Raw genomic sequence first — 110816 nt, 5'->3', positions numbered from 1 at the left:
ACTCGTCATTTTTTACAGAATTTGATTTCAAACTCCTTACCACACATTTGGGCCCCTAGAATGCCAGGGCAGTATAACTACCCCACAAGTGACCCCATTTTGGAAAGAAGAGACCCCAAGGTATTTCGTGATGGGCATAGTGAGTTCATGGAAGTTTTTATTTTTTGTCACAAGTTAGTGGAATATGAGACTTTGTAAGAAAAAAAAAAAAAAAGAAAAAAATCATCATTTTCCGCTAACTTGTGACAAAAAATAAAAAGTTCTATGAACTCACTATGCCCATCAGCGAATACCTTAGGGTGTGTATTTTCCGAAATGGGGTCATTTGTGGGGTGTTTGTACTGTCTGGGCATTGTAGAACCTCAGGAAACATGACAGGTGCTCAGAAAGTCAGAGCTGCTTCAAAAAGCGGAAATTCACATTTTTGTACCATAGTTTGTAAACGCTATAACTTTTACCCAAACCATTTTTTTTTTACCCAAACATTTTTTTTTAATCAAAGACATGTAGAACAATAAATTTAGAGCAAAATTTATATATGGATGTCGTTTTTTTTGCAAAATTTTACAACTGAAAGTGAAAAATGTCATTTTTTTGCAAAAAAAATCGTTAAATTTCGATTAATAACAAAAAAAGTAAAAATGTCAGCAGCAATGAAATACCACCAAATGAAAGCTCTATTAGTGAGAAGAAAAGGAGGTAAAATTCATTTGGGTGGTAAGTTGCATGACCGAGCAATAAACGGTGAAAGTAGTGTAGGTCAGAAGTGTAAAAAGTGGCCTGGTCTTTCAGGGTGTTTAAGCACTGGGGGCTGAGGTGGTTAAAGGGTTTCTGTCACCCCATTAAACCGTTTTTTTTTTTTTTTTTCTTTACTAATAATCCCTATAGTGCGATCTCATGATACATAAGCAAATTAATCATTTTGGTTCAGTAGAATTTGCTAAAAATCGATTTTTAAAATATGCTAATTACCTTGCTACCAGCAAGTAGGGCGGCTACTTGCTGGTAGCAGCCGCATCCTCCGATGGTAATTAGTGATGTCCGGTTCATGAACGAATCGTTCATTTGAATCGATTCAGTTCAGTGAACCGGAGGAGTCGATTCACTTGAATGATCCGATCCGTTTGAATCGGCTCTTCTCAGTCACAGCACAGACACAGCAGACAGAGACCTCACGCTGGCAGCAGATCAGGAGCCTGAGGGAGGGACTCGGGAGGAGTCAGTAATATGATCTTAGAGTGGAAGAGCTGCTTCTGCCAGCCCCGCCCCTCCCCGCCCACCAACCAATCACCGACCAGAGCTGAGGGGGCGGGGCAAGCACAGCACACTAGCAGCTCTGACGCGAGTCCTCGGAGTAGTGCAGGGTCAGGGAGTCTAAATGAATCGAATGAGTCACAAGAATCTAAAGATCCGACTCAGTCAGTGACTCATTCGATTCATTGAGTTAAAAGAGCCGAGAGTCACTAGAACAGGTTACATTACACTGAGGCTGTCGGCTCTTGTTGCAGCAGTGATAAGGAGCAGAGAGATAAGAGGAGGGACAGATGACACAGAGTTTAGATTACAGGATGAATTAAATTAACCCTTTAGAATCAAATTGGCTTCTCAGGAGATATATATGTTAAAGGCATCTCATGTGAACCCGCCCTTAGTTATATAGCTACTGAATGAGATGCCTTTAACATATATATATCTCCTGAGAAGCCAATTTGATTCTAAAGGGTTAATTTAATTCATCCTGTAATCTAAACTCTGTGTCATCTGTCCCTTCTCTTATCTCTCTGCTCCTTATCACTGCTGCAACAAGAGCCGACAGCCTCAGTGTAATGTAACCTGTTCTAGTGACTCTCGGCTCTTTTAACTCAATGAATCGAATGAGTCACTGACTGAGTCGGATCTTTAGATTCTTGTGACTCATTCGATTCATTTAGACTCCCTGACCCTGCACTACTCCGAGGACTGGAGTCAGAGCTGCTAGTGTGCTGTGCTTGCCTCGCCCCCTCAGCTCTGGTCGGTGATTGGTTGGTGGGCGGGGAGGGGCGGGGCTAGCACTTGCGAGTCAGCTCAGCAGTCTGACTCACCAAGTGAACCGAAGATCCGATTCATGAATCGGTTCATTTGAATGAGCTGATTCAAATGAACCGATTCACCTAAAAGAGCCGAACTACCCATCACTAATGGTAATGACGCCCACTCGGCATGCTGATTGACAGGGCCAGGGAAGGGAATCGTTCTCTGCTGGCGCTGTTAGAATTTGAAATCTCGCGCCTGCGCCGTACCTGTCTTCAATCGGCGCAGGCGCACTGAGAGGCGGCCGCTCTCTCGACCGCTCCATCCTCAATGCGCCTGCGTCGATGACGTCATCAAGTACACCCGGAAGAGATTTATTATTAATAATCGTTGGTGGTATAGTGTTAATAACTGTCATTTTTATAAAATTATTTATTCCCATTTCGTTGGTGGTTTTTGTGGCAGCATGCTTATTATGTACATACTTACCTGATTCGAGCATCCAGCGACGTCACCAGACTCTCCGCCTCCTTCCAGCGATGCCGGCGTCTTCTCTTCCGGGTGTACTTGATGACGTCATCGACGCAGGCGCATTGAGGATGGAGCGGTCGAGCGAGCGGCCGCCTCTCAGTGCGCCTGCGCCGATTGAAGACAGGTACGGCGCAGGCGCGAGATTTCAAATTCTAACAGCGCCAGCAGAGAACGATTCCCTTCCCTGGCCCTGTCAATCAGCATGCCGAGGGGGCGTCATTACCATCGGAGGATGCGGCTGCTACCAGCAAGTAGCCGCCCTACTTGCTGGTAGCAAGGTAATTAGCATATTTTAAAAATCGATTTTTAGCAAATTCTACTGAACCAAAATGATTAATTTGCTTATGTATCATGAGATCGCACTATAGGGATTATTAGTAAAGAAAAAAAAAAAACGGTTTAATGGGGTGACAGAAACCCTTTAAGGTGAAATAAGGCTGTGTCCTTAAGGGGTTAATAGGCCTTATTCATGTCGGTGTTTGGTCAGTGATTTCCATCAGTGATTGTGAGTCAAAACCAGGATTGGAGCCTCCTCAGAGATAAGGTATAATGGAAAGATTTGTCCCTGTTCTGTGTTTAGAGCCACATCTTATTTTGGCTCACAATCACTGATGGAAATCACTGACTGTGTGAAGAAGGCCTTAGGCTGGGTATTCACAGGATGGCCACAATACATCATCCATGGACACCAATCGGTGCACACAAATTTAAAGGTAATACCTCCATTAACCTGCAAATTCATGTGCCCATTGGCTGTACCACATAGCGGCAGCTCTATCTTACAGTTAATATATAATTGACATTCTAACTTTTGTGTCAATATCAAATTCCCCAAGGACAACAAACTCCAAAGGTTGTTCTAACAAATGTGTAAAATAGGTTTCACGTATATAGTTCACACAATCCCAAGGAAATCATGGCACCATCCGTGACATTATATGTGGTCCTCTCACTTTACTTACAGCTGGGCGAGCCCTGTGGTATATCAACACATATAGAGATAGGTAAGTCGGCTTGGTTTATAGACTCACAATTTCTCTGTCGTCCTTTCCAGAATATGTTACGACGAGCTCAATAACTTTCACTTTCACGTTGCATTACAGGGATGTTTTTTTTGCAGGAGTCCATTTGCATGTACTGTGTATCACCCTGATATCTAATTATCTAATATGTTGGGAGTGCTCTTAGCTTATAGTGTATAATAGATGCATTATTATATTGTATACATTATGACTTTGGTACACATGCAGATTTGCTGATTTAAAAATTGTCATGTTTGTAAATCGGAGGTTTGTCCTGTGTGTCCATCACATGATCAGGACAGATGTTTATCCACTGGAAGTAACAATGAAGGTTCCTACAGAATGATTGCAACCAGAGTTGCCAACATAATTTGGGCCACTTTGGGTTAAATTTGCACAAACCTCACCCCTTCCTGCCTCTTTGTGGTCAGCCACATGTCATGACAGTTTTCTGGGACTGTTTGGCTTATCCTAAACTGATGTATGGATACCATCCCCATTCACATGTAGCAGATTTTTCTTCTGTGGCTTTAAAGGGGGTGTCTGGCCTTGGAGCTGGCAACACCTGCGGTCCTATCCTGTGCCTGTAAAAAAAAAAATAAAAAAAATTCACACCCCCACCTGTCCACTGTCCTACTGCTGCTCTGTTGCCGACTGCTTCTGGTCTCAGCAAGGCCAGAAGGTGGCTTGGTCCCGTGACTGCTGCAGCCAATCAAAGGCCTGAGCAGTCACATTGACTTGAATGATATATCACTGCAAGGACTGGAAGTGAGTGGGATTTTTATGAGGGGTTATCCCATGATTTATCTAAAAAATGAAAATCAGACATCATACAGTTCATGACAATCTCTTTGTAACAAAGCTAGAACCTGTACCTGTAGTTCTGTACCTCACATGGATCCGGAGATCTCCTCATTTATTGCTCTGTGTTAAAGGGGATATTAATTATTGCTATTTATGCAAATCTCAATAATTAATATTCATAAATAGGCGTGAGTCGTCTTGTGATAGCTCCGCCTATTTATGCCTTACTTAACAACAACTAGCTACTGATTGCCTTACGCTAATCACTAAATTAGCTGCATGCGCCTTACTAACTACCGCTAGTAACCACACGTTACACAATAGGTATAAATATTACAGTATTTATTAATCCTTACAGAACATAACATACGTAATACACTAATAATACAGTACCAACAATATACTACAACTATTGCTGCGGTGCCTTACTACTACAAAGGAATATTTATGTTTATAACTATATATATCTATATGAAGGGGATAGGTATATATAGTTATGGCAACACACAGCAATGTAAGTACACACACTATAACACACTAATACGGTTCTGTCTACGCTAACACAGTACCAATTCCTCCCCAGTATCTAACTATAATACACATACATACACTTTACCAGAAGCCCACCCAATCCTGTCAATATACTCTCCCTACGGGGAATGACAAGGGGTAAATACAGACACTGCTGCTGCTGGGGTAAGCAGGACAGCCGGGAAGGGGTATCAGGGGTAGCAATATAAGGGTAGTGTTCAGGGGTTATTAGCGGGGATCCTCGGGGAACACAGGGGGATTAGGCTCAGGGCAGGGGAAGGCAAGGGTTTCCAAGGGTTCAGGGGTAAGGGTAAATGAGCTGCCGGGGAAGGTAAGGGTTACCAAGGGTTATAGGGGGAAACCAAGGGAAACAGGGGCTATAGGGGAACACAGAGGTTGGTGGTGTGAGGGTTAATGCAGGGAAGGCAGGGGAATAGCAGGGGATCTTGGTGGTATAAGGGTTAAATGCAGGGGAAGGTAGATATGGCAGGGGATCGTTGGTGGTATAGGGCAGGGGGATAATATATATATATATATATCGTTTGTGGTATATATATATATATATCGTTGGTGGTATAGGGAGGGTAATATACTCAGCGGTATGCTCGTTGTCCAGGGGATGCTCTTCTCGCTGGTGGACTTACCTGACTACTGAGCGGAGCGCAGCCGGTCTATTTAAACTTGGCGGCGCCCGCTCGCAGTCCTACTATTGCCGCCGTGCGCATGCGCACCGCCGGCCTCAACACGTGGGCCGGCGCGGTGATATGACGTCACCGCGCCGGCCCGAGGATCTCGAAGCGCGCTTCCAGGGGGGGGGGATCCTTTGATCCTCCCGCCTGTGAAGCGGACGCCTACCTCCGGCGCTGTAATTACAGCGCCGGAGGTCAGCCACTCACAGGGGCATGGGAACTCTTTGTTCCCATGTCTCTGTTAGGCCCACCATCTCCGGCGCGGCCGGAGATGGTGACAAAGGGCAGAGGATCTTATTGATCCTCTGTCCTTTGTAGAGGCGGACGCTGGACATAATTGTCCAACTGTCGGTCTCCTCCACCCACCCAGCAGGCGTATTTCGGCGGGATTCCGGCCATATATGCCCATAGATGCTTGGGGCACATCTATAAGCATATATGAACGGACATTATATTCACATAGGGGCAGGAATAAGCCCTCCTATATTAGAGGGGCACATATACAGTGGGGGAAATAATTATTTGACCCCTCACTGATTTTGTAAGTTTGTCCAATGACAAAGAAATGAAAAGTCTCAGAACAGTATCATTTCAATGGTAGGTTTATTGTAACAGTGGCAGATAGCACATCAAAAGGAAAATCGAAAAAAAAACTTTAAATAAAAGATAGCAACTGATTTGCATTTCATTGAGTGAAATAAGTATTTGAACCCCTACCAACCATTAAGAGTTCTGGCTCCCACAGAGTGGTTAGACACTTCTACTCAATTAGTCACCCTCATCAAGGACACCTGTCTTAACTAGTCACCTGTATAAAAGACACCTGTCCACAGAATCAATCAATCAAGCAGACTCCAAACTCTCCAACATGGGAAAGACCAAAGAGCTGTCCAAGGATGTCAGAGACAAAATTGTAGACCTGCACAAGGCTGGAATGGGCTACAAAACCATTAGCAAGAAGCTGGGAGAGAAGGTGACAACTGTTGGTGCGATTGTTCGAAAATGGAAGGAGCACAAAATGACCATCAATCGACCTCGCTCTGGGGCTCCACGCAAGATCTCACCTCGTGGGGTGTCAATGGTTCTGAGAAAGGTGAAAAAGCATCCTAGAACTACACGGGAGGAGTTAGTTAATGACCTCAAATTAGCAGGGACCACAGTCACCAAGAAAACCATTGGAAACACATTACACCGCAATGGATTAAAATCCTGCAGGGCTCGCAAGGTCCCCCTGCTCAGGAAGGCACATGTGCAGGCCCGTCTGAAGTTTGCCAATGAACACCTGAATGATTCAGAGAGTGACTGGGAGAAGGTGCTGTGGTCTGATGAGACCAAAATAGAGCTCTTTGGCATTAACTCAACTCGCTGTGTTTGGAGGAAGAAAAATGCTGCCTATGACCCCCAAAACACCGTCCCCACCGTCAAGCATGGGGGTGGAAACATTTTGCTTTGGGGGTGTTTTTCTGCTAAGGGCACAGGACAACTTATTCGCATAAACGGGAAAATGGACGGAGCCATGTATCGTGAAATCCTGAGCGACAACCTCCTTCCCTCTGCCAGGAAACTGAAAATGGGTCGTGGATGGGTGTTCCAGCACGACAATGACCCAAAACATACAGCAAAGGCAACAAAGGAGTGGCTCAAGAAGAAGCACATTAAGGTCATGGAGTGGCCTAGTCAGTCTCCCGACCTTAATCCAATCGAAAACCTATGGAGGGAGCTCAAGCTCAGAGTTGCACAGAGACAGCCTCGAAACCTTAGGGATTTAGAGATGATCTGCAAAGAGGAGTGGACCAACATTCCTCCTAAAATGTGCGCAAACTTGGTCATCAATTACAAGAAACGTTTGACCTCTGTGCTTGCAAACAAGGGTTTTTCCACCAAGTATTAAGTCTTTTTTTGTTAGAGGGTTCAAATACTTATTTCACTCAATGAAATGCAAATCAGTTGCTATCTTTTATTTAAAGTTATTTTTTCGATTTTCCTTTTGATGTGCTATCTGCCACTGTTACAATAAACCTACCATTGAAATGATACTGTTCTGAGACTTTTCATTTCTTTGTCATTGGACAAACTTACAAAATCAGTGAGGGGTCAAATAATTATTTCCCCCACTGTACATCCATAGATGTCTGGGCCACATCTATAGATATATATGTACCCATAACCCTGAAACATGGCTTACCTACATAGAGATGCATGCTGCCCAGGGGGCACACATACATCTCTATATGTGCAGCACATCCCAACTGGACGGGCCCAGGAGAAGGGCCTATATATATATATATATATATATATATATATATATATGCATATATGTCAGGGCATATATCCATATATATACCTGAGTATGCCACTTCCCTCAACACTCTGCTACATTTATATCAAGCTGGCAGCTCAAGGGGGTGTCTTTTCTGCTGCAGCTCAGGGGGCGTGTCTCAGCTCTCCCTATCACAGCTCAGGGGGCGTGTCCATGTTCTCATTATCACAGCTCAGGATGAAACTGAGCATGTGCGGCCATCTCAGTGAGCAGGTCAAAGAAAAAAGAAAAAAAACAAACAGCAGGTGGTGCTTTACAGATACATTTTATTGAATAACTCAGTGGCTATGCTAAATTTTTTATTACATACAATTAAAAAAGTATTCAGATCCAGATACTGGTTTGTAAACTGTAAAATATTTTTCATGGGGTTCAGGATAGAACCCCAGGGGTTGTCTGCTCCAAGGCCAGACAACTTCTTAAGGGCATGCCTATTATTTTGTGCATTTTCCAGCAGATTTACAATATAGATGATAGTGAATAAATTGTGAGAATTCTCCATCAAAATCCATATGTAACACTTTGTGTTGTGTGAACATAGCCGTATAGCTCCTACTCACCTGCCATCCACATGCAGGTGCACCATCATACATGAGCCAGGTGGTAACATTTCTTTCTAAAAGAGATTAGCATTTTGGCAGATCTCTTGACTTTCTCATCCCTAATATGGGAAGAGAGGATTGGGATCTAATGCATTTTTGGCTGCAAAAAGGGTGGAAACACTGCAGCAAGCTGATGAGTACATTACCAATTTAACACAAGTAGGCCATGTGTTTTGTGGTACAGGTATTTGATTTTCAATTTAGCCCTAGGGTTTGTATGGTTTGTAACAGGGTTTCTGTAAATTTACGATGGGGTTGATTATTCTCCTAATCCTTCAGTCGCAGTTTCCGAATTCCTCCATTTTACTGCACAGCGCCGTACCACAGCTCTCTTGCTATCTTGATGTCACTTGGATGTATCTCATGGACTTCTAAAGAGCATGCCATGCTAACTCTCGGCCGGTTTGGATGACTTACATCTAATATTTATGGACACATTTGGACTATTGGTTTAATAAAATGGATTCTTATTTAACAGCTCACAGAGGTCTGGAGTATTTTAATGAAGAAAATGGAAAAGTGAATTACAGAGAGGTAGGGTTACAATCTGTCAATCTGTGGAAATAATAAATATTCATATTGATATCTATTCAATTGGTAAAATATTAATAGTGATTTATCACCCTGTCACGTTGTGGTGTGGGAGGGAAACAGCACACCGAACATAGGAGGGAAAGGGGTGAGGGAATAAGGCCTGGGAACTAGGGAAAGGAGATGGACACCTCCTAGTAAAACCCTAATCAAAGTCCTGATTAACTACCAGTATGAACAGACCCCAGAGGTAGGCAAGTTCATACACCGGATACCTAGTGTCCTAACTCACCCTATAGGACCTTGGTACTAATGTCAGGACTGAGACAACCTGTTCCTTCAAAAGGAAAGACGAACAGGAGACTCCCTGAGGCCTTAATACAAATGACAGGGAAATGCAACACACAAAAACAACCCAAACAAAATACAAAAGGGAAAGAAACCCTTAACTTCAAGTGGCTATAGCAGCACCAGGAACTCAGCCGAGATCCACACACCAGCTATCCACAACTCCAACAGAAGCTATAAACCGCTTAGCATAGTGGGAGAAACAACAATAAATAGAGAAGGTTAAATGACCACAATAGTCACGCCTGGGGAAAGAAGGTGTGGCAAGCACCAGAAACAACACAGACGTCATTTGATCCAAACGGAAAACATGTCAGATCAAACCACGTGTTGCCAGTCTCAACGATCTCCTGTCGTGGGAACGTCCGTGACACAACAAGGGCCAATATCTTAAAGAGAATCTGTCACCACGCAATGTAAGCTACAGGCGACATGTTATAGAACATCTAAATTAATGAAATACAAGTTATACTGAATCCTTTTCCACAAAACTATATATCAGTCTGCTCATCTCCTCCTGCTCTATAACATGCTGCCTGCAGATCAAACACCAGGTTCAGCATGACAGGTTCCCTTGAACTGCGACCTCAGGTTTTGAAATAGCTGTCAACGTCCAAAGCACATACTGATAAACAACCAGGGCAGGAGAAATGAGGTCTTTTTTACCTGTACTTTTGTACATGGAAAAACTTTAGATTTTTTTTTGTCTTTTCAAAAATCTTAAATCCATTAACAGTGATATTTCCCACTGCACCCAATACATTTTGCAAATAATGATTAATTTCAAAAAATGAAAGATTCCTAGTTATTGAGGGCACAGTTTTTTTTTTATCAGCGCTTGTTTTTGTACTTGATTCCTGTAGTTATTCCACTTTTAACCTCCTAGTGGGGTACACATAGGTTAGGTGTCATCTGCAGCCTTCTGTATCTGGTATTCTGCTGGTAACTACACATGACCCTAGAATTTATTCAATTTCTTGTTTAATTTGTACAATGTTTTACCAGTTATTGCAGAAACATCCTGATGCTTTCCAAGCTGGAAGTGTTTATCCGGACACCTTCTATCAGGGTCTGTGCAAGCACGGTGAGTAGGGATAAAGTTCAGGATAAATTCAATTCGCCATGAAGCCAAATTTCCTCGTGCTTCATGGTAGCGAATCAATTTCAACTGAAATAGTGTATAAAAAAAATAAAAAATCATACTTACCTCATCCATCATCCATTTGCTCGCAACTGGCAAGCCGCCGCTCTCGCATGATCACACGCCATCACGGGCCTCATGAGATTTCACACCAGATCTTCAACCAAGATAGCAGCAGTCGACTCGAGGCGAGCAAATGGATGAGCTAAGTATGATTTTTTTATTTTTTTTATTTTACATTCTGTTATTTTTATCAGATGCTGCAATCAGCTTTGAACGCGGCATCTGAGGGGTAAAATGACGGGAAGCAGCGCAATCACCGCTCCCTGTCATTGCACGAACTACTTACAAAGAAATGTGCTTTGTGAATTTTTAAATACTTCGGTCATCTCTAACGGTAAGTATAGGAAATGTGTCTGAATACCGCTGGCCTGTTTTATACCATGATATCATTTTGGTTAGGTTGTTACCGTTGCAGTATAAAACATATAGACAAACTGGTATGTGCCCAAAGAAGCACACAAATAAGGTAACATTCAGAAAAAAACTTTTTTCCCAGTTGCCGTTTTCAGCGATTACTATGGATTTTTTTATCAGATATGCTCATATAGTTGCTTACCTCATAGACATCTTTCCCATGCTTTTTTTGGACTCTCCTGACCCATTTTCACTATGTAAACCAATCTCTCTGGTTTCCATCCTGTATGTAGAACTTCCTGTTGCTGTATCCAACCAAACCCATGATGCACTTCTTCTTTCCCTGCCACACCTCCAGCACGGCCCCTAACGACGCCCAGCTAGTTTATAGCTCCTCCCACTCAGCAGGTTACACAGACACTCCCCTATCACTGCCCCCGTTGCTGCTTTGACACACCCATGGACATGACATCACAGGAAATAATAAAGAGCTGCATGGACATAGTCATGTGACCACAGCCAGAATGGAGGACCGCAGCAATAAAAGCCGGAGAAATTCACTACAAACCTACAACTACCTTCATATTTGATTATTTTAAAGGCTGTTGATGGAAACCAGAAAACTCCTGTAAGGTGTATGGGTATCTAAATCTGTCCAAAGACAATAGATTGGTGATATGGCAATCAGTTATGTATGGCAAATACTCTATTGCAGTGATTCCCATCTTTTTTTTCCAAATCCTACCAACCCCATTCTCCTACCCCAAAAGCTTAATTTGTAGGCCAGCAAAGCACTGTAATTGAACATAAGCCCAGGAACAATATTAGGATGCAGGGAGTCTGAGTGGTCATAGCCCCATAACTGGACATTATAGGATCAGCGACCTTCGCCACTCCAGCTGTTTTGAAACTACAACTCACAGAATCCTCCTTTCACTACTATGGGAGCTACAAGAACAGCCAAGCAAGTGTGCATGCAGGGAGTTGTAGTTCACAGCAGCTGGAGTGCCGAAATTTGCTGATCCCTGCTATAGAATATCAATATATATTAATGGGAAAACCTCTTGAATTATAAACTTATGTCTATATCCAGATAAATAAATGTGATAAATTCCATCCTTGCACCACACAGTTAAAGGGCATCTGTTAGCAAACATCATTTTTCTCACAGATGTCTTCAGCTCCGAAGCGCACATGCAACAGGTCAGCCAGTGTCATAGGTACAAACCTGCTGACACATGCACTTTAAACCTAAAAATGTTCCTACACCATAGTAATTGACAACTACGTAGGTTTAAATGCATGCAAAGATATTAATCCCTGCAATATCTATAGGGCGATATCACCATGTGTCAGAAGACTCTCATTGGACACCATTCTTGGAGACTAGTGTTAAGTATGTAAGGAGAACACATCCACTACCCTGGAATGAGGTACTACTATCCTAATTGTACATTAAATGTGAGATAAATTGCTTGGTCTGACATATCTTGGTCTGACATATCTGCTGTGCGGGACGCTCACAGGCCAGCGGTAGGATAATATATTTCTTCTTCACTGTGATACAGGAAGCTCAGAAACTAGTAGCCTTCCTGTTTGGTATAGCCTCTCACATGGTCGCTGATGTCAGCTGGCACAGCTTGGGGATTGACCAAGGCTTCTTAAGAGCTATGGCAGAAGTAAGTATACAGCAAAGCACTTCTTAGATTGATCATTTTTGTAACTATTTTATACACACTATAAATTATTAGCAGGCACACTTACAATTGGAGTAACGTATTATTTAATATACCAATTAAAATATCTCACACGTAAAAGGAAAATAAATATGATAACATGCACAAAGAATAAAACATTTTTATAAAAAATTAGCAGAGTAGGGATTCAATAAGCAACAAATAGCTCATTAGCAGCATAGGGAATAAAATTAGCAGCATAGAAATTCCAAATAGCAGCATATACCGTATTTTTATATATAAAGACGCACAAAAGTGTGGGGGGAAATAGCAGTATGGGGCAAATGCTGCATTTTTCCGAATTTTCAATGATGCGCCGCGATGCCGCACGGCGGGTGTATCAGCTGAGAGGGAGGAGGGGCTGGGGGCTGGCATCTGCTTTTATAATGAGAGCGGGGCCAGTGCAGTGACTGTATTCTACTACACGGGCCCCGCTCACTGTATATAATCTTATCTATATTTGTAGGCATTGTTAATATAGTTCAGGGTAATCAGCGCCTGTATACTGTACTTACAAGCGCTCGTAGCAGAGAGGAGGGAGGAGGCAGGCCGGGAGGACGGGCGCTGGCAGCATGAGTCACTACGTCATGCGCCTGCGCCGCCCACTTTATGAATGAAGCAGGCGGCGTGGGCGCATGACGTAGTGACTCACGCTGCCTGTGCCCGTCCTCCCGGCCTGCCTCCTCCCTCCTCTCTGCTTTGAGCACTTGTAAGTACGGTATACAGGCGCTGATTACCCTGAACTTTTATATATATACTTTTATAAATATTTTATATATTAACAATGCCTACAATTATAGATAAGATTATATATAGTGAGCGGGGCCCGTGTAGTAGAATACAGTCACTGCACGGGCCCCGCTGTCATTATAAAACCAGATGCGACCCCCACCCCCTGTATTGGGGGTCATTCACACCGCAGGGACACTATTATCGGGGGGATCTGTGGATGACACATAGCATAAGATGCTATATATGTGTCATCCACAGATCCCCCTCATAACAGTGTCATCCACAGATCCCCATAACAGTGCCATCCAGAGACCCCAATAAGAGCCATCCAGAGATCCCCCATAACAGTGTCACCCACAGATCCCCCATAACAGTGTCCTCAACAGATCCCCCATAATAGTGCCATCCACAGACCACCATTAGTTCAAAACCCACCAAAAGCACACCTTTTGGTTCAAAATATTTTTTTTCTTATTTTCCTCCTCAAAAACCTAGGTGCGTCTTATAGGGCGAAAAATACGGGTATATCTCTGTATTCCTCCAGTTCCATACAGTAGAGTATTCAAAATAGCAGCATAAATCACCGAGTAAAAAACTTCCAGATCCAGATGGACCAATGATTCAAATAACAGGGTGTCAGTTCAATCCTTATAGTATAAGACCACTGTAAACCGTGTTGCTGTCTGAATCAGCTATGTTGATAAATGCCCAGATTGTATTTTCTAATGACAATAGTCCAGCTCTTTTTAAGCTCACTTTGTATACTTGCCGCAGATTGAGACAAATAGTATGTAGGACTTACGTACAGGGGGAGAGAGGTTTGCTAGCCGATGTACCTAGACGCGCCGTCCCGTGTGTTCTTTGGTACTTGACGGCTCTTACCTTTAAGTAGGTTTGTTTTCCCCCCTCGCAGTCCTGTGTATGTCGTCTGTATTCGAGTCTCTGACGTCCAATGTGAGGTGTACAGGAGCGCATCGCCTCTGGTTGTCAGTGTCGACGTCAGCTGTTACCTCATCTCACGTGACCCGCACTATAGCGGTTTGGAATAGAGCGATCCGGAGACACTGTGATACATTGGTTCTGTGACTATCTATTGAGCTTTTTTCGGGTTTCTTCGATAATTTTTGAAAAGTACGTTTATAATTATATCCTGCTTGCAAGCCGATACTGTAGTCCCCCAAACTTCTCATACGCGTTTCGGGACCTGTAATCCCTTCATCAGTGAGTGGGGACTATATGTTGCATACTGGTTTATATAGAAAGATTCTTCCGATCCCAACCAATTAAATTCGATTCACTTGGAGTACTGAGCAAACTCTGAGGTGCTGATAAACTGTGGAACTGGATCTTTTCAGTGATTTATCCTAAATAATAGGTCCAGAAGTGTACATATTTTCATTTAAAGAAGATATTACTATTCATAACTATTTGTAAAGAAGAAACTTTTTATAAAATGAACATATTTCTATGTATGCGATTCTTATGCCATTTCTATGCGATTTCCTATATCTGCAATTTTTCATGCGATTTCAATGGGATTTTGTTGCATCCACGATTTTCAGACGGTTTTCTGCAATTCATCATAAATATACATTCTGTTTAATTAAAAAAAAAATATATATATATTTAATAAGGACTAAAAGAAGTATATTTGTGTAAAGATGACACCTAATTTATTATAAAACTCTAAAATTACTAAAAATTGGAATTTTCTATCTGCGTTTCCCCAATGCGATTTTAATGCGATTTTCTTGTATCTGCGATTTTTATGCAATTTGTTTCTTATAATACATCCATAAAGAGATCTTACCTATACACTGCGTGCAGAATTATTAGGCAAATTAGTATTTTGACCACATCATCCTCTTTATGCATGTTGTCTTACTCCAAGCTGTATAGGCTCGAAAGCCTACTACCAATTAAGCATATTAGGTGATGTGCATCTCTGTAATGAGAAGGGGTGTGGTCTAATGACATCAACACCCTATATTAGGTGTGCATAATTATTAGGCAACTTCCTTTCCTTTGGCAAAATGGGTCAAAAGAAGGACTTGACAGGCTCAGAAAAGTCAAAAATAGTGAGATATCTTGCAGAGGGATGCAGCACTCTTAAAATTGCAAAGCTTCTGAAGCGTGATCATCGAACAATCAAGCGTTTCATTCAAAATAGTCAACAGGGTCGCAAGAAGCGTGTGGAAAAACCAAGGCGCAAAATAACTGCCCATGAACTGAGAAAAGTCAAGCGTGCAGCTGCCAAGATGCCACTTGCCACCAGTTTGGCCATATTTCAGAGCTGCAACATCACTGGAGTGCCCAAAAGCACAAGGTGTGCAATACTCAGAGACATGGCCAAGGTAAGAAAGGCTGAAAGACGACCACCACTGAACAAGACACACAAACTGAAACGTCAAGACTGGGCCAAGAAATATCTCAAGACTGATTTTTCTAAGGTTTTATGGACTGATGAAATGAGAGTGAGTCTTGATGGGCCAGATGGATGGGCCCGTGGGTGGATTGGTAAAGGGCAGAGAGTTCCAGTCCGACTCAGACGCCAGCAAGGTGGAGGTGGAGTACTGGTTTGGGCTGGTATCATCAAAGATGAGCTTGTGGGGCCTTTTTGGGTTGAGGATGGAGTCAAGCTCAACTCCCAGTCCTACTGCCAGTTTCTGGAAGACACCTTCTTCAAGCAGTGGTACAGGAAGAAGTCTGCATCCTTCAAGAAAAACATGATTTTCATGCAGGACAATGCTCCATCACACGCGTCCAAGTACTCCACAGCGTGGCTGGCAAGAAAGGGTATAAAAGAAGAAAATCTAATGACATGGCCTCCTTGTTCACCTGATCTGAACCCCATTGAGAACCTGTGGTCCATCATCAAATGTGAGATTTACAAGGAGGGAAAACAGTACACCTCTCTGAACAGTGTCTGGGAGGCTGTGGTTGCTGCTGCACGCAATGTTGATGGTGAACAGATCAAAACACTGACAGAATCCATGGATGGCAGGCTTTTGAGTGTCCTTGCAAAGAAAGGTGGCTATATTGGTCACTGATTTGCTTTTGTTTTGTTTTTGAATGTCAGAAATGTATATTTGTGAATGTTGAGATGTTATATTGGTTTCACTGGTAAAAATAAATAATTGAAATAGGTATATATTTGTTTTTTGTTAAGTTGCCTAATAATTATGCACAGTAATAGTCACCTGCACACACAGATATCCCCCTAAAATAGCTAAAACTAAAAACAAACTAAAAACTACTTCCAAAAATATTCAGCTTTGATATTAATGAGTTTTTTGGGTTCATTGAGAACATGGTTGTTGTTCAATAATAAAATTAATCCTCAAAAATACAACTTGCCTAATAATTCTGCACTCCCTGTATCTATAATTTTCATACAATTTTTCTATATATCTGCGATTTTAATTTTCATACCATTTTTCTATGATCCATTATAGAAGGATATGTGATTAATTAAATATGTTAGGAAGTATGTTAAAAAGTTGTTGTTTTTTAAGTTTTTGGGAAGAATTTTATACACTGTACTCTTCTTTCATGTGGAATATATTGACTACAGTTACAAATTTCATGTGTTTCCCCTAGATTGATTTTCATGGTTCATACTCTGAAGCACATCAGGCTGGTGATTTTGGTAATTCTGAGTTTAACACATATAAAAATGTAATCACTGACAATTAGCTCTTTCCAATATGTCTTGTCTATTAGTATTATATACTGTTATAGTCTATACTTCACTATAAACTGGGGGCACATGAGCAGGATAAAGCTTGGATCAACTCTGAACTACCTGTAAGTACTGTTTTATCTGGCTTTTACTTATAACACGATTAGGATAAAAACTTTATTTCATAGGCATTTCAGTCCCAGATCGTGGGACATTTTAAAGAACATCTGTCATCACTTATCAGTAGCTCAAATGGATGGACGCTGTAGATTGGTGCTTATCTGCAGAGTCTGATGATATCGCTGGTATCTCCATGTATGCCAGTAATCTGTAGGAAAAAAAGGCTTTTTTTTACCCTCTAGGTGCAATGAGGTGCAACAGTACCACCCTCTTTGCACCTAGAGGGTAATTTGCATTATATAAAAAGCCTTTTTTTTTTTACAGAGACATTTTATAACATGCAACATATTATAACCCCTAGGTGCAAGTAAGGAGGTGTTGTCGCACCCAGAGGCTGCGCCCCCCCCACTGTGACAGACAGGCAAGGCAGTGAAAACATATTCACGTCTGGCCCTGAAGTCTCGCGGGTGTGTGTTCGGCACCTGCTTAGTAAAGGGATGGAGACTGCGGAAAGATAGGTATTCTCTATGCCTTTACTGCGCATGTGCTGAACGCTCTCCTGCAAGACTTCAGGGCCAGGCGTGAATATGTTTTCACTGCCTTGCCTGTCTGTCACAGCTGTGGGGTTGCAGCATATCAGACAGGGAGCACAGCCTCTGGGTGCAACGGCACCGCCTTCCTTGCACCTAGAGGGTAAGTTGTATATTATAAAATTTCTTTTTTCTACAGGTTGCCAGCACATATGGAGATACCAGATATAATCAGACTCTGCAGACAAGCACCGATCTACAGCAGCTGACCATTTTACCTATTGGTAAAGTGATGACAGATGCCCCTTAAGCTCCACTATCACTTTGCAGAGAAGTTTTCTTTTAAACTAATATTTGCAAAAACTATATTGATCTGATTGTTCTTAATTTTACTTCCAGACAAAAAGTTGCTGCTTTATGGTTTTATTATATTTTACCTTCTAGGTGGTGATGTGCTCAGTCAATATGAAGTTAATTTTGATTATTTACAGAAAAAATGGTGAGAAAATCAATAGTTTATCATATGCAGCAGGAATTAACTTTTGGCTTCTATTGGGCTAGTATATGTCAGGATTGCGTCTTTTTCTGGATGCAATAGCGCACAAACTAAACTATTCCATCTAGAAGTATCCTGAAAACAAAAAAACTATCTGTTAAAGGGAATCTGTCACCATGATTTTGGACTATTATCTACAGTAATATGTGAGTACTACTGCAGATATGGAGTCCAGATCACTATTTTTTATTTTCCTACTGCCCCCCATTACCCCGCTTTCAACACTCAAAGCTGCGCTACAATACACAGTCCGGACTAAAATAATTGAGAGGACTCCTATGCATTTCAGTGCAGCCCTCTCCACTTTGACAGGCCAAACTGTGAAAACATCATAATGCCTGGCCCTGTCAATCAAAATGGAGAGGTCACAGCAGTGGCAGAGGGAGCAAAGCCTCTAGGAGTAACGACAACGCCCCCGTTGCTCCTAGAGGCTTTTCCACATATATTAAAACTTAGTTTTTCTTAGCAATTCGGACACATATGAACATGGAACACAGATTCCGTCAGCTGCCAAGCACACATGTAACAGGTCAGCCATGTTTCATAGTAACAAATCTGCTGACAGATGCCCTTCAACATTGGAATAAAGTTATCATGTTATTTATCCCACATGGTGAACCCCATAAAAATAAAAATGAGAAAAAGGGATAAAAAAAAGCTACATGTACCCCAAAATGGTACCCATAAAATCTACAGCTCATCACCCAAAAAACAAGCCCTCACACAGCTCCACTGCCTAAATAGAATACATAGAAGAAATACACTGAACAAAAATATAAGCGCAACACTTTCGGTTTTGCTCCCATTATGTATGAGCTTTACTCAAAGATCTGAAACATTTTCTAAATACACAAAAGACCCATTAGGGTCCATTCACACGTCCGTAATGTATTGCGGATCAGCAATACACCCGGCCGACACCCCCACAGAACTGCCTATTCTTGTCCGCAATTACGGACAAGAATAGGACATGTTCAATTTTGTTTCCGGAGCTGCGGACCGGAAGATCGGGGGCGCGCTCCGGAAATGCGGATGGTGACAGCACATTGTGTGCTGTTTGCATCCATTCCTGCCCCATAGAGAATGAATGGGTCCGGCCCCGTTCCGCAATTTGCGGAACAGATGCGGGCCTATTCTACGGACGTGTGAATGGACCCTTACTCTCAAATATTGTTCACAAATCGGTCTAAATCTGTGTTAGTCAGCACTTCTCCTTTGCCCAGATAATCCGTCCCACCTCACAGGTGTGGCATATCAAGGTGCTGATTAGACGGCATGAACATTGCACAGGTGTGCCTTAGACTGCCCACAATAAAAGGCCACTCTGAAATGTGCAGTTTGATCACACAGCACAATGCCACAGATGTCGCAACGTTTGAGGGAGCGTGCAATTGGCATGCTGACTGCAGGAATGTCTACCAGAGCTGTTGCTCGTGCAATGAATGTTCATTTCTCTACCATAAGCCGTCTCCAAAGGCGTTTCAGAGAGTTTGGCAGTACATCCAACCAGCCTCACAACCGCATACCATGTGTAACCACACCAGCCCAGGACCTCCACATCCAGCATGTTTACCTCCATGATCGTCTGAGACCAGCCACCTGGACAGCTGCAACAACAAGCGGTTTGCATAACCAAAGAATTTCTGCACAAACTGTCAGAAACCATCTCAGGGAAGCTCATCTGCTCGTCGTCCTCATCGGGGTCTGGACCTGATTGCAGTTCATCGTCGTAACCAACTTGAGTGGGCAAATGCTCACATTCGATGGCGTCTGTTACGTTGGAGAGGCGTTCTGTTCACAGATGAGTCCTGGTTTTCACTATTCAGGGCAGATGGCAGACAGCGTGTGAGGCGTCGTGTGGATGAGCGGTTTGCTGACTTCAACGTAGTGGATCGAGTGGCCCATGGAGACGCTTAGTTTCTTTTTGTTTGTTTCCTTACTAGTCAAGCTTATAACCTATATAAATTAAAGTGACGTTTTAGCAATTTATAGTATGTAGTTGGAAAAAGGTGTTTGTTGCAGTCTTATGACAATACTTTACTGAATATAAACTCGATTGCAAACTCTTTTTGCAATAATTAGCCCTTTTTCAGTCATCCTCTGGGGTACTGGGCTGTCACAATGTTTCAGGCATTTAAAAACGTATCCATATTTTTTCTGCTTTGTATTAATGGAGACCATGGCTTACCGTGTTTCTTCCACTTTTCATTCTTCTCCAGGTATATACCGGTGAAGGACCTTGTAAATATATATCAGGAGCTTTATAACAAAACAGTCATCACAGAGAGTGTAATCATTGAGTGCACATACATACTTTTTCTTGAACTGTGAGTATATAAAAGTCATGCTCACAGAGACATCCATGTAAAACAATTATCATTTTTAATTAGTGTTTTTATTTTTTATTTTTTTAGATATGGTGAATATATGGCTGTTTCCAAGGTACACCCATTTCTATAAGCTTTTGATAAGCAGATTATATATATGAAAAATCAAGAGGAGTTGTCTAGTTATTGTATTGTTTTATTGGTTCATCAGCTTTACTCAACATATGGTAGAAAATCGCCCTTCCTTGTGGAGAGATTCCATGAATATTTTCTTGGTGGAGTGGATGATATGGCTGCTTGGTCGACAAACATATTTCATGTAATGAGCTTCCTGCTAGACAATGGTACCAGGTATGTTATAGATTTTATATTGGGTTATTTTATGGTTAATTCAGGTTAAATATTATAAGGCTATTCCAGGTGCGAACATTTATTACCTATTGATGGGATGGCTGATAAATGTTAGATTGGTGGTGGTCTCTCCATACTGCTGCTCCATGCAAAATGGCAGTTTTCTTAACTTCTGTGAAGTCGTATTGAGCATGCTCAGCCACCATTCTATACAGCTTCTTCCAACTGTATGTACTAGTGTGGAGGTGATGGGTGACTGGGGTACACCATTGTAGGGATTATGTCCTAGCATTCAGACATCCATTGAGCTAATATTTAAAGACGTTACCCACCATAATAATTTATTACCTCTCACAGGTTAGGTCTTTCATGTATGATCAGTTGAGGTCCAACCACTGTGACCCCATAAATCACTACAAAGGGGATTGTGGGCTCCTGTTCTGGATGCTATTGAATGGATCAGTGGTCACACATGTGCCTTATCTCTCCATTCAACATCAGAAGGAGATAGCTGAGTACAGTGCTCCCATAGACGTGCAGATGTGCGACCACTGCTCCACTGAAGTGCATCCAGAATGGTGGCTCATGTCCCCTATATTTTAGCGATTAAATTGAGTAGCTGATAAATGGGAGAAGGTGACTGGGAGTAGGTGATAAATGTAGTGGGATGACCATTTTAACACCTATCCCATGGCTAATGTTAAAAACCAAAATCGAACAAAACTAGAACCAGCCCTGTACCTCACATGGATCCAGAGATCTCCTCATTCATTGTTCTGTAAGCCGTGTACCGGGGTGGCCTTCCCAGGATACAACAAAGTCACGAACGAGGAAAGCAACCCCAACACCAGCTTTTGCCAAAACAGAATTTTAGTTAAATGCGGCAATAAACACAACCACAAATGCTGGGAACATACAATAAATTTACATACACCCAGCCCGAAGGCTGAGACCTTTGTGCTGCACAGAACAGTGCCCTCCAATGGATGAAGGAGAAAAGGGCAGTAATTTACCTACTGGCGGGCACAACTAAACTGCCACACATTACCCGTTGTTACGCTAAAAGAACAAGAATCACTGTATGGGTGTGTGGTACGGGCTAGCCTGCGGTGCAGCACAACAGCTTACAATCTTACACAGATCTACAGTATTCCCCCTCCCATAACTAGTCCTGTAGCATGTGCCTGAGTATTCCTTCTGAGCAAAACGCCAGCCTGGCTTGAGTTTGTGGGGATTTTATCATCTCTCCAATGTGAAATGTGCCTTTAAATTATGGACTCCTTGCAATGAACAGTATTAACACTTGTGTCCATTGTGCTGCAGCCCTTCCCTATTACAACTCAGGAAGGAGACAGTCTAAGGATGAAACTGAGCATGTGCGGCCATCTCAGTGAGCTGGACAAGGAAATAATAATAAATAAATAAAAAACAGCAGGTACATGCAACTACAAAAGTATTCAGATCCAGGTGCTGGTTTGAAAACTGTAGAATATTTTCATGGGACAACCCCTTTAACACCTATCTCATGGAAAGGTGATAAATGTTCATGGCTGAAATACTCTTTTAGTTATATGTATTTTTATTAGATATTTGATTATACTTAGTTAATTTATTTTCATTACTGGACTATAGTTACTAATATAGATATTCCAAGCATAAAGCATACAAACTGAACTAACATAGTCACTGTTTTCTACAATTCATTTAGCGACTGCTACTTGCCTGAAAATCCTGTCTTCATACAGTGCAATGTACAGAAGAGAAACTTCAATCTGTAAGTGGAGGGCAAGATATCAATGCATTCAAACACCGAATTCACATAAAACACATAAAAACAAACATTCATAAATAATGTGAAATTTCTTCTTTGCTGCTCTGGTGTCTACACCGGTAATGGAGAAAAGTGAGGACAACAGCAATACCAAGAGCTAAAAATGAACTTTTTACTTGACATCTTTGTTGTGCTTTTAATGAAGCTTGAAGCCTTGCTCTGTTTTTCTATCTTGAAGTTCCTCTAAAACTTATGTGGACCCTTTGAACCTCATTCAGAGTGTAATGGACTACCATCAGACATGGAGTCTAATGATGTTCCCCTTTCATGGGGAGTCACAAGTTTATGGCTCTTGAGATTTGCACAGAAACATATGGATGACGGACCAAAATAAGAGTCAAGAAAATAGACAAGAAACAAGAATGTGAAATAAACCTGAAATGGTACCAGAGGGCAGGATCAGTGCTCAGAGACAAAGCCATGAGGGATACCAGAGGGCAGACAGAACCACAAGTCATAACCAGAGAAGCAATTATGGTCATAACCAGATAAGAGGAAGAATAGCCAAAATGCGCATACCATACGTGACAGGAATGTGGTGGTAACTATGGACAAGATACATGACTCAGGATATAGGGGTAGGAAGATGGAAAATGCACCATACTGCACGGCCAAGGTCATTACTCATTGCAGCACTACTACTCGAGCAAGGTACAGACCACAGCTGTAGAAGCAGCCCATCATACATACCTCCCATTTATCTTGACTTTCAGGAGACAATCCGGCTCCTGGGTCCAAAAAGAGGTGAACATATCTTCAAAGGAATATCACTGCAACTCTGTGTGTCTGTCACCGCCAGATCTCTGAGAAGTTCTGACAGACGTTCTTCAGTACCTCTTGCATGATGTTCTTTTGTTTTGGTTTCGTTTTGTCATCTCTCCTCCCTCTCCCAGCTGTCATCTATTAGCAGTGATCGCCTCCCTTTATATCCCCTCCCATACTGCTTCACTTTGCGGTTTATACCACTTCCTGGATTGTGCTCACTGCTAGATGCTGCAACTGCTGGTTCCTCAGATAAGTCTATTCCTTTATTTGTGTTTTCCTGTTGGCTTGATTCTAGGTGACCCTGACTCCCTCCGTATTGAGTGCAGGGAGCCGGTGGTCGTGTCCCCTCACTATTATAGGGTTTTCAGGTGTTACTCAGTCTAGGTACGGGGGCATGCAACTTTCTATCATTAAGATCTTTGCATGGGCTGAGCAGTCAGGGAGAGCTCTAGGGCTTTTGTAGGGCTCACCCATATGTTCCTTAGTTTGGGATCAAGTCAGTTGGATCTTTATTTGTGACTTCTAGTTTTCTGCAACACCATCCGTGACAGTGTCAGGCATGATTTTTGTGAATTGGGCAATGTTTTGTGCACACATAAAAAGTAATTGCAGTGTAACATAGTAGGATAATAGAAGGCTTAGGGGCACATTTATTAAGACCAGCGTTTCAGACGCTGGTCTTCATAACTCCAGCGGATCCACTGCCAGCGCAGGTCCTTATTAAGAGGAGCCGGCCTCTACATAACTTCGGCGGATCCACCGCCGCTTCTATAAATGTAAGACAGCTTCCTAGTTATCATATATTTAGACCATTTTCTATGCCTTAAACAGACGTAGAAAATGGTAAATGAGACAGGCCTGCCAACCCACCCTTTCCCCGCACCATGCCCACTTTTTTAGACCTGGCGTGAACTGGGAGAAGTCACAGATTGTGGCAGAACCTTTGCGCCGCAATCTGCGCTAGAAATATGCCTAATTTAGGCGTATTTCTGTTAAATAAATGACCCCCTTAGTCTTTGCATAGTGTGCTGTATACCTCTGATGCAATTCTCTGATAGCGGCACACGTTGTTCATAGGCTTCCCTTTTTGTTTTGCAGTATACCTCTGTATAAATTCACACTAAATAAATTTGAATAAGTAGACGTTCCAAAATACTAATAATATCACAGCCTGATGAACGTTAAAATTAAAGAAACAAAACCTTTATTAAAAGTCTGTTTAAAAGGGGGCAAAAAAGCATATATGTCACTGTCTGTGACCATCAGGCAACCAATCTCCAAGCTGCACAGGGAGGGGTAACAAATAACTCCTCTGTGCAGTTGAGAGACTGGGCTAGAACCTCAACTTGCTAGCTGGTAGTTGCTATGAAAGAGCAAGTCAGGGTAAAGGGCACGGAAACCGATGTGAAAGGACACACATGTGTGTATTACAGTGACCCCAATGATTGTATGCAGATAAGGTTATGCCAACTAGTGGTTGGGTCGCAAATAGCTGTATACTGAAGATCTCCCTGGTATAGCAAATTGAATCCCAATGGACTAGTATATATCCTTATGCTGTATAGGAGTCCAGACGAGTCTATATGTGCAGCCTGCGGCCAGTATATAAGTAAACCATATATCCGCAGCCAGTGATCATGGTTTATTGGAGTCACTCATAGCCAATATATTTTGGCTCCATCCACACACCTGTAGCCAGTATATTTTGGCTACCATCCATACATCACATACACACTCCAAGGCTATAGGATAGAATCCTGCAGTAAATGCAGCCCTGCCTAAAGAGCCGTGTCCAAGTGATAAGCAACAGCTCTACGCGTTTCACCGTGACCTGTAATTGTCACGTATCTTCAGGAGCTATTTAATGACTGTGTCAAGACAATAAGCCGCACTGTGGTGTGCTATGGCTTTGGCGCTGTGATGGCCGCGCGCGGCCGATACAACGCCGAGTTCATATGGCCTAAACCCCGCCTATCAGGAGGGGTGTGCCACGAACATCTCCAATCAGAGGTGAGGGGCGGGCTCGATAGCTCCGCCCTCTGACCGGCCGATGCCGTCATGATTATTACCCTTCCTGGAGCATGTAACGCTTAGCGCAGTAGAAGGGGGAATGAAGATCGCGGCCCTCATATTGTCACCTGATCCCAAGCGTGTCCACTGGCAGCGATCCATCTGAATATGTATTAGCCAGAAAAAGTAAGTGCCGATCCCCCTCTGATCACATGTGACCGGCGGGGAGGGGCAACCTGATACAACAATAAACTCTGACAGTGTAACTGTAGTATGCAGCTGACCAGTGTACACAAAACACATGCCCAGATACATACATAGCTGAATCCCAGCTGAGCATATAGGATATATGGCCAACGTACCTATCACTATATACACACATCAGAACATATGAGGTGTATGATCAGTGTACATGAATGCCTGTCAGTGTACATGAATGCCTGTCAACGTATGCACAGCTACATACGTTGCATACGTTGACAGGCATTCATGTACACTGATCATACACCTCATATGTTCTGATGTGTGTATATAGTGATAGGTACGTTGGCCATATATCCTATATGCTCAGCTGGGATTCAGCTATGTATGTATCTGGGCATGTGTTTTGTGTACACTGGTCAGCTGCATACTACAGTTACACTGTCAGAGTTTATTGTTGTATCAGGTTGCCCCTCCCCGCCAGTCACATGTGATCAGAGGGGGATCGGCACTTACTTTTTCTGGCTAATACATATTCAGATGGATCGCTGCCAGTGGACACGCTTGGGATCAGGTGACAATATGAGGGCCGCGATCTTCATTCCCCCTTCTACTGCGCTAAGCGTTACATGCTCCAGGAAGGGTAATAATCATGACGGCATCGGCCGGAGCTATCGAGCCCGCCCCTCACCTCTGATTGGAGATGTTCGTGGCACACCCCTCCTGATAGGCGGGGTTTAGGCCATATGAACTCGGCGTTGTATCGGCCGCGCGCGGCCATCACAGCGCCAAAGCCATAGCACACCACAGTGCGGCTTATTGTCTTGACACAGTCATTAAATAGCTCCTGAAGATACGTGACAATTACAGGTCACGGTGAAACGCGTAGAGCTGTTGCTTATCACTTGGACACGGCTCTTTAGGCAGGGCTGCATTTACTGCAGGATTCTATCCTATAGCCTTGGAGTGTGTATGTGATGTATGGATGGTAGCCAAAATATACTGGCTACAGGTGTGTGGATGGAGCCAAAATATATTGGCTATGAGTGACTCCAATAAACCATGATCACTGGCTGCGGATATATGGTTTACTTATATACTGGCCGCAGGCTGCACATATAGACTCGCCTGGACTCCTATACAGCATAAGGATATATACTAGTCCATTGGGATTCAATTTGCTATACCAGGGAGATCTTCAGTATACAGCTATTTGCGACCCAACCACTAGTTGGCATAACCTTATCTGCATTCAATCATTGGGGTCACTGTAATACACACATGTGTGTCCTTTCACATCGGTTTCCGTGCCCTTTACCCTGACTTGCTCTTTCATAGCAACTACCAGCTAGCAAGTTGAGGTTCTAGCCCAGTCTCTCAACTGCACAGAGGAGTTATTTGTTACCCCTCCCTGTGCAGCTTGGAGATTGGTTGCCTGATGGTCACAGACAGTGACATATAGGCTTTTTTGCCCCCTTTTAAACAGACTTTTAATAAAGGTTTTGTTTCTTTAATTTTAACATTCATCAGGCTGTGATATTATACCTCTGTATAGTCTAATATAAACACCATACAATGAATTTGAAAAAATGTGTACTGTCTTATACCTCCCCGACTTATTTTACCAACACACTTTGGGGTCGGTGGGGCCCTATAGATTGGAATACACAAAGGGATCTCTCATGGAGCATATATTTAGAGAGCCACTAGCTTCACTAAAGTAATCTTGACAGCTATTGACCAATATGTTTTTTATTCTAGTAGTAACACTTACTTTATATTTTCACAGCCCAGGAAAAATACGAGTACCGAACAATGAATCCTACAGAGACTCCAATTCATCTATGGCATTAATAGGGACTGATATAATCTCAAAAGAATCCGGGGTCTATTACCAACTAAATGAATGGGCAGAGGTACCCTCTTTACTCAGCTCTATTTCCAGCCATTAAGACTATCCTAACTTTAAAGTTTAACTTTACTTTTTTTTTTTTTATGTGTGGGGGCTGTTATACTGACCATTTTTGTAATATACTTTAATTACTGAAATTGTATTATATACATTTGTATTAGAAAAATAGCTCTAAAGTGGCCCATTTTGAGCCTCAGCAACGCTCCTCTGTCTTCTGTTTACATAACACAGTCAATGTCGAGCAAGTCTCCACCATTATGTAAACAGAAGACAGAGGAGCGTTGCTAAGGCTCAAAATGGCCCACTTTACAGCTATTTTTCTAATAGAAATGTACAATTTCATTAATTAAAGTATATTACAAAATTGGTCAGTATCACTGCCCCTACACATTACAAAAATAAAAAAAAGAATGACAGTTACACTTTAAGGCCTCATGCACACTACAGTTTTTTGGGTCCGGGTCCATTTTGCGGCTCGGGTGCGGACCCATTCACTTCAATGGGGCCGCAAAAGATGCAGACAGCACTCCGTGTGCTGTCCGCATCCTTTGCTCCGTTCCGTGGCCTCGCAAAAAAATATAGCATGTCCTATTCCTGTCCGTTTTGCGGACAAGAATAGGCATTTCTACAATGCCTATTGCGGAAGGCACACGAGAGGCTTCCTTTCTTGTGGATCCGCGGTTTGCGGACCGCAAAAAACGGAACGGTCGTGTACATGAGGCCTTAGTGTGCCTTCAGTTACAACTACATTTTACGATGCTATGGCACTTCCCAATAGAAACCTCTTTGCAATATATACCATTAAAGGACTATGCCTGCAAATTTACACAACCGCAAGCCTAGAGATATGCTCTGCAACCTCAGTGTCGGCACAGGTACTTAGGAGATATGCACATCTTTAAAGCCTTATTCCAGGAGAAAACTTGTCTGCCAGTTATCATTATCGAATAAAGACATAGGGGGTCATTTATGAAATCAGATATGTCCATTTTGTGGCGTAAAAAAGTCTCAAGTGATGGCAACTGCGACATTTCCATAGCAACTGTGACATTTTTGTGACATTTCGTGATCCTCGCCACTTTTCACAGTGGTACATGTTTAAGAGCTAAAGGTGATATTAGTCCTGGATTATGGCACGATAAATGTTGTAAAAAAGTATTTTGAGGGGACGGTATCGGTGCAGCATTTATACAGTGTCCGATGCTTCCTCCTCTGTGCCTGCTCTCTGCCTCCATGCTCCATGCAGGCTAGTTTAGTTAGTTTCTGCTCTCTCCCCACCTCCACATCGCTGTTAGCGCAGTTGAGGTGCAGAAACTAGCTTGTTGTTGCTAGCTTGCTACATGACTCCAGATTGGTGAGGGAGGGCTAAAATGATAAAGGTGCTCAAGCTGCCATACTCATTGACTTAGACTAGTAAATTAGGAGGAGTATGGAATTAATAGTGAGCACACAAAGTGCAAATAACTTTACTAAAAGTAGACAAAGGAAACAGCACTGAATATTTTTTTTTTTAAATAGTACTTTTGGTGTCTACAAACAGTGATTTTTGTCATGTGATAAAAAAATCACTAGGGTTAGCAGCAGCCTAAGGTCTCTTTCATGCGTTCGTGATGGTACCTGTGACAAGATGGTCAGTGATTCATCCGTAAAGATGTCCGTGAACAATCTGTGTTTGTTCTGTGTGCCTGTTTTTTGCCCTGTGTGTGTCATCTGTATTTCATGGGCACTGCTAGACTGAAAAGAGGTTTTCAAAGCATTTCCTACCAATGGTATAGTCACGGGTAAGGAAAGTAGAGAGGAAGTGCACCCCCTAAACTGCCACCCTCAACCCTGTCCCTGCCTACTTGCACCACCCTCCCTTGGTGACGGGCGCAACTGGTCGACGGTCCCTGACCTACGTAAGTGTAGAGCAGAGCGAACAGAGAAGGAGAGGAACAGACAGCCAAGGCAGAAGGTGGAACACAAGACTAAGGCAAACGGATAGACAGGGAGGTAGATAAGACAACAGTACCCAGTGATGGGAAAGGCAATGGCGGGTCAACTAGCCGAGGTCGGTCTGGCAGGTCACGTCAATACAAGGGATGAGGCAGGAGACGAAATTCGAGAACAAGCCGAGGTCAAATCCGAGAGATAGCGTAGGTACCAAGGGAGCGGGCAAAGCAAGGTCAGGAAACAAACAAGGTCAATACCAGAGGTCAAGTAGGAAGCAATAATAATAGTACACACAGCCCTAGAGACGAAAATCACAGGCAACCTGTAGCCAGCAGGCCACCTGTATTTATAGTGGGGAGTGAGGGTCATGTGACGTGGCCAGCGTCACATGACCGACAGACAGACGAGTCAAGCACCGAGTGATCAGCTCGGCTCTCAAGGCAGACCTAGGAGCAGGGAGCCTCCCAGCTAGCAAAGCCACCCTGGGAACGAGGCCAAACACAGATCCTCGCTCCCGAAGCTAAGCAGCAGGTCTGCAGCTGATGGAAGGCCGAGTGCACCTTCGGCGCCCCGTTACAGTACCCCCCCTTTTACGAGGGGCCACCGGACCCAAGCATTGTGGACGAGGTTTCTCAGGGTGTTTGCAGTGAAACTTAGCAATTAACCTGGAAGCATGCATCCTGGACACCGGTACCCAGGACCTCTCCTCGGGTCCAAAACCTTTCCAGTGGACCAGGTATTGAAAGGCATTTGTAACATTTCTAACATCCATGATTCTAGAGATGACAAATTCTTCCTGACCTTCAACCTCCGCAGGTGAGGGAGGTTTTTTAGAAGGAACCACTGGCAACACATATTTCTTGAGTAAAGACTTATGATCAGTGAGGACCGTAATACAGTGTTTAGGCCCTTCTAAAAAATGCCTCCATTCTTCAAATGCCCATTTTATGGCCAGTAACTCACGGTTTCCAATGTTGTAATTTCTCTCCGAAGGAGAGAACTTGCGAGAGAAGAAGGCACACGGTCTTAAATTTGTAAAGTTGGAAGACCCCTGGGAAAGAATGGCCCCCACACCATCCTCCGAGGCATCCACCTCCACCACAAAAGGTTCCTCAGGATTAGGCTGAACCAAGACTGGGGCCACTTGAAAACAATTTTTTGAAGTCTCAAAGGCCTGACAGGCCTCCAATGACCAGTTGACAAGATCAGACCCTTTCTTAGTTAAATCAGTAAGGGGCTTAGCGATAACAGAAAAATTCTTTATGAATTTACGATAAAAGTTGGCAAATCCTAAAAAGAGTTGAAGTGACTTTAAGAAGGATGGTCTTACCCAGTCTTGGATAGCCTAAACCTTACTGGGATCCATTTTAAATTAATGTGGAGTAAGAATGTACCCAAGATAGGGAATCTCTTGAACTCCAAACACACATTTCTCCAATTTAACGGATAGATGATTCTCCCTGAGGATTCTAAGAACAGATCTGATGTGAGATACATGGGTATTCCAGTCAGGTGAAAAGACAAGAATATCATCAAGATAAACAATCATAACTTTGCCGATAAGTTCTCTAAAAATGTCGTTCATAAAGTTCTCAAACACAGCTGGGGCATTACATAGACCGATTGGCATAACAAGATACTCAAAGTGTCCCTCTGGGGTATTAAAGGCCGTTTTTCATTCATCACCTTCCTTAATACGAATCAAGTTATAAGCCCCCCTCAAATCGAGTTTAGAAAACCAAGAAGCACCCAAGATCTGGTTAAATAAATCCGGAATCAACAGGATGGAATATTGATTCCTAATAGTAATTTTATTCAAGTTTCTATAATCAATACAGGGTCTGAGACCACCGTCCTTCTTCTTAACAAAAAAGAACCCAGCTCCCAAGGGCGAGGTGGAGGGCCTAATATGTCCCTTCTTAAGACTCTCCTGGATGTAGTCTCTCATGGCAGTGCGTTCAGGACCAGAGAGATTGTAAATGCGTCCCTTAGGAAACTTGGACTCGGGAACTAACTCAATAACAAAGTCATAAGGCCTATGGGGAGAGAGAGTGTCGGTCTCAGCAGTGGAAAAAACATCATGACAATCAGCGATAAAGTGAGGAATGGCATCAAAAGAAACTCCAGCTTGAACTAAAGTTAAGCAAGAACTACAGTTGGAACCCCATCTCTCTAACTCGCCCGAACTCCAGTTTATGACCGGATTATGTTGCTGAAGCCAGGGCATGCCAAGAACTACTTGTACTGGAAGATTCTCTAAAATTAAAAAAGAACATTTCTCAGAGTGGCAGACCCCTACAGACAGGGTAATCTTCGGAGTACGGAGTTTTATCAGGCCCCCCAGGAGGGGAGTAGAGTCGATAGCAACCACCTGGACAGGGGTGGACAATTTTAGTATTGGGATCCCTACCCGTTCAACAAATTTGAGATCAACAAAACTAAATGCTGACGAATCCACAAAAGCACTTCCTGACCCCTTTAAGACCCCAAAGGAAATTGAGACAAGCAGCAATAGTTTGCTTCTTACCACCTCTGGGAATACCTTGTCCTTGGATCCCTCTGACTTGGACGATCTTCCGGAAGGAGGAGCTTTGGGACATTGACGAACCTAGTGGTCGGAATCGCCACAATAAAAACAAGAGCCGCGACGACGGCGTAGTTCTCTTCGCGTCATCCCGAGCTGCATGGGCTCGTCCAACTGAGCCTCCATCTTGGGTTCGGTAGGAGAAGTCTCAGGTTTGAGAAGGGGATACGGAGAAAACAAATGCTCCCGTTTTCTCTCTCTAATCAGTCTGTCTAATCTGATGGCTAAGGTCATGGTCTCCTCTAAAGAGTCAGTACTGGTGTAGCAGTCCAGCATATCCTTCAACCTCTCTGTCAACCCTGCTCTAAATTGGCATTTGAGAGCAGGTTCATTCCAGCCCGAGGGAAAGCACCACTTGCGGAACAGGGTGCAATAATCTTCCACGGGCCGCTCTCCCTGGGTAAGGGCCTTTAGATTAGATTCAGCCACAGATGCCCGGTCAGGCTCATCGTAAAGGACCCCTAGTGCCTGGAAAAAGAGGTCGACAGAATTGAGACAAGGGGAGTCAGACGGCAAAGAAAAGGCCCACTCCTGGGGATCCCCTTGAAGCAAAGAGATGATTATCCCAACCCTTTGTGGGTCAGGGCCAGAGGAGTGAGGTCGTAGTCAGAAATAAAGTCTGCAGCTCTCCCTGAAAGCTAAAAAATTCCGGCGGTAACCCGAGAACCAGTCAGGTAATTTAATATGCGGTTCTACCTGAATGGCGGGGGGAGCGAGAATGGGGGGTGTCTGGGCGGTCTCCTGTACCTGTAACCTCTCCCCTAATTCTTTCACAATTTGGGCAAGACCCTGCACATGCTCGGTGAGACTCTGTAGAGGGTCCATGTTAATTTGAGGCCTGTGATTCTGTCAAGGGTAAGGAAGGTAGAGAGGAAGTGCACCCAGGCATGGGATCCAGCCGGTTCTCTCCGGTTCTGCCGAACCGTTTGTTAAAATTACAGGCGGTTCGCAGGACCGGTGAGAAGCAGGGATCCCGACCCGGTCCTGCAGCTGCGCCTGCACCCCTGTATTTTTCAGCCTGCGGCCGTTACTTACAGTCAGTCAGCGTGAGCGTGGCTGTGTGTGTGTCAGCCAGTCTTCCACAGTGCTGCCGCCCTCCCCCCGCCCCCAGCCTCGCAGTCATGGCAACAAAGGGGAGTGTCTTGAGAGTGAGCAGCGCCGCGAAGCTGCCAGCCCAGAACAGAGAAGGAGAGAGGAGTCCTCTCACTGTCTGCAGAGTGCCCTAGTTGCTGACAGTCCACACCCCACACACAGCCATGAAAGATTGAAGAGCCGGCCCCTAGCCTAACAGAAAGGAGTCTGGACAGGTCAGGACTCAGGACAGCCTGGTTGGTTGAGTGTGATTTGTGTGACACTGACAAGTTGGCATTAAGGAGGGGACCACCGACCAGGGGCTGAAATTGAAATGTGACAACATAACAAAAATGGAGGGGGCCATGAATCTGTGGGGAGAAGCTATATGAGAAGTTTGAGAACATGGAGGGAGCCATGAATCTGTGGGGAGAAGCTATGTGAGAATATGGAGGGGGCCATGTGGGGAGAAGCAATGTGAGAACATGGAGGGGGCCATGTGGGGAGAAACAATGTGAGAACATGGAGGGGGCCATGTGGGGAGAAGCAATGTGAGAACATGGAGGGGGCCATGAATCTGTGGGGAGAAGCAATGTGAGAACATGGAGGGGGCCATGTGGGGAGAAGCAATGTGAGAACATGGAGGGGGGCATGTGGGGAGAAGCAATGTGAGAACATGGAGGGGGCCATGTGGGGAGAAACAATGTGAGAACATGGAGGGGGCCATGAATCTGTGGGGAGAAGCTATATGAGAAGTTTGAGAACATGGAGGGAGCCATGAATCTGTGGGGAGAAGCTATGTGAGAATATGGAGGGGGCCATGTGGGGAGAAGCAATGTGAGAACATGGAGGGGGCCATGTGGGGAGAAACAATGTGAGAACATGGAGGGGGCCATGTGGGGAGAAGCAATGTGAGAACATGGAGGGGGCCATGAATCTGTGGGGAGAAGCAATGTGAGAACATGGAGGGGGCCATGTGGGGAGAAGCAATGTGAGAACATGGAGGGGGCCATGTGGGGAGAAGCAATGTGAGAACATGGAGGGGGCCATGTGGGGAGAAACAATGTGAGAACATGGAGGGGGCCATGTGGGGAGAAGCAATGTGAGAACATGGAGGGGGCCATGAATCTGTGGGGAGAAGCAATGTGAGAACATGGAGGGGGCCATGTGGGGAGAAGCAATGTGAGAACATGGAGGGGGCCATGTGGGGAGAAGCAATATGAGAACATGGAGGGGCCATGAATCTGTGGGGAGAGTGCTCCAGATTCGGTTGTTAAAATTACAGCGGCAGCAGGAGATGAGCGCTTCAATTCCAGAGTTTAGCTCCTAAGGCTTTTTAAAAGTTGAGTGGTATGTGTGTAGTGTATATATAGTGTATTTGTGTGTAGCATATATATGGTGTATGTAAATATGTCGTGACTGTGTTGCATATATATGGTGTATGTAAATATGTGTCGTCACTCGTGACGCGCTGCGTATCCACCGCTGAGTAGGGAACCTGTTGTTAAAAATTTGAATCCCACCCCTGAGTGCACCCCCTAAACTGCCACCGTCAACCCTGTCCCTGCCTACTTGCACCACCCTCCCTAGGTGACGGGGCGCAACTGGGTGACGGTCCCTGACCTACATAAGTGTAGAGCAGATCGAACAGAGAAGGAGAGGAACAGACAGCCAAGGCAGAAGGCGGAACACAAGACTAAGGCAAACGGATAGACAGGAAGGTAGATAAGACAACAGTACCCAGTGATGGGAAAGGCAATGGCGGGTCACCTAGCCGAGGTCGGTCTGGGAGGTCACGTCAATACAAGGGATGAGGCAGGAGACGAAATCCGAGAACAAGCCGAGGTAAAATCCGAGAGATAGCGTAGGTACCAAGGGAGCGGGCAAAGCGAGGTTAGGAAACAAACAAAGTCAATACCAGAGGTCAAGTAGGAAGCAATAATAGTACACACAGCCCTAGAGACAAAAATCACAGGCAACCTGTAGCCAGCAGGCCGCCTTTATTTATAGTGGGGAGTGAGGGTCATGTGACGTGGCCAGCGTCACATGACCGACAGACAGACGAGTCGAGCACAGAGTGATCAGCTCGGCGCTCAAGGCAGGCCTAGGAGCAGGGAGCCTCCCAGCTAGCAAAGCCGCCCTGGGAACGAGGCCAAACACAGATCCTCGCTCCCGAAGCTAAGCAGCAGGTTTGCGGCTGATGGGAGACCGAGTGCGCCTTCGGCGCCCCGTTACAGGTATGCCATAAGTGTTGCGTCAGTGGTATTCACGGACCAATAAGCTTCAATGGGCTTGTTTAATCCACATCATGGACCAAAATAGTGTATGTCTATGTGTTTGTTCCTGGGGGCACTACAAAGGGGCATTAAACCTACTGGGGGCACTAGTGGGAGGCATTATAACTGCCGGGGGTACTACAGGGGGGCATTATACCTGCTGGGAGTACTACAAGGGGCATTATAACTACTAGGGGCACTACAGGGGACATTATATCTGCTGGAGGTACTAGAAGTGGGAATTATAACTCCTGGCAGCACAATAGGGGACATTATATTGCGGGCACTATTGGCTGCATTTTAATTACTGGGAACACTCTACGGGGCCTTATTACTATTGGGGGCACTTTGGGGAGAGCCTTATTACTACCCTGAGCACTTTAGAAGGCCTTATTGTTTTACAGTTTCCCGGACTGAGAACAGTCATGTGAGACTACTCCTACAGCCATTGTCTAATACGCCACCCTGGTCTTCACCCTTTAACCTGGCATTTCCCTTGTTCAGATCTCTGTACAGGGGAAATGCCAGGTTCCTACCTCTTGAACTATGTCTCTGTTCATTCGCAGCTGACCCAGGAGGGAGAGAAACCAGAACATTGCACTAAGGGGACAGATGACAGCAACGTCAGTGGACAGACCGAAGTCAGGCAGAGTTTGTTTGATCCAGTAAACAGGTAGTAGGTTACAGCAAGCAGCACAGGATCAATCCAGAAGTCAAGCAGGAGTCAGGATAGACACCACCTTCACAGGACTAGTCAACCTTGGCCCTTATTACTCTGGCACCCTCCCATAGGGGAAGGAGTGTAAATAACCCTGGGAGGGCTTACGTGCTGGCCCTTTAAGATCTGGAGAGAGCACATGTGGGAAAGGCCAGAACAGGCCCACGGGGCAGGGAGAACTATTACAATAGCTGTGCCTGCCGGGAGGCAAGAGTTGCTTGTAAGACATGCCCGCCGACCAGTGCTGTAAGACGGATGAGTTTTTTATGGCCATGACTGCTGAGAGAGGGAAGATGCCAACGGGAATGGACTACTGGCATCACACCCAGCCTTAGGGTGCTGCAACACATTCAGGTTTTTTGATGCAGTTTTTAAAGAGACTACAAAGAATGGATTAAAAAAAAAAGAGGTGAGGTGGTATCTTTCCTTAAAAGGGTTATCCAATAGTACACATACCCCCACAATGCCTAGGCCCCTCCTATAGACGATACTTACCTGGATCCTAGAACCCACATCCCTCCAGATCCCAGGGCACCACTGCATCTTCCATCGTGTGGATCAAAACATCCGGTGACAGGGGGGACCAGCCAATAGCAGGCCGCAACGGTGACCAGCCTCCCTAGTGTCACCCGCGATGCAGCTGCTGCCATGCAGGGAGCGGGGTAAGTATAATCTATATATGAGGTGCCCAGACATTTAGGGAAGGGGGTCATTATAGTTGTTGGATAACCCCTTTAATGCTTTGGAAATCTTTTGCTGTAATTCATAATTTAAAAGCCATTTTTCCACTGGTCCCAAAAATAGATCATCATATTTGTCCTGAGCTTTAATTATTTATTTATTTGTTATTCAAAGAAAAAACAAGAATTATATCATGGATATTAATAGGTATTATCATGTTGTCATTGCAGAGCTCAATGCAACTGCTATCCAGTGCCATCCAAGCTGCAAATATAAAAAACATGCTTAAATTTCAGTATTCAAACCATATTTACACACCGTCAGCTACTTACTTTGTGAATTCTCCGTATTCCAGACTGGGATGGTAAGTGTAAATATATTATTTATTATAATATATTATAATATATTATCTATACTAAACATCGCCACTATGTATGTTAAATGAGTTGTCTGAGACTGATAAAAAGTTGCCAAAGGGCCGGGTTTGGTATAAAGAAAAAAAAATTAAGAAAATAACTTATAAGAGCAATCCAGTCCCAGCGCCTCAGTTCTGATCCCACTGCACATGCAAACACCTGACCTCTGCCGACCAATCAATGGCCTCTAACAGATCAGAAATTTCTCAAACTGACTTGTGACTATGGTGGCATCCCATAACGGTGCCACATTTAAACACTGAATCCCAGTGAGAGCCCCTGTCATTGCAGAACTATGGGTTATTTTCATTGCTCGATATGCAAATCAGCACAAACTGGGAGGCAACCTAATATATCTGCCACCATCCAATCAAAGTGGGCAACATACATGTACATCATTTGCATTAAGAGGTTAAAGTCACTGAGCTCTTTAAGCCTTTATGGACAAGGCCTACTTTAGACTTCAGGAACTGCAATTTATTTATTTATTTCATCTTTGCATTTCAAATGCCATAACTTTTTAATTTTTGCATCGAAATGCATTTTTTAATGGCTCCATTTTGGGGTTGTATTGTATAACTGTTATATATTCTTTGGGGGCATGAAAAAACATAGCAGTTCCAGCATAGTTTTTTTTTCCGGTTCCGCTTTTATTGCATTCAGTATGGGGTACAAGTGACATAACAGCTTTATTCTCTTTTTTTCCTCAGTACAGGATTTGAACATGTGATCCTCTGATCATCCATATAATATTCTGTATAATATTTCAGTGTATTATATCAGTTCCAATAATTCCTGTTCATCCCTGCCTTTAGCACATACTTGCCGACTCTTCCAGAGCATCCGGGAGATCTCCTGGACTTACAGTAGAACTGGAAAAAGCTCCCTGGAACAGCATTGAGGGATTTTTTTTGTCTCAGAATGCAGCCTGTACATTAAACATATATAGTCACGGGATACTGTGTCATTAGTTTCAGCCCCTATGCACAATCATAGATGGGTTTAAGCAGCTGAGCACGTAAGAAAAGGGGTGATGCTCAGTGGCGTGCCTAGGGTGTTTGTCACCCAGGGTGGGTCACTTTTCTGCCCCCCCCCCCAAATACTTTAAAAAAATCGTACCCCCTCACAGTAGTATTGTCCTGATTGTACAACCTTCACAGTAGTTTTGACCAGATATGTGCCCCCTCACGGTAGTTATGCTCATATTGTGCCCCCTCACGGTAGTTATGCCCCTCCATGACAGAAATGCCCTCTGTGCCCCCTCTGTTAAAAAAAAAAAAAAACGTAAAAAGTGCTGCTTCACCATTCAGTGCGGGAGAGACGGAGTGTGGGGAGCTGAGTGACAGGACCGCAGCTCCCGACGCTCCAGCAATGAATGCTTCCATCTGTATTGATGGAAGCACTCATTGTTTCTGGGCTCTGGCACCCGGGGAGGACCACCCCCCACGTTCCCCCCTTAGCACGTCACTGTGCCTGTTATGAGTGGTGGGGTAAAAGTTTGCCACCTCCTTTCCCAGGAGATGCAGGTAACACGTTGGTAGGTAAGCAGCATTATGCATAAAGCAATCTTTAGTTTCTTCACATACCACTGTTTTCCTTGAGTTTTTCCCTTAGTTACGGCTGTTTAAACATTTACAATATGAGGACCTTCTCAAGATGGCTCCTCTGCCAGTTCTCTGAGGCCAAAACTGCTTTCCCTCACTTCCCATACACATTTGCTGTAGCCAGCAGCTCTCTGCCAGCCAATAAGATTGGATTACTGAGAGACACGTCTCCTCACTCTGAAGCCTAATGCAGGCATGCAGTATGGAGGACCGCCCCTCCATCTTCCTGTCAGACAAGCCATAGCAACTGTCTTTTAAGGGAGCAGTGGAAAGGGGCAGGAGACATTAATGAAAGCTGTTATTATAAGCTAATTACAGATCTTTTGACAATCATTGACAGACTAACTCAGGTATACATGCCTAGCTCTAATAAACTAACAAATAAAAAAAAATAGGACTGTTACCCTTTAATATGACCCATCATGTCTGTTTATACAGATTGCATGTCAAAGTGCTTGATATTATTCTCATGTTTGCAATGTGTGTTGCTAAAATACCTGAAAATTAGGAGGGTGTCATATACTGTATTTCCTCTACATTATTTCTTTCTAGACACTACAGCCTGAAATGTATGTTTCTCAGCCAGAAATAGGCATCTGAAACAGTGCCTAACATAATAATATTTTTACAGGACAGTCACTAAAGGTGATCTTAACAATGATGGCTGGGAGGACTTAGTTGTAGGAGCCCCAGGCTGCAGCACTTTAGGCCATGTTCAAGTTGGCTGTGTGTATATCATCTACAGTAATGATTCAGGAATTCCTTCTGATGACATGGACCTAGATAAGGATGCAGATGTATTGCTCAGAGGCTTTGAGGTACTAAGATGTAGAATAACTCTCTCTTGGTATAGCGATGAAGGTGAGCATTATTTGACATGGTACATATTAGCTGTATAATGTAAACTATGGCTATATTGTTATGCCAATATCTCTAAAATGTGATATCAATGACATATACATTTGATAGGTGAGGTATAAGAAAGAACAAATATCAAAACACACAAGGTTGGTTCATACAACCAAGCCCTCTATTCGCGGACAGTGATTTCCAAAACTTCTGCTGTAGGCTTTCCTCCTCTTCCTTGTTGGAGTAAAGGGTATGGAAGGAAACAATACAGTATATTAGGTCAATTAGCTTCCAAATAGATTGCATCCTTGTTTGCTAACAGTGTTGTGCCTATAGAAAAGGAGTGACCTGCAAAGGTTTTCACTGGCCATGGAGAAAGAGTTGGTGCTAACCAAAGCACTTTTTTAGGGTGAACCACATAGTTTGCTAAATAAGCATACACCAATCAGACATAACATTAAAACAACCTGTCTAACAATGTGTAGGTCCCACCAAACAGATCTGACCCATCTATGGGATCTGGCACCAAGACATTAGCAGCTGAAACTTTGAGTTTTGTAAGTAACATGGTGGGGCCTACAAGGATCAGTCGTGCATCACTGAGCATTGAGTACCCATGACCCTGTTACTCCTTCACCAGTTCTTTCTTTTGGCCTCTTTTGGTAGGTACTTACCACTACATACAGTGCCTTGAAAAAGTATTCACACCCCTTGAACTTTTTCACATTTTTTTCATGTTAAGGCTATGTACGGCCATGTCATGGTAGGTTTGCAGTTGTGCCATACTCCTTCCATTTTCAGATGATAGATTAAACAGTGCTCCCTGAGATGCTTGGTATATTTTTTAATAACTTAACCCTGCTTTAAACTTCTCCACAACTTTATCCCTGACCTGTCTGGTGTGTTCCTTGGTTTTCATGATGCTGTTTAATCACTCATTTTCACTAACAAACATCTGAGGCCTTCACAGAACATCTGTAGTTATACTGAGAATAAATTATAAACAGGTGGACTCTGTTTACTAATAGTAATGAAAATGGGAAAGACGACTGCACTCAAAACTCAGATGTGTAAATTACTTATTTTATTTTTAATCCATCCGGGTAAATTTATAGCCACTGGCCATCGTTTCGGTCTAGACCTGGCGCTCCAACCACGCTACTATGACTAAGGCCGTGAACAAGGTCTATGTCTAGACTGAAACGTTGGCCAGTGGCTATAAATTTACCCGAATGGATTAAAAATAAAATAAATAAGTAATTTACACATCTGAGTTTCGAATGCCGTGGTCTTTCCCAATTTCACGACTATTTAACTTACCACTGAGCACCGCATTCACTGGAGAGGAGTGCTGTTCAACTCTTTACCTGAATTTACTATTAGTGATGAGCGGCAGGGGCAATATTCGAATTTGCTATATTTTGCGAATATTTGGGCGAATATTCATCATATATTCGCAAATTCGCGATTATTTTCTTGATTGCGAAAATCGGCAATGTAATATGCGCGTATTGCGTGTGCAATACAGGCATGCGTCACTGTTGATACATTTGTCAAGCTGCTAGAAGTTTCCTGAGACTGGAGAAAATGGTTGGCACGGGAGAACATTACAATAGCTTTATATGCAGATAGAGTGCTCCAATATATTCGCGATTGTGCAAATCGGCAATTAATGATGCGCGTATTTTTGTGCAATACGTGCAACTTCACATTTTAGCAGGTCTGACTACATATTACTGATTGGTGCACTAAGTATTGTAACGCTACCTAACACCCTGCACTGGAACCATCAGCTACACTATATCACTATCTAACCTACGCTATCTCCCACTAATTATCTGTATTATATATATAAGCTAACTAACTAACTAACTATCTAATGTAATTAAACAGTAAAGCACAGAGCACAGCAATGACACTGCTGTCTCTCTCAGAACTCCATAAAACTACAGAAAATGGCTGCTGGGGAGGTTCTTATATAGTAAGGGGTAGGCAACTTTCCTATTGGTTGCTAGGGATGTTGCTAAGCTTAGACAAAGACATAGCAGCCTTCTCATTGGCCCACAAGCAAGAAGGGAGGTTACTGATGGGAAAAAAAAACTAGAATATTCGAGAATACTAATATACAGCACTATATTCTAAATCTTTGCGAATTCTCGAAGTGGCGATATTAGCGATAAAAATTCGCGATTCTAATATTTGCGCCGAACACTATTTACTAATTAGGTGACTTCTGGAGGCAGTTGGTCAGACTGGATTTTATTTAGGGGTATCAGAGTACAGGGGGCCGAATACAAATATATGCCACACTTTCCAGATTTTAATTTATTGAAAATTTTGAAAACTATGTATCACATTATGTTGGTCTTTCACATAAAATCCCAATAAAATAAATTTAAGTTTGTGGGTGTAACGTGAAAAAAATGTGGAAAAGTTCAAGGGGTATGAATACTTTTTCAAGGCACTGTGCTGCCAACACCACTGCTATTTTGGAGATTCTCTTTACCCAATTTGGCTGCTGTCAAAGTAGCTCTGATCCTTACACTTGACCATTGCTTTCAACACATCAACTTTATGGACTGTTCACTCAGATTCTTAACATATCCCACCTCTTGACAGGGCCCATAAAATAAGTAATTAGCATTATTCACTTCCCCAGTTCATGGTTTTATGCTATGGCTGATCAATGTACCTTTTATATATAACTATGTTTATAATTGATTATTTGTAGCTAAGACCTTCTAGGTAAGTAAGTTTACCTGGTTATGTGTTTACATTTATTCTACAGTCCGCTGGCAGATTTGGCTCTTCTGTGGCAGTATTGGACTTCAATGTTGATGGACATCTAGATCTGGCTGTGGGAGCCCCATCTGTTGGGTCTAGGCAACTTACATACACAGTAAGGAAATGAAAGTTATCTTCTATAGTACATAAATACATTTTGTGCCAAAAATTAGACAAAACCTTGGTCACCAAGCAAACAAAACCCTAGAGGAAATCAATGAACTTTATAATAATGTAGACAAAAAAGTGTCACATTGGCACAGTTTTTAGTTTTAATCACTATTAGACAAATACAGTTGCAAGAAAAAGTATGTGAACCCTTTGGAATGATATGGATTTCTGCACAAATTGGTCATAAAATGTGATCTGATCTTTATCAAAGTCACAACAATAGACACTCACAGTCTGCTTAAACTAATAACACACAAAGAATTAGATGTTACCATGTTTTTATTGAACACACCATGTAAACATTCACAGTGTAGGTGGAAAAAGTATGTGAACCCTTGGATTTAATAACTGGTTGAACCTCCTTTGGCAGCAAGAACTTCAACCAAACTTTTCCTGTAGTTGCAGATCAGACTTGCACAACGGTCAGGAGTAATTCTTGACCATTCCTCTTTACAGAACTGTTTCAGTTCAGCAATATTCTTTGGATGTCTGGTGTGAATCGCTTTCTTGAGGTCATGCCACAGCATCTCAATCGGTTTGAGGTCAGGACTCTGACTGGGCCACTCCAGAAGGCGTATTTTCTTCTGTTTAAGCCATTCTGTTGTTGATTTACTTCTATGCTTTGGGTCGTTGTCCTGTTGCAACACCCATCTTCTGTTGAGCTTCAGCTGGTGGACAGATGGCCTTAAGTTATCCTGCAAAATGTCTTGATGAACTTGAGAATTCATTTTTCCTTTGATGATAGCAATCCGTCCAGGCCCTGACGCAGCAAAGCAGCCCCAAACCATGATGCCCCCACCACCATACTTCACAGTTGGGATGAGGTTTTGATGTTGGTGTGCTGTGCCTCTTTTTCTCCACACATAGTGTTGTGTGTTTCTTCCAAACAACTCAACTTTGGTTTCATCTGTCCACAGAATATTTTGCCAGTACTGCTGTGGAACATCCAGGTGCTCTTGTGCAAACTGTAAACGTGTATAAATGTTTTTTTTTTGGACAGCAGTGGCTTCCTCTGTGGTATCCTCCCATGAAATCCATTCTTGTTTAGTGTTTTATGTATCGTAGATTCGCTAACAGGGATGTTAGCATATGCCAGAGACTTTTGTAAGTCTTTAGCTGACACTCTAGGATTCTTCTTCACCTCATTGAGCAGTCTGCGCTGTGCTCTTGCAGTCATCTTTACAGGATGGCCACTCCTAGGGAGAGTAGCAGCAGTGCTGAACTTTCTCCATTTATAGACAATTTGTCTTACCGTGGACTGATGAACAGCAAGGCTTTTGGGGATGCCTTTATAACCCCTTCCAGCTTTATGCAAGTCAACAATTCTTAATCGTAGGTCTTCTGAGAGCTCTTTTGTGCAAGGCATCATTTACATCAGGCAATGCTTCTTGTGAAAAGCAAACCCAGAACTGGTGTGTGTTTTTTATAGGGCAGCTGTAACCAACACCTCCAATCTCATCTCATTGATTTGACTCCAGTTGGCTGACACCTCACTCCAATTAGCTCTTGGAGATGTCATTAGTCTAGGGGTTCACATACTTTTTTCACCTGCACTGTGAATGTTTACATAGTGTGTTCAATAAAAACATGGTAACATTTAATTATTTGTGTGTTATTAGTTTAAGAAAACTGTGATTGTCTATTGTTGTGACTTAGATGAAGCTCAGATCACATTTTATGACAATTTGTGCAGAAATCCATATAATTCCAAAGGGTTTACATACTTTTTCTTGCAACTGTAATGGGCAATCTAAAATCCTAATAAGCCATGGCCAAGGGTCCATGCTCACATACCAACATGCACAGACCCTGTTGCATGACTTTCTGAAAAAACAAACAAAAAAAATCTTTAAATGCCATAAACTTGTAGGCACCCACATAGGAAACCCCAAGCCCCTCATTTCTTACCACAGCACCCTGGTTCAAGGGTTGCCCACTGACTTAGGACTCATGCAGCCGACTGTATCCGTTTTGCACTCCGCCAATTGAGGATCTGCAATACATGGATACTGGCTGACACCGTCTGCATCTTTAGCGGCCCCATTGAACTGAATGGGTCCACATCTGTTCTGCAAAATTGCAGAACAGATGGGGACACAAATATACGGTAGTCTGAATGATCCCTAAGAGTCTCATCTGAACGCAGTAGACATTGGTGGCCACTGTGTCCATGGCAATCAAGATGGCAGCAGTCACATGATTTACCTGTGTGAGCACGGCCCCACATAGACCCTCTTCAATGCTAGTGCTGAAAGCAGGTACAAATATATGTATCTCTGCATGCACTGAATACTTTCAGCGCTGATACAGATGAGGATGCGATCACATGGATAAATCATGTGACCACTGTCATCTTTATCACCGTGGATACAGTGGCCACCAGTGGGGGGACCTCAACGCGGATGCTGCGGTAAAAAATTAGGAGGTTTAGGTTTTCCTATGCTATTGCCTACAAGTTTATGGCATTTTACAGATATTTCCAGAAAGTGCCCAACCCCTTTACACACTATGTCATTGCATGTAATTAACTGGTTACTAGTAATTATTAGTAATCAGTGCTTACCATTGTCTTAACATAAAGACTAAACTCAACTAAATATTCCTGCACAAGCCCTTTAGATTTCACCTCTGATCCAAGTATGGTAAAAATTTGGGTTGTAAGAACCACCAATCACAGTGTAAAAATGCATCACACAATGGTATGACAATTAAATTACCCATCTAGACTAATTTTGGTGATATTTTTTGTAATATGCTGTATTTTATTACATTCTGAGGAATTGAATGAGCATTTCCTTATTCTAGGGTTCTGTGTACGTGTATTATGGGTCAAAGGAAAATGGGATTTCATCTCAACCAAATGTCACCATAAAATGCAGAGTAAGTCATTCTTAAAAATGTATCCATTATATCACTGATTGAAATAATTCTGTGGCTGGTGATACTGTATATCTGCTGTTTCATCGAGTTACCAGTAATAAACCTTATCTTATTTATGTTGCAGTTTTCATATTGCAATTTTGGTTGGACGCTATACTCTGCTGATGTGAATAGAGACAAGAAGCTTGACCTAATAGTCGGCTCCCCTTATGCACCTGGTGGAGGAAAGCAGAGAGGTTTAGTGGCTGCATTTTATGCAAGTCATAGAAGATCTACACAAGGTAATATAAGTCATTTTTTTAAAAATATGGACATACAGAAGATTTCAGTAGGACCCGCTATAACATCTAATATGTATGGGGGTGTCTCAACTTTTCACCAATGGCAGTTGTCTGGGGAAAGAAGGGTCGAGCATGCTGAAATCCCCAAATCTGCTTTTTGATTTCAGCCACTGCCAGAGCTGTCTGGCAGCGGCTTACTCTCCATTCAGAACACATGCATGCTCTTACTCATACATCTTTATCTCAACATCTGGGCTTGTTCTAAATTACTGATGTCACACTGTCTCCACTGCACACACACAGTCGGCCTACTGTTCCATTCAGGTGACTAGACACGTCACTATGCCTCCACTGAAACAAAATGGTCCACATTTATTATGGTAAATGTGCCCCAATCTTGGCAATGTTTAGACACATTTTCATACCTCCCAACTTTTTGGATGGTCCAAGAAAGACACTTATGGTTCATGGTGTGAAGGACTCATTTTTCCTGCATGTCTATACAGTTTAATAGTTTTCTTTTAAAAAATAGTGCAAAAATTATCTGAATATTAAAATTTCCAAAATCCAAATTGCATCAAATAATGTAATAATCTACAAGAGGGGCTTCTATATATGGGAACCAGAAAAACACTTTCTGGATCAATATTGTACATTTAATAATGCAAATCTATACCTCAGATCAAAAAGAGAGACATTTAAGGATCAAAGAGGGACAGAGGGACTTGGGTCAAAAGTATGCATTTTAGAGACTTTTATAATTCAGAGGTGCAAAAAAATAGACTTTTTATGAACGGCATTTCCTGGTTTTAAGTTAGAATATGGGATTCAGCTTTACTCTACTTTGTAAATACATTAAAGAAGCTGAAATCCACAATTCTGATACACAAAAGTGGCACAGATTTTTGGCTCATTGGTACAAATGTTCAGGGCATGTGCACACATTTTCTGTGTAGAAGACTAAGCCAACAAATAGGTGGTATAAACTAGACTACATGTTCATAAAGGTGCACCAGATTTATCATCCAGCATCAGCCACTGTGATAAATTTGCCTACGTCTACTCTGTCTACAAATCTAATCAGGATTAGTAAATGTGGGTCAATGAGCCTGCCATCTGCGTACACAATGGTCCTAGATGTTCAATGTTTAACAGAGTAGGCATAATGGCAAGTTTTGTCAGATGCTCCAAGTCCTTCTTTCTGCAGCCATCTTTTTGGGAGCGCTATCCGACGAATGGAGCAGCGAGGGGGTTTGACATCAATAATCTACAAAGGGTCCAAGATTTTGAAATAAAGATGTATTAGTAAGTGCCATATGATCCACATTAAATGAGTTTTCTGTGAGTATAATATTGATGACCTATCCTCAATATCTCATTGGTGGTCTGACTCCTGGTACCCCTACTCACAGCATGCCAAGCACAGTGCCTTAAAGCGTATAACGGCTGTGCTTGGGGTATTACAGTTCAGGCCCATCCCTTGAATGGAAGTGAGCTGCCAAAAAAGGCAATGTGACCAATAAAGGTGACATCACTGACCTACAAAGAGGCCACGGCACTCACCGGAGTGCCATAGCCTAATCAAACAACTGATTGTCACAGATGCTGGGAGTCGGATTCCCATTAATCAGCTAGTGATGACCTATCCTGAGGACAGGTAATCAGCATTCTTCTCCTGGAAAACCCCTTTAAGACTGAAAGGTGTAAAGTGGAAATAAAGTGGCTAACCCATTTGTGCGGTAATGTAGTGTACTGCTTTGTTTTTTTCAAGGCAGTTTATATATGGAAGAAGCTGACTGGAGTATGTCTGGGGAACAGGACTATGCCTGGTTTGGTTATTCCATTCATAGCCATATATACAAGAGCAAAACATTGCTAGTGATCGGGAGTCCCACCTGGAGTTCATGCAAGAGGTATTTCCTTAATGTACAAGATACAATGGCCTCAGGATAAAATATTTTCAACATACAATGGTCTTTTCTGACCCATCGTAAGTTGAAACCAGACTCAACATACAATGTCTCAGACTCCGACCCAGCCAATCAAGACCACTTCTCTGGTACAATAGCTGTATTAGTTGCTAGTTAGCAGCTATTCCTGACTGTTATATGTAAGAACTAGTTTTATCTGTCTTAGTTATCTGCTTACTTTTCTTAAATATTCATTTTCTCTTATATTGGATGACATTTTGGGGCTTTGGAACCAATTACTCAAGTTACAATGGTTTTAACATACGATGGTTGTCCTGGAACCAATTCATATTGTAACTTTACACTGTATACCTCTACAGAGAGCAAGTTGCACCAAAAACCTTAGTTCAGGTGCTAAGTTGAGAGTACCACAAGGTTATATTTTAGGAAATAATTACATTTTTCTGCCATTATTGAAGAAAGGAATTTGACATAAATCATAATCCAAAATCGCTTCTTTCCCCCTACAGACGTTACTGTGAAAATGCACAACGTTTAGGGAAAGTGTATGGATTCTACCCACCAAGTAAAAACACATCTTTCATTCTGCATGGAAATGAGGTAAGTTCCCTTCCTGTATTACAACTGGCGATACACACAATTTCCTGGATGAGAGTCTATATTATTACTAGCATATGAGTGTTTATCTAGAAATAATTTTTTTTCAATGTCAATCATTATCAATGTAATGAATATAAGACAGGATCTGGACAAATATCCCATTATTTAACTGAATGGGAATACTGTAAAAAAAAAATAATGCAAGAATTTTGTTTACCTAAACATATTGAATAAAAAAAAATCTCATTGCAGTCAACAATGTACAAGAACAAGCTAAACTGCTTTCATAATTCTCTCCCACTTGGCTTTTTCTCTAAGCCCGTCCACCTAGAATCGACAGTCCCAAATCACCAATGCAATGGGTTATTTAAGGGGTTAAAAGTTTAAATAAGGTACCAGATACCATCCTGGCATATAATGTATTAACAATTCTACTTTCACTTGTGTTCATTTGACAAAAAAAGAAAGAATGGAATTTACATGAACTGACAAATCTCTTGTAGGACCAGAGTAAGATGGGCACATCATTTGCAAGTGGGACTCTGGCTGTGAATGGAGAAAGCAAACAAGTGCTGATGATAAGTGAACCTACACAAAGTCCGTAAAACCTTCTAGTACTTTAGGGATTGCTACATATTTGGGAAAACTGAAGATTACCCGTTTACAGGGGGCCAAAAACAGCATTTCCACAGGATAGGTGATAAATATATGATCGCAAACATTAGGACCCTCAGTTAATCATGAGCACTAGGGTCTCTGAGGCTCCTGGAACAGTAGTGGGGGATGCAAATGAGCTCTTAGCAAGCTCTGCCTCTGATGCCACCAGATGTAAGGTAATAAGCCAATGTTCGACCTTTTAAACAGGCCTTGAGACATGACTTGGATGGTAATCAAGCTATCATCTTATCTGCAAGGCATCAGAGGCAAAGCTTGCTAAGAGCTCATTTGCATACCTTTTTCCCAGAATTCCAGAGGAGCGCTGCCCAGCCTATAAGACTCCTCATGCCGATTAAGGCACTCTCCATGAGGAGATATAGTATCCCAATATTCTGGAACAGTAGTGTCCATAGCCCATATAAAATGCAAACAGTTTGGCAAATGGTGATCAAATTTTAGACAAAAACTGGTGGAATGGATAACGTGTTAAGCCATGTCACCAACATCATACCTCCCAACTGTCTTGGATCTGAAGGGACAGCCCCAGATTTTGGTGTCTGTCCTGTGGCATGTCCCACTTTCCCAATAGTCCCAAATGCAATAGTGAAATAGGGAGCAGTCAGCATCCTGCTCCACCATTCACTGGCTTGTGCTCTCCCCAGGAGGCAAGTATGATGCAGTGATGTTATCGCGCCTGCTAAGCAGAAGAGAGCACAATCCGATAGATGATGTGCTCCGTTTATCAGTGGAATGGGGCTAGGTGAGTATTACTTTTTTATTTTACCTAAACTATGGGGCATCACAACTGTAAGTGGGCACTATGGAGCAACATTATTGTGATGCAGCACTAAGGGGGCAGAACTACTGTAATGGAGACATTAAAGGGGCAGCACTACTTTAAGGAGAGCACTAAGGGGCAGCACTATTGTGAGGGGACACTAAGAGGGCATCACTATTGTGAGGGGAGACTAAAAAGCATCCCTACAGTGAAGGGGGCACTAAGGCAGCAATCTATTATAAAGGGGGCGCTAAGGGGGCATAAATTCTATGTGGAGGCACAAAAGGGACTGGGCGGGATTGGGCATGTATACACAGACATTGGGCACATTTGTAGGTGTGATTTAGTGAAACAAAAATTTGCTGTGGTGCGCTACAACGCCATCTCAAAGTCAGCTTTTCAATTAGCAAGGTAGGTGTTTGACACATCAAACTGGTAGAGAATTTCACCATAAAAAAACATTGGTGTGCTTCGTGTTAATATAAATGTATTTGTTTTCATATTACAATAGTGATTTTTCTTCTGCTAGTGATGATGCTATCCTTCACCTCTTCTGTACTGAAGAAAAAAAACATTGTTTTAACATGAGAATGCATAAAGTTCTGCTAATGTTCCCTACCAGTTTGTTGTGTCACACATGTAACTACGCATCTGAAAAACCAAAGTCAAATCCAAGATGGCCACCACCACTGTGACATGGCCTAACAGTTTCCCATTTCCCCCGAAGATTGTGTTTACATTGGATTTAATCTGCCAAACTGTTTTCATTGTTTATGGGCGTTTTCGACACCCTTGTACATCCACAGACACCAAGGTTCTACTGACCCAAATTTATATAATCATAAAACCTAAATCTGTAATAAAATGACACCTCTAAATATACTGAATTTGACTGGGATCAGAAGCGCCTGCATAACTTAGTAAGTAGATCACAAAAACAGTCAATATCTAATGCAAGTTATCATTAGACGAGCATAAAGGTATATGGACCATACGATGGGGGCATTTGCTGAGATATACAAAAGAGTAAAAAAAACCTGATAGAATTGTCATCACTTAAATAACGTTATGTCACCTTTACATCTTTTTTCCATTTGGATTGTTCCAGACACAAAGTCGAAGGTGGTGTTTATATCAAGTGTACTCAAGCATGCAGGTACGACAACAGCATATGAACTAAAAAGGAAGGCTGATCCATCACCCCTCGGCACACTCAGGGGAGACAGGGAGTTTTCACGATTTGGAACCAAACTACATTTAAGTGACCTGGATGAAGACGGTCTTGGTATGACTGCATATGTCTTTATGTTATAGACATCACGTGTTCTAACAAATGTCACTAAAGGGGTTTTCTGATATTAACCAAACACAATGTAATTATGAAATAATGAAAACTTTTACAACTTTATAATATACTTTGTATTTCATCTCTTCGCCATTTCAATTCAGTTGATGCCCAAAGACTGATATACCACCCAGACCTAATACTTCTCACAAATGGGAGCTTGCTGTAACTTGATATCCTGTCAAGTGCAATACCTCGACAGCACACATCTTCTGCCCTAATGGCTTGCTGCAATTTATTGGTGGATGTAAAATACAGTTGCAAGAAAAAGCAAGTGAACCCTGTGAAATAACCTGGATTACTGCATTGATAACTAATAAAAAAATGTGGCCTGTTATTCTTGTTATCTAAGTCACCATCGTAGACAGGCACAATCTAACTAAATGAACTAGTGGTTGTATTGTTCAGGTCTTTTATTAAAGGGGTGTCCTGAGACTTGTATACTGATGACCTGTCCTCTGGAGCCCATCGATCAGCTCCGAGACCACTAAATGAACTAGTGGTTGTACTGTTCAGGTCTTTTATTAAAGGGGTTTCCTGAGACTTGAATACTGATGACATATCCTCTGGAATCCACCGATCAGCTGTTTGAGAAGGCGCCGACACTCACAGTAGCGTCATTGCCTTCTCTCAGCTGACCAGGTATTGCAGCTCAGCCCCATTCACTTCAATCTGCAAGATGCGCCTAGGCCATGTGACCGATGAGTATGACATCGCATGGCCTAGACTAAGCTGAGAGAAGGCAGCAGCACTACTGTCAATGCCGATGCCTTCTCAAACGGCTTATCAGTGCGGGTCCCGGGAGTCAAACCCCTAGCCATTAGATACTGATGACTTATCCAGAAGAAAGGTCATCAGCATAAACGTCTAGGAAAACCGTTTAAGCATATTGAGTAAATATCCATAGTGTAGGGAGAAAAAGTAAGTGAACCCTTGAATATAACAACCTGTAGATCCCCCTTTTAGCAGCAATCCCCTCCACCAAATGTTTCCTGTAGGTGCAAATAAGATTGCAACATTGAGGAGGAATTTTGGACCATTCTTCCCTGCAAATGTGTTTCAGTTCATCAATATTTCTGGGATTCTTTTGCAGCGGACCGGACCGCGGGGGCAGTATGTGAGTGCACGGTGGGCTGATGGGGGTAGTAGCCATACTTACGGTTTTGCATCTCCCTGGGTCGGCGTGCCAGGGATGAGGAAGACGGCACTAAATCCTCCAGGGCACTCTCTATTGTAGGGAACACTAGTCAGATGGAAGTTGAGGTGCCCTTGATGGTAATGGGTACACTTAGGGTGCTTTGGTGGCTGGGGCCGTGTTCATGACGCCAGCACCGTGAGGTGCAATTAGAAGTTGATGTGCAATAAGGAGACCAAGTTTCTTAACAAAAGTCATTTAGAGCAAGGCAGCTTTTACAGCGATTAGTTCCCAGAAGTTGCATAAGAGGCAGTTTTCTATGACAATCAATCTTTCTCCCTTGTTTCTCCAGGCTGGAGGGATGGACTATCTCTGCTATACTGTATAATCATATACTTCTGTATCCTCTCTAGGAATACTATATTCTGACAGGTGGCCTTTCTGTCTTTGGTTATGGTGGGCAGCTTGTAGCCTAGAATCTCTCCACCTGATGCAAAAGAGACTAGAGCCTGATAAACGACAGTTACCTTACTTTGCCAATATTCTCACTCCCTCTGAGTTACCTGGTTCTTCTGTAATCTTTGCCTTCTATGAGCTGGTACATGGAACTAACTTTGGAGTTTTGTAACTCTCCAAGATGGCTGCCGAGGTGCAGCTTTGTCCTGAGACATTACACACACTCTGACCTCCGTCTCCTCTGTACTGTGTGCAGGGCGGAGTCAGCCTTGGCAGGCTTGTTAGAACCTCCTTCTCCCTATGCAACTTTATTGGAACTCATATAAAAGCACAACTTACATGAAACACAATCACAGTATAAAGCAGTGTGTTTCAGGACACTGCACTTTGCATCTAGTTCAGGTTATGCTACAGCAGACCAATATGGTTAGGGTCAGGACTTGGTCACTATATCTTCTTTTTCAACTTCTTTTAGTTGATTTCCTTGTGCACTTCAGGTCATTATGTTGCTCCATTACCCAACATTTCTTCAGCTTGATGTCTTGGCCTGCTACACTTCTAGTCTCTGTATAAGATTTTCATAAAACGTGTCCAGGCCTTGAAGTGGCCCCAAACCATGACACCCCCTCCATCATGATTTACAGATCACATGTACGGTACAGCTGTTTGTTTGTTATTACCGTAGTTCAGTTAGATTGTTATCTTAGTCCCAATTACAGGCAAGCACAATCAGACCACATTGATCGGTAATCAATGCATGAATTCAGGTAATTCCTAAAGGCCCCTTTACACTGCTCAAGCATACCTTCGCTTGTCAGAGAAGGAGACCACTGCATTTACATGCAGTGACCTCCTCCACAGTATGAGGAGGAGCGATCCCTAATGCCATCACTCGTCCCCATACTCAATCATTGTCTGCCGGCAGCAGAGGCTGTTTAGACGGCATCATATGCTGTCGGCATTTAGCGCACAAACAATCCAATTACCTGATAAATGAGCATTTTGCTTGTTCATCGGGTAATAGGCAGCACCTTCACACTGGCAGATCATTGCTAACGTGTGTTCCTGCGAATGCTTGTTAACGATGGTCTGCCCGATGTTCGGGCAGTGTAAAGGGGCTTTAAGGTTCACTTACTTTTTCTTGCCACTGTAGGTAGGAGTTATTGTTGCCATTATCCCATTCCTTAAGTTTTTTAAATGAATCTGAAACAACATATGTAGAGCCAATAGAGCAATGTTTGCTGGAAATATTTGAAGATCTCTATTTCTTAATTCCCTTTGCAGATGAAATAATTGTGACCTCACCCCTAAGGACCGGTGACATTACTTCCACGATGTTTGGTTCCCAGACAGGTCGAGTATATATCTATAATGGAAATACCACCTCTACAGGATTGCTAACAGGAAGATGCAAGTCTTTGTTTTCGCCGTGTCCAGATGACTGGGTACGAGAATAATGTAAAATCCTACAAACTGTAAAGAGTTAAAATGTGATCCGAGGAAAAGACCGCTCATACAGGGTAATCATAGAGGTGCCCAGTTACCCGTCGTATTCACACTAGCATCATGGCAACATGTCATATATCTTCTATATGAAAGAATCTTCATATAAAAGAGAGGATAAAAAAAATATATAAAAATTATATTATCCTTCAGGCGGACATATAAAACTCCTCTAAGTTCTTTTATCGAGTATCTTAATTTGATTTGTGCAAGCAGTAAAACAAAGGGACAATTGTATATGCAAAAATTTATAAATCGTTTATTATAAAAACAATACAACTGCAAAACAAATGATGAAGTTACAAACTAACACCCAAAATGTACCACACGGTGGTGTTAACACACCCCTATCTGATCAGCACAGTATGATTTAGTGATTTATGACAACCAGTGTCATACTTTTAACAAACAGACTCATATACCAAGAGAAACTTAGGATCTTCTGTTATCAAACAGGCTATAACAATAAAACACAGATATACAGGAAATTAACTGTTATCCCTTGACTCTGTTTTCCTATGACTAATCAAAAATATATAATATTAATATGATAAAATATTCAGCTCGGCAATCAGACTAAGGAAAATAACTTTCCAAGGGTTTAGTCCTCTTTTTAAATAATGTCAGATCTTCCATTAACAATATGCATCTTTGCTAAGAGAATAATCAGCATTATGGAGGCACTTAAGACTATACAAGGTGGGCCATTTATATGGATACACCTTAATAAAATGGGAATGGTTGGTGATATACTAATGTGCAACAAACAGGAAGTTAATATGTGAGGGGGGAAACTTTTCAAGATGGGTGGTGACCATGGCGGCCATTTTGAAGTCGGCCATTTTGAATCCAACTTTTGTTTTTTCAATAGGAAGAGGGTCATGTGACACATCAAACTTATTGGGTATTTCACAAGAAAAACAATGGTGTGCTTGGTTTTAACGTAACGTTATTCTTTCATGAGTTATTTACAAGTTTCTGACCACTTATAAAATGTGTTCAATGTGCTGCCCATTGTGTTGGATTGTCAATGCAACCCTCTTCTCCCACTCTTCACACACTGATTGCAACACCGCAGGAGAAATGCTAGCACAGGCTTCCAGTATCCGTAGTTTTAGGTGCTGCACATCTCGTATCTTCACAGCATAGACGATTGCCTTCAGATAATACGAGATGTGCAGCACCTGAAACTACGGATACTGGAAGCCTGTGCTAGCATTTCTCCTGCAGTGTTGTTACCAGTGTGTGAAGAGTGGGAGAAGAGGGTTGCATTGACAATCCAACACAATGGGCAGCACATTGAACACATTTTATAAGTGGTCATAAACTTGTAAATAACTCATAAAATAATAAAGTTACGTTAAAACCAAGCACACCATTGTTTTTCTTGTGAAATTCCCAATAAGTTTGATGTGTCAGATGACCCTCTTCCTATTGAAAAAACAAAAGTTGGATTCAAAATGGCCACTTCAGAATGGCCGCCATGGTCACCACCCATCTTGAAAAGTTTCCCCCCTCACATATACTAATGTGCCACAAACAGGAAGTCAATATCACCAACCATTCCCATTTTATTAAGGTGTATCCATATAAATGGCCCACCCTGTATATTCCCACAGTATGGGAACTCTTGGCTATATACCGAGAGAAATATCTTATTAATATCACGAGTAGTAAACAAAATATACGTTACCGGGTCAAAGGTAGACAGAGTTCAGATGGGACCAGTTCTGAAGAACTTTCCTAATAATCTAAAAAGAATAATCCAAGTTTCTTCTGGTAAAGTTTTTCTTTTTGATTGAATGAATGGATGGATGGATGGATGGATCGATGGATATATGGATCTCTGGATCTTTTGATCTCCAGATCTCCCTTGCTACTCCGCACACGAGTAATTATTCCCCCCCTTATCTAAGAATCATCCCCTTTAGATTAGGGATTCCCAATCAGGTAAGGTGGGTGTATTCGTATGCTAATAACACCATGATGTCATATCAACTCCTAATATGGTATAGAACAAATAATGAAATAATATAACATTGTCCATCTGCCTCCAGATGGCACTGCGGTATCGTAGATGAACATCACAACTTTTAAGCATTAAAATTAAATATCTAATAATACGTTCTCAGGACCTCGTTGACCTTTTTTAATATAAATCGTTGAGAAAGGTCTTTTCCTGACACTTTTAATTACCTATATCCTGGACTTGTTGGAGATGACTGTCTTCTCCTATCTTTTTGAAATATAGGTTGACTTGATGAAAATTTTATATAGCGGCTTTGATGCTTGGCATCGGAACTTGTACATTTCACTTATCTACATCCATGAATAACTATTGTTTTGAAATAACATTTACTCTTCCCAGAATTCCAATTAACATAAACTTACTTGTTTCTGTACCTTCTACAATACCTTCTAAATGGTAAATACATGGTATAACATATATATATATATATATATATATATATATAAAAATCGATACATTGTTACACATAGATAACACATTATATAAATTATTGATTAACATATGTTGTAAACTAAATATACCATACAGAGATATATATAATATAATTATGAATATATAAATTGAACCTCATACAGCAGGTGTGTCTCAAGGATATGAGTCCTTATCAAGTAACCTTAGCTTACTCCTTACAGATGGTCCCATATCTTTAGTAATAACTTTTAAATACAATGTCCGTTTATGTTCACAATTATTTTTATATAAACTGAACTTGCCATGAACTCATCTTGGCTTCCTCAGCCACATAATAGAACTTTGGTTCAGGCTGATTTTATTCTTAAAGGCAATGAGATGAGCATACATTTTGATCATAATGTCATTAGATAATATTGTATACGTATGAAAATGCACAACAAACAAGAATACAAGTAACATAACTGGTTATATTCATTGTTCCCTGACATGAGAGCAATAACAGAAATAAAATAATTTCAATATTACACATTTTTTCTAACAATTACTGTACCGTACGTAGACAAATGCCATTTCTATCATTTAGGGAAATAATTTTCTCCAGTACATCTAACCATGTATTCCTGTAAATGTGGCACAGCTGCCAAATATCTATCTATAGGTTAAACATATTGTATTGAGAATTTTAAAGATTTAAAACAAAAAACATTTTATTGTCACCATCTATAACATTGAAATCCTGCAGTTTACAGACACTTCCTGTGCAGATCACTTTTCTCATTATCATAGGCTGGATTACAATGACAGATACTGCAGCTATATAAATAACTCAGAATCCACCAATTAGAATAGGTGATGGTCACAGCTTATCTATTCTCCTTCCCTGTACAATGACCTCTATACAAGTCACAGACCATGTCTAGAAAAACTCTCCCATATAAACATCTCCTGTCTAAAGTTTGCTATGGCCCACGTGGTTGCTGTAAAGCAGGGATGCTGAACCTGCGGCCCTCCAGCTGTTGTAAAACTACAACTCCCACCATGCCCTTCTGAAGGCTGATAGCTGTAGGCTGTCCGGGAATCATGGGAGTTGTAGTTTTGCAACAGCTGGAGGGCCGCAGGTTGAGCATCCCTGCTGTAAAGCATCTCTTTCTAAGAGCAGCTTAGGCAAGATGGCAACCCCCATAATCATGTACAGAAAATAAAAGCACATTAGATAATGCATGTTTTATTGGGTTTATAAAAAAAATTATTATGTATTGATACATTTCTGAATCTTTTAACAGATTGAATCAAGTAGTAACTTAGTATCAGCATTGTCACACTGCCTTTCATGATAAATGATGGTTGATAAGTGCAGTGACATCAGAGTTTGATTCGCATTCATTTGCTGTAACCAGATTCTCTTTCCTTGCAGGCACAGTACGTTCTGGTTTCTCCTGAAGTAAGTGTAATACCTGCAGTAGGTAAGGCTTTATTGTAGGGTTCATGCACACGACTATATTTTGCGTCCGTCTCCGATCTGCATTTTTTGCCTATCACATGTAGCCCCATTCATTTCTATGGGCCTGCAAAAACGTTATCTGTCTGCTGTCCTCAGATTACAGAACATGTCCTGTTCTTGTCCGTTTTCTGGTGAAACACTGCGTCATGCACACAAACAGTATCTGTGTGTTGTGGATACATGGTTTGCGGATTGCAAAACGGATACGGTAGTGTGCATGAGGCCTTATTCTCTTTGCTAATCTACATCAATATTTCAGGAAAAAGCCAGGTTTGGAAGTGCTGTCACCACCATCAAATCAAAGCATAAGGTATGTGAGACCTCCCGGTACTCCTATGGTTAGTTTGTATATGGATATGTTTCCCAGGTAAACTCGTAGGGGGGGAGGTAATTTAGCAAGACCGGCAATTTCTGCACCGGTCTCGATATCCCCTGCGCTGCTGGAGGATGTGCCTAATTTTTGACAAGGTGCACGCCTCATTATAAATTAGGCACGTCCTCAGGCAGTACAGGCACCTAAACAGGAAGCTCAGAGCGGCTGTAGATTACTGAACCAGAAAACTGGTGTAAATGAAGATAAATTTGTTGGTCACGCCCCTTCCTGTCCTGACCACACACCCCTTTTGGGGGTGTAAAATCCAAGAGATGTGACAATTTTCAAATAAGTCGTAATTAAAAAGTCGCAAATACATAGTCTGTGACTTTTTAACGCCACTTTTCAGGCGCAAAGGAGATAAATCTCCCCCTTAACACAGGATTATTCCATTATTAGAATCTAACATAGCATTTAAAAATAAGTAGTTCAGCAATATAAATCTACTAAAAATATATATATTTTTTTTTACTGGGCTGGCTCATTGATGTCAGTTCTGTTCTCACTGATGTGCCCGTCCTCCTCCATCGGGCAGCAGTGGACTTGCATGCTCAGTTACCATTCTTCCAGACGCAGCGTTGCATGCTGATCTAACTTCATTCTCCCTATGCTTATTCTTGACAGAGGAATAGCAGAGCATGCGTTGTTCTATTCTGACAACCGCAGGGTGTAATCAAGGAGGGCTTATAGACATCATGCGGAGGGATGGTTGCTAAATTGCTTTCACTGTAATTACAAAGGTAGTACCATGAAAAATATTCAAATTTTTGCAAACCAGCAACTGGATCTGAATACTTTTGTAATTTCATGTAATCAGAAATTTAGCATAGCCACAGTAAAATGTATCTGCATAGCGCCACCTGCTGTTTGTCCTTTTACTTATTCCTCTATCCACCTCAGAGCACATCCTGAATTCCATCCTTCAACTGCCACCAGCCATGTCCACTGTGAGTTACAGGGAAAGAGCTGCAGGAAGAAAGAAAAAAATAAAAATAATAATAAATAAATAAAAAGTGAAAGGCTCCTTTAGCTCTAGGGAGAGAGCTGCAGCAGAAAGGACACACCCCATGAGCAGTCAACTTGAAATAAATCTAGCAGAGTAATTTGAGCAATAAATTGTAAGATCTCTGGATCCATGTGAGGTGCAGGGCTGGTTCTAGCTTTGTTAGAAAGAGGTTGTCATGTACTGCATGATGCAGGATTTTCATGTTTTTACATCATGGGATAACCCAACTTTTTTTTGTTCCATTCTACTTACCGTACCTAAAAGTCATTGCAGAATTCTAATAAACTCAGTACCTAAAATATGTATTTTGGAGCTACTCCTTCTTTGTCCATTCTTCTGCACAGCAGCAGCAGTCTAGCCAGTGTGACTAGGCTGACGCACACCCACAATGCCTCTGTTCTGTGTTGGGAAACCATGCAGCAGAGTCAGAGTGCTTCCACAACCTGCAAGGCACTGCCTGCGCTGTGAAGTGGAGCACAATGACGTCAGGAGAAGACAATCAGCATGCACTGAGGCACACTGTCAACTGGAAGCCGGTCACTCTGTTAGATGGTGACCCTTGGTTGGAGCAGAAAGACCTGTAAATGTCAGGGGTCATATCGTAGGACCCAGCGGAAGAGAAGAATCTTATTCATTTTTACCCAGAAAGGATTATTTTAAAAAGCTAGCACTGGCTGCATTGTCTATAGATAAAAATAAATTATTAGATAATTTTTATTCAATAGTTATTAAAGTTACATAAACATAAGGGACACAGATATCTCGGATAATACTCCGACACATTTTCACACTATTATACATAGTTGTAAGCTGTGTACCAAAAAACAGCCCCCGACAAGCGAGTTCCACACTCCGGCCTCGCAGCGTGAGTATGCAGGAGCTCCCGTTGTGACGGGGGTCACATCGCATTATATTGATTTATGATGCTGTGTAACCCTTACAGTTCTGGAATGTATTGGATAACACTGACAGCATTATGTCAGTGTTATCCAATACATTCCAGACCTCTAAGGGTTACATAGCATCATAAATCAACATAATGCAATGCGATCCCATCAGAACGGGAGCTACTGCATAATTACGCTGTGAGTCCGGAGTGTGGAACTCGCTCATCTGAAAAGGCGCCAATGTTCTAGAGGTCGGTGCCACTACATAACTTCAGTGGATCCACTGTAAGGGCATGGGCCTAAAACCCCGATCTTAATAAATGACCCCCATCATTTATACAGCATTCTGGACAAGAAAAGAGACACATTCATTATAATCACATACATTTACTTATTCAATCCTTTCAGAAACAGGTTGTGGTAGCAGCTATAAGAAGCTCCAGGAATGCAAGACTGGCTGGAAGCCTCTACATCTACAACCTATACTGAATCTTCTCATTACTGAAGACCTTGAAGTCTGAAGCACGATGCAGATCTGGACAGGTTACAAACTGAAAAAAGTTATAATACTAATAAAATAGGCCAATGCAAAATATGAAAAACTAGTTGGAGAAAAAAAGACCTCATCTAGAATGGGAAAAGACCCTGCTGCCAAAGATGTCCTCCAGAACTTTCAGAGGAAACTGTTAAAGCTGTTGGCCACTTTATTATAAATGTATCTATGTGAATATACAGTAGAATGCAAAGTTGTAAAGATTACTTAGAGTTTTGATCCCGTCGCCCTTCTGACATGTACTGCCCATAAACCTCCCTCTGGTCAACGGTCATGCGTTGCTTCACATCAATGCAACATTATGCCCTGAGGAAGGGTGGCACCTAACCCGCACATTCATGTTCAATGCATGCTCCAGAAGTTTGGATTCTACTGCGCATGTCCCGAATTCCCTGTGTCATCATCCATTGTACAAGCACAGCTGGGGCGTGAGCAGCAGAATCAGTGTATTCTGTAGAAAAGGGCTGTTCACGCAGAATTGTTTGCAGTTGATTTTGATGCTTTTTTCATCTGAAAATAAGCTCCAAAAACACCTCAAGATCCAGCAAACAATCCACCTCCTATTAATTTCAATGGGAAAAACTCACCATGTTCTTTTTTCTACTTAAAGTTTTAAAAACCATGGTGCGGAAAAGAAAACTGAAGTCATTCTTGGTGTGGATTCTGCACTGAATTCACATTCAAGCTTTCTATTAAAATGAGCAGGATCAAAAACCAAGTAAAAAAACAACAACGCAACCACAAACTACATGGATTCCGCTTTATTTGTTTTCCAGCATGTAAAAACTAGGTGTGAACATACTCTAAAGGAGAGACTTTACTATAAAGCACTGTTTCCACTGTGCATGCGGCAGCCAGGGAAAATCAGGGGTTCTCTAAGAGTAGAGAAAATGTGGTCTTTATCAAACAGTGCTACAGTTTGTCCACGAGCTGCAGCGCAGCCGCTTTCACTTGAATGGGCATACGCGCCAATGGCAGGCACATCCCACAGAGAAAAGTGGAGTGGCTTCTAGAGGAAAAACAAACAGTTCTTCAAACAATGGACATAAAAATAAAAAATAAATCATATTGAACTTTACTTCAGACTTCGAATGAATAAATAATTCCATTCTTGCCCTTTCATAGTTTACTTTATTGTACTTATTGAATTTCACATTATTCTATAGTATGAAAATACTATATACATAAAGCTTTTTCTCCAATGTAATATATACATTTTATTAAAATCACAAAGGTAAATGTAATCTACTCGAATATATTTACATGTGAAAGTATATACTTTATAGGACAAGCCTAACCCATCTGGTTTACAGATGTCCCTGTAATTGTACGGTATTAACTGCATACAGCTTCTAGTCACCTATCACCTGTATATGGTACTGCAGATCAGCGCTAGCCACCTATCACCTGTATATGGTACTGCAACCCAGCAATAGTCACCTATCCAGACACATACAGGGAGTGCAGAATTATTAGGCAAGTTGTATTTTTGAGGATTAATTTTATTATTTAACAAAAATCATGTTCTCAATGAACCCAAAAAACTCATTAATATCAAAGCTGAATATTTTTGGAAGTAGTTTTTAGTTTTAGCTATTTTAGGGGGATATCTGTGTGTGCAGGTGACTATTACTGTGCATAATTATTAGGCAACTTAACAAAAAACAAATATATACCCATTTCAATTATTTATTTTTACCAGTGAAACCAATATAACATCTCAACATTCACAAATATACATTTCTGACATTCAAAAACAAAACAAAAACAAATCAGTGACCAATATAGACACCTTTCTTTGCAAGGACACTCAAAAGCCTGCCATCCATGGATTCTGTCAGTGTTTTGATCTGTTCACCATCAACATTGCGTGCAGCAGCAACCACAGCCTCCCAGACACTGTTCAGAGAGGTGTACTGTTTTCCCTCCTGGTAAATCTCACATTTGATGATGGACCACAGGTTCTCAATGGGGTTCAGATCAGGTGAACAAGGAGGCCATGTCATTAGATTTTCTTCTTTTATACCCTTTCTTGCCAGCCACGCTGTGGAGTACTTGGACGCGTGTGATGGATACATTGTCCTGCATGAAAATCATGTTTGTCTTGAAGGATGCAGACTTCTTCCTGTACCACTGCTTGAAGAAGGTGTCTTCCAGAAACTGGCAGTAGGACTGGGAGTTGAGCTTGACTCCATCCTCAACCCGAAAAGGCCCCACAAGCTCATCTTTGATGATACCAGCCCAAACCAGTACTCCACCTCCACCTTGCTGGCGTCTGAGTCGGACTGGAGCTCTCTGCCCTTTACCAATCCAGCCACGGGCCCATCCATCTGGCCCATCAAGACTCACTCTCCTTTCATCAGTCCATAAAACCTTAGAAAAATCTGCCTTGAGATATTTCTTGGCCCAGTCTTGACGTTTCAGCTTGTGTGTCTTGTTCAGTGGTGGTCGTCTTTCAGCCTTTCTTACCTTGGCCATGTCTCTGAGTATTGCACACCTTGTGCTTTTGGGCACTCCAGTGATGTTGCAGCTCTGAAATATGGCCAAACTGGTGGCAAGTGGCATCTTGGCAGCTGCACGCTTGACTTTTCTCAGTTCATGGGCAGTTATTTTGCGCCTTGGTTTTTCCACACGCTTCTTGCGACCCTGTTGACTATTTTGAATGAAACGCTTGATTGTTCGATGATCACGCTTCAGAAGCTTTGCAATTTTAAGAGTGCTGCATCCCTCTGCAAGATATCTCACTATTTTTGACTTTTCTGAGCCTGTCAAGTCCTTCTTTTGACCCATTTTGCCAAAGGAAAGGAAGTTGCCTAATAATTATGCACACCTGATATAGGGTGTTGATGTCATTAGACCACACCCCTTCTCATTACAGAGATGCACATCACCTAATATGCTTAATTGGTAGTAGGCTTTCGAGCCTATACAGCTTGGAGTAAGACAACATGCATAAAGAGGATGATGTGGTCAAAATACTCATTTGCCTAATAATTCTGCACGCAGTGTATGATACTGCAGCTCAGCGATAGTCAACTATCACCTGTATATGGTACCGCAGATCAGCGCTAGCCACCTATCACCTGTATATGGTACCGCAGATCAGCGCTAGTCACCTATCACCTGTATATGGTACCGCAGATCAGCGCTAGTCACCTATCACCTGTATATGGTACCGCAGATCAGCGCTAGTCACCTATTACCTGTATATGGTACCGCAGATCAGCGCTAGCCACCTATCACCTGTATATGGTACCGCAGATCAGCGCTAGTCACCTATTACCTGTATATGGTACCGCAGATCAGCGCTAGTCACCTATCACCTGTATATGGTACCGCAGATCAGCGCTAGTCACCTATCAAATGTATATGGTACCACAGCTCAGCGCTAGTCACCTATCACCTGTATATGGTACTGCAACCCAGCAATAGTCACCTATCCAGACACATATAGGATACCGCAGCTCAGCGCTAGTCACCTATCCACCCATATATGGTACTGCAGCTCAGCAATAGTCACCTATCAACACATATATGATACTGCAGCTCAGCGCTAGTCACCTATCCACCCATATTGGTACTGCAGCTATGCACGAATCACCTATCCACCCATATATGGTACTGCAACCCAGCAATAGTCACCTATCCTGACACATACAGTCCTGATCAAAAGTTTAAGACCACTTGAAAAATGGCAAAAAATCATATTTAGCATGGCTGGATCTTAACAAGGTTCCAAGTAGAGCTTCAACATGCAACAAGAAGAAATGGGAGTGAGACAAATCATTTTTTGAGCATTCAATTTAATGAAAACAACAAATAAACTGAAACAGGCTGTTTTTCAGCTGATCAAAAGTTTAGGACCAAACTTCCAAAAATAATCTAAACCCCCCTAAAACAGAAATCCAACTTCCAAACATGAACTCAGTAATGAGTAGCTCCGCCGTTATTGTTTATCACTTCCAAAATTCATTTCGGCATGCTTGATGCAAGCGTTTACATGAGGTGAGTGGGAACATTTCTCCAAGTGGTGAAGACGGCCGCACAAAGCCCATCTACTGTCTGGAACTGTTGTCCATTTTTGTAAACTTCCCTTGCCATCCATCCCCAAAGGTTCTCAATTGGATTTAGATCAGGGGAACACGCAGGATGGGCCAAAAGTTATTCTCCTGGAAGAAGTCCCTTGTCCTGCGGGCATTGTGTACTGTAGCGTTGTCTTGTTGAAAAACCCAGTCGTTACCACACAGACGAGGGCCCTCAGTCATGAGGAATGCTCTCTGCAACATCTGGACATAGCCAGCGGCCGTTTGACGCCCCTGCACTTCCTGAAGGCTCCATTGTTCCACTGAAGGAAATAGCACCCCAGACCATTATGGCGCCCCCTCCACTGTGGAGCGTAGAAAACATCTCAGGTGGGATCTGCTTGTCATGCCAGTAACGTTGGAAACCATCAGGACCATCAAGGTTAAATTTTTTCTCATCAGAGAATAAAACTTTCTTCCACCTTTGAATGTCCCATGTTTGGTGCTCTCTTGCAAAGTCCAAACGAGCAGTTCTGTGGCGTTCAAGGAGACGAGGTCTTTGAAGACGTTTTTTGTTTGCCTTCTGATGGTTATGGGTCTGCAATCAGCACCAGTGAGAGCCTTAATTTGGGTCGCGGATCGTCCAGTGTCTTGACAGACAGCCAATTGGATCCTCCGGCTCAGTGCTGATGAAATTTTTTTGGGTCTTCCACTTGACTTTTTTGTTCCATAACCCTCAGGATCATTTAAGAAATGCCAAATGACTGTCTTACTGCGTCCCACCTCAGCAGCGATGGCGCGCTGTGAGAGACCCTGCTTATGCAGTTCAACAACCCGACCACGTTCAAAAAGGGAGAGTTTTTTTGCCTTTGCCATCACGTGTGACTACCTGACAGAAAATGACAATGAATCCACATCTTTGCACAGATTTGGCCTTTTAAAGGCATGTGGTCCTAAAATTTGGATCAGCTGAAAAACAGCCTGTTTCAGTTTAATCGTTATTTATTAAATGAATGCTCAAAAAATGTTTTGTCTCACTCTCATTTCTTCTTGTTGCATGTTGAAGCTCTACTTGGAACCTTGTTAAGATCCAACAATGTAAAATATGATTTTTTGCCATTTTTCAAGTGGTCTTAAACTTTTGATTAGCACTGTATATGATACTGCAGCTCAGCGCTAGTTACCTATCCACCCATATATGGTACTGCAGCTCTGTGCTAGTCACCTATCCACCCATATATGGTACTGCAGCTCAGCGCTAGTCACCTATCCACCCATATATGTTACTGCAGATCAGCACTAGTCACCTATCCACCCGTATATGGTACTGCAGCTCAGCGCTAGTCACCTATCCACCCATATATGTTACTGCAGCTCAGCACTAGTCACCTATCCACCCATATATGGTACTGCAACTCAGCACTAGTCACCTATCCACCCGTATATGGTACTGCAGCTCAGCGCTAGTCACCTATCCACCCATATATGTTACTGCAGCTCAGCACTAGTCACCTATCCACCCATATATGTTACTGCAGCTCAGCACTAGTCACCTATCCACCCATATATGTTACTGCAGCTCAGCACTAGTCACCTATCCACCCATATATGTTACTGCAGCTCAGCACTAGTCACCTATCCACCCATATATGGTACTGCAGCTCAGCACTAGTCACCTATCCACCCATATATGGTACTGCAGCTCAGCACTAGTCACCTATCCACCCATATATGGTACTGCAGCTCAGCACTAGTCACCTTCCACCCATATATGGTACTGCAGCTCAGCGCTAGTCACCTATCCACCCATATATGGTACTGCAGCTCAGCGCTAGTCACCTATCCACCCATATATAGTACTGCAGCTCAGCGCTAGTCACCTATCCACCCATATATGGTACTGCAGCTCAGCGCTAGTCACCTATCCACCCATATATGGTACTGCAGCTCTGTGCTAGTCACCTATCCACCTGTATATGGTACTGCAGCTCTGTGCTAGTCACCTATCCACCCATATATGGTACTGCAGCTCAGCGCTAGTCACCTATCCACCCATATATGTTACTGCAGCTCAGCACTAGTCACCTATCCACCCATATATGGTACTGCAGCTCAGCACTAGTCACCTATCCACCCATATATGGTACTGCAGCTCAGCACTAGTCACCTATCCACCCATATATGGTACTGCAGCTCAGCACTAGTCACCTATCCACCCATATATGGTACTGCAGCTCAGCGCTAGTCACCTATCCACCCATATATGGTACTGCAGCTCAGCGCTAGTCACCTATCCACCCATATATGGAACTGCAGCTCTGTGCTAGTCACCTATCCACCTGTATATGGTACTGCAGCTCTGTGCTAGTCACCTATCCACCCATATATGGTACTGCAGCTCAGCGCTAGTCACCTATCCACCCATATATGTTACTGCAGCTCAGCACTAGTCACCTATCCACCCATATATGGTACTGCAGCTCAGCACTAGTCACCTATCCACCCATATATGGTACTGCAGCTCAGCACTAGTCACCTATCCACCCATATATGGTACTGCAGCTCAGCACTAGTCACCTATCCACCCATATATGGTACTGCAGCTCAGCACTAGTCACCTATCCACCCATATATGTTACTGCAGCTCAGCACTAGTCACCTATCCACCCATATATGGTACTGCAGCTCAGCACTAGTCACCTATCCACCCATATATGGTACTGCAGCTCAGCGCTAGTCACCTATCCACCCATATATGGAACTGCAGCTCTGTGCTAGTCATCTGAATAGGTCCAAGATGTAATACCATGCCTGGACAGATGGACCTGACTGTTTTGAATACTCTAGTGAGAATTATAGCGCCTTCATTCTTTTGAGTGGTAGAGGTCAGAATCCCAACTATAACACATTGGAGGCCTATACTAAGGCTAGTTAAAAGCTGGAAACCCCTTAAAGTGGTTGTTGCATTACAACAACTTACCATTGGAAAGGGGATACGTGATAGGTGGGGTTTTACCCCTGCAAGTGTGTCCTAATAGTGGAATGTGGGCCTCGATTCTTGTGGGCTTCAGCAGTACCCCTCGCCAATCAGACACTTATAAGTTTCTGTAATGAGGCATCTCCTTTAAGCCATTTTATATTACATTTCCTATTCAGTTGGATTACATCAATGAGGGCAATTACCTGTGTTCTTTGCAAGTCTTAGGGCTCCTGAACGAGACAAGAAGGAAATTTAGTGGCCTACGGTGTCCCATAGGGCTAGATACAATGGGACTGCAATGATTCTGTGTATCACCATGGAATTCCCAGTAACCCCTTGAAGTAATGTGCTGATGAAACATGCCAAAATGGATATCTCATCTGTGCAGACTCCAACCAGTGGTACAGTAAAGCACCAGGAACTTCTATAGATGCCATATTGAAGGGGTTTTCTGAGACTTTCATTCTGATGACCTATACTCTGCTATCCGATCAGCTGTTTGAGAAGGCACTGGTGCTCACAGTAGCGCCGCGGCCTTTTTGCAGCTTATCCTAGACCGTGTGACGTCACATTTATCAGTCACATGGCTTAGATGCAGCTCCGTCCCACTGAAGTGAATGAAGCTGAGCTGTGATACCAAGCACAGCCGCTGATCTTCGGTGTGGATGGGTGTCGACATAAACATCTCAGAAAACCCCTTTAAGGCTCAGAAAAAAAAAGAAGTTGTGCACAAAAACTTTTTTTTTTTCATTTTACTAAATCTTGTTAAAAATTTCCCCACACTCCCAGCTTAGTAAAAGCATTAATGCAACATATTGTAACATAAGGCACAGAAGGATGTAACACTATACCACAGGCAATAAATAGATGCACGCATTATTTGTTTCAGATTAACAGCAGCATAGTCCAGCGGGGCGAGGTACTTGAGGTGTCCTTAAGGCACTGCGGTAAGTGACTATCCCCCTACAAAAATGAAATATCACATTAACTACCCATGTACCTTAAAGTAGTATCAGTTTGCAAATCTAGGTATGTTCCAGTCACGTAAAACTGATGCTTTGATGACATTTCTTTCTACAGAAGCTGTTTGTATGATAGAAAATAGACACTTCCAAAATACTGTGGAATGCACATGAATGCCATACAGAGGAAAGCATGTCCTCCGAGTAAATGGGTGGCTCAGGGATATAACTATGCATGATGGTACCCAAGGCAGACTGGGCATACTCCTATACCCAATATGATTTACACATCCTTTAGTGTGTAATCGGAGGGCAAAACGGAGTAGTAACAGTCACGCGGTGGAGCAGTTGTCTGGTAGGTCTAATGCCCATAGGTTTCTGCCCTCGTGAGGAAAATTACACTTTAGGCCCATTTGTTGCATCTGCTCTTCCAATTAAGGGAAATGCCCTCTTCCAGATCTAAAAACGAAACAAAAAAAATAAATAAATTACATTTAAAGAGAATAGATACAAAAACTGTAAATGTGATTTATATTTTCAAGCCTAGATTGATCTATTTCGATCTATATATTTTAAGTCTGACTATGTATATCTAAATATGCTTACCAATAGCTTTATAAAAAAAAAAAAATACTAATATATATATTAAAGGGGTTGTCCGGCCTTGGAGCCAAAAAACCCTGGGATCCTCCCCTGAACATAACAAAAAACCCCACTCATCTGCTCTGTTCCTGGCCACTTCTAGTCCTCGCAGGACCAGGATACCTCAGCGGTCACAAAAACTTGAATGCTACGTCACATCACTTATGTACCGTTCAAGCCAAGGTCGGACAATTCCTTTAATATACATCCAGTAGACTATATATAAAATATTCAGAACAGGCTAGAGCTGTTGCTCTAAAGTGATTTATTACATACCACACATAGGAAACATAAAATACATTATTACAGCATGTGGTACTATAATTCTTTTTCTTAACTTTTACATTTTCAACTAGCCCAGAAGCTAACATACCGATGGTGGCTTTGATGGCTCCAGATGTCTTCCAAGAAAGGAGAGCAAGCGTCTCCAGATCAGGCCACTTCCCAGGAACATAACTCCTGTAATGAACCAAAACACTTGGGGATCCTAAAATGAAAAAAGAAAAAAACACATTGAAATGTGGAAGCAAATTCAAAAGGAAACTCATTTTATTTTAAAATATCGTATCGGAAAATGGCAGTGCGTCTTATGGAGTGAATACTAATAATTAGTACAGCAGGACTGGGGAGTGGTGAATACAGCACTTCTTGTGCTGGCTCTGTACTCACCGCTCCCTGGTCTTCATCTGCTGGCGTTGCACACTGTGCTGTGACCTGTGCACAGAGTGAGGACGTCAGCCCGCTCTGACCTCATGCTGTGCGACATCAGGTCACAGCACAGTGCGGCAGGAAGAAGATCTCCTGGGTGGCAGCGTTGTCAGGAGCAGGAAATGTGAATACATTTTATTCCTGATCCGAGGTCTGACAATCCCTAGGGGTCTGACCGGGGGCCTCATCTGAGGTCTGAGACACACTGGGGGTGTCATTGGGGGTCTTGACAACACTGAGGGTTAGATCTGAGGTCTGGGAATCACTGGGAGTCTGAATGGGGGTCGCATCAACACTGAAGGGGGGGGGGGTCTGAAGATTTTTTTTTTTTTATTATTTTCCTTCTTTAAAACCTAGGTGCTACTTAGGGGCAGGTGTGTCTTATAGGGCAAAAATACAGTAGGGTTAATGTGAAGCCCAATGTTAGACATCATAATGAACGGTGTAGTGTGTGCAGAACTGCTCATTTTTAGTTTTAAAAACTCCAGATGGAGATACTGATAAAAAACATTCGACAACTCAGGAAAAAAAAACTAAAAAACCATCAAACCTCTTCAAAAGTGGACTCCAAGTTCATCCCAAAAGCCACTCCAATTAGACCAAAGAGAGAAAGGGAAAAGGTTCCCATGGTCAGCTGCAAATTGAGTCTCATCATCACATTCCGATGACTGGAAGATAAAAACGTGGGCAAAGTTGATGCTCCAAACACTAAATCCTGGGTGCATGTAATATTAACTGTGTGTACAAGTGCTGATCAAACGATAAGAGGCACAACTTATAGATGCTTTCCTTAAATTAATGACAGAGTCACTTTAAAGTAGGTCAGTCTGCTTCATATTCCCTGCGCAAGGGCAGCATACTACAGCTACAGGTCCGTACTCCAAGTAGACCAGAGGCATCCAAACAAGTTTTGCTGTTTGGCTACTAACACTCTGGACTCCTAACTTATGGGTAAGGCATATCCATGAGGACAGCGCTCCCTCACCCATCACTGTAGTGACGGACAGATTGCTGTATATGGTGTATGAGAGCAATTCATCAATCAGTGCACTGCAGGGTGGGAGAGGCAGGAGGAACTTTATCCTCATGAATACACCAAACTACATGTCTAGCGAATTCTCTCAGTGCTCCTAGTAGCCAGATGGCCGAACATTTTTAGTGCCACTTTAGCTATAAATAGTACATACCTGCAGCTGTAATATGCTGCAGTTACATAAGGCAGCATATTAAATTGACAGATTTGCTTTAAAGGGGTTGTCTGGCCTTGGAGCCCAGACCCCTATAACGGGTCCTTTAACAAAACATAAAAAAATTATAATAATCCACTTACCACAGCTGCTCCGTTCTTGGACACTTCCGTTTCTGCAGGATCAGGAAGTGGCTTGGCACCGTGACTGCTGCGGCCAATCACAGGTATCAGCAGTCACATCCTGTGACGTGATGTATCGTGAACAGAGCAGCGGCTGGACTGCATACAGGTTAAATTGTGTTTTCTTGTTAAGGGACCCAGGTTATACCCAAAGGGGTTGTTGGCTCAAAGGTCGGACAACCCCTTTAAAAAATAATAATACACTGACAATAGATACGCTTTCTGATTCCTAAGAAAGGATAACTGCCAATATCACTGTGTGCACAGTACATATGTAAGATAATGACATGAGAAGCAACCTGTCCAAGTTGATAAAAATCACACTTTCGGAGTCATCAATCAGCACACGCAGCTCTCTGGCCACATTTGCTAGATCTTCTGCTTGTCTGTAATAATTCTCAAGAAGCAGCTCCATTTCTTCTGTGTGATCTATCCGTGAAGCGCTCTCTTCACTATAAATGACAACATTACAAGTTATATATACTGTGAAATTATCCTTCACCACATATTTACTTATCAGTCCTCATAAAGATCCCCATTTCAAGAGGACCCTTCATGGGTTTGTAGTAAGAGAGGAGACGCAGTCTCTCTCTGTGGGCGTCTCCTTCTCCCCTGGCTGTAGCGCTGTCCAATCGCAGCACAGAGTGTCATAGCCAGGGAGAAAAAACCTCTGGCTGTGACGCTCTGTGCTAAGATTGGGCAGCGCTACAGCCAGGGGAGAAGGAGACGCCCACAGAGAGAGAGAGTGCGTCTCCTCCCCATTGCTCCGATGCTCAGTATTAGCAAACTGAGCGCAAAATTTGCGGGGGGCCATTACATAGTGCAGGAGCGCAATTAAAAAAAAAAACAGGCAGGATGGCAGCATCAGCGGGGGGTACCCCGCAGGTACAGATATTTATCTCACTTACTACAAACCCATGAAAGGTCCTCTTTCAACTTAAAGGGTAACTGTCATGTTTTCATAAAAAAATTTTTTAGCATATGTTACTGCTGCAGCAGCATTATGCATAAAGTAATCTTTAGTTTCTTCACATACCAGTTTTCCTTGAGTTTTTCCCTTAGTTACAGCTGTTTAAACATTTACAATATGAAGACCTTCTTAAGATGGCTCCTCTGCCAGTTCTCTGAGGCCAAAACTGCTTTCCCTCACTTCCCATACACACTTGCTGTAGCCAGCAGCTCCCTGCCAGGCAATCACATTGGATTACTGAGAGACACGCCTCCTCACTCTGAAGCTTAATGCAGGCAGGAAGTATGAAGGACCGCCCCTCTGTCTTCCTGTCAGACAAGCCATAGCAACTGTCTTTTAACCCCTTAAGGACACAGCCTTATTTCACCTTAAGGACCAGGCTATTTATTGCAAATCTGACCAGTGTCACTTTATGTGGTTATAGCTTTAAATATAGCTTTAAAACGCTTTTACTTATCCAGGCCATTCTGAGATTGTTTTTTCGTCACATATTGTACTTCATAACACTGGTAAAATGGAGTAAAAAAAAAACATTTTTATTTATAAAAAAAATACCAAATTTACCAAAATTGTTGAAAAATTAGCAAATTTCCAAGTTTTAATTTCTCTACTTCTATAATACATAGTAATGCCTCCAAAAATAGTTATTAGTTTACATTCCCAATATGTCTACTTCATGTTTGGATCATTTTGGGAATGCCATTTTATTTTTTGGGGACGTTACAAGGCTTAGAAGTTTAGATGCAAATCTTGAAAATTTTCAGACATTTTCAAAAACCCACTTTTTAGGGACCAGTTCAGGTCTGAAGTCACTTTGTGAGGCTTACATAATAGAAACTATCCAAAGTGACCCCATTCTAGAAACTACACCCCTCAAGGTATTCAAAACTGATTTTACAAACATCATTAACCCTTTAGGTGTTCCCCAAGAGTTGATGGCAAATGGAGATGAAATTTCAGAATTTAAATTTGTTGGCAAATTTTCCATTTTTATCAATTTTTCCCACTAACAAAGCAAGGGTTAACAGCCAAACAAAACTCTATATTTATTGCCCTGACTCTGCAGTTTACAGAAACACCCAAAATGTGGTCGTACACCACTGTACGGCCCCACGTCAGGGCGTAGAGGGAAAGGAACGCTGTGTGGTTTTTGGAAGGCAGATTTCGCTGGACTGGTTTATTTACACCATGTCCCATTTGAAGCCCCCTGATGCACCCCTAGAGTAGAAACTCCAAAAACGTGACCCCATTTTGGAAACTATGGGACAAGGTGGCAGTTTTTTTGGTACTATTTTAGGGTACATATGATTTTTGGTTGCTCTATATTACACTTTTTGTGAAGCAAAGTAACAAAAAATAGAAATTCTGAAATTTCATCTCCATTTGCCATTGACTCTTGTGGAACACTGAAAGGGTTAACAAAGTTAGTAAAATCAGTTTTGAATACCTTGCGGGGTGTAGTTTCTTAAATTAGGTCACTTTTTGGAGTTTCTACTCTAGGGGTGCATCCGGGGGCTTCAAATGGGACATTGTGTAAATAAACCAGTCCAGCGAAATCTGCCTTCCGAAATCCATATGGCATTCCTTTCCTTCTGCGCCCTACCGTGTGCCCGTACAGCAGTTTACGACCACATATGGGGTGTTTCTGTAAACTAAAGAATCAGGGCAATAAATATTGAGTTTTGTTTGGCTGTTAACCCTTGCTTTGTTACAGGAAAAAATGGATTAAAATGGAAAATACCTGTTTTGGCACCGTTTTTATTTTTTATTATTTACAACGTTCATCTGACAGATTAGAGCATGTGCTATATTTATAGAGCAGGTTGTTACGGACGCAGGGATACCTAATATGTTTAATTTTTTAAATTTATTTAAAATTTACACAATAATATCATTTTTGAAACAAAAAAAAATAATTTTGTGTCTCCATAGGCTGAGAGCCATATTTTTTTTATTATTTTTGGGCGATTGTCTTTGTTAGGGTCTCATTTTTTGCAGGATGAGATGACTGTTTTAATGGTATGATTTTGGGGTGCATATACCTTTTTGATCGCTTGCTATTACACTTTTTGTGATGTGAGGTGACAAAATTATGGCTTTTTTTTCACCATTTTTATTTTAAATTTTTACGTTGTTCACCTGAGGGGTTAGATCATGTGATATTTTTATAGAGCAGGTTCTTACGGACACGGCAATACCTAATATGTGTACTTTTTTTTTTATTTATTAAGGTTTTACACAATAATATCATTTTGAAACAAAAAAAACTTGTTTTAGTGTCTCCATAGTCTGAGAACCATAGTTATTTTTTATTTTTTGGGCCATTGTCTCATGTAGGGGCTAATTTTTTGCGGGATGAGACGACGGTTTGAATGGTACTATTTTGGCGTACATATGACTTTTTTTGATCACTTTTATTACCTTTTTTGGGAAGTAAGGTGGGCAAAATTTCCATTTCATCATAGTTTTTATTTTTTATGGCGTTCACCGAGCGGGGAATGTAACATGACCGTTTTATAGATCAGGTCGTTACGGACGCGGTGATATATAACATGTGTAGGGAATTTTATATTTTTTATATTTAATCAGGGATAAATGTTTTTTTTTTATTTTTACTTTTTTAAAAATTTTTTTTACCCAGACCCACTTGGTTCTTGAAGATCCAGTGGGTCTGATGTCTGTATAATACAGTACAGTACACTATATAGTGTACTGCACTGTATTTCACTCACACTTTGTCTGAACAGATCTCTGCCTTTAGCACAGATCTGTTCAGCACCATGGACAGCAGGATGCCTGAGAAGGCGTCCTGTTGCCAGGGGAACCTTCCCCGTCTGCCACAACTGAGCAGACGGGGAAGGGGAGAGAGGGGGGCTCCCTCCCTCTGTGACCCCATCCTGTCCGGGGACTGCAAAGGCACAGCAGCCCCCCCGATGGGAGAGGGAGGGAGCTCCCTCCCCTTCCATACGGTGGTCCCTACGGACCGCGGCATGGAAGGGGTTAAAACGGCTGACAGATGTCAGCCGTTTGAATCAGAGTGTCAGCAACGAGCTGACACTCTGATTCAACCGCTCGGTCACAGGCACATAAACACAGAGGGCTGCAGGAGGGGGGGGGGGGGGGGGGTTTAACATTGAAATACAGCCACATGGACCGCAGGGATCAGAAACTTGCATAAGCGCTACAAACTGCAGGTCTGAATTGACCTGCGGTTTGTAGCAATCGGCAATGCAAAATTGTTGCACCAAATAGCAGGGTGCCTGCTAAATGATTTCAACAGGCACCCTGTTCCGATCACTGCCGGCCGTGCGGCAGTGATCAAAACTACACGGGACGTACGGGTACGCCCTGTGTCCTTAAGTAACAGGAATTCTAGGCATAGCAGTGGAAAGGGACAGAGGACATTAATGAAAGCTGTTATTATAAGGTGGGGGATTTAGTCAGCACAACCCTGTATGCAGGTGCACATAGCTATGGCGAAATACATATACAAACGCAAAATACAAATGCAATAGCACTCTGCAACCAGCACTCTGCCCAGCCTCTATGCTGGATGTTGAATGAAGCATTGGTGTACATTTTGGCCAAAGCGTAATAAGCAACTGACCACATCAAGGTCGCCTCTGAGTGGTCCCTAACACTAGTACCTACCTGTTATGGGCCATGATAGCCACACAAAGTCCAGGGAGCGCAGGTACAGCATGCATGCCAGGCACACTCTGCTTTTAACCCCGTCCATGTTGGTACTTGCATCCCTGGATCCGATGAAAGCTGTCACGGCACCGGACAGGGTTAAAAGCAGAGTGTGCCTGGCGTTCATGCTGTACCTGCGCTCCCTAGACTTTGTGTGGCTATCATGGCCCATAACAGGTAGGTACTAGTGTTAGGGACCACTCATAGAGGCGACCTTGACGTGGTGAGTGGCTTATTACGCTTTGGCCAAAATGTACACCAAAGCCTCATTCAACATCCAGCATAGAGGCAGGGCGGAGTGCTATTGCATTTGTATTTTGCGTTTGTTATTATAAGGTAATTACAGATATTTTGACAATCATTGACAGCCTAACTCAGGTATACATGCCTAGCTCTAATAAACTAGCAAATAAAAAAAACTAAATGACAGTTACACTTTAAAGTGAACCTGTCTGGGGATTTCCGATGGGTTTCCGCTATGACTGAAGGAGAGAAGCTGAGCTCCGTTTCATAGATTGACAGATAAATGCATAAATAAATTGATATTAGATAGAGCGAGCGAAATCACAAGCGAGAGATAGCTATAAAGAATTTGGAGCACTATTTGAAGTAAAAGCAGAGTAAATCTTGACAAGAATTTTGAAGGTTAATACATACAGCGCTTGAGGGTCAGACAGTCTGGTCAGACACAGCTCTTCTATAAGCTCATCTTCATCCAGGATTTCCAGAATGGCTTCTTTGAAAACTTTAACATCAGTTTCCAACTCCGATAGACTGTAAAATACACACAAGATAAATACACTGGAAAACTTTTATATATGTCCCCACCTGTTCAATGCAAAAGGCATCACTCCTATAATCTACTTACGTTTTCCCGTTCTGCAGCAGGACATGCAGTTTACTTCTATCTACAGACATAAGCTTGGGGTCCACCAAAGCTTCCAAAGTTTCTAGGATTTGAGGTTGTAAAAAATGAAGTCTTCCGTGCAGAGTGCTAATCTGGAGAACAACATTTGTATTACCGTAATATTACACAAGCCTGTGACATGTATTATACCTACCTACAGACAATTTACTTAAAAGGCTCCTGTCATTAGAATCATTGCCCTGAAACGGGCTGACCTGGGACATGGGCACAGGTCAGCAGAAATGGGCAGTCTTGGCCTCATCCCCAAGTGTGGCTTTATTTCTGAGAAAAATGAACTTTTGGGGGTGTTGCCATTAGTCCTAGAGGCTCTGTTCTCCCTACTGCTCCGCGTCCCCTGCACTTTGATTGACAGGACCAGGCAGTGTAAACGTCATCATGCCTGGTTCTGACTTCTAGTCTTGTGCCTTTGTTGTGCGCTTTAGTACCCGGCGCCGTACAGGGTAGAGGCTCACCGGCAGTTCTGTACTGCCCCGGGTACTGAAGCACACGGCAAAGGTGAAAGACATGGGTACCTTAAAGGGCTTGTCCACTCCTTTACTGCTAATGACCCATCCTCAAGATAGGCCATCAATTACCAGGGGATCTACATCATTTGGCAGTAGTATCAGAGTTACAGCTCTGTCCATTGGCTATTGGATATAGCTGATAACTGCAGCACTGCCCCCACTAAAGTGCTCCTTCCACTGCACAGTGGACAAAGATGTGTCGTTTTTGCACTGACTTGCGATGGAGCTACTCTGAAACAGCTGTAGGATCTCTGCCAATGAGATACTGGTTGCCTTTCCTGAGAATTGGCCATCAACATTAACGGGGTTCTGCAGTTTTTTTAAACTGATGATCTATCCTCTGGATAGATCATCAGCATCTGATCGGCCGGGGTCCGATACCCGGGACCCTTGCCGATTAGCTGTTTGAGAAGGCAGTGGCACTGGCAGTAGCGCCGTAGCCTTCTTACTGTTTACCGCCGGCCCAGTGACGTCACGACTAGTATCAATGGCCTGGGCTGGGCTAAACTCTGTTTACTTGAAGGGAGCTTAGCCCTGCCCAGGCCATTGATACTAGTCACTGGGCCTGCGGTAAACAGCGAGAAGGACGCGGCGCTGCCTTCTCAAACAGCTGATCGGTGGGGGCCCCGGGTGTCGGACCCCTGCCAATCAGATGCTGATGATCTATCCAGAGGAGTGGACAACTCCTTTAAGATCTGCTCATAACCACACTGAAAGAAGAAGAATGATGTCTTACCCTGTGCTGGAGGATTGCTTCCAGAGCTCTGAATTCAAAAGGTAAAGAATATGTGACTAGCTGTCCTTCTCCTGCTAGCTGAGGGGCAAGCTCACGGAGAAACCATTGCTCCAGGTGAAAGTTCCGATAATCCAATATTAGCAGATACTCCGAAGTAATAACAGCTTTTACAAACTGCAAGAGGGTAGAGGGAAACAAAAAGTTTTGCTTAGTAAACTTTACAATATGCAATGCTGAAATAGTAAAAAGGGAATCTGTCACCAGCGACCTTCTATGCAACTTCTTGCATAGACACATAGATGTGCTTCACCTGATTAAAATGCTATAATGAATTGATCTGAGGCCCGTACCTTAGTTATGATGCTTTTTCTTAATATGCAAATTAGGCCTTTGGTGCAACGATGGAGACACTAGTGCTCCAGGCCCTCCCTGGCTGCTCTGATTGACAGGGCCGGGCAGTGGCAAAGCAGCTATACATTGGCATACGTTTGGTAGATTTACATCAGGCGTATTCCCTATCACAATCGGAAATTTGTCTAAATTAAAATTTTTCTAGGTTTGGAAATAATCATTTTTACCCTGCGATTGTATCTAACTGGCATGTGGTTATTATTACCTCCATTCTTAAAATGATCTTGTTGTTTCTGGCATTGATGCTGACTAGATGCTGAAACCTCAGATCCCGTGCTTGAAGTCCCAACTCCTGATATAATTCTGTCTTCTTCCTCTCTGTCCAAAAAAAATAAAAATACAAAATCATAAATGGCAAACCCCGATATCTGTAGACAGAATTTTATATATATTGTTGTATGTGAATTATTATTAGAATGTATGGGCTCCGATGAGCCGAAGTAAGTTACTCACGAAGTAGCGCGTGATTTCGCGGAATATCTTCGGTAGTTGATTTTTTTTTTTTAAGGGTACTTTCACACTAGCGTTATTCTTTTCCGGCATAGAGTTCCGTCCTAGGAGCTCAATACCGGAAAAGAACTGATCAGTTTTATCCTAATGCATTCTGAATGGAGAGTAATCCGTTCAGGATGCATCAGGATATCTTCAGTTCAGTCTTTTTGCCTTTTCAGGACGGAGATAATACCGCAGCATGCTGTGGTTTTATCTCCGTCCAAAATTCCGGAACACTTTTCCCATTGAAATGCATTAATGCCGGCCCCGAGTGTTACGGCAAAACGGATTCGGCATTGCGGTCTGTGCATGCTCAGACCGCCCAAAAAAAAAACAAAAAAAAAAAAATGCTGAATCCGTTTTTCCGGATGACACCGGAGAGACTGATCTGGCATTTCAATGCATTTGTCTTACGGATCAGGATCCTGATCAGTCTGACAAATGCCATCAGTTTGCATACGTTTTGACGAATTCAGCGATGGAACTGCCTGCCGGAATCCTCTGTGAAAGTACCCTAACTGGAAAACCACTTTAAACCCGAACTCAGTCTTCAACATTCAAATACTGTACAGAGACAAATCTCCGTACAGTATTATTCCAAAGTTTTGAACGAAGCGACTTCGGATTAAGCACCTGACGCTCGCTTTGCTCAGCTCCAATTATTATATACACACAATCTGGGGCAGCTTTCTGGTGCAAATACATTGAAAAATGTCAGCGGGCTTCAGTCACCTTGAATCTTATACTGCAAACATCACAGAATTAATGTACTGATTTCTTTAACCTTTCGATGGTTTCAGCAGTCCTTTTTTAGAATGACACTATAAAGCAGTTTACATGGATATTATACTTCCTGACACCCCGGTATGACCACGGGCTACATTCATTTTATCAGGGATAAGATATAAAGCAACATTCAGGTTTAAGAGAAAAAATTTTTAAAATTGTTCACATTGTGTCACTTCAGCAAATGGCATTTATTATGTAGAGAAAGTTAATACAAGCCACTTACTAATGTATTGTGACTGTCCATATTGCTTCCTCTGCTGGGTGGATTTATTTCTCCATCCTATTACACACTGCTTGTTTCCATGGTTACGACCACCCTACAATCCAGCAGTGGAGGTCTATGTCCTTGTCGCGCCCAGTAAGGACATGTCCTTTCTTGGCACAGTGTCAGACTCCACAGTTTTTGACCCTGCTGTAAATCACAGCGGATGTCCCTTTGCTGTTTAGCGCCATTTAAAGTGGCTAAACAGTGAGCAGATCCACAGCATTCATGCTGAAAGAAGCGTGGCAGAAACCAGAGGGGTTTCTGCAGCAGAGTATGCGGAAGATACTGCCTTTGCTAAATCTGCCATGTAAACTGAGCATTAGGCGACGTTCACACTACCGTTAAAGTTTTCCAGCATGGAGTTCCGTCACAGGGGCTCAATACCGGAAAAAAAACGCTTCTCAGTTTTGTCCCAATGCATTCTGAATGGAGAGCATTCCGTTCAGTATGCATCAGGAGGTCTTCAGTTCAGTCCCTTTAGTGGTATTTTCTCCGGCCAAAATTCCGGAACACTTGCCGGATCCGGCATGAATTTCCATTGAAATGTATTAATGCCGGATCTGGTACCAAGTGTTCTGGAAAAACTGATCTGGTTTCCCGGTCTGCAGATGCGCAGACCATTAAGTCTGTGCAAAAGATAAATACCGGATCAGTTTTTCCAGATGACACGGATCCAGTATTGCAATGCATTTGTCAGACGGATCCGCAAACAAATGATATCCGTTTGCGTACGGATTTCCGGATCCGGCAGGCAGTTCCGACAGCGGAACTGCCTGCCAGATTCTTCTAACGCTAGTGTGAAAGTACCCTTAAATTTAAATTTCCATTTGTGGCAATATATTTCTGTGCAGCACAGATGCCTGGTCCTAGGGTGAATTAGGCCTCCTGCAGACGTGTGCTTCCCGTTGCCGTATTGCGGACCGCATTTGTGGATCCGCAATACACGGGCACCGTTCCGTGTGCATTCCGCATCACGGATGCGGACCCATTCACTGGGTCCGCAAATCTGGAGATGTGGAATGGTGCGGAACCGAAGCACGGAACGGAACCCTACTGAAGCACTACTATCTTTTTGCGGAACGGCCTGATCGTGGACCAATTAAAGTGAATGGGTCCGCGATCCACTGCGGCTGCCCCACGGTGGGTGTTCATGCATTGCGGCCTGCAATTTGCAGAGGCCTTATACTGACAGCTTTATGTCAGTATGATTCTGTTACAGAATGGTCAGGCAGAGACACACAGCGTTATCATTCATGATAATGCCGTGCTATTCTGTAGTACAGTCGTGGCCAAAAGTTTTGAGAATTACATAAATATTGGAAATTGGAAAAGTTGCTGCTTAAGTTTTTATAATAGCAATTTGCATATACTCCAGAATGTTATGAAGAGGGATCAGATGAATTGCATAGTCCTTCTTTGCCATGAAAATTAACTTAATCCCAAAAAAAAAAACTTTCCACTGCATTTCATTGCTGTCATTAAAAGGACCTGCTGAGATCATTTCAGTAATCGTCTTGTTAACTCAGGTGAGAATGTTGACAAGCACAAGGCTGGAGATCATTATGTCAGGCTGATTGGGTTAAAATAGCAGACTTGACATGTTAAAAGGAGGGTGATGCTTGAAATCATTGTTCTTCCATTGTTAACCATGGTGACCTGCAAAGAAACGCGTGCAGCCATCATTGCGTTGCATAAAAATGGCTTCACAGGCAAGGATATTGTGGCTACTAAGATTGCACCTCAATCAACAATTTATAGGATCATCAAGAACTTCAAGGAAAGAGGTTCAATTCTTGTTAGGAAGGCTTCAGGGCGTCCAAGAAAGTCCAGCAAGCGCCAGGATCGTCTCCTAAAGAGGATTCAGCTGTGGGATCGGAGTGCCACCAGTGCAGAGCTTGCTCAGGAATGGCAGCAGGCAGGTGTCAGCGCATCTGCACGCACAGTGAGGCGAAGACTTTTGGAAGATGGCCTGGTGTCAAGAAGGCCAGCAAAGAAGCCACTTCTCTCCAAAAAAAACATCAGGGACAGATTGCTCTTCTGCAGAAGGTATGGTGAATGGACTGCTGAGGACTGGGGCAAAGTCATATTCTCCGATGAAGCCTCTTTCCGATTGTTTGGGGCATCTGGAAAAAGGCTTGTCCGGAGAAGAAAAGGTGAGCGCTACCATCAGTCCTGTGTCATGCCAACAGTAAAACATCCTGAGACCATTCATGTGTGGGGTTGCTTCTCATCCAAGGGAGTGGGCTCACTCACAATTTTGCCCAAAAACACAGCCATGAATAAAGAATGGTACCAAAACACCCTCCAACAGCAACTTCTTCCAACAATCCAACAACAGTTTGGTGAAGAACAATGCATTTTCCAGCACGATGGAGCACCGTGCCATAAGGCAAAAGTGATAACTAAGTGGCTCGGGGACCAAAACGTCGACATTTTGGGTCCATGGCCTGGAAACGCCCCAGATCTTAATCCCATTGAGAACTTGTGGTCAATCCTCAAGAGGAGGGTGGACAAACAAAAACCCACTAATTCTGACAAACTCCAAGAAGTGATTATGAAAGAATGGGTTGCTATCAGTCAGAAATTGGCCCAGAAGTTGATTAAGAGCATGCCCAGTCGAATTGCAGAGGTCCTGAAAAAGAAGGGCCGACACTGCAAATACTGACTCTTTGCATAAATGTCATGTAATTGTCGATAAAAGCCTTTGAAACGTATGAAGTGCGTGTAATTATATTTCACTACATCACAGAAACAACTGAAACAAAGATCTAAAAGCAGTTTAGCAGCAAACTTTGTGAAAACTAATATTTGTGTCATTCTCAAAACTTTTGGCCACGACTGTACAGACCGCACAACCCCTCTCTCACACGGAGCGCGATTCCAGCAAGGGACACGCTCGTGTGAAAGAGTCTTTAAGGGTATAGACGTGCAATGTGGTAACTGGTGTCACTGGTTTTTTATAGCTGGAGCATTTATTTTCAATGTTTTACCTGTAAAGCAAAATGTGCAACCAACTGCCACATCATAAACAGTCATCAAACTGTGGTGAAACCAGATGTGGTATGAACTGCCCCAGAATGCACCCAAACTAGGCCCAAACCTTGTAATTTTGTCGCAAGTGGCATTTCTGAGCCGCCCCTCAGCACTTTCTGAAAAGGGGGCTTGATGAGGGGGGGACCCCCACATTTACCTACATTTGTAACTGTTTTTAGACGCAAATAAAGACAGAAATCTGCGGCAGCTCCAAACTACCCTAGATGTCATTCTGACTAGGGTTGTTTCGGGTATCGAATTTTCGATACCCAATCAATACTTTTGTCTGGTATCGGCCTCGATAACGGGATTTGCCTTTTTTTTCGATACTAGGCTTCGCTATTGCGCAGGCCAGTATCCGAGAACATTGAGCGCGCACAAAGCACAGGGCAGCAGGGACCGTGAGAGATCCTATTCCCCCTGATAGAGCTCTATTAGGGCGAATAGGACAAGGGATTAAAAGATCCCAGGTTCTAGCGCCTAAGGGGGGAAATAGTTATTAAATAAAAAGTAAAAAAAAATAATATAATAATAATTAAGTATAAATCACCCCCTTTCCCAATTTTACATATAAAATGTATAAAAAAAAATAATAAATAGACATAATACATATCACCATGTCCGAAAAGTCCAAACTATTAATTTTTTTTTTAAAAAGTCCTATGCGGTGAACGCTGTAACATAAAAAAATAAATAGGATTGGACTGTTCTATTATGGGCTGGACGTTCCATAAAATGCGGAATGCACGCGGCTTTTTTGGCGTTTTTTTTTTTTTCATGGTATCGAGTATCGCAATACTTTTTTATGTATCGAAACCGAATCTAAATTTTGGTATCGAAACAAGCCTAACTGACAGCTGATGATATGACGAGGCGCATCCTTCAGCAGCGTAAAAGGCCTTTCATAAATCTCCCGCAAAGACCGCTAAGCAATAGGAATGCCACTGGCGACCTTGCTGATTATCACCCAGCTTTCCCAGAAACAGATCTAACCATCAAACAGCTGAAATTGATTTTTTTTTCTTAATTTGGCAGAGAAGCAGGCGTCTAGGATTTACTAGGTATTTGATCATTTTATGGGGAAACACAGAATATGTCCGGGACTTACCAAATGACAATATGTTTCCTTCTTTGTCAAATTTCATCTGCAAATAGGAAACAGAACCGTTAGAATTCACCGATATCTCGGATTATACAAGAAAACGGAACAATACCTTACAATGGCATTCTGTCCAGTGGTAACAGTTATACCCTCTTCCCACCGACAAGATACAGAAGAGACGCGCGCTCAGCGGAAAGGGGTTATTCACACAGGCATATCCATTGTGAGGACCGGAAATTGCGTATCTGCAAAATACAGATGCGGTCTGCGTGCATCCCGCACTTTTCCCACTGAAACAATCCTATTTTGCAGACAAGGATGGCACACGTTCTCTCTTTTTACAGGAATGCGGAACAGACATACGGATGCGGACAGCACAGGGGGCGCGGTTCACATTTTTTGTGGGCACATTGAAATGAATGAGTCTGAGTGTGATCCGCAAAAATGCGTATTGGACGTGAACCGAAAATACAGTGGTGAGATCAGCCCCTAATAGTCAGGGAGAAGCAGTTTTATACAACATTGGGTGGGCGTATATTTCAGGCAGCACCCAAAATGATCGTTTCTGGGCAGCGATTGTGCTGTGTAAACCTGCCTGGAAGCAATGGACTGGTATGGCGGTAGGAGGAGAGGATTGCGGCATGTAAAGGCACCTCTACCCAACAATCAATTATACAGAAGATTTCATAACTTACCACAGAGAACACTGGAGCAACACTGGCCAACGTGGCTTGAGAGGTGTCCGACTGTGTATGGCGGCATACTGTACCTGAAGAACAGGGGATGTAAGGCACCAACATGGCAGATGCAGGAGATGTTACATACAGATATAATAGCAATTTTGCAGGAGATAAGTCCGGCTTGGTATAGTTGCCTTAAATGCCTGATCTCCTGGCAGCGGCCTCAGAGTACGGTATGACTGGTAAGGGTCTTTTCACACTGTGCTCGAAGTGTACACTGAAGGTTTCGGATGTCGCATACACTGGCATCAATACCTGTGCCAACCTATAGCAGATCAATGCTGAATGTGACCCTAAGGATGTGCATCCCGCATTTTCCCCTTCTGAAGGTGCTTTAAAAAGTGTTACAAAAGCCAATTCTTATCCAGAAAACGGACAAGTATAGGACGATTCATTTTTTGGACGGGCTGCGGAACGGAGAGCCCATGGTGCATTGAAATGGATGGGTCCGAATCTGATCCTCAAAAAACTGTGTGCTTGAGGCCTTAGGGTGGGTACACATCTGTGTTCTAGGTTCCGTTTTAAAAGGAAAATAACGGAATCCATAAGACGGAAGGACGCATCCGTTATGCTGCCCATTGACTTGTATTATGACGGAATGCAAAATGGAAGCCTTTAGAGGCATTCCGTTTTGATCTGTCTTGATAGAAGTCTATGGGGAATCATAACGGATCCGTCTGGTTTCCGTTATGCAGAAACTGAGAAAAAAGTCCTGTCGACGGGACTTTGTTTTCCCGTCTTGCATAACAGGACCCAGACGGATCCGTTATGATTCCCCATAGACTTCTATTAAAACGGATCAAAACGGAATGCCTCTAAAGGCTTCCGTTTTGACTTCCATCTTATGGATTCCGTTATAACCATTTTATAACGGAAAGCAGATGTGAACCCACCCTTACTATGGTCTATAATGGCGAAGAGGCATGCGACTGGTATCCAAGTATTGTTTGTGACAGTCGTGTAGCAGTGTCTCGCTATAACATGTGCCGCAACGCGAACCGCATTGGCAATCATCAGATACGATATCGCAATGGGACACTGTGTTTTGCCAACCAAACTGCCACTCCCCTGACACTGTCCGAATTCCAGTGGGGCAAACTATAATCACAAGGAAAATGTAACTGAAGTGAAACTTAAAGGGACACTGACAGGCCCAAAAAGCATATTTAGGTATACACTGCGTGCAGAATTATTAGGCAAATGAGTATTTTGACCACATCATCCTCTTTATGCATGTTGTCTTACTCCAAGCTGTATAGGCTCGAAAACCTACTACCAATTAAGCATATTAGGTGATGTGCATCTCTGTAATGAGAAGGGGTGTGGTCTAATGACATCAACACCATATATTAGGTGTGCATAATTATTTGGCAAAATGGGTCAAAAGAAGGACTTGACAGGCTCAGAAAAGTCAAAAATAGTGAGATATCTTGCAGAGGGATGCAGCACTCTTAAAATTGCAAAGCTTCTGAAGCGTGATCATCGAACAATCAAGCGTTTCATTCAAAATAGTCAACAGGGTCGCAAGAAGCGTGTGGAAAAACCAAGGACCAAAAAAACTGCCCATGAACTGAGAAAAGTCAAGCGTGCAGCTGCCAAGATGCCACTTGCCACCAGTTTGGCCATATTTCAGAGCTGCAACATCACTGGAGTGCAATACTCAGAGACATGGCCAAGGTAAGAAAGGCTGAAAGACGACCACCACTGAAACGTCAAGACTGGGCCAAGAAATATCTCAAGACTGATTTTTCTAAGGTTTTATGGACTGATGAAATGAGAGGGAGTCTTGATGGGCCAGATGGATGGGCCCGTGGCTGGATTGGTAAAGGGCAGAGAGCTCCAGTCCGACTCAGACGCCAGCAAGGTGGAGGTGGAGTACTGGTTTGGGCTGGTATCATCAAAGATGAGCTTGTGGGGCCTTTTCGGGTTGAGGATGGAGTCAAGCTCAACTCCCAGTCCTACTGCCAGTTTCTGGAAGACACCTTCTTCAAGCAGTGGTACAGGAAGAAGTCTGCATCCTTCAAGAAAAACATGATTTTCATGCAGGACAATGCTCCATCACACGCGTCCAAGTACTCCACAGCGTGGCTGGCAAGAAAGGGTATAAAAGAAGAAAATCTAATGACATGGCCTCCTTGTTCACCTGATCTGAACCCCATTGAGAACCTGTGGTCCATCATCAAATGTGAGATTTACAAGGAGGGAAAACAGTACACCTCTCTGAACAGTGTCTGGGAGGCTGTGGTTGCTGCTGCACGCAATGTTGATGGTGAACAGATCAAAACACTGACAGAATCCATGGATGGCAGGCTTTTGAGTGTCCTTGCAAAGAAAGGTGGCTATATTGGTCACTGATTTGTTTTTGAATGTCAGAAATGTATATTTGTGAATGTTGAGATGTTATATTGGTTTCACTGGTAAAAATAAATAATTGAAATGGGTATATATTTGTTTTTTGTTAAGTTGCCTAATAATTATGCACAGTAATAGTCACCTGCACACACAGATATCCCCCTAAAATAGCTAAAACTAAAAACTACTTCCAAAAATATTCAGCTTTGATATTAATGAGTTTTTTGGGTTCATTGAGAACATGGTTGTTGTTCAATAATAAAATTAATCCTCAAAAATACAACTTGCCTAATAATTCTGCACTCCCTGTATATGTGACAGTACAGGTCTTATAAAGTGTATTAGAATCATCTAAGTATCCCCCCTGTCCACCTTATAAATAGAGTAAAATGAAGTTTTATAACCTGCTTGAATCGTCTTCAAGGGGGGGTGTTTCATCTCAACTTGCGCCCAGCCAGCCTTGCCCCAACTGCGTTTGAAGCGCCGCCCAGCTCATCAATATTCACTTCGCTGGGCAGCTACTAGTGTCCCCGACGCAAGATCCGGCGCATGCCCAATACAATACTATGGGCATCGGCCTCCGGCTCATCTTCAGCACCCTCACTGGCCGGGATCGCATCGCGCCTGCGCACAGTCTGATTCTCAGAGGCCGATGCAGCCTCTGCTTTATGCGCATGCGCCGGGCACAGTTCATAGCAGCGCTTCAGAGCGCTGCTCTGTTACATCTCAAAAGGGGTTAATTAGTGCGCAGGCGCGATATGATTAGTGCGGATTAGTGCGCCGCCCAGCGAAGTGAATATTGATGAGCTGGGCGGCGCTTCAAACGGCAGTTGTGGCGAGGCTGGCTGGGCGCAAGTTGAGATAAAACACCGCCCCTTGGGCAGATTGAACCCGATTCCAGCAGGTTATAAAACTTCAGTTTACTGTATTTAAAAGGTGGACAGGGGGGATACTTAGATGATTCTCATACACTTTATAAGACCTGTACTGTCATATATATATACCTAAATATGCTTTTTGGGCCTGTCAGTGTCCCTTTAAGTTTTCCCCTAAAAATGGGACAGAAAGGAAAATTGGAGGCCAGGTTACGAACCAGGAAAATGTCTCAGCAGTGAAGTCTACATGACGTACATTAGAGGCAGTATAACACACAGTCAGTGTAGGTCTGTACATACATTCCAGGCAGTATAACATACAGTCAGTCAGTGTAGGTCTGTACATACATTCCAGGCAGTATAACATACAGGCACAGTCAGTGTAGGTCTGTACATACATTCCAGGCAGTATAACATACAGTCAGTCAGTGTAGGTCTGTACATACATTCCAGGCAGTATAACATACAGGCACATCTGAAAGGCTGTCGGCTATTCGCTCGGATACATTTGCTTTGTTTGAAGGAGTCTGGGAGCCCTGGTCGTCCTCTTCCCACTCTATTGATTTTTCCCTCTATCGTGAGCTCTGATAGTCATCCTAGATATGTTGTGCACTGAGAGGTGGTTGTGAGGTTAAGCCCTCTTTTTCCTGGTCGCCTCCTGACACCTGACCTATGTACCCTTATTTATGTTTTATTTTATGTATGTCTTTCTGTTCCTTATTTTATTTGTTTGGAATGTCCAAATGATTGGACTCCTCGTCCTTTGTTTTAAGTGCATTATTCTGTATACCTTATTGCTGTGAAAACCTAATAAATACCATTGAAACATAACATACAGGCACAGTCAGTCAGTGTAGGTCTGTACATACATTCCAGGCAGTATAACACACAGGCACAGTCAGTCAGTGTAGGTCTGTACATACATTCCAGGCAGTATAACATACAGGCACAGTCAGTCAGTGTAGGTCTGTACATACATTCCAGGCAGTATAACATAAAGGCACAGTCAGTCAGTGTAGGTCTGTACATACATTACAGGCAGTATAACACACAGGCACAGTCAGTGTAGGTCTGTACATACATTCCAGGCAGTATAACACACAGGCACAGTCAGTCAGTGTAGGTCTGTACATACATTCCAGGCAGTATAACATAAAGGCACAGTCAGTCAGTGTAGGTCTGTACATACATTACAGGCAGTATAACACACAGGCACAGTCAGTGTAGGTCTGTACATACATTCCAGGCAGTATAACATACAGGCACAGTCAGTCAGTGTAGGTCTGTACATACATTCCAGGCAGTATAACATAAAGGCACAGTCAGTCAGTGTAGGTCTGTACATACATTCCAGGCAGTATAACATACAGGCACAGTCAGTGTAGGTCTGTACATACATTCCAGGCAGTATAACATAAAGGCACAGTCAGTCAGTGTAGGTCTGTACATACATTCCAGGCAGTATAACATAAAGGCACAGTCAGTCAGTGTAGGTCTGTACATACATTCCAGGCAGTATAACATAAAGGCACAGTCAGTCAGTGTAGGTCTGTACATACATTACAGGCAGTATAACACACAGGCACAGTCAGTGTAGGTCTGTACATACATTCCAGGCAGTATAACATACAGGCACAGTCAGTCAGTGTAGGTCTGTACATACATTCCAGGCAGTATAACATAAAGGCACAGTCAGTCAGTGTAGGTCTGTACATACATTCCAGGCAGTATAACATAAAGGCACAGTCAGTCAGTGTAGGTCTGTACATACATTAGAGGCAGTATAACATACAGGCACAGTCAGTCAGTGTAGGTCTGTACGTACATTCCAGGCAGTATAACACACAGGCACAGTCAGTGTAGGTCTGTACATACATTACAAGCAGTATGACATACAAGCACAGTCAGTGTAGGTCTGTACATACATTACAGGCAGTATAACATACAGGCACAGTCAGTCAGTGTAGGTCTGTACATACATTCCAGGCAGTATAACATACAGGCACAGTCAGTGTAGGTCTGTACATACATTAGAGGCAGTATAACATACAGGCACAGTCAGTCAGTGTAGGTCTGTACATACATTAGAGGCAGTATAACACACAGGCACAGTCAGTGTAGGTCTGTACATACATTAGAGGCAGTATAACATACAGGCACAGTCAGTGTAGGTCTGTAAATACATTAGAGGCAGTATAACATACAGGCACAGTCAGTCAGTGTAGGTCTGTACATACATTAGAGGCAGTATAACATACAGGCACAGTCAGTGTAGGTCTGTAAATACATTAGAGGCAGTATAACATACAGGCACAGTCAGTCAGTGTAGGTCTGTACATACATTACAGGCAGTATAACATACAGGCACAGTCAGTGTAGGTCTGTACATACATTCCAGGCAGTATAACACACAGGTACAGTCAGTCAGTGTAGGTCTGTACATACATTCCAGGCAGTATGACATAGACTATATACTCACTGCTGGGTGGCAAGATCCATTGTCGCTGGGGTCCAGATCTCTGGGTACAAGCCATCCACCGACCCTGCAGGAAGCAGCCGGGGATGCCAGTGAAAGTCCTCGCCTGTCCGAGAAGCGCACTGTACCGCTGCAGCCTGTGCAGCCCCCTGACCACATCCATGACAGCCAGGCACCACACCAACTCACAAGAACGACTTGTACCTCATGACCCTCTTCGCACCCGGTAGACGTTCAGCTGCTCTCCAGGACTCCACATGGGTCGCCCAACCGGAAGCAAAGTTGGAGAGCTGTCATTGGATTTCGCCACTAGGGGGAAACTTGGGTCCACATTCTGTCTCCTCTGTGGAAGCCATGTTGTTGGAGACCGTTCGGCAGTGAAAAAGTGAACATAACATCGGTCCCATTACAGAGATGCCTGTGGACATAGAATTTTTGAGTGAAGACATTTTCAGTTTTTGCTTCAGCAGTTGGGAAGTTCTATTTGCCTTTGCAAGACACACGATTCTCTTTGCATTATGTACATTTTAGAACTTGTATAAACTCTAGCTGTATAACTTAGTTTTTTTTAAACTAGCTTTGTAACTTAAAGTCGTTATTTTGAAAGGGTTGCAAAGGACTAGGGAAAAACGGCTGCTTTATTGCAAAAATAGCCCCACACCTGTCCATGGGTTGTGTCTGAAGCCCCCTTTAAATAAAAAAAGTGAAAACTTTACTTAAAGGGGTTATCCATGTTCTATAATGCCCCCCATATGCCCGGGCCCCTCACAGAGGTTGCACTTACCTCGTTCCCCGGCACCCACATGGCTTCTCATACCGGCACGGCCGCTGTTGCACATCTGGAGTTGGGGGGCAGCCAATAGCAGGCCGCGACGGGAATGAGCCTTCCTAGCATCGCGGGTGACACTACGGAGGCTTGATCCTGTCACAGCCTGCTATTGGCTGCCCCATCCCCGACGCCGGATGTTTTAATCCGCGCAACAGGGAGATGCAGCTGTGCCGATATGAGAAGCGACGTGGGTGTCGGGGAACGAGGTAAGTACAACCTCTGTGATGGCCTGGGCATATGAGGGGGCATTATAGAACCGCTTTAAAGGGAACCTGTCACCGGGATTTTGTGTATAGAGCTGAGGACATGGGTTGCTAGATGGCCACTAGCACATCCGCAATACCCAGTCCCTATAGCTCTGTGTGCTTTTATTGTGTACACCCTCTAGCTCAGGGGTGGCCAACCTTACAGACATAAAGAGCCAAAAAAAAAAAAAAAATATTTATGACTACCAGGAGCCACAAGCTATACATTTACATACGAGTCACCGTATTTTTCGCCCTACAAGATGCAAGAAAAATAAGATAAAAAAAAATATTTTTCATATGATCTAGGTCTGCTAAAAATATTTTTTCTTATTTTTCATTAGCAGAGAAAAAATATATTTTTCATCAGACCTCAGATCAGACTCCTAAATCAAATCCCCAATCCTCATCAGACCTCCAAAATAAGACCCCAATGCTCGGATCAGACAACACAAATCAGACTCCCAGTGTCAGACCCTCAGTGCTCAGATCAGATTCCCCCCCATGCTCAGATCTGACCCCCCATGCTCAGAGCTGACCAACCCATGCTCAAACAAGACCCCCATGCTCAGATATGCCCCCCATGCTCAAATCTGAACCCTCATGCTCAGATCTTCCCCTCATGCTCAGATCAGACCCCCATTGCCCAGATCAGGACCCCCCCATGCTCAGATCAGACCCCCATTGCCCAACCCCCCCTTCCCCCATGCTTAGATCAGACCCCCAGGCTCAGTTCTATAATTTAAAAAAATCTCTTCCCTCTCCTGATCAGGCACCTGCTACTCTGCAGGTCTGACATGCTCTCCACTGTGACCTGATGAGCACAACGTCAGGTCATAGTGCGTGTCTCCATGTTCTACGTTCTCACACTGTGTGCATCAGGACATAGAGGAGAGTGAGCTGGAGCTGCAAAGTAGCAACAGTGCCCGATCAGGAGAAGAGATCTGAGCACGGGGTGGAGAGTGAGCCGCATGCGGCTCAAGAGCCACAGGTTGGCCACCCCTGTTCTAGCTATACAGATCACATGTCCACTGTTGGTCTTCTTATGATGCGCCTGCCATTAAAGGGGTATTTCTATGTCAGAATGTTATGTCTCATTGCTAGGATAAGCCATAGCACTCAGACACCCCTCACAATCCCTATAAAGTAGGGGCAGAGCTCACTTTGCTAATTGTCCTGCCCAGAGCAACCCCTAGAACCCGCCAGGTAGGAGAAGTGTCCCATGAGGCACGTGGATGTTATAGAGAGGAGACCCCACAGTGGGGAACCCCTTCCTATGAACTGAAACACGGGGCCGCTGTAAGCATCATTTAGTACATGGTGGACCATTCACTTGATTATTGTCAGCATATAAAGCTGCAATGAATAGGATCGGCTGTGCTAACCCCAGGCGATCAGCTGTTAATACCCGCTATTTGAGAAGAAGGACCTGCAGTGGCCATCTTTAATGATAGTATCTGTTGTGTCCTCCTTATGTGTGACAGGGGCATACATTAACAGGCAGCTAAATCGTTGACCTGGGAGCAGGGTCCAACTTCCACTTTTATTGCAGGGATAGGTGAAACGGTGATGCTATGGTACAGTAGGCTTGGGTGAGGATGATTACTTCAGGTGCTGCCAGTTCAGCAGGTTCCTACATGAGGTCACTTGAGCGGGCGAAGCTGGCCCCCCTTCAATCGGCACAAACAAAAACTCCAGTGTGTCTCTATAGTGCTATGTTTGTGCTGTTTTGTGCCGCAAAAAATTAACATTTGTGCTGCTTTTATTTTTAAAGATAATAGCAATTGTTTGTTTCAAGATGATGACATCACCAGCCCCCCTACAACAGCAAAAAGACCCGAAACTTGCTGGATGGTGAGTGCTACGTTTGTGCCGTTTAAATCTCCATTCTATCTCCTTTCGTTGTCAAGTTATTAACCATTTATTAAAAGGTCACCAAAGGTCACCCAGCCCCCCACCACAGCCAAAAGACACGAAACCGGGCTGGTTGGTTAGTGCTACGCTTGTGCTGTAAAAAATAAGATTTGTGCTGCTTTTATTATTAAGATAATAGCTATTGTTTTTTTTGTTTTTTTTTTTAAGATGATCACATCACCAGCCGTGTCAGATACAGTCCACATTAGAAGTCACCAGCACTCGATGATATGTGCAAGAAATAAAGCTTTTTTTAATTAAATCGTCACATGCGTCAAACAGCCAATGTTTCGGGGCCACACAGGGTCCCTTCTTCTGACCAACATAGTGACATAAACTTGGCATAACCTTTTTGAAGATGCAACATATGATAATTCTTGTGGCAATTTCCCTTATGGTAGTCCGCCCCCTGCCCCCATGTGTCTATCACTCCTCATCATCACACAGCATGTGCCTGTTTAAAGGGACATAGTCTTTTAATTTCATTATGTTTATCCTTTGGCTATTGTACAGTTTTCATATACTGACATCTAGTGGAGAAATAGGGTACACTGCAGGTTGGAGACAAGTCTGGGAAGAAAACATTGTTCTACTAAGAAAAAAGAATTCTATCACTTTATTGTCACCAGCAGGCAAGGGAAGGCCCCGGGTAAGACTGTAGTGAGGAGCACATCTGAGTATGCACAGTACCGCTCTAATGTCTACGGGACCGGCAGAGGCAGCCGCGTACAGAGCTTGGCCGTGTCTGTCAGACCCACAAACATTGAATGGGGCATGACCACTACTCAGTTCAATCTACTTCTTATGGTGGTCATGCTGTTAGGAGAAACACAGAGATATCAGCCTGGAAATGTCCTCAACAAGATAATACTTGAGCAGTGGGTCACACAGCAGAGATATACAGGGGCGGATACAGACAGCAAAGGGCCCCTGTGCAAAGGGTGTACCTGGGCCCCCCCCCCACCCCCCAAACCACACATGCAAATATAAACATATATGTGCAAATTAAAAACATCTTGTGAATATGTTTACAGTATGCATATATATTTTTTCATAGTAGGTCACGCCTATGTCCAAAGCATAACTATACACACCCAGTCCCCTTAAAGCCCCCACATAGTAAGTATCCCCCTTTGTGCCAGTAGTTATGTCCAGATATGTTCCCCCTCACAGTAGTAATGGTCAGATATGTGCCCCTTCACAGTAGTTATGCCACATATATGGCCCCTCACAGCAGTTATGCCCAGCTATGTGCCCCTCACAGCAGTTATGCCCAGCTATGTGCCACTCACAGTAGTTATGTCCAGATATGTGCCCCTCACAGTAGTAATGCCCAGATATGTGCCCCCTCAAAGTAGTTATGCCCACATATGCCCCCTTCACAGCAGTTATGGCCATATATGTGCCCCCTTCACAGGAAGTTAAAAAATATATACTCACCTAGTTCCTCATGTTCCTCAGCTGCCAACACTTCACAGCAGCAGCACAATGTAGTGTCACACATTGTTCTGCTGGTCTGTGTAGGAGGAGAACAGCAGATTCCCGGCCGTACCGCTCCTACACGGACCAGCAGAACAATGTGTGACACTACATTGTGCTGCTGCTGTGGATCCAGGTCCATATTTAGATAGTATGCTGCCCTAGGCACTTTAGTGCCAGCTTCCACCCCCTAATGAAGTCTGTACTTTTTAGGCTACTTTCACACTAGCGTTAATATTTTCCAGTATTGAGTTCCGTCATAGGGTCTCAATACCGGAAAAAAAACACTTCAATTTTGTCCCCATTCATTGTCAATAGGGACAAAACATAACTGAACAGAACGGATTGCTCAAAAATGCATTTCGTTCCGTTCTCATACGCTGTGGTTTTTGCTTTCCGTCCTGGGATGCGGTGAAAGACGGACACAATCTAAAACAATAGAAAATGGATCCGTCCCCCATTGACTTTCAATGGAGTTCATGACGGATCCGTCTTGGCTATGTTAAAGATATGTAAGGATAGTGAGCAGGCACTCTATTTATGGGTTCATGGAAGGCAATTTTATTCATTAAAAATAACATAGGTATGTAAAACGATAGATAGCAACAATATAGCGACAATTAAGAACAATATAACAATGATTAATAATATAACAAATGATAAAATAGCAGCAATTCAACAGTTGATAATATATAGCAGCAATTGAGAAATGGTAGCAATATCAAAGGTATATCACAATTAGATAGATAAGATATCGCACTAGGAAAAATGGGCACCAGTAGGTGCACCTGTAAAATTGAGACCATTCACTCAATAAAGTAAAAAATAGAAATATATTGTATACAGGGCACTCAAGAGACCGTGACCATGTGGTTGCAACAAATTATGTAATTTTATTAATGTTAAAACAAATAAATAGGCAATATAGTGCAATGTTAAATGATCAGAATGAAAGAGTCACCTTGCGTCATTATACAGTAGCATATATAATATTGAATGTGATCGCAATGATTCCAACTATTAAAAAGTCCACTAGGTGTTAAATGTCATAGAGAGCGAACCTTAATGCTATGACAAGCAAACTATACGATGTTCTTCAGTATCGCAGTCACTGAAACGTTCAATCCAATACTTGTGTGCAGCCTTTGAAATAAATACCTGAGTATCGATAGATATAGACCAAAAAAGGCAGATGTCCCACACTTGGTTGCAGCGGCGTCCCGCCGGAACAGAAGTGGGTAGCGGCGTCCCGCTACACAGTTGCTTGCAAGTTGAAATTCATTACCTTATAATCGACCAAACCTTAAGGTTTATCCAGGGGCGGACTGAGAACCCTCAGGGCCCCCGGGCAAAAAAAAATGAAGGGCCCCCTTACAGGCCCCACCCATGTTCTGCTGCAAGCCACACCCTTGTCCCGCCTCCAGCCACACCCTACACAATCTTTAATAAGATTTCAAAGTTAAGGCGACACAAAAGGCACCCAGACCACTTCAGCTCATTGACGTGGTCTGGGTACAGTGTCCCTTTTGCCAATCGAGCTGCAATGTTCTAGAGAAACTGCATTGTTTACGTTCCAGCAATAAGTCAGCCTCTAGTCGCTGGCAGCCACCTGAGGGCTTCCTGGAGTAAAACAGACCTTTGGTCCGGTATCTGACGCTGGACGTCCTCACACTCTGCATGATGACCTCCAGGGTCAGATTTTTCCCCATAGGAAAGCATTGATTCAGTGCTCTCATATGGGGTGATCTAATCTCAGCGTCCATTAGTGAGCCTCTGTTAGAAGCAGTGTGGGCATAACTACTGTGAAGGGGGCACATATCTGGACATAACTACTGTGAAGGGGGCACATATCTGGGCATAACTACTGTGAAAGGGGGGGAGGCCCTTCACAGTAGTTGTTAATCTCTTTCAGCAGTCCCCCCTTCAGTGAATGGGGGACTGCTGAAAGGGGTTAATAACTACTGTGAAGGGCCTAGCCGTCTGGGCAACCCCACAGATCATCCCCCCACCCACCTTGTACTTGTTCCACTGATCTGCTACTTGCGGGCTACATGGGCATGAGTTCAGTCACTTCGGTGCGCAATCCCATCCTGCGGCGCGTGATCCCGCGAGACCCGTGACCTACTGCGGCGGGTCTTGCGGGATCACGCGCTGCAGGACGGGATTGCCCACCAAAGTGACTGAACTCATTCCCGCGCAGCCCACAAGTAGCGGAACAATTACAAGAGGGGTGGGGAATAGCCAAATTAAAAAATATTTTGAACCAAAAGGTGTTATGGGGGCTCTGTGGGTGGCACTGTTATGGGGGCTCTGTGGGTGGCACTGTTATGGGGGCTCTGTGGATGGCACTGTTGTGGGGGCTCTGTGGATGGCACTGTTGTGGGGGCTCTGTGGATGTCACTGTTGTGGGGGCTCTGTGGATGGCACTGTTGTGGGGGCTCTGTGGATGGCACTGTTGTGGGGGCTCTGTGGATGGCACTGTTGTGGGGGCTCTGTGGATGGCACTGTTATGGGGGCTCTGTGGATGGCACTGTTATGGGGGCTCTGTGGATGGCACTGTTATGGGGGCTCTGTGGATGGCACTGTTGTGGGGGGGGGATCTGTGGATGGCACTGTTGTGGGGGGGGATCTGTGGGTGACACATATAAAGCACCTTATGCTATATATGTGTCATCCACAGATCCCCCCATAAGTGTCTCTGTGAGTGAATGAGCTCCAATACAGGGTCTGGGGGCCGGCATCTGATGTTGTAATGGCAGCGGGGCCCGGTGCAGTCACTGTATTCTATTACACCGGGCCCCGCTCACTGTAATACTAATATTCATATGTGAACAACTTGAAATCCTCTGCGATCCTCTCCCTCTGAGCTCTCTGTATTCACAAAGTCAGTAGCAGGCCGGACGGCAGCGCAACTCACTGACGTCACGCGCCTGCTCCTCCCACTTTATGAATGGAGCAGGCGGAGCCAGTGCCCTTGCTAGGGTTGGTGTCACCCGGTGCGGTAGAAAGGTAGAAAATGGTGTCATTTCCCCCACGAAGCAATAATTTTTTAGCCATATATGGGGGCTATGGTGGTGCTGCTGCCATAGGGGGCATCCGTTAGCTCAGCAGACCCCCCCTAGCAGTCAGAGCCTGGTCTCGGGAGGGGCACTTCCAGATTATTTTCTGTCCACCACCACAAAACAATGGTGCTAATAGAACAGACTACACAGTGTAGCAGTATACTGTATATTGTGTGGCACAGTGTAGAGGTATACTGTATATTGTGGGGCACAGTGTAGAGGTATACTGTATATTGTGGGGCACAGTGTAGCGGTATACTGTATATTGTTTGGCACAGTGTAGAGGTATACTGTATATTGTGTGGCACAGTGTAGGCTATATGTGTATAACAAACATATTTCATATGAAAACTCACAATTACTTGGTAGATACAAGTAGATACAGTGGGGGAAATAATTATTTGACCCCTCACTGATTTTGTAAGTTTGTCCAATGACAAAGAAATGAAAAGTCTCAGAACAGTATCATTTCAATGGTAGGTTTATTGTAACAGTGGCAGATAGCACATCAAAAGGAAAATCGAAAAAATAACTTTAAATAAAAGATAGCAACTGATTTGCATTTCATTGAGTGAAATAAGTATTTGAACCCCTACCAACCATTAAGAGTTCTGGCTCCCACAGAGTGGTTAGACACTTCTACTCAATTAGTCACCCTCATTAAGGACACCTGTCTTAACTAGTCACCTGTATAAAAGACACCTGTCCACAGAATCAATCAATCAAGCAGACTCCAAACTCTCCAACATGGGAAAGACCAAAGAGCTGTCCAAGGATGTCAGAGACAAAATTGTAGACCTGCACAAGGCTGGAATGGGCTACAAAACCATTAGCAAGAAGCTGGGAGAGAAGGTGACAACTGTTGGTGCGATTGTTCGAAAATGGAAGGAGCACAAAATGACCATCAATCGACCTCGCTCTGGGGCTCCACGCAAGATCTCACCTCGTGGGGTGTCAATGGTTCTGAGAAAGGTGAAAAAGCATCCTAGAACTACACGGGAGGAGTTAGTTAATGACCTCAAATTAGCAGGGACCACAGTCACCAAGAAAACCATTGGAAACACATTACACCGCAATGGATTAAAATCCTGCAGGGCTCGCAAGGTCCCCCTGCTCAGGAAGGCACATGTGCAGGCCCGTCTGAAGTTTGCCAATGAACACCTGAATGATTCAGAGAGTGACTGGGAGAAGGTGCTGTGGTCTGATGAGACCAAAATAGAGCTCTTTGGCATTAACTCAACTCGCTGTGTTTGGAGGAAGAAAAATGCTGCCTATGACCCCCAAAACACCGTCCCCACCGTCAAGCATGGGGGTGGAAACATTTTGCTTTGGGGGTGTTTTTCTGCTAAGGGCACAGGACAACTTATTCGCATAAACGGGAAAATGGACGGAGCCATGTATCGTGAAATCCTGAGCGACAACCTCCTTCCCTCTGCCAGGAAACTGAAAATGGGTCGTGGATGGGTGTTCCAGCACGACAATGACCCAAAACATACAGCAAAGGCAACAAAGGAGTGGCTCAAGAAGAAGCACATTAAGGTCATGGAGTGGCCTAGTCAGTCTCCGGACCTTAATCCAATCGAAAACCTATGGAGGGAGCTCAAGCTCAGAGTTGCACAGAGACAGCCTCGAAACCTTAGGCATTTAGAGATGATCTGCAAAGAGGAGTGGACCAACATTCCTCCTAAAATGTGCGCAAACTTGGTCATCAATTACAAGAAACGTTTGACCTCTGTGCTTGCAAACAAGGGTTTTTCCACCAAGTATTAAGTCTTTTTTTGTTAGAGGGTTCAAATACTTATTTCACTCAATGAAATGCAAATCAGTTGCTATCTTTTATTTAAAGTTATTTTTTCGATTTTCCTTTTGATGTGCTATCTGCCACTGTTACAATAAACCTACCATTGAAATGATACTGTTCTGAGACTTTTCATTTCTTTGTCATTGGACAAACTTACAAAATCAGTGAGGGGTCAAATAATTATTTCCCCCACTGTATATAGAGATATAGCAGAGCTGAGTGTGCTGGGGCAGCTGTCATGTGTATAGCTGTAGCAGAGCTGGGTGTGTTTGGGCAGCTGTCATATATAGAGATATAGTAGAGCTGAGTGTGCTGGTGCGCTGGTGCAGCTGTCATGGGTATTACATGTAGCAGAGCTGGGTGTGCGTGGGAAGCTATCATATATAGAGATATAGAAGAGCTGTGTGTGCTGGGACAGCTGTCATATAGAGATATAGCAGTGCTGGGTGTGTTTGGGTAGCTGTCATTTGTATAGATGTAGCAGAGCTAGGTTTGCTGGGGCAGCTGTCATATATAGAGATATAGCAGAGCTGAGTGTGCTGGGACAGCTGTCATATAGAGATATAGCAGTGCTGGGTGTGTTTGGGCAGCTGTCATGTGTAGAGATATAGCAGAGCTGAGTGTGCTGGGACAGCTGTCATATAGAGATATAGCAGTGCTGGGTGTGTTAGGGCAACTGTCATGTGTATAGATGTACACTTAGCCAGCTATAACAGTAGAAGTCTCATATTTTTTTCAGTCAGTGTCAATGCCTTTCTTATGGCCGTGTGGTTAGGTGCTTTGCCTCTGATACAGAAGGTCGTGGGTTCGAATCCCAGCAGAAACTGTTCTGAAATACAGGCTAAATTAGAATACACAAGCACTGACTTCATATATGGACAATATATGGGTGGGACACAGGAAGAGTTGCGCTGCCGCCCGTCCTGCTACTGAGTTTGTGAGTACAGAGGGCTCAGAGGGAGAGGATCGCAGAGGATTTCAAGTTGTTCACATATGAATTACAGTGAGCGGGGCCTGGTGTAATAGAATACAGTGACTGCACCGAGCCCTGCTGCCATTACCAGGCCAGCATAACATTAACATTAATGTTATTCTGCGGCGGGCCCCCATCCCGGCCGGGCCCTCGGACCCGACCGGTCAGTACGCCCCTGACACCAGGTCCCTCTGCCCTCCTTCCCTGTCAGTGCAGACTGCAGAGCTCGGGCTGTATTCACAAGCAACCAGTGAATAATACACAGGGGGGTGTGCCCAACATCTAGTCCAGGATCCCTGTCATTGGCTGGCAGCACCTGTCATAGGAAGCTGCAGCCAATAGAAAACAAGAGGCAGTACTGGCAAATGCTGTGCCATTCCTGCGGATCTCAGAGGAGGAGGGGACAGTATGGAGGAGCAGTACTCTGCCTCCTCCTGCCTCCTCCTCACTGACAGCGGCCCAGAGTCACAGCTGGAAGTAGTGCTGGTTCTGTGGCCATATTAAGGACAAGACCAGCACTTCTCTCCCATCCCCCTCACCTGAGGAAAGTCACACCCATTATTTTACATTGTAACTGTCAACAGCCCAGTTCATATGCACTACAGATCCCAGCATGCCCTACTACATTAGGTTCAATGCTTCTGAAAATCTACACTATGGTCCAGATTACTATTTTCTAGGCTACACAGCTAGGATGGGTTTGGTTGTCATGGGCAACACAACCGTTTCCCTGCTTTAGCTCCTGTTGCCGAGCGTGTGTTGCCCTGGAGACCTCCAACTGTCAGAACGGTCAGAGTGAGTTGAGGTTCGTGGAGAGAGGATCTATTGAGATTTGTGCAGAGCGAGCGATTTGCTTATTTCCTTTTATTTATATATTTTTTTTGTGTTTTTTTTTTTCTTGTTTGTCTGCCCCCCCCACCCCTCACACTTTTTTTTAGGTGTGTTGTGGGAGAGGCAGCCAAATGGCTGCTACGGGGGCTGGAGGAAAACTCCAGCCCCGGAGACATCTCCATCCTTCCCGGAGGCCCCCGTACAGCCGGAAGCCAAGAAGACCTGGCTATAACCATCTTACAGCTGGATTAGAAGGTATCGTGCCAGATTTTAAAACACTGTTTGAAATACCTAGACAGGAGGAACCTGGCCGATACCTTCGACTGCAGGGAGGACCCCCACTACCACCGGCACCACCACCTGCCGATAACACCTGTGCGGCAGAGGTAGAGATAGAGGAACATCGGGTACCACAGCCCACCATAACACCAGGTGAGGAGCAGACCTATCCCTCATTGCCCAGTAGACCATCTGCCGGGAGAACACCAACCCCGAGAGGAGCAGCAGAAACATCTAGAGTCCGCAGTGTGCCTGACGCCCTACCACCGCGTATTAAGGTCACTGCGAGACAGCTGAATAACTTCCCACAATGGCTCCCTGTCAGTTATGCGTCTCGGAAGAACATGATAGCCATGCTGACCAGACCATTGGTGGATGTGCGGGACTCCTATGTGACGCATGAGGGAGAATATCTCAGGTACACCTTTACCCGTGATGTCATCTTCCACTACCGGGAATACCATGGGAAAATCTCCTTCCTCCGCAAAAAAATGTAGTGGTGGAGTCCCCTGCAGAGCGTGAGTACCATCTTAGCGCACAGCTGCTTTTCGGATTGACTTTTCGGTTTTGACCTTGGCTTGACTAATGGACTGTGTTTTGACTGCCGCCTGCCCTGACCCCGGACTGTTTTTGGACTGATTGTTGGCTGTCTGCCCCGACCCCGGCCTGTTTTTGGACTACGATTATTTGCTGCCTGCCCCGACCTCGGCCTGTTTTTGGACTGCGATTGTTTGCTGCCTGCCCTGACCTCGGCCTGTTTTTTGGACTACGATTGCTTGCTGCCTGCCCTGACCCAGCCTGTTTTTGACTACTCTCCTGCCTGCCGATTTGGTACCTTATTGTAAATGACTGCAGGACAGTCTGCCTCTCTCCCGGCCTCACCTCTGGGTAGATCCCAATAGCTCATACACTGAGATGGTGGGCTCTTTTCCTGGACCAGAATTGAACGGTCTGCATATTACATGTTCTGTATATTTACTTCTGACCATTTACTTTATTCCTGACCATACTTCATATGGGTAATGGCAGCACCATCTTTGCTATGGGCAACAGGCAGACACTTAGGCCAGTAACCAAGTCTGGACTTGTAATCTCCTGCATGTGACAGATTCCCAGTGGGCTGGTCAGTCAGGGGCGGCCCGCCATGGTAAAGGTGACATTGCACTGATAAAACCAGTACTGCGTTATCAGTGCAGTTTCCGTGGCGACAAGAAATGAAGGACCTGACAATCTCCCTTGCACCTCCATCATCTCTGCTCCTGCCAGTCTTGGAGGGGTGGGAATGGGGAAAGTCCTGCTGACAGTAGTTTGGGGAAGAATGCTGCTGTTAGTGGGGAGAGGTGGGATGTAGGAAATGCCGCTGTCAGCGGGAAAGGGGTAGGAAGGGGGAAAATGTCGCTGTCAGTGGTGAAGTGGGGAAAAGGACAGGGCTGCTGTTAGTGGGGGAGGGGTGTGAGGGGGACAGTTCTGATGTCAGTGAGAAGGGGGTAAATTCTGATGTCAGTAGGGGAGAAGTGGGAAGGTGAAAATGCAGATGTCAATGGGAACTGGAAAATGCTTTGGCCAATGGGGGAGGGGTGGAAAGGGGGAAAAACTTCGGCCAATGGGGAGGGGGAAATGCTTCGGCCAATGGGGAAGGGGTAGAAAATGATTTTGGCCAACAGGGGAGGGGAAAATGCTTCAGCAAATAGGGGAGAGGTAGAAAATGCCTTGGCCAATGGGAGAGGAGTGAGAAGGGGAATTGCTTCCGCCAATGGGGGTGGGGCAGAAAGAGGGTAGCGCTGCAGCTATTGATTTGTTTAGTAACAAAGTATTCTCAAATCAGTCCCCCCATGACATCATTAGACCCCCTGCCTTCAGTCTCCCCCCATTCCATCAGTTCCTAGTGCCATCAGCCGCCCCCATACCATCCATCCCCAGTGCCATCAGCCTCCCCATGCCAACTGTCCCCAGTGCCATCAGTTCCCCCCATGACATCTGTCCCCAGTGGCATCAGCCCCCCCATACCATCCGTTCCCAGTGCCATCAGCCTCCCCATGCCATCTGTCCCCAGTGCCATCAGTTCCCCCATGCTATCCGTCCCCATGCCATCAGTCCCAAGTGCCATCAGCCCCCCATATCATTTGTCCCCAGTGCCATCAGCCTCCCCATACCATCCGTCCCCAGTGCCATCAGCCCCCCCATACCATCCGTCCCCAGTGCCATCAGCCCCCCCATACAATCCGTCCCCAGTGTCATCAGTTCCCCCCATGACATCTGTCTACAGTGCCATCAGTTCTCCCATGCTATCCGTCCCAAGTGCCATCAGTTGCCACCAGTGCCATGCGTTCCAAGTGCCATCAATTCCCTCCATGCAATTAGTTCCCCCAGTAGGGGAGGGGGGAAATGCTTTGGGAAATAGGGGAGGGTCTGGAGGGAGTACAATGTTGCTGCACTGTGGTGTTTGGCACTTCTGGGGAGATATTCTCTGCTGTAATGTGGTGTTTGTCCGGCACTGATGGGCAAGGATGTTGTGTTGCACCGTGGTATCAGTGTGCCAGGGCTGCATTGAAATCCACTTGGGCCCGATATGTAATGTGTGTACAGTGCCAGCATCAGTACATCCATATGGCCACCTCATCCGGACCAGCTGTGGAGCCTGCACTGCCCACCTCTTCCCCGGTCACAATAGTGAGACAGCTCTTCAGAAATGGCCAGTACGAGAACCTGATGTCCGGCCTCAGCAGAGACTTCATCTGTACCGTGTTACTACACCCGCAGGACCTGGTCAAGACCCTCTTTACAGGTATAACCACAGTGCTTATATAATCCATTACTGCCTCTATGTAATGTTTATGTACATATATGGTGAGCATGCTGGGGGTTGTAGTACCCCCTAACAGTTTAATGATACTTTCAATGTAGCTTTCAAATATGATTTGTAGTGAAGTTCCTTACCATTTTTAAGATCTCTGCTCCTGTCAATAAATGAAGGCAGATATTTAGGGACTTACCCCAAATCTGTGAGGTGGGGGCTTCAATTTTTGTAAGTGAACATTACATGAGAAGACTGATATCTTTATATTCTCATCTGATTGGAGAAAGGCAGGGGCTTCTGTCAACCCCAACTCCCACCCCAGGATAGGACTGGACTGGAGATGTAGTGACCTGTTTAATATGGCCGCCATTGCTGTTCCTACAGTAGCTGCTACCCATCTTTCCAAGGCTTCTGAAGGCAAACTCATCTAGTTATTCAGCAGTACTAGATGGGGGTGGGTTGCATCACTACATGAAAACCTGGGGTGACAACCTTGCTGGATGCTATAAAAGTGGTCACATTGATTGTCATGTCAGCATCTATCCCTCCAATATACTGTAGTCAGTGGTGTACCGCCAATATAGGCAGACCACGCCGCTGTTATGGGGCCCGCAGCACAGGGGGGCCCGGAGTGCATGGAAGGCCCGCCCCCTACGTCTTTTCTGCACAAGACACAGACAGTTCATTCATAGTAAGGGCATTGAGGCGCCCACTTGTGTTCTCCCTCTGGCTCCAACCCCGGCCTCCCCCCCCTGGTTGACACGACCCCTCCCCGTTGTCTGACCTCCATGATCCGGGCTGCGCTCTCCCTCCACTGCGTCTGCTTTTTTACACTGGACAATCAACTTTTAGGAGCTCAAGGATCCTGCTGCTGATTGGCCAGTGTATCGCTGGCCTGGAAGGCAGCAGAAGCTGCGCAGGCTAAAGCACACACAGAGGCGCGCACCCGGCGCGGCTGGCAGTCAATGACTTCATCAGCACCCTGGGGTAAGAAGTGTGTTCTCTGCTCTCTCCTGCCAGCTGTGGACTCCTTTATATGCAGGGGCAACAGGGACACTGGCACTCCCATCCCCACAACTGCGAACTGCAACCTGTCAGACTGCACAGGAAAGTGTTCAAGACTTCTGCAGAAAGGCCTAACTCTCCGCGCACCCTTCATAGTGAGACAGCACCCCTGTCATGTAATATGCTGATAATGGACACCACGGACCCTGCTGGCCAGATATGAGTAATATACGCCCATGAGCCTGCTGTGTAATATACATGATATACACCCCTGAGCCTGCTGTGTAATATACATGATATACACCCCTGAGCCTGCTGTGTAATATACATGTAATATACACCCCTGAGCCTGCTGTGTAATATACATGTAATATACACGCTGAGCCTGCTGTGTAATATACATGTAATATACACCCCTGAGCCTGCTGTGTACTATACATGATATACACCCCTGAGCCTGCTGTGTACTATACATGATATACACCCCTGAGCCTGCTGTGTAATATACATGTGATATACACCCCTGAGCCTGCTGTGTAATATACATGATATACACCCCTGAGCCTGCTGTGTAATATACATGATATACACCCCTGAGCCTGCTGTGTAATATACATGATATACACCCCTGAGCCTGCTGTGTAATATACATGATATACACCCCTGAGCCTGCTGTGTAATATACATGATATACACCCCTGAGCCTGCTGTGTACTATACATGATATACACCCCTGAGCCTGCTGTGTAATATACATGATATACACCCCTGAGCCTGCTGTGTAATATACATGTAATATACACCCCTGAGCCTGCTGTGTAATATACCGTACATGATATACACCCCTGACCCTGCTGTGTACTATACATGATATACACCCCTGAGCTTGCTGTGTAATATACATGTGATATACACCCCTGAGCCACTAAGGTGGCCACCGATCTATCTATCTCTCCTTTATACTCTTATAACTTTATCAATTTTATGCATCTACGTCCCTTCACTGTATGAGTATGATAATGCGACCGTCCTGCTGCTATTTTGAATTGTATATAAGAAGTCAGGATGACGTCACGGGGCCGCGACATCTCTGCGCGCGTTTACGTGACGTCACCCGGATCATGTGACCGCGCGAGGATCATGTGATCCAAACAGGTCACGTGCTCCTCTGGATGCTGGCATTCAGTGCTATAGATCAGTTCCGGCGCAATCGCAGTGACGAACAAACCAGCAAACAGTTGGTATGTAGTGATTGGTTGACACCCATATATAAACCATGTCTCCCAGTGATGACGCTACCCCCAGACGAAGGTACGCCGAAACGCGCGTTGGGGTTGGCGCCATCCTGGAGGAGACACAGTATGGGTAATTGTCCTATGTTCCTGTTTTCCATTTATGAATTTTTGCATATGCACTTTAGTGAATAATCATGTTGGATGAACAAGGACTTGTATCCACTGTATGTTTCCTCCAGTGTTGTTGTTTTTTATCTCCTGCACCAATTTCTTTTAATTATGTATGTATTCAATTGTTATTTTTTGTAATAAAGGATTTAATATAGTATAAGCGGTCTGGCATTTTCTATGTAGGTTGTGTATTTAGTATGATGACTGCCACAGGCTTAGATATTACTTGAACAAGTAATCATCCCATGGTTGGGGTATATAATCGGATGTTGTATTTATATTCTGTTTTTGCAGATCTAACCGCACCTAGTACCATGGATTACAGGGCCAGAGAGCAATCCTGGCTCACATCCCTGGAAAATATTTTTAAAGAAAAGGGTGCGGGTGTTGGGTGTGGAGACCCGGTGAATGTGAAGGAGATGCAGTCGTCTCTTACGAATCTTTTCTATAGAAGGACAAAAACATGGTGGAATAAAGCATTCCTAGAGAGGTATCTTCAGATGGATCTAATACCACGTGGCTTACGGATACAGGAGAAACCTACCTTTGATATCGACAGCGAAAGCTTCCTATCTAGTTGGGAGGAAATATGCACAGAGTCAGCGAAAAAATTGATGAATCTGGTGGTTAAACATAACAGCCAGACTCTCCTCACATTAGATGCTGATATCGAGAGGTTACAGACAACCTTGAAACAAGATTGCAACAGGGAATCTTTGGCTGCCTTTGAGGTTACACTTAACAAAAATTTCGAGAAGTGGGAGAAAGAAATTCAAGAGATAAAATCGAGGAAATTCACCAGAGATTGTGAAGATTTCCAACAGAAACATGTGTATAAATGGAGACGGAAAAACACATATCATCAGAGAAGAGGTAATTCCACCTCTTGGAATCGAACATCTTCAACATTATCCCTCTCATCGATCTCTGACAGTCAGGAGTTGGATGGAAGAATGACTAGATCAGGTGGGATACAGAAAAGAAAGATACCACCAGGAGTGGTTTCGAATGGAAAGAGGAGGCCCTTTGCAGACAGAAGGGATACCAGCAGCCATGATGGGCTGAAGGTAATTAACCTATCCGATCATATTCTGTCACCAGCAGATATTTCACTGCTGGAACAGGGTCTAACTTTTTCTCCCTGTGCAACCTTTGATTCTTTTACAGCAGTGAAAGATCTGCATATATTTGCCCGCTCCCTACTGTTAAAAAGATGGCATCACAAAGAGGTTGAGATTGGGGCACTCTCTACTGCTGAAGAGATACAGGCAGCACAAATATTGGAAGAATTGGCAGGAGAGAACGAACCACATACAATTGAGGAGATCCCGGCTTCCATTAAATGTAAGTCCAAGAAATTCCCTCCACTATTATTATGTCCGGCAGTTGATCTGTTTGTGAAACTTGTCTCTATAAAGAATTTGAGAGTATGGCAATGTTTACCCCAAAGGATAATCTGTCAAGAGCTCAACGGCTTAGTCTGAAGAACCTTGGCAGATTAAAACATGTCGTGTTCAAACCCTCCGACAAGGGCGGTAACATCGTGGTATGGCCCCATAACCTATATGAACGTGAGGCCTATAGACAATTAAGGGAGAGAGAATGCTACAGGAAGCTGACTTTCAATCCATTACAGGCATTTGAGAGTAATCTCTGTAATTTTAGGGAAAGCGGTTGATAACCAAGTAATATCAAAGGCCCTACATGATGCTTTAATTGTAAAGGAACCGGTGGTACCCACTCTGTATTTGCTACCCAAAATTCATAAAAATGCAAAAATACCACCTGGAAGGCCAATTATTTCAGGCCGGGGTAGTTTGACAGAGAAAGTAGGACGATATCTAGATTCCTAGTTAAAAAATCTGGTAGTCAGTCTTCCGTCATACATCAAGGATACGACCGACTTCCTACGGAAGATCGATGGTATCCATCTGGGGGATGATACATTTATGGTAACCTGTGACGTTGAGTCACTGTACACTAGCATCAGGCACATGGACGGAATTTCTTTCTTGCACAAGAAAATCTGGATGCCAATAGGAGAGGGTTCCTTTTGGAGCTTTCATCCGTTGTTCTGACGCACAATTTCTTCTCCTTTGGAGGGTCCTTCTACCTGCAGCTCCAGGGCACTGCGATGGGGGCGCCCTGTGCGCCGTCATACGCAAATTTGTTCCTGGGGCTGTGGGAGAGGGACCTCTTCCAGTCAGATCGGTACATGTCGATGGACCGCGCCATTTTTTGGGCGCGGTACATCGACAATGTATTTCTGATCTGGCAGGGGAGCACTGAGGAGCTAGGAGAGTTTTTTGAGGCATTGAATAACAACTGTAAGAACATTAAATTGACATATAAATATAGTAGGGAATCCATTGAATTCTTGGATGTGCAGCTGGAAAAAGGCACTGATGGGTGTATAGTGACGAATATATTCAGGAAACCAACAGCAGTGAATTCATACTTACATGCATCTTCATCACATCCTCCACAGATGATTAATTCAATTCCGACTGGGCAATATTTACGGGCCCGGAGAATATGCTCGACGGACGAAATATTTGAACAACAAGCTGAAGAGTTAAAGGAGAGATTCACCAGCCGTGTATATAGTCAGCGTGCAATTAAAAAGGCTTACAGGAGAGCAAAGACATGCTCCAGACAGGATTTGCTGTTCTCTGGAGATCAAAGGATCAATGACAACAGGACACGATTTATCACAGGATACCATGGAAGATGGATGGAGATGAAAGATGCCCCGAGAAGATCGTGGCCTGTATTGTTGACTGACCCTATCCTGACAAAATATATAGCACCATATCCCATGGTAACAGCTAGACGATCCAAAAATTTGAAAGACCACCTTGTACGTAGCCTATTTGTAAAACAAAATCAACCACTATTTCCAGGAATAGGAAAACCCAAGTGGGGCTTTGTCCCATGTGGGAAATGTATAGCATGTCCAAACATGGAGAGGGCGACTTCTTTTGATGACACAACAAGCACGAAAACCTTTAAAATAACACAATGTCTCAC

General features: G+C 43.5%; 2 protein-coding genes across 2 annotated transcripts; one reads left to right on the top strand and one right to left on the bottom strand.

Annotated features, from left to right (window-relative positions):
* Nucleotides 1–3428: 3428 nt before the first annotated feature.
* GPLD1 (glycosylphosphatidylinositol specific phospholipase D1) lies at nucleotides 3429–62157 on the top strand. Its single transcript, XM_040432883.1, has 25 exons — nucleotides 3429–3545; nucleotides 8988–9043; nucleotides 10394–10472; nucleotides 12282–12379; nucleotides 12515–12625; nucleotides 17015–17063; nucleotides 18191–18245; nucleotides 20522–20629; nucleotides 20717–20744; nucleotides 20841–20980; nucleotides 22689–22754; nucleotides 27577–27703; nucleotides 37192–37325; nucleotides 39613–39799; nucleotides 42619–42729; nucleotides 45591–45665; nucleotides 45790–45946; nucleotides 47718–47859; nucleotides 48387–48477; nucleotides 48981–49074; nucleotides 51021–51197; nucleotides 54133–54293; nucleotides 58209–58235; nucleotides 58555–58605; nucleotides 60970–62157. Exons 1-25 carry the CDS (start codon nucleotides 3458–3460, stop codon nucleotides 61048–61050), a joined length of 2493 nt encoding a protein of 830 aa, XP_040288817.1. The 5' UTR covers nucleotides 3429–3457; the 3' UTR covers nucleotides 61051–62157.
* A 6653-nt stretch (nucleotides 62158–68810) lies between these two features.
* On the bottom strand, nucleotides 68811–91440 carry MRS2 (magnesium transporter MRS2). The gene is made up of 12 exons (XM_040432888.1): nucleotides 91403–91440; nucleotides 91169–91351; nucleotides 85418–85491; nucleotides 84729–84765; nucleotides 79247–79359; nucleotides 78631–78804; nucleotides 77329–77459; nucleotides 77118–77234; nucleotides 72097–72249; nucleotides 70979–71096; nucleotides 70094–70207; nucleotides 68811–69537 (listed from the first exon to the last, which is right to left on the bottom strand). Exons 1-12 carry the CDS (start codon nucleotides 91422–91424, stop codon nucleotides 69475–69477), a joined length of 1299 nt encoding a protein of 432 aa, XP_040288822.1. The 5' UTR covers nucleotides 91425–91440; the 3' UTR covers nucleotides 68811–69474.
* Nucleotides 91441–110816: the final 19376 nt, after the last annotated feature.

This window comes from Bufo bufo, chromosome 5 (assembly GCF_905171765.1).
Source record: "Bufo bufo chromosome 5, aBufBuf1.1, whole genome shotgun sequence".
NCBI classification, from domain to species: Eukaryota; Metazoa; Chordata; class Amphibia; order Anura; family Bufonidae; genus Bufo; species Bufo bufo.
This window is presented reverse-complemented; position numbering and strand designations above follow the sequence as displayed.

Bases quoted from the DNA above. Each gene is read 5' to 3' on its own strand.
- GPLD1 (XM_040432883.1), top strand. From the start codon at position 3,458: ATGGCACCATCCGTGACATTATATGTGGTCCTCTCACTTTACTTACAG. The intron at 12,380-12,514 runs GTACTACTATCC...ACTGTGATACAG, and splicing joins ATCCACTACCCTGGAATGAG to GAAGCTCAGAAACTAGTAGC. The intron at 20,745-20,840 runs GTACACCCATTT...TTGGTTCATCAG, and splicing joins AATATATGGCTGTTTCCAAG to CTTTACTCAACATATGGTAG.
- MRS2 (XM_040432888.1), bottom strand. From the start codon at position 91,424: ATGTGGAGTCCTGGAGAGCAGC. The intron at 91,352-91,402 runs TGAACGTCTACC...GTCGTTCTTGTG, and splicing joins GTGGAGTCCTGGAGAGCAGC to AGTTGGTGTGGTGCCTGGCT. The intron at 77,235-77,328 runs GTAAGTAGATTA...TGTATTTTACAG, and splicing joins CTGCTGCAGAACGGGAAAAC to TCTATCGGAGTTGGAAACTG.